This window comes from Oncorhynchus masou, chromosome 23, assembly GCF_036934945.1.
Source record: "Oncorhynchus masou masou isolate Uvic2021 chromosome 23, UVic_Omas_1.1, whole genome shotgun sequence".
Taxonomy (NCBI): domain Eukaryota; kingdom Metazoa; phylum Chordata; class Actinopteri; order Salmoniformes; family Salmonidae; genus Oncorhynchus; species Oncorhynchus masou.
Window position 1 is genome coordinate 48,318,974 of NC_088234.1, and position 106,867 is coordinate 48,425,840.

Below are 106,867 nucleotides of genomic sequence, written 5' to 3' on the forward strand. Positions count from 1 at the left end.
CCCCCGATTACCGTTTGGCCGGGCGGCCAGCTCTAGGAAGAGTTTGTGGACCCAAATTTCATCCATTTAAGAATGATGGAGGCCACTCTCTTTTTGGGGACCTTCAATGCTGCAGAAATGTTTTGGTACCCTTCCCCAAGTCTGCCTCGACACAATCTTGTCTCTGAACTCCACGGACAATTCCTTCGACCTCATAGCTTGGTTTTTGCTATGATATACACTGTCAGCTGTGGGACCTTATATAGACAGGTGTGTGCCTTTCTAAATAATGTCCAATCAATTGAATGGACCAGTTTCCATTGATTATCCTAGAAACATCAAGGATGATCAATGGAAACAAGATCCACCTTACCTCAATTTCAAGTCTCATAGCAAAGAGTCTGAATACTATTTACATTTTTATATAAACACACATTCGCAACACTTTCTAAAGTTTTTTTGCTTTGTCATTATGGGGTAGTGTGTGTAGATTGAGGGGATTGTTTTTAAATACATTTTAGAATAAGACTAACGTAACAAAATGTGGAAAAAGTCAAGGGATCTGGATACTTTCCGAATGCACTGTATGTATGTATGTATGTATGTGTATATATATATATATGGTCTGTCTTGGGCAATTAGTATTACAAATAATGTAGGCTGTGTGTGAGAAACTACCAACCTCAATATTAGGTGTGTGCATTGTCTGGTGAGATTACAAACATGTCACCCTTCATAATTCTAAAATACATTTATTTGTGGACAGGAAAACACTGGAATCAATAAACACACAGATCCGATTTCTGCAAACAAAGAATTAACAATGCAACAGGGGAATGTTTAGTATTATTTTTCTTTTAACAGCACATACATACAGCAAACAATGTAAACATCATTTTCTTTCGATGGTGTAATTACACCAAGCAACAGAGGCCAAAAAGAAATAAGCAATCACAGTTCACACAAAGGTCTATATCTACAATAGACCATTTCAAGTGGCCCAAAAGTTTGTCAAATATCGAAACCCTTACCTCATGCCTATAAAAGTAAACATTTAAGTAACAATGATGTTCGGTCTAATACATTAAAGTACGTCATGACACTTTGACCTCCTAGGTATTTGATGAAGTCCTACAATTTCAGATATGGTTAAGAAGTAATTTCCCCCTATCTGAAATAAGTGAATGAAGTGCTATCTTCAGGGTGACAAACATATTGGACAAATTCAAACCATTGAAATGTAAAAGAGAACATAACAATTCCTGTCAAGCTCGAATGTTTTTATATTTTTGGAAGATTTAGTTTAGGTGGGGACAGCATTCAATAAACAAAACCTAGCAGTAAAATACCCCAATAAATAAACAGGATCATTCTTTGATTTAAGGGCAAGTACACATCTCTGAACAAAATGAACAGTTACAATCACAGACACTATCCATACGAGTTTCTGGACACAGATACAGTAGAACACATCTAGAGGGAGCTGAGATCATTGCTCTGTTCTCTGAGTGATCGGGGGGGGGTCAACACTTGTCTAAGGGGGTCGGAGCAGCTGAAGGCGCTCAGTGACGAGCGGCAGACTCCCTCGGGTAGAACTCGGCCAGGGTGCTCTGGGGAATCCTCTTCAGCATCTCTTTGGGGAAGATTCGGAGCAGCTGCCAGCCAATGTCCAGGGTCTCATAGACGGTCCTGTTGTCATAGGGGCCTGAGGGATGAGGTGACAGCATTTTAGGTCTCGAATGCTGCAACATTTGACAATATTCCTTATGACGACTAGTTAACAATTGACTCATTCAGTGGAGCATAAATACAACAATATTCCCCAGTGAGTGAGATCTTGTTCATAACACTTGTTGTAGTCGACTCAAGTCAACGTCAGGTCATGGTGCTAACATGTCTGAAATGCACCCCACCCTACCGCACAGCTTACTCTGTCGGGAAAGGTATTATTGATGGAATAGATATTAAGTCAATCATATGGTGTCACAACAGGTTTACATGAAGTATATCCCTGTGATGCATAGCCTACAATTGTGCAATCCCTACTTTCCAATCTTATCAAATCACATTTTATTGGTCGCATACACATATTTAGCAGATGTTATTGCGGGTGTTATTGCAGGTGTAGCGAAATGCTTGTAAATCATCTGAAGGACAAGACGACCGAACTCTTGTTCTTTGCCGAAAAGATGGCTCCATTTGTCTCGGTTTCAACAGAGACAAGATATGCAAAAGTCTGACATGACACTTGCATTTCACAGTATTTTAGTTTAATTCAGTAGACTCATCAATTCTAATGAGATTCTAATTTTAATGGATCGCATTAGGCTTTGACTCAAGGATATTCAGGCTCACTATACACTAGGCTGGATGGAAAAGCTCACAAATCCTTGCTTTAGCAATCTCATCACTCCAAGGACAAGTGTGAGAATAAGTACGGCATAATGCTTTGATGACACACGTCGCTGAATGACTTGTTGCATCTGACACCAAGGTGTTGAAAAAGACCGACAGTATGTATCTGACATGAAGTTTGCCATTGGTTTTGCTGATGAAAAATAATCATGCCTGAAGGCATTGAAAATAACGTTTACTAGATTTTTACTCAATGTACTTCAGGAAGGAGCAATAACAGCATGCAATGCCAAATAGGACATATCTTGTCCTTTGTTAGAGCTAAAAATCTTATCTATAATATTCAATAATATTATTAATCCAATAATACAATTTTATTTATTTTATTGGGCAAAATCAATCTCCATTTTAATATCACACTTGAATGACAGCGCTATGCAGGGTGGATTTCTGGTAATAAGGTATAATTAGGTCAGAGAACTAGGGCAACACAAAATGGGTCACGATTTCAAGGAATGAGTAGCATGAATGAAGGTAGCATAAACATAAGATACAGGAGAAGCCAAGGTGGCAAAGATATAATATCTCATATTTAACGTAACAGTATTGTAACAGTGTCAATGACCCGGCAGAGTGTAGCCTAATGCCTTCCACTTAACGGTGTGAAAAGACTGCCAACACTCCCATTTATTCTGTTACCAAATACCTGACCCCAGGGGAATGTCACATACAATGCGGTTGCCGTGCTCCTGTTCTCACCTTTTGATTTCATACAACCATAATTTCAGGTTGTTATTGTAAAAGAGAAGTGTATTTTCAATGACTTAAATAAAGGTTCAAATTTTAAAATAGTTTCAATAGCCATGCACTCTGCATGTGGTGTTACTGTCATAGGTCGAGTCTCATCCGTTTTTTCAGTGTCTTACCCTGAGCGATGAAGTTCTTCTCAAACTTCTGCAGGAACTCCAGGTAGAGCAGATCATCAGAGGTGAGGGCCTCCTCTCCGACCACGGCCTTCATGGCCTGCACGTCCTTACCAATGGCATAGCAGGCATACTGAGAGGGACAGAGGCATGGGGATGGAAAGAGAGAGAGAGAGAGAGAAGAGTGGGGGAGGTCAGAAAGTTGAAGCCGTTCTATGCAACAAACAATTAATGTGTATTGTGGCTCAATAGAAATTAGGCTTGTTATAGAGGATATTTTGGCACTGTGCAGTGACAATAACTACCAGCTGGTTGGAGACATCAGCATGGTCTTTACGGGTCATTCCTTCACCGATGGCGGACTTCATCAATCGAGATAGAGAGGGCAGCACATTGATGGGTGGGTAGATCTGAAGGGAAAGCATGAAATAAGAGAAGTCAATATTCAACAAAGAAATAGTAAACAAATTATCATTGGACAACTGTCAGGAGAGAATGACAGTACTCAATAGCTAGAGACACTACTTAATAGCGAGGTCACAAGGGGTTGTTCGGAGACGTATAAGCGAGAATGGGAATACCTGTCTGTTGTGCAGCTGTCGGTCCACATACACCTGTCCCTCAGTGATGTACCCAGTGAGATCAGGAATGGGATGGGTGATATCTGGAAAACACAGTTTACATGGAAGTCAAGAGATAATATCCAGGGTTCAATTCACGCTAAATCAAGTCGTCTTTATCAAACCTATACACACCCACATTCAAACACATGCACAGTCCTAGATCACTTTGCCGAAAAGAAATGTCAGGAACCAGGCATACACTTTAAATGACTACAACTTACAGTTTAAGGACATTAAAATAAGTGTTTTGATCTACATCCCCAAATTTAGTGCTCTAAAATATGCTGGCACAAATGTTTTCTGAGGTTAAAAAGGAGGACTCCCATTCGAAAACAGACTGGAGGCCCATCAAAGAAGTTGCTATAGTAACAGCAAGCATAAATAAAATAAAAATCACTTTTTTGTGCCCGTCAAATCCAGACGAAAATAGGAGATTCAATAATTGCTCATGTAAAAAGTTAATAAAAATGTATATTTAAATTAACATATATTTTTAATTGTCTAGGTTGTTTGTCCTCGGAGATAAGCTGGCATATGTCTTACCATCGTTGGGCATGGTGAGGATGGGTATCTGAGTGATGGAGCCGTTCCTGCCCTCCACTCTGCCGGCACGCTCATAGATGGTAGCCAGATCCGTGTACATGTAACCGGGAAAACCACGACGGCCAGGGACTTCCTCTCTGGCAGCTGACACCTGGGGAGACATGGCACATACAAGTGAGACATAAGTGGAACCAGGGTATAAGAGATGGGACCCAGAACACAAACTACTCCACTTCTGAACATTTAATTCTAACAGCGTATGATTGAATCAATGAGCATGAACTCATTCATTCATTTATAGCAAGGCTTCCCTAACTCAGTCCTCAGAACCCCAAGGGGTGCACGTTTTGGTTTTTGCCCTAGTCCTACAGAGCGGATTCAAAAACAGTCAATTAATCATCAAGCTTTGATCATTTGAATCAGCTGTGTAGTGTTAAGGCAAAAACCAAATCATGCACCCCTTGGAGTCCGGAGGAGAGAGACACATACAGTACCAGTCAAAAGTTTGGACACACCTACTACTCATTCAAGGGTTTTTCAGATTTTTTATTTTTTTTTACATTATACAATAATAGCAAAGACATCAATAACGATGAAATAACATAGGGAATCACTAAGTATGCAAAAAAGTGTTATAAAAATCTAATTATATTTTACATTGGAGATTCTTCACAGTAGCCACTCTTTGCCTTAATGACAGCTTTGCAGACTCTTGGTATTCTAAACTCAGCAAAAAAATAAATCCCTTTTTCAGGACCCTGTCTTTCAAATATAATTCGTAAAAATCCAAATAAATTCACAGATCTTCATTGTAAAGCTGTGTGAAGTGAAGTGTCAGTAGAGAAAGTAGAGTCGCAATTCAACGGCTCAGACACAAGAGGTATGTGGCAGGGTCTACAGTCAATCACGGACGACAAAAGAAAAACAAGCCTTGTCGCAGAGCACGATGTCTTGCTTCCAGGCAAACTAAACAACTTCTTTGCTCGCCTGAGGACAATACAGTGCCACTGACACGGCCTGCTACCAAAACCTGCGGGCTCTCCTTCACTGCAGCCAACATGAGTAAACCATTTAAACGTGTTAACCCTCGAAAGGCTGCAGGCCCAGACGGCATCCCCAGTTGCGTCCTCAGAGCATGCGCAGACCAGCTGGCTGGTGTGTTTACGGACATGTTCAATCAATCCTTATCCCAGTCTGCTGTTCCCACATGCTTCAAGAGGGTCACCATTGTTCCTGTTCCCAAGAAAGCTAAGGTAACTGAGCTAAATGACTACCACCCCGTAGCACTCACTTCTATCATCCTGAAGTGCTTTGAGAGATTAGTCAAGGACCATATCACCTCCACCCTACCTGACACCCTAGACCCACTCCAATTTGCTTACCGCCCAAATAGGTCCACAGACGACGCAATCACACTGCCCTAACCCATCTGGACAAGAGGAATACCTACAGTGCCTTGAGAAAGTATTCGGCCCCCTTGAACTTTGCGACCTTTTGCCACATTTCAGGCTTCAAACATAAAGATATAAAACTGTATTTTTTTGTGAAGAATCAACAACAAGTGGGACACAATCATGAAGTGGAACGACATTTATTGGATATTTCAAACTTTTTTAACAAATCAAAAACTCAAAAATTGGGCGTGCAAAATTATTCAGCCCCCTTAAGTTAATACTTTGTAGCGCCACCTTTTGCTGCGATTACAGCTGTAAGTCGCTTGGGGTATGTCTATCAGTTTTGCACATCGAGAGACTGAAATGTTTTCCCATTCCTCCTTGCAAAATAGCTTGAGCTCAGTGAGGTTGGATGGAGAGCATTTGTGAACAGCAGTTTTCAGTTCTTTCCACAGATTCTCGATTGGATTCAGGTCTGGACTTTGACTTGGCCATTCTAACACCTGGATATGTTTATTTTTGAACCATTCCATTGTAGATTTTGCTTTATGTTTTGGATCATTGTCTTGTTGGAAGACAGACCTGAGACTGGGACGGAGATTTTTTGCAGACTCCATCAGGTTTTCTTCCAGAATGGTCCTGTATTTGGCTCCATTCATCTTCCCATCAATTTTAACCATCTTCCCTGTCCCTGCTGAAGAAAAGCAGGCCCAAACCATGATGCTGCCACCACCATGTTTGACAGTGGGTATGGTGTGTTCAGGGTGATGAGCTGTGTTGCTTTTACGCCAAACATAACGTTTTGCATTGTTGCCAAAAAGTTCAATTTTGGTTTCATCTGACCAGAGCCCCTTCTTCCACATGTTTGGTGTATCTCCCAGGTGGCTTGTGGCAAACTTTAAACAACACTTTTTATGGATATCTTTAAGAAATGGCTTTCTTCTTGCCACTCTTCCATAAAGGCCAGATTTGTGCAATATACAACTGATTGTTGTCCTATGGACAGAGTCTCCCACCTCAGCTGTAGATCTCTGCAGTTCATCCAGAGTGATCATGGGCCTCTTGGCTGCATCTCTGATCAGTCTTCTCCTTGTATGAGCTGAAAGTTTAGAGGGACGGCCAGGTCTTGGTAGATTTGCAGTGGTCTGATACTCCTTCCATTTCAATATTATCGCTTGCACAGTGCTCCTTGGGATGTTTAAAGCTTGGGAAATCTTTTTGTATCCAAATCCGGCTTTAAACTTCTTCACAACAGTATCTCGGACCTGCCTGGTGTGTTCCTTGTTCTTCATGATGCTCTCTGCACTTTTAACGGACCTCAGACTATCACAGTGCAGGTGCATTTATACGGAGACTTGATTACACACAGGTGGATTGTATTTATCATCATTAGTCATTTAGATCAACATTGGATCATTCAGAGATCCTCACTGAACTTCTGGAGAGAAGTTGCTGCACTGAAAGTAAAGGGGCTGAATAATTTTGCACGCCCAATTTTTCAGTTTTTGATTTGTTAAAAAAGTTTGAAATATCCAATAAATGTCGTTCCACTTCATGATTGTGTCCCACTTGTTGTTGATTCTTCACAAAAAAATACAGTTTTATATCTTTATGTTTGAAGCCTGAAATGTGGCAAAAGGTCGCAAAGTTCAAGGGGGCCGAATACTTTCGCAAGGCACTGTATGTAAGAATGCTGTTCATCGACTACAGCTCAGCATTTAACACCATAGTACCATCCAAACTCGTCATTAAGCTTGAGATCCTGGGTCTCGACCCCGCCCTGTGTAACTGGGTCCTGGACTTCCTGATGGGTCGCCCCCAGGTGGTAAGGGTAGGTAACGACATCTCCACCCCGCTGATCCTCAACACTGGGGCCCACAAGGGTGCATTCTCAGACCTCTCCTGTAGTCCCTGTTCACCCATGACTGTGTGGCCATGCACGCCTCCAACTCAATTATCAAGTTCGCAGATGACACTACAGTGGTAGGCTTGATTACCAACAATGAGACGGCCTACAGGGAGGGGGTGAGTGTCAGGAAAATAACCTCACACTCAATGTCAACAAAACAAAGGAGATGATTGTGGACTTCAGGAAACAGCAGAGGGAGCAGCCCCCTATCCACATCGACGGGACAGTCGTGGAAAGGGTGGAAAGTTAAGTTCCTTGGCGTACACATCATGGACAAACTGAAATGGTCCACCCACACAGACAGCGTGGTGAAGGCGCAGCAGCGCCTCTTCAACCTCAGGAGGCTGACGAATTTCAGCTCGTCACCAAAAACACTCAAACATTTACAGATGCACAATCAAGAGCATCCTGTCGGGCTATATCACCGCCTGGTACGACAACTGCTCCGCCCACAACCGTAAGGCTCTCCAGAGCCTATTAGAGGGCAGTGAGGTCTGCACAACGTATCACCGGGGACACTGCCTGTTCACCCCGCTATCACCCAGAAGGCAAGGTCAGTACAGGTGCACCAAAGCGGGGACCGAGATTGAAAAACAGCTTCTATCTCAAGGCCATCAAAATGTTAAACAGCCATCACTAACATTGAGTGGCTGCTACCAACATACCGACTCAACTCTAGCCACTTAAATAATGGAAAAATTGATGTAATAAATGTATCACTAGCCACTTTAAACAATGCCACATTATATAATGTTTACATACGCTACATTACTCATCTCATATGTATATACTGTACTCTATACCATCTACTGCATCTTGCCTATGCCGTTCGGCCACCACTCATTCATATATTTTTATGTACATATATTGTCATTAATTCCTTTACACTTGTGTGTATAAGGTAGTTGTGAAATTGTTAGGTTAGATTACTTGTTAGATATTACTGCATGGTCGGAACTAGAAGCACAAGCATTTCGCTACATTAACATCTACTAACCATGTGTATATGTGACAAATAAAATTGGATTTGATTTCATTTAAAGGGTTTAAACACTGTTTCCCATTCTTGTTCAATGAACCATAAACAATTAATGAACATGCACCTGTGGAACAGTCATTAAGACACTAACAGCTTACAGACGGTAGGCAATTAAGGTCACAGTTAAGAAAACTTAGGACACTAAAGAGGCCTTTCTACTGACTCTGAAAAACACCAAAAGAAAGATGCCCAGGGTCACTGCTCATCTATGTGAATGTGCCTTTGGCATGCTGCAAGGAGGCATGAGGACTGCAGATGTGACCAGGGCAATAAATTGCAGTATCCGTACTGTGAAACGCCTAAGACAGCGCTACAGGGAGACAGGACGGACAGCTGATCGTCCTCGCAGTGGCAGACCACGTGTAACACCAGCACAGGATTGGTACATCTGAACATCACACCTGCAGGATGGCAACAACTGCCCGAGTTACACCAGGAACACACAATCCCTCCATCAGTGCTCAGACTGTCTGCAATAGGCTGAGAGAAACTGGACTGAGGGCTTGTAGGCCTGTTGTCTAGTGAGGACCTGTCTTACATCACCGGCAACAACGTCGCCTATGGGCGCAAACCCACCGTCGCTAGACCAGACAGGACTGGCAAAAAGTGCTCTGCACTGACGAGTCGCGGTTTTGTCTCACCAGGGGTGACACCTTTCTGTATACTCCTGGGCTTTCTTTGGACACTTAACAAACCTCTAAAACGAGCTTCAATGCCATATAATACTACTTCCGTGGCCTCCAACTGCTCTTAAAAAACGCTAGTAAAACTAAATGCATGCTCTTTAACCGATTGCTGCCCGCACCCGCCCGCCCGCCTAGCATCACTACTCTGGACGGTTCTGACTTAGAATATGTGGACAACTACAAATACCTAGGTGTCTGGCGAGACTGTAAACTCTCCTTCCAAACCCATTAAGCATCTCCAATCCTAAATTAAATCTAGAATTGGCTTCCTATTTCGCAACAAAGCCTCCTTCACTCATGCTGCCAAACATACCCTCGTAATACTGACTACCCTGCCGATCCTTGACTTTGGCGATGTCATTTACAAAATAGCCTCCAACACTCGACTCGGCAAATTTGATGCAGTCTATCAGTGCCATCCGTTTTGTCACCATATACTACTCACCATTGCGACCTGTATGCTCTCGTCGGCTGGTCCTCGCTACATATTCGTCGCCAAACCCACTGGCTCCAGGTCATCTATAAGTCTTTGCTAGGTAAAGCCCCCTTATCTCAGTTCACTGGTCACCATAGCAGCACCCACCCGTAGCACGCGCTCCAGCAAGTATATTTCACTGGTCACCCCCAAAGCCTATTCCTCGTTTGGCCGCCTTTCCTTCCAGTTCTCTGCTGCCAATGACTGGAACGAATCGCAAAAATCACCTCACATACTTCAAGCATCTGCTGTCAGAGCAGCTTACCGATCGCTGTAGCTGTACACAGCCCATCTGTAAATAGCCCATCCAACCAACTATCTACCTTATCTTCTTGGAACTCTAGGGGCGCAATTTCATTTTTGGATGAAAAACGTTCCCGTTTTAAACAAGATATTTTGTCACAAAAAGATGCTCGACTATGCATATAATTGCTACTGTTCGAAAGAAAAAACACTGACGTGTCCAGAAATACAAAGATCTTCTCTGTGCGTGCCCTTTAACGTGAGCTTCAGGCAAAACCAAGATGAGATGGCATCCAGGAAATGACAAGGATTTTTGAGGCTCTGTTTGTCATGATCTCCTTATATGGCTGTGAACGCAAGAGGAATGAATCAACCCTCTCTGTCGTTTCCCCAAGGTGTCTGCAGCATTGTGACGTATTTGTAGGCAGATCATTGGAAGATTGACCATAACAGACCACATTTACCACGTGTCCGCCCGGTGTCCTGCGCCGAAATTGGTGCGCAAAAGTCACCTGCCAGTATTTTTCCAAGGAATACAGAGAGGAAAGCAAGCTTCCACGAACTGCATGTCAATGAAGAGATATGTGAAAAAACACCTTGAGGACTGATTCCAAACAACGTTTGCCATGTTTCGGTCGATATTATGTAGTTAATCCGGAAAAAGTTTTACGTTGTAGGTGACTGCATTTTCGGTTCGTTTCAGTAGCCAGGCGCAATGTAGAAAACGGAACGATTTCTCCTACACACAGACGCTTTCAGGAAACACTGCGCATTTGGTATGTGACTGAGAGCCTCCTCATTGAAAACATCAGAAGCTCTTCAAAGGTAAATGATTTTATTTATTTGGTTATCTGGCTTTTGTTAAAATGTTGCGTGCTACATGCTACACAAAATGCTATGCTAGCTTTGCATACTCTTACACAAATTAGTCCATTTCTATGGTTCAAAAGCATATTTTGAAAATCTGAGATGACAGTGTTGTTAAGAAAAGGCTAAGCTTGAGAGCAAACGCATTATTTTAATTTTATTTGCGATTTTCAGAAATCGTTAACGTTGCGTTATGCTAATGAGCCTGAGGCTTTAGTCACGATCCCGGATCCGGGATGGGGAGTTTCAAGAGGTTATCCATGTTTTTTTTCTGCTCTTTTGCACACCAGTATTTCTACTTGCACATCATCTGTACATCGATCACTCCAGTGTTAATTGCTAAATTGTAATTACGTCGCCACTATGGCCTATTTATTGCCTTACCTCTTTACTTCATTTGCACACACACTACATACAGATTTTCTATTGTGTTATTGACTGTACATTTGTTTATCCCATGTGTAACTCCATGCTGTTTTTGTCGCACTGCTTTGCTTTATCTTGGTCAGGTCGCAGTTGTAAATGAGAACTTGTTCTCAACTGGCCTACCTGGTTAAATAAAGGTGAAATAAAAAATAATAAATGGTCAGGATTCACGTTTATCGTCAAAGGAATGAGCGTTACACCGAGGCCTGTACTCTGGAGCGGGATCGATTTGGAGGTGGAGGGGCCGTCACGGTCTGGGGCGGTGTGTCACAGCATCATTGGACTGAGCTTGTTGTCATTGCAGGCAATCTCAATGCTGTGTGTTACAGGGAAGACATCCTCCTCCCTCATGTCGTACCCTTCCTGCAGGCTCATCCTGACATTACCCTCCAGCATGACAATGCCACCAGCCATACTGCTCGTTCTGTGCATGATTTCCTGCAAGACAGGAATGTCAGTGTTCTGCTATGGCCAGCGAAGAGCCCGGATCTCAATCCCATTGAGCACGCCTGGGACCTGTTGGATCGGAGGGTGAGGGCTAGGGCCACCCCCCCAGAAATGTCCAGGAACTTGCAGGTGCCTTGGTGGAAGAGTAGGGTAACATCTCACAGCAAATCTGGTGCAGTCCATGAGGAGGAGATGCACTGCAGTACTTAATGCAACTGGTGGCCACACCAGATACCGACTTACTTTTGATTTTGACCCCTCCTTTATTGAGGGATACATTATTCCATTTCTGTTAGTCACGTGTCTGTGGAACTTGTTCAGTTTATGTCGCAGTTGTTGAATCTTGTTATGTTCATACAAATATTTACACATAATAGGTTAACTGAAAATAAAAAAAGCAGAGGTTTCTTTTTTTGCTGAATTTACACACACACACGCCCTCTAAAGGAGGACAAAATAATAGGAATTGGATTTGACTAGTAACACTGTACTATATTCCCCTTTAAATCACCTGTTGTGAAGTGTTATTCAAATCACCAAAAGGAGGTCAAGCACTGACATTTTCTCAGCAGACATAGTATAAAATAAATGACTCGGAACCCAGGCCAAAACACTGTTCAAATTGTTCAGTTAGTTGAATTCAGAGCAGAAAGGCACTTGCATTCAGAGGATAGAGATAGCCAACACTTGTGAACTGTGGATTAAATTCAAAACTCGACCTTCGAGCGGGTGAATGGGAAAATAAGTTAAATGTTAATGCCCCTTGTCAGTCTTTGTAAGTGGTTAAATACCCTACAAGCCAGAGTCTTAGCTGAGGCTTTACTGAAACAGCACATGTGCCCAAGGTTACAGGCAGACAACAAGAGAATGAAGCTAAATTTTTCAGATGAACATAAAACATTTCAAACTCTCGTGAGGCTGGAATATTGAAACATCAAAATATTTTCTGCTCCATAAGGAATATTACAGGCATAAAATAGATGAGAAGGTCTGTCTCACCACAGAAAGCTTCACACTAAGCTTCTAAGAATTAAGTTGAGGCATTTCCAGAAGGCCACATTATCTTGCCTTTCACCGAGAACACAAGGGGACATTAGAGAGATCATCAATTGGAGATATATATATGGCCAATTGATGATCTATCATTTTATTTATATATATATATATATATATATATATATATATATATATATATATATATATATAATGCAGCCCAGGCTTTATGGTTTTATCTGTTGGGAAGAATTACAACAAGTACTGCATGCTGTGTCCAGAGATAGAGGCTCAGGGACTGTTATTAACCACTGCCAAAATTGTGGCTTTTCGCCGTCTTTGTTTCTCTCTGACTGTACCATCGACGGCCCCTCCGCTAAAGCTTCGCTGCCTTTCCAATCCAAACTCATTCAAAGCCAAATTTAATGTCTCTATCTCCATCTCTACCAATTTAAAAACATTTTTTAATGCGTTTTCAGATTAGAAGTTAAATCAATAATTATTAGGAATTATTATATTTAAGATGTCCTTGACTGACATACCAAGATGTGATGCATTTTATTAGAAGAATTCCACACGCATGAAGGCACAATCAGGAATTGGGGTGTGTGGTTCAATGGAACACATTCTATCAAAATAGTTATTTGAAGAATACTCTAGTTGACTGTAAGAATTATAATAGGGGTTATTGCTTAAGGAAGGTTATTCTTCCACTATTGAGGACCAATATAATAGAAGGCAGCACTGAAGATTTGGAAGGTGGTTGTGTAGACACTATATGGAGGACCATAATCTTTACAGAACATACCCATCTGTTAACCTGCATAGGACTATTAACAATACTGTTCGGTCATACAAATGAGGCCATGTAACATCTTACAGGTTGAAAACCTTGATGCAGATACCTAGGTGTCATTTCCACCCCCCATGTATTTCCTTGGTGTGGAAAGCACATGTCCCACCTCTGAGATTATTCCTCACCTCATTTACTGTGTCAAGGTCAGCTTTTGTGGGATGTGGAGGTGTTCAATACCACATCCATGTATGCCGTACTGACCACACTAACTGGCACATTGAATTTGCGACCCATAATCAAAAGAAAAGTTATGGTTCTCAAGTGCATACAGAATTAAGGTGCAAGTCTGAGACTAAAAAGTAATACGTTTTTTTTTTTCAAGAGTAAACAGCAGACTTCCTTGAGTTAGTTTGGTTGCCCACCTCTCTCAAAGCTTCGGCATAGGAGCTCATGTCAGTCAGGATGACCAGGACATGCTTCTCACACTGGTAAGCCAGGTACTCAGCTGAGGTCAGAGCCAGGCGAGGGGTGATGATGCGCTCAATACTGAGAAAGGAAAGACAAAGGAAGGAATTAAAAGGTTTCCACCATTAACATGGGAAAGACAAAAGACTAATAACACTCTGTTGAAAAGGTGAAAATGACAGGCTTGCCTTTATACAGCAATATTTTAGACACCTTATTGCCTTGAATTCCTGATTCCTTAGATGTACCATGAAAGCATTACTTATAGGAGGGAGCTAGTGCACAGAGCTTATGCACATAAACTCACGTGGGGTCATTGGCAAGGTTCAAGAACAGGCAAACATTGTCCATGGATCCATTCTCCTCAAAGTCCGACTTGAAGAAGCGAGCAGTTTCCATGTTCACCTGAAAGGATAGGTTAGGGGGAAAAAGGTAGGTTCGTGATTACATACCAAGTTGATAGTAGAAGGCCTTGAACATTCTTCAACAAAGCAGGAATATACTGTATAAGAGTCGCCCACGGACAAGAAAAAACACACAAGCCTATATCAGAAAAATGAGTGTCAGTCTGCAATTATCACAAGAAATAAAGGCAAATTCTTCCTAAACAGTATACAAAGAGCAATGTACTGCAAATAATGTTGCAGCTTACTGGATCAGTTGCTTTCTACTCAGGGTAATTTTACATGTTCTGATCGTATGTGAAAACATGGTTAAGTGTTAAGGCACTTTCTCACCAAGTCTGATTTTTCCCCCTTCCCGAATAAAAATAGATCTGGGAATCATGAAAGATGGGATAAAAAAAAATATCTAAATATAACATTTTATAGACCAAAGTATGAGCTATGTAAATGTAAAGGAACACCCACCTAATTAAAAACTTATTTCATAAAATGCACCTAACTGGATTTCTGGCAACTCCATCAGACACCACTTGAGTAAATCTGATTAAAGAAATGTCCGGCTATTCCATTAAAACAACTAGAGCCTACTCTCACTTTGTAACCAAAATTTAAATTTGGCTTCAGAGTAGATGACATCACCCCAGTATTCCTACCATCGGGTCAAGACAGGAAATGCAACATTCAAGCAGCCGGTCGCAGCCGATTCTGACCGGTTTGTTTATAGCTGCTGATATGCGCCCATTCTCGGTGGTTGAGAAGAATTACCACGTGAAAGTGCTCGAGCCACATTACGAACCTCACCCTCTCGCATCCATTTCAGTAAACAAGTAGTACCCGCTCTATTTAAGCAAGCTAAAGCTGAAGTTGTCAATTAATTGGCCAATGCATCCCGTGTTGTGCTTTGCCATTCCACTGCCAAAGAATAGCAGAGCACCCTTTAATGCTTTAATGGTTCAAACAGCCGACCGCTCAGTCTTACCAGTGCTTAGCAAACTTTAAGGAAAAAAATGACGTTTGACCAAATACAATGTTATTTTACAGCAAACAAAATTGGCAATGGACTTTCAGCATGCTTACAGGGTAGGGCACTCAACATGTTTGGCACCGACACAAATGACCGATGATTGGCTGAAAGAAATTGATAATACGATTGTGGGAGCTGTTTTGTTAGACTTCAGTGCAGCTTTTGACATCATTGATGAAAAAAATTTAGGTGTTATGGATTTACATCCTCTGCCTTATGGTTGAGTGCAACTTATCTAACAGAACACAGAGTGGTTTCTATAATGGAAGTCTCCAATGCCAATTCGGTTGAGTATGGTGTACCGGAGTTCTTGAGCTAATTACCGTTTTCTGTTTTTACTAATGACCTTCAATAAAAGCCTGTGTCGATGTAAGCTGACGACTCAAATGTATACATGTCGGCTTCGACAGTAAAATAACTTTCACCTTTAACATAGCGCTGCAGTCAGTTTTAGAATGGGTGACTAGCAATAGGCTGGTGCTAAATATAGCAAAGCATCATTTTGGGACAAATCACTTGCTCAACGCTAAACCTCATCTTGATCTATTATTGAATAATGTGGCGATTGAGCAAGTTCAGACAACTAAGCTGCTGGGTGTAATCCTAGATAGTAAGCCGTCATTGTCAAAACAGACTCAATGGTTGCTAAAAGGGGAAGAGGTCTGTCCGTGATAAGGCGTTGCTCTGCTTTCTTGACATATCAATCAACCAGGCAAGTCCTACAAGCCCTAGTTCTGACCCACCAGGTGGGTGGTCACGTGCGGGGGAAAAAAAGACCTAGGAAAATTGGAGTTGGTCCAGAACAGAGCAGCACGTACTGCACAAGGAGGGAGAATGTCAATTTCTTCGAGCTCAAAGTTGAGGAGAGGCTGACTACATCACTATTGGCCTTTGTGCGAGGTGTTGAAGGTACTGAACTGTCTGTTCAAGTTCGGACACTCATCGGTATCACACAAAACATGCAACCAGAGGTCTCTCACAGTCCCCAGGTACAGAACAGAGGCTGGGAAATGCACAATATTAAAATAGAGCCATGACTACATGGTACTCTGCCACCCCAGGTAACTCAAGTGAGCAAAAAAATTTATAAATAAATTAAGCAAAAACGTACAGCTCGACAGGGACTGTGATGAGACATTTATATATATATATAAATATATTGTATTGTATTATGTATTGCAGGGTTAGGCTACCCCTTCCTGGTGTGCTGCAGGTAATGTAGGATTTTGATCCAACAAGGCACCACACCTGACCAACTGAGCTAATTGATCAGTTCAGTGATTGGCTCCATTCAACATCTGGTCTTCCAGGTCGGTTAAATTAAAAACATGAAGTGCCTGCGGCCCTCCAGGACAAGGGTTGCCCACCCCTGATGTATTGTATTGTTGTGTTCTGTGTATTATGTAATCTATTTATTATATGTTTTGTTTTCTGTTACGACCCAAGGAAGAGTAGCCGCTGTGTTGGCAGCAGCTAATTGGGGATCCTAATAAAAGGCTAAAATACTACAGATGGATGGACCTCCAGGGCTACTTAACAGTGAAGTACCGTGCTACAGACATGCCCTCTTTATGAGAGTCACACAAGCGTGCATACATTTCTCTTTGTAAGAAAACATTACAGCATAGGCCTATACCAGAGGTTCCCTAACTTTTGGCCCATAACCCCATTTTGACAGTACTTTCGACAGTATTTCAATCTCAAAGAAGTTGAGGTGACAAATGCATCAAAGGTAATATTTTGGTATGACCTTCTGTGTAGAAAATAACAATTGAGTGTGCTTTCACCCCCAGTCTGATTATGTGCCTGATCTTGTCCACTCTGTTCTAATGAGTCCCATGCAGCTTGTGGGCATTGTAGAGACGCAGTGTTCCTGACATTAATCTTTCAGGGATATTTTGTAGCTTAAAAACGGTTCAAAAGATAGAGCCACATTTGTAGGAAGAAAATGCTTTGTTTATTACTGACGTCACCCCGGTTCTATGAATCAAGCACAATTTCTCGCCAGAGTTTCTCTCATGACTCCAGGTTTAAATCAGACCAGCCCAAATGGGGTCAGGGAATCCAATTTGGGAATCAGTGGCTTGTACAATGTCTGAGCCATGTTTACATATTGATTTTACACATATTTCACTTTATTTTAGTGTTGTTGATGAGTAATTGTGTAATTTAAGAATTCATTGTGTTATTCCTGATTGTGCTGTCCGCCATTATATGACTCAGGAATAAACACTTGTCTTCTTTATTCAAGTGCTACAGTATACTACGTAGCAATTTTGGTTTTCCTCAGTTGCTTTGACTAAATCGTAATCAAAATGAACATATTTTAACCAACATTAATTAAAAAAATTCTATATGGGAGATAGAGTTGACAGGTTTTGGTTGTGACCATGGGGATATCAAAATGTTTGTTTATATAAAAAGTATAAAAGTATAAAAAGTAGAGAACTATTCAGACCATAAGTGGTCTTGTTGCGCTCCACGTGTTCCCATAGTATAGCTGACCCTGCTCATTTTTTACTCAGAGGATTTGACAAAACTGACAGAGTTGACCGAAACTCCAGAGATAAATATTTCAAGTCATGGGATCCTTTGTCAGTGAACAGAATTTTTCTAACTTTTTGGGAGTTGGGACAAGGACAATTCCTGGCACAGAGCTGACATTGAACTGAATAACACAAACTAATATTTAGTAAACAAAAACCTATTTCCCCTTATAAAAGTTCCCCTAAAAGTAATTTTAAGATCAAATTATTAAACAAAATACATTTCAACAAAAAAAAAAAAAGTTGTTTCCCTGTCGGACAAGGATTGTCCCAACCATCAAGTATCCCGATATATGAGCACATCTTGTTTGATGCCTTTCACACGAAATATCATCCTGCTGCAACCAGTCAATTATTTAGTCGGAACTAGGGTTGACCTCTTCTACCAGCTCCTACTCCAAATATTGCGAAATTTGATAGAATCGTTTTGCGGCATTAATTACTGAATAATTCCAGACTGTGCCATTCATGTGCTTATTTATGCTATTAGTCTCATTCTCATTAATGGCAAAATAATAAGGCTTAGTTTAGACTTCAATTTCAACATATTGATACAGCCTTAACTGATGCAACTGCATAGTTTAGATTTAAAGTTCAAATAGAGTAAAGTCTTGCATATCACGATATATCATAAATGCCAAATATTCAAGTGAATCATATCGGCCCAACCCTACTCGGAACAGGTTTGATTGCAGAGTTCTCACAAATGTGAAAATAGACTGTTGACCAACAGAAAGTGTTCTCTGGGATACGCGTTCTGCCACTGACAGGCTGTGCACGGCCACTGACAGGTTTGGTTGTGTAAATTCATAATTTAATACATTTCTCTTTCTTTGTACGTTTGCAATGCATCAGCGCAACAATTCCATCAATCTAGCACCACCAGCCAATGTGATCACACCAGAGTCATACACTCTCGCCATTCAAACTTTGCTGCCAGCTCATTGCCAACTACTGCTGCGGTCATTCTCAGTGGCAATATGTTGTTCAAAGTGGCTAGAGAGGGCGCTGTAATGAGAGAGCAATAATAATGTAGCACTACAGTATACTGGCTAAGCTACTGAAAATATTATTACATGATTAAATCATGAAAGGAGGTTGGCTACGTTTGCTTCAGTTCCATCACATTGAAATAGAGAGGAATCACAAAAATGTCACCGGTAGTTACTACTCGCACAGGTTGATCCTCGTGACACTTGACTACATTTTTGTTATGCTCATTTCAGTAATAGATTTGTTGCCTTTTGAGAAATGTAACTTGCTAATTTGATTTAATTTCACAAAAATGTTACCTTCATTCACAAAGAGCATGTTTTACATCAAACACATTTTCACATCTCAAGAGGTTAAATAAATAAAACGACTAGAGTAGATGCCTATTAAAAAGTGTTGGGTGCAGGGAGCGACAGTTGTTAAAACATTTTTAGCATCTCCATTTCAGCGTGACGCGTTATGCTCAACCTAGTTTCACCACAAAAGAGCAAAAAATGGCCAAAAATAATAGAATCAGCTCACCTGCTTTTATACCATCGAATGTACTGTATGCAAACAATTTCTACTTACATTGTAAAAAAAGGGATGCAAAACGCACTTTGTGGAACGACCATATGGTTGTTACTTCTATCTGATTAAAGAGAGTGTCCAGATAAACTAGGCATTTAGGAAATTTTAACTAGTGTTATTTGACACGTAAAATAACAGAGACGACAACAACCTGAACGGCCTTCCATACAAATGCTTTTGCTGCGGTCATTCTCAGCGGCAATGTTGCTTCAAAGAGGGGAAACGCAAAACTATCGAAGGCTAAAACACTTGGACAAAAAAAAACAAAAATATGGAAGGCTATCCAGGTCATAGACTTCTCATTATTTTAAAATGTTGAGAAATAATGAGAAGTCTATGACCTGAAAAGCCTTCCATATTTTTGTTATTTTTTTTTGTCCAAGTGTTTTAGCCTTCGATAGTTTTACTGAACAAAAATATGAAATGCAACAATTTAAGATTTTACTGAGTTACAGTTCATAAGGAAATCAGTCATTTCAAACAAGTTTGGCCCTAATATATATGGATTTCACTTGACTGGGAATACAGATACGCATCAGTTTATCAGAAACACCTATAAAACATTTTTTTTTTTTTTTTTTTAAGTAGGGGCGTGCATCAGGAAACCAGTCAGTATCTGGTGACCACCATTTGCCTCATGCAGTACGACACATCTCCTTCACATAGCGTTGATCAGGTTGCTGATTGTGGCCTGTGGAATGTTGTCCCACTCCCCTTCAATGGCTGTGCGAAGTTACTGGATATTGGCGGGAACTGGAACACACTGTCGATCCAAAGAATCCCAAACATGCTCAATGGGTGACATGTCGTTAGTATGCAGGCCATGGAAGAACTGGGATATTTTCTAGCTTCCAGAAATTGTGTACAGATCCTTGCAACATGGGGCTGTGCATTATCAGGCTGAAACGTGATGGCGACGGATAAATGGCACGACAATGGGCCTCAGGATCTCGTTACGGTATATTTTAATTACCATCGATAAAATGCAGTTGTGTTCATTTTCCATAGCTTATGTCTGCCCATACCATAACCCCACCACCACCATAGGGCACTCCGTTCAATGTTGAAATCAGGAAACAGCTCACCGACACGAAGCCATACACATGGTCTGCGGTTGAAGCAGTTTGTAGGTACTGACAAATTCTCTAAATCGGCGGCAGCTTATGGTAGAGAAATGAACGTTCAATTCCCTGGCAACAGCTCTGGTGGACTTTCCTGCAGTCAGCATGCCAATTGCATGCTCCCTCAAAACTTGAGACATTGTGGCATTGTGTTGTGTCACAAAACTGCACATTTTAGTGGCCTTTTATTGTCCCCAGCACAAGGTGCACCAGTGTAATGATCATGCTGTTTAATCAGCTTCTTGATAATCCATCCACCTAACAGCTGTGACATATCTTGGCAAAGTAGAAATGCTCCCTAACAGGAACGTAAACTTATTTGTGCACAAAATCTGAGAGAAATAAGATTTTAGTGCACATGGATCTTATAGTCTTATCTTTTATTTCAGCTCATGAAACCAACACTTTACATGTTGCGTTTATATTTTCGTTCAGTGTATATTACGAGTTTCCAAACTGTCATCGATGTTGACCTATGTGACGTTGTGTGAATATTTCAAAAAAAGTGTGGGGGAAAACGAATCGGACTTGATGTGAATGGTTTTGTGCATCAAAATTTAAAATCCGTTTTTTCCGGAATTCGTATGGGGGGGAAAAAATGCAATAGTTTGAGAGACAGGGACTTTAAATATTAAAGGGCAGCAGGTAGCCTAGTGGTTAGAGAATTGGGCCAGTAACTGAAAGGTTGCTGGATCAAAACCCCGAGCTGACAAAGTAAAAATATGTCCTTCTGCCCCTAAACAAGGCAGTTAACCCACTGTTGCCCGGTAGGCCGTCATCGTAAATAAGAATTTGTTCTTAACTGACTTGCCTAGTTAAATAAAGGTTAAATAAATAAATAAATCTGTTGTTAAAGAGGCTTAATACACTGTTCTTTACACTGTGTCCTTTTCCTAAATTGGAATCTTCTTCTTAAAGAGTACATACGATTTAGAATGTCTTAATCCCTTTTCATACCCATCTGCCAGTACGCATTGCATTTCCACTACCCTTTCAGAGAGTTAGTGCTTATGTTACAAAGCCCTCAGTGTGTGAATTAGCCATCAGCAGGGAGAGGATAAGGGGGGGCCAGAGGAGCAGAGGTGGGGGTCACTAACATCTCTGCCACAGGTCACAGAAGACTCCCCACACAGTGTTAAATAGTCAAGCACAGAGCAGCTGAACTGGAGAGAATTTGATACTGGCTAGCTAAATGTGTTCAAGACTGCTTAATAATAACCGGCATGGCCAGAATCTGCTCAGAGGAGCAGAAGTAACAGGGGACTCAAACGCTAAATCACCTGGTGAATGAGAGCGAGAAGAGGGGGATTGTCACGGTGGGGTTAAGAGGAGGGATTAGCCTAACACTAGAGGAAAAAACAGATCAGATAAAGAGAGAAATATTTTGTCCATCTAGTGCCGCCCAACTCACCCCCATGGCAGCAAAGACAATGGCAAAGTTATCGTCGCTGTAGTCCATCACATCCTTGGATTTCTTCACCAGCCCAGCCTGACGACAAATCTGGGCAGCAATCTGAGAATCAAAACATACACAGGATTAAAAATGATGATGTCTTGAAACATTCACATTGACAAAACAGCCAGTCTATTAAAAATGACTGGACATCAGCGAGCGCCCCGTCCAACTTGCTACAGGAGCGGTGTGTGTGTGCACATGACTATGCATGTTTGTGGGGTGTTTGGGTGTGCATAATTGAAGAACAACTCTGTGATTAGGAATTGAGAGGGGAGGAATTTCACGCTTAATGTAATGGTTGCCACCTGTTGATCCGGGCTGACCTCTCATTGCACCCTGAGCTGAGACACCTGGCCCATAGAGAACCATGGCAAAAATGACCCCATGACATCTGTTTAATGAAACGAGAAGCGCTTTATAACATTCCAGTGACGCGAGAAGTCGACCAGCATCATTAGTCAGACAAGGCGTACCCTGTTCACTGTTTTTAGTACAGTGGGACACTACAGTGGGCTCTCTATCCAACTGCCCTCTTTTGATCATGCACTTCCCGATTGGAGGATAATTATTTTATTCCCATTCAAAACATTTGCTAATCAAGGGAACAGATTTTTAAAAATTAAAATAAATAAAAAAATGTACACACACCACCCAAAATCGGTGTCATCCTGTTGCTTCAGTGGGATTCTATGCATTTGACTGAGGCTCCCCCTCCGCCAGAATCTGATCGCGCATGTTTCAGTTTGGCAGTCCACCCTGACCAACAACACAGCTTTCTGTGAACACAGAAAAAAACTCAAGTGTTGGGCCTCCATTGTCTGGCCTGAAGGTCATAATGAGGCTGTTTGCAGACTGTGATGGCTGGTGAGAGGACAGCCACCTCAAGCGTTAAGGGCCTCATGGCTGGGCTACCGATCCTATATTAATCAGTGCCCTTCACACGATCGCCTAATCCCCTCTCGCCAGCATTGTCTTATTGGTTTAATTCATTTCCCAGTTCAACCAGGGGGCATCAGCTCTCTCTCAAAGGCCTTAGAAAATAGCCTCCCTTCAGTCATGGAAAACCATGGCCACTGTCTGATATGACAATATGAACTATCGAAACTATTAATCTCATTTCTAAATCAAATGTGCAATAGTTTGGTGGTCTGAACTTTTTGGGTAGGTCCTTTAACACTGATATTTCTCATCTTGTCCCTGAGATTTAGTGGAGAGGTTTGTAGAGAATAATCAAACTAACACCAAACAAGGTTTGTTATAAGAACATGTTGGAATGGAGAAAGATTTGGACTTCCTTGATACTGCCCAGCACCTTGCCCCTATGTCATGCCATAAGTCACAAGATTGAGTTAGATGGAGAAAAAAAGTCAAGCTGGCAATGAGCAACAGATCTTTTTCATTCATCTCTTTTTGGGTTCAGTAAAAGGTAAAACCCTGATGAAGGCTAAAATACATTAGTTTTAACAATAAATAAGCATTTATCAACTTCCACTGTCCTCTATGAGTTGCTAAATGTCCTTAATTTGAGTTCACTCAAAGTAGGCTAACTGTCACATACCACAATAAGATAACTATTCCAATAAATCAGATAAGCAAATTGTTTCAACTCTCATTTGTCCATATCCTAATTAAATACTTCAAGGAACCAGAAGAACTCTGGGGGGGGGGATATTTTTAGACAGATTAGGAAGTCCAGATGGCTGCCATGTGCCGATAACTAACACACTGACACAGAGGCATGGCTCTGAGTCACGCTTTCATGACACGATAACATCAACTTAAAACTAAATCTGACATATTCAACAGATTTTTAAGTAGTGCCTTAGAATATGGTATTATGCCACCTTCAGGTTTCTCTTTAGTAGGTTTAATGTGTTCATACCATTGCCTAAATAAGCTGTTAATAATATAAGCCTAAAATTAAATGGAGAACAAGCACCTAGTTAACAGTGTGTCTGTCACATTTGATAGTCACACAGACTATCAAATGTGACAGGCACATGATTGTGAGAAAACGACATGTCATTAAGCAGTGCATACATCTTTATGTATGAGTGGCCTCGGCAGGAATCAAACCTACACCTCTTGGCACTGCAAGCACCATGCTCTACCAGCTGAGCCATACAGGACACAAGACCTATGCTCTCAATTGACTCCAAGTAGTCCAATATGTAGGCAGTAAAATTATTATATGTGTTTGGCATTCTGGAGTCCTGTGTGTGGAGATGGTAGACAGGGTGAGGCAAGGCTCTGTGTGAAATAAGAAAATGCCCTCCACAGGCAGTAAAATGTCAAAGTGGATTTTCGAGATGTCCTCCTGACCCACTTCGCCGTTTCTGCCAGTTCCTGCACCAAAGGGCCAAAACAATAAAATCTTCTCAGCCCATTAGCACTATTCATTTAAACACACGCGCACACATACATGCATGCATTCACTTGCACACTTAAGTGCGGGCACACTCCACACGGGGTGTTTGACAGAAAAAAAATACAGCACAGAAGAATAGATTACTACAAACCAAAATGGATGACACTAAATTAGAATCCCCTGGCTGCGATAATGCAAATTGTGAGGTGTCCAACAGAATAAACTGCCGCATGTTACAGATCACATTGCTCAGTTCGTGTTTGAAAGTCCTCTCCCATGCTATTGACTGAGGTTATAAAATGGCAAGCTTAAGGCACATATAGCCTATTTGTTTGTGTGGCCTAGCCTTGTCAGAGCTAGCGTCTCCATCGTACCTCGTTGTGGGGGAGGCCAGCGGCAGAAAAGATGGGGATCTTCTGACCTCGAGCAATGCTGTTCATCCCATCAATGGCAGAAATACCAGTCTGGATCATCTCCTCAGGGTAGATACGGCACTGAGGGTTGATGGGTTGGCCTGGGACAGGTCACAAGCAGAGGTTCAGAAACACAAACCAGAGGGTAAGCCACTTCCATCCCAGGTAGAAGTAATATACAGTGCCCTCCATTAATATTGGCACCCATGATAATTATGAGCAAAACGGGCTGTGAAAAATGCCTTTACTGTTTATCTTCCTGGTCTTTCACTCAAAATATTCACAAAAATCGAACATTTAATTGAAGTAAAATGATTGAAATAAATACATGTAAAAAATATTTCTCTCTAAAACGTGTGCCACAACTGTTGGCACACCCAAGAAATTCTTATGAGTAAAATCTAACTGCAGTATATTCCCATTCCTATTTTACCTAAGTGATTAGGAACACTTAAGTGGTAAGCCATGACTTCCTGTTTCACTGGGGTATAAATATGAGATGACACACAGGCCAAGTTCCCATAGTCATCCATCACTATCGGAAAGACCCAAGAATATGTGCTCTCCTCTTCACCTCATCCCAGGTTTTCTACGGGGCTTAGGGCAAAGGACTGGGATGGCCATGGCAAAACCTTGATTCTGTGATCAGTGAACCATTTTTGTGTTGATTTTGAGATTTGCTTTGGCTCATTGTCCTGCTGGAAGATCCAACCACGGGTGCCAATACTAGTGGAGGGCACTGTAATAGATATAAAATGGTAGAGTTGGCCTCATAATAGTTTCAATTCAGCTATTTAAACTATGTGTAGTTGCACACAAGTAAACTAGGGTTTAGAAAATAAAATGAAAGAAGTACACGTGTGGGAGATGTATTGATGTGAAACCTTTTGGGGATTTCCTACATGGTCGGAAGATGGAACAAAAGGTCAGAACGGAAGTCAGGGTCAAACACATTGTTGCCTTTAAGATGGCAGACTCATGACACTCTTCAGGTCATCTATTCATTGGGATGCCATGCCTACACGATGACACCCAACACGTGAAAAGGGACTCGAGATGGGATCAACAGTCAATATAAGAGACAGAGTTTGGCCTTGTGGCAGTGCGATACAACTAAAGACTGAAATCACACTATACAAGCTAAAATATAGCTTCATCTAGGTCCACTAGCAGAGTAGAGATGGAAGCTTATCCGTTGTGAGCTCAGTATATTATGATTATCGCCAAGGTACCATGGTTCTATTTTTTTTTAAATAATGTCAGGGTCAATTTAATTTCACCACAGACAATGTTATCAAGGAATATTTTTCACTTGGTGAATGAAGTGAACTATAGCTCCGTCCTACCCATGATATCCAGGTAGTCTTCAGCCAGCACAGTGGGGCCACGGTCAATGGGCTTGCCTGAGCCATTGAAAACACGTCCTGAAATGAAAAAGCACAAGACATTCTCTATTGGTTTAATTTCATAGTACATGGACTGCCATCAACATAATTCTCTCTGCCTCTAATTCCTTAATAAATATGAGTAGTTATTTCAGATGTCAGCCAATAGTGGAGATACTGTATCTAACATTTTCATTCTTTTTAGGCCCATTACTCAGAATACTCTAGCAACAAATGGTTCGCTCTACTATTCAAATACACCCGACCTTGAGTCCCAATGATGTGGTTTGATATTTACAAAAGGTCATACAAGCCTTAGATTTTCTTCAATGTTTTTGTTCCCCTAAGTCACGTGTGGGGAAGACTCAATGCAGGACTCAAATTGAGGAATTAACAGAGGGGAGGTAAAAATGGAGCAGAACAATTGTATTAAGCACACTAAGAGAGTAAAGCTTACAGGGTATGTTCTTCTTTGTGTGAGAAAGGGGAAGGAGGAAACAGTTATACAGATTGATGAAAATAGACGTGGAGCAGCCTAATTAAGTCTTAATCAGTAGTGGATTTCATGCTCTCTCCTGCCTCACACCCACGGGATGCCACTCAGCTTGTTGGAGGGCTCATCTTACCCAGCATGTCCTCAGACACAGGTGTGCGCAGGATGTCACCGGTGAACTCACAGGCCGTCTTCTTGGCATCAACACCAGATGTCCCCTCAAACACCTGAAAATGACATTATAACATGAACTTTCAGTTGTTTGTGGTGGGTACGCGCGTTTGTGTGTGTGCGGGGTGGGGCTCACCTGTACGACAGCCTTGGTGCCAATCACCTCCAGCACCTGGCCACTCCTCCTGGTGCCATCAGGTAAAGTCAGATGTACAATCTCAGCATACCTGGGAAACTGCCACATAAGATGGAAAAACAATTTAACAAACATGTTTCTTACGGTCTTTCAAAACAGGAAACATACACAGCCAACAAAGGCTATCCCTGCAGAGAATAAGAATACCAATACACAAGCCAGAACACAAATTATTATAGAGCAGTAATCTCGGAAACCCACCCCAAAAATCTGGCATAATTGCATCAGATGCTCGATTAAGTTCAGGGGGTGGCGACGTTAAAGGGAAGATAAACGCAATTTGCGAAGTCTCCACCCCCCCCCCTTTAACGGAAACTCTCTGCAGGTTTCAGGCAAGTCTATGGGCCAAATGTCCCCTCCACTTCCGAAATTCAAATGATGCAAGCATTGAGATATCATGCTTAGTCCAAATGATCAGTGACGAACAATCTGCATACCGGAACACAGTTCCTCATTATCAGTCACATGCCACAGCCTGTTGACAGATGTTACCAGGTATGTTACGTGCGTCTGTCCACGAGAGTTTAATAGAGAAGTAATGTTACTTCCTCAGTCACCTTCACATTATCCAGAATCACCAGGGGCCCATTCACTCCAGACACAGTAGAATAAGCTGAAATAGAGAAGAACAGTCCATTTGTTTTGCATCGCGAACCACGTTTTAATCCACAGTTTTTATGCAAGTCAAGTCGTACCGTATGGAGATAAAGAAAAAAAAAATCACGACAGCTGTGATGGAAACAGGAAGTTTCGGTACAACTTTATATGCAGACAGATCATTTGTTTGTTTGACATGGTGGGATCTTTCTGTGTCTAAAATTTGATTATGCGAGAAATGTCAGTTGAAACTCCTTTATGCGCAAATATAGATATAATAACCATCACATCGAAGTAAACTTGAAGTCACGATGATATGGTGTGTGGTCCACCCACTGGGGAAATCATGCAGTTTATTAGGCTACAGATTAAATCAATTATAATGAACTTCACAGCGTGAAAGTGGACAGTGATGAGCTTGATGCACCAATCAAATAAATGTCAAGGTCTTATTCTGGTGACATGGTCGATGCTTGACTGTCATTTGACAAATATTCTCGCTCTTATGCATAATAATCTCATCTCACTAGCCTTCCAGCACAGCATCTGCAAGCTGATGGCCAGAGCACATGCCAGAGTAGGTACATTTGCTATTTAAGCAACAGTTTGGGACAAAACTAAGTCAGGTAGAGTTGAAAATGCAGTGGAAACGCATTGAACTTTGATTGGGTACAAGAAAACTTCAGCAAAAAAGTACATTGTGTGTGCGCTGTTATCACGCACTGATTTTTAACTGCAACAAATCAGTTTGGTGGAAACACACCACTGGTGGGAAAATGTAATATTTTCTTAATTCAGATTTCAAATATTCACATGAAAATCTGTCTCTAATTGGATGGAAACCTAGCTATATAGGCAAAATTGTTTTGCTTGCAAGTAGATCAAAACCATGACCTTCAGTATAGGGGGGGGGACATGAAAAACATGTCCACCAGACCCAAGAGTGGGCTTAATGTTAGACAAGAGATGCGACACCTTTGAACCAAAATGTTAAAAGCAATAGTGACGGAGGTTAAGAAAGGGGCATGGCTTTTTTTTGCATGAAAGCCAACAATCATATGGTAATAAGTAGGCTAGTGTTTTTTAAGGATACCCATGTTAGTAATTACAAAGTGACCTTTCGTAAAGGGGTTTAAATGGCTTTCATGCATTTCATGGCCAAATGTCAAGGCCAGGCAAATGGAAAGGAAAATACATGAAATATAGGCACTTTGAACACAAGGGTAAAATTGTATTTACCTCGACCAAAGTCCACAATTTCTTAAACAATAGGACAGACACGCAAAGGTGATTGTTATGGGAATTAGTGAATTTCGTATAATTACAAGGTAGCACAATCCATTCATTAACTCATTCCCTGTACTCACATTCACCCCAGTGTCTCCACTTTTGCAAACTTGTTAGGATTTTTGGCTCCAACCATCTTTTGTCTGTGCAATTAGCCTAATTATTAATTCCTTAAAATTACTTTCACCAGCCCACCCCCCCCCCCTCCCCCCCAGAAAAAAAAAAATCAGCTTTAGGTAGATCAAGGATTCAGCACTCTTGTGATTCAGCACCCTAAACCCCAATAAATACACATATTAGAACACTAACCGCCTCAGGGAGGGATGTGGCCCCTAAGGGCCAGGAGCTCTACACAACCACAGTGCTCAAAGCCCTCCCAAACAGACTTCCTACTACAGCATGGGTCCATTTCCTGCTTCCAAAATACCAAAACGCACACCCCATCAAAATGATCACAAAACAAGGCAAACTAGGCGATCAAGCATGTTTTTGCCTTTTGTGACTAGAGGGCAGTAATTTCATTTATGGAAAAATAATGTTCCCGTAGTAAACAGGATATTTTGTCAGGACATGCTAGAATATGCATATAATTGACAGCTTAGGATAGAAAACACTCTATAAAGTTTCCAAACTGTAAAAATATTGTCTGTGAGTATAACAGAACTGATATTGCAGGCGAAAGCCTGAGAAAAATCCAATCTGGAAGTGACTCATTTTGAAAGCTCTGCGTTCCAATGCATCCCTATTGAGCAGTGAATGGGCTATCAACCAGATTACTTTTTCTCCGTATTCCCCAAGGTGTCTACAGCATTGTGACGTAGTTTTACACATTTATGTTGAAGAATAGCCGTAAGCGGCTACATTGCGCAACTGGTCACCTGATGGCTCCCAGAGTGATTCTCGCGTAAAATACAGGAGGTAGACATTATTCCAATCGGTCCTACTGAAAAAGCAATTGTCCCGGTGGATATATTATCGAATAGATATTTGAAAAAGACCTTGAGGATTGATTATAAACAACGTTTGCCATGTTTCTGTCGATATTATGGAGCTAATTTGGAATATTTTTTGGCATTTCGTGACTGCAATTTCCAGGCGATTTCTCAGCCAAACGTGAAGAACAAACGGAGCTATTTCAACTACAAAAATAATATTTTGGGAAAAAAGGAACATTGGCTATCTAACTGGGAGTCTCGTGAGTGAAAACATCCGAAGCTCATCAAAGGTAAACTATTTAATTTGATTGCTTTTCTGATTTCCGTGACCAAGTTACCTGCTGCTAGCTGGACAAAATGCTATGCTAGTCTATCAATAAACTTACACAAATGCTTGTTTAGCTTTGACTGTAAAGCATATTTTGAAAATCTGAGATGACAGGGTGATTAACAAAAGGCTAAGCTGTGTCTCAATATATTTCACTTGTGATTTTCATGAATAGGAATATTTTCTAGGAATATTTATGTCCGTTGCGTTATGCTAATTAGAGTCAGTCGATGATTACGCTCCCGCAACTGGGATGGGGAGTTACTAGAGGTTCAAAAACTCAAAACAAAAAAAATTATGTTTTGGTGGATCTTTAAATCTGAACTAGGACTTTTAACCCAATGAGTCTCACCATAATGCCTGTGCCTTTTGGACTTCTAACCACTTTTAAACATTGTGTGTTTCGGGGCTGAGCTAGAGTGATGTTTATGAGACAAGGGTGGATCCCGGCCTTTTTACTAAAATGTCTGTAGAGTCCGAATGGTTTGAGCTACAAACTATTAAAAAGTTGACACCCTCACGAACACGCACATATATGACAGTTACAAGCGACACAAGACTGGTTAGAAGGTAAGCGGTTCTTCTACTTAGAAGACAATAGGAAATCCTAGGGCATAGTGTCTGTATTACTGTAATAAATTAAGAGTTGTGGTCAAACTCCAAACCGTTGTCACTGAGTAGTTGGTTATCCCACTGAGCAAAGACTTTCTGTACCTACAGCATTCATATACATTTAATTAAGGCTTTGCTTTAGCTGACATTATTATTATTCACAGTTGTCAATAAAACTCATGAATGCACCTATTTATGTCAAATTGGTTTGTGTTCTACTTGTTGCCCTGGTTGTCCTGAAAATAAAATGGGAAAACACTTAATTGTGAGGCTCAATATAAGGGTTGGACATGCAGATAAATTAAAGGCAGATAAATGAAAAGCAGATTTTTGCTGGGGTCTCGGGACTGATAGGGTTAACTAACCAAACTACCCACATTTTGTATTGAGGAGCCCAAGCTGTCAGTGTCATGGGAAATACACAGGTGGATGAATAGGTGGAGGCGGGCCTGGAGGCTGTCATTAAAAGGCCCAAGTAGAGACAAACAGAAGAGCATGAATGTGGTCCAAACTTTGTCCTCTTACTTTCTTTGGGAAAACATTAGCTCTGCTGACATTGGAGCCAATTTGTCAGTGTATGTAAACGTTTGCCTCCGCCTGCTTCTACTCGCACATCTGTAGCATGTGAAGGCGAGGAGAAGGCCGTATGGGGGGGGCGCGCATTGTTTCCACCAGGTCTTCCATCATGCCCTCGTTTCTTTTTTTGTGTGGACCGTCAATCTCTTGGCCAATATCAAAGCTACAAGGAAATTAGAGCAGACTGGTTCTAACACTGAGCACTAAAGCCTGGCGGGGTGCATCCACTATGCCACTAATTAGGCAGCGGCCAACAAATAGCCTGTCAATGCGCCATAGCCATTTCTCACACGCACGCACACACACCTGCATTTCAACCCCTATTACCCAGCGTAAGAGAGGGGGGGGGGGGGGGCGAGAAAGAGTGTGAGAGACAGATGGCGCGCTCAAATGTGATAAAAAGAACCAACACAACAGAGGGGTGTTAGTTGCCCTTCATTCTCCAAATAAACTGCCTCTGCTCTGACTATCAACCCCCTGCACTAGGAATAGAGTCGAAAATAGACTATTTAAGATTCTAAAATCCACAACACAATTCTGCAGCACCTCATCTGAACCAGATAGCTAGAGACAGAGCCTACCCATAAAAAAAGGCAATTACAAAGTCACTGATTGATTCCCTGTTTTGCCTCCCTCTACCCTATGGCACCGGCCTTGGATGTAGGCTAATGAGTCATCTAGCATTAATTAACACTGTGCTAAGCCTCAGTGCTAGCCCACGATTGCCTCAACACTTAATGAAATGATCCCCTAATTAGCTATGAATCCTGGTTCTCTCTATTTCATAACGTGTCACTGCTAAATCTGCAAGTCGGCCTATATGAATTAAATATAAGCATGCGGTGGCGATAATCATGATTTAGGCATATCCTCAAATGAAGGACTCTTTTTCATAGCATAAAGCCCTCTAGTTTCCACTCAAAAATGTTTCCCAAAACTAAAAATACAATAATATGAATGCAGAAATATGCAGAAGCACTGCAAATATCCCAACAATGTGTGTCGTGCAGGCCAGCAAAAATATGTCACTTTATTGGCCCACAAGCTCAGTCTTTCCAATCATGGCTGCACCAAATAAAATATTAACCTCATGACTGACAGGATTATGCTTTCACCTCAAACAAATCTTGGATATCCCCTTCAGTACATTTTTCCCCACCCCTTTTTCCCCCTCAGACAAATTGCAGAATGTACATTGGCTGGTCGTGTTTAGACCCATTATGGAGTTAATAGCTACACTTACCCTACAAATTGTCCATATGTCTAAAAAGGAGATTCATATGGCTATTTACTGAAGGGTTATAATTATGATGCAAGAAAATTGCAGCTGTATAATTGTACATGAACCTCTTCAAATCTTTTCACAAGTCCACAAAGCTCTAATGGAAAATATATGAAAACAAATGGGAACGTAAGGGCAATTAAGATGGGCCTATTTGCAGAGACTTCATATACACATTTATTGTGAGAAAGAAAATGATTCTTGCAACATCTGGTGGCTGGTGCACTCCTAAAATACCCCCCAAAAAGTCCTTCCAACAAAACAAATAAAACACATTGTTGCAATTATGGTTTAGACAAGGCCCACCAGAACATATAATAATGAAAAACAATTCAAAGGCATCCTCTGGGACAGTTGCACACTACAAAAAATATATATAGTAGGCCACTTATTACACAAGATAACAATTAATCAATGGGCTATACATTCATATGGTGTGAAGTAGCAACATTTCCCATTGGGTTTGAAAAACTTTCTCCACCTCTCTTTTGCTACTTGAGCTCAAGTGCAGCGGTCCCCTGGCTTGGCATGCAACGGCAGTGTGGGTCACCCTCCGGCCTGTTCAGCTGCCAGAGCCCTTTGTGTACAAAGATGTTAATTGGTCCTAATCCGCCACTAGAAGCTGTTTTGGTAGCCTGACCTCGCACCCTGAAGAACACCTTGGTGTGAAATACTAAAGGGCCCATTCAAGTACCAGAGAAAAGAGGCACAGAGCATTCCAACACAATTCAATTTCCCTGCTGAAAGAGGGGGATCTGGGGGGTGCTGGGATGGAGATGGGGTGCATCATCATTTGAATGCTGAATAAATGGTACAAAGCAGTGGTAACAGTGATGTGCGGCTCACAATCACACATTCTACCCGACCACAAGCATGGACAGGGGGCTTCTCACAGGCTGCCAGGAGATGGGAATGCTAATTGGCCCAAGCCTGAAACCTCCACATACTAAAACATCCAACTAGCCAACAAACCCACTCCACCCCAAAAAATTAAGTCTAAACTGGTTCCATGGGATGTCCCAACTCTGACGTCACCCCATTGATGTTGAAATTTAAAACGATTAGTGTTAGGGCTAAGGAAGGGTTAGGTAATGGTAGGTAAGGCAAGGGTTGCATTACAGTTCAGAAATATGCATTTTAAACCTTTCACCTGAATGTATATTGAAAGTCAGTCTTCACACACACACACACACACACACACACACACACACACACACACACATTCGCGCTTACAATTAAAAAGCAAGGTCTTATTTACAAAAACTATGGCGATCATATTTGTAATGTTTTTCATAGAAAGAATGTAGCCAGATACATTTCCTAATGTTTTGCATGAAGTTAATCATGCATATAACCAGAGAAAAGTAGCTACACATCAGTCAGAGCTCTGTCTGCTGATAGAAAGACCCTTTGTGAATTCTGATCCGAGTGGAGGAGAAGTGCAACTCAAGCACAAAATTAGTCTGAGGCTAGCAGAAATTACAATAAGAAGCATTTTAGATGTGCGTTTATGCTTTTTGGGGGGGGGGGGCATATTTATGCATTAATGCAAGCCCTGTGTAAAGGTTTAGGGTAGGGATGTTCCTTTTTGTGCTATCCGGGATCATTATAACGGATAAATGCAAAGAATTGGTAATAGAAACTAGGTAAAACAAACTAAAAAGCACAGTTTGCTGTTTTTTCAGCTGCTTGATGCGAGTGTGTTAGGTTTAGTTGGCTGACAAAGGTGAAGTAGTGTTAGCCTAGGTATCCTCCAGAACTATATTATTTAGTCGACAATCAGCTCATTGTTAACCATTTAGATATAATTGAAAAATAATGATTTATTGAAGTTGTCTCTAGTCATCATTGAACCTCTGCTAGCTAGTTACATGCCAATGATTTGTTTAGCATAGCAACGTGGAATGAATAGAATGAACGACTGAGTCAAAACTTGAAAATAGAATAAAAGACCAGCCTGTTTGGTTTGCAACTTCAGAACTAATTGGCTTTTGCCTAGACTACATCTGGTGGAATTATATATTTTTAAATGGTATTCTTTTTTTTCTTTTTTTTTATACACGTTGGCAACCATTTTATAAAAGCCATAAAGGCCCTCGACCCCGGGATTATCGTGTGATAACTCCTACCTTGGGCCTAAGAACAGCCCAGAGTTATCCACCAATAGTCACCGAGTTCTCATGCCTTATTGCTTAAGTAACTGTCGAGTGAAAATCTCACATTTAAAAGCTTATAATCTGCTAACTCATATCCAAATAATGTTATTGACTCGTTATATACTTGCATGTGGCCAAAGCATTTTTTTCTATGTTTAAAAAACAACAACTTAAAAACCCCATCTCAAACAGACCATTTCAATAATCCTTGCCATTTCCTCAGAGGATGACGTTATGTTTTTGGCCAGGATGTTTCATTAGCTGATGTTTCAAACCAGCCATTTACTTGTCATTAATATTTTTTTATTGACAGCTATGCCCACACCATTTTGTTGTTGGGTAAACCCACACCATTCAAAAAAATACAGAATATCTGATTTAACACAGTTGAAGTCGGAGGTTTACTAAAACTCGTTTTCAACCACTCCACAAATTTCTTGTTAACAAACTATAGTTTTGGCAAGTCGGTTAGGACATCTACTTTGTGCATGACACAAGTCATTTTTCCAACAATTGTTTACAGATTATTTCACTTATAATTCACTGCATCACAATTCCAGTGGGTCAGAAGTTTACATGCACTAAGTTGACTGTGCCTTTAAACAGCTTGGAAAATTCCAGAAAATTATGTCATTGCTTTAGAAGCTTCTGATAGGCTAATTGGCATCATTTGGGTCAATTGGAGGTGTACCTTTCGATGTATTTCAAGGCCTACCTTCAAACTCAGTGTATTATTGCATAACATTATGGGAAAATCAAAAGAAATCAGCAAAGACCTCAGAAAACAACTCTGGGTCATCCTTGGGAGCAGTTTCAAAACGCCTGAAAGTACCACATTCAGCTGTACAAACAATAGTACGCAAGTATAAACACCATGGGACCACACAGCCGTCATACCGCTCAGGAAGGAGACACGGTCTGTCTCCTAGAAAGGAACGTACTTTCGTTTGAAACGTGCAAATCAATCCCAGAACAACAGCAAAGGACCTTGCGACGATGCTGGAGGAGCCAGGTACACAAATATCTATATCCACAGTAAAACTAGTCCTATAGACATAACCTGAAAGGCTGCTCAGCAAGGAAGAAGCCACTGCTTCAAAACCGCCATAAAAAGGCCAGACTACGGTTTGCAACTGCACATGGGGACAAAGATTGTACATTTTGGAGAAATGTCCTCTGGTCTGATGAAGCAAAAATATAAATGCTTGGCCATGATGACCATTGTTATGTTTGGAGGAAAAAGGGGGAGGCTTGCAAGCAGAAGAACATCATCCCAACTGTGAAGCACAGGGGTGGCAGCATCATGTTGTGGGGGTGCTTTGCTGCAGGAGGGACTGGTGCACTTCACATAATAGATGGCATTATGAGGAGGCAAAATTATGTGGATATATTGAAGCAACATCAAGACATCAGTCAGGAAGTTAAAGCTTGGTCGCAAATGGGTCTTCCAAATGGACAATGACCCCAAGCATACTTCCAAAGTTGTGGCAAAATGGCTTAAGGAAAACCATCACAAAGCCCTGACCTCAATCCCATAGAAAATGTGTGATCAGAACTGAAAAAGCATGTGCGAACAAGGTCTACAAACCTGACTCAGTTACACCAGCTCTGTCAGAAGGAATGGGCCAAAATTCACCCGACTTACTGTGGGAAGCTTGTGGAAGTTTACCCGAAACGTTTGACCCAAGTTAAACCATTTAAAGGCAATGCTACCAAATACGAATTGAGTGTATATAAACTTCTGACCCACTGGGAATGTGATGAAAGAAATAAAAGCTGAAATAAATCACTCTACTATTATTCTGACATTTCAAATTCTTAAAATAAAGTGGTGATCCTAACTGACCTAAAACAGGGAATTTTTACTTGGATTAATGAAAAACTAAGTATAACTGTGTTTAGCTAAGGTATATGTACACGTATCACTTCAACTGTACTTGATAAAAATACATTCAGAAGGAAAACGATTCATTATAGATCATATTTCATAGAAATCTGGAAACAGCTACTTTAAACCTGGGGCACCAGGTGGATACAATTAGTTATCAGGTAGAACAGAATACTTCTGGTTGTCTGGATAGTAGGGGTGAATAAGTCATACAAGGATCATGATGGCGGTGCTCAAATATGACAGTTCCAAAGATTAGTAGACGGGCATTAACATACCGATGTCAAAATATCTTAACTATCCTCATTAGGCTAACTGTTTTTAATGGTGCCATTTTGACAAGATGTTGGCCTAATTGTTTAACAATTCAAACCTTCAGGCTGGTGGTAGAAAATAAGCCTATTTCTACCACAGCGCAAAAAAAATAACAAGACGGGCAATGCCAAACTGAATTAAAGCAACCTTCAGATAAAATCTCAACTGCTTCTAAAAACCAGTGTAAGAGATCACAAATGGAAACCAATTTATAAAAAAAACCACCACTGTTCAAAAGTTGGGTCTCCTAGAAATGTCCTTGTTGAAAGAAAAGCTACATTTTTGTCCATTAAAATAACATCAAATTGATCAGAAACAGTGTAGACATTGTTAACATGTTGTAAATGACTATTGTAGCTGGAAACAGCTGATTTTTAATGGAATACCTACATAAGGGTACAGAGGCCCATTATCAGCAACCATCACTCCAGTGCTCCAATGGCACGTTGTTATCTAATCCAAAAGGGTTTTCTAATTGATCATTAGAAAACCCTTTTGCAATTATGTTAGCACAGCTGAAAACTGCAGTCCTGATTAAAGAAGCAATAAAACAGTCCTTCTATAGACTAGATGAGTATCTGGATCACCAGCATTTGGCTCAAAATGGCCATAAACATAACTTTCTTTTGAAACTCCTCGGTCTATTCTTGTTCTGAGAAATGAAGGATATTCCTGCCTTCTAGGCACAGTTGCAAAGAAAAATCCATCTCAGACTGGTCAATAAAAAGAAAGATAAAGATGGGCAAAAGAACAGACACTGGACAGAGGAACTCTGCCTAGAAGATCAGCATCCCGGAGTCGCCTCTTCACTGTTGACGTTGGTGTTTTGCGGGTAGTATTTAATGAAGCTGCCATTTGAGGACTTGTGAGGTGTCGGTTTCTCAAATTAGACACTAATGTCCTTGTCCTCTTGCTCACTTGTGCACCAGGGCCTCCCACTCCTCTTTCTATTCTGGTTAGAGACAGTTTGCGCTGTTCTGTGAAGAGAGTACAACACCGAAATGTACAAGATCTGCAGTTTCTTGGCAAATTCTCACATGGAATAGCCTTCCTGTCTCAGAACAAGAATAGACTGACGAGTTTCAGAAGAAAGTTCTTTGTTTCTGGACATTTTGAGCCTGTAATCGAACCCACAAATGCTGATACTCCAGATACTAGTCTAAAGAATACCCGTTTTATTGCTTCTTTAAAATCAGGACTGCAGTTTCAGCTATGCTAACATAATTACAAACGGGTTTTCTAATGATCAATTAGAAATCCAAAAGGGTTTAGCTAACACAATGTGCCATTGGAACACTGGAGTGATGGTTGCTGATAATGGGCCTCTGTACGCCTATGTAGATATTCCATTAAAAATCTGCCGTTTCCAGCTACAATAGTCATTTACAACGTTAACAATGTCTACACTGTATTTCTGATCAATTTGATGTTATTTTAAATGGACAATTCTCTTTGCTTTTCTTTCAAAACAAGGACATTTCTAAGTGACCACAAACTTCTGAACGATAGAATATACACTATGGCACAAGGACAGCTGAATTATTTTTGATGAATATGGAATTGAATAGCCTAATCAGCCTGCTTCCTGAAAAACACTGTTAAGGCTATAAAAGCCTGCGTACAGGCATTGGTATGTTACAGACTTTGTAAATAATTTGTTGAAATGGCAGAAACTCATACACACACACACACACACACATATATATATAAAAAATAATTTTAAAAAAGTGTCACATTTCTGAGAAGCCAATTTTAAAACCAAATAGAATGTTGCATGTATAGAGGGGGGAAGAAATGCATGTCTGTTGAAATATTACAGTGATAATAAAGGTAAGCATACACATGATTAAAAGACAGGTATCAATTAGTATGAATAGGTTACATTGATAAGTTATTTACAGGGGTATTGACAAAATAAATGGGGATGCTGTCCAATTTGCCAGTGCCTCCTACTCACCACTATTTCTAACATACAGCTCTTCTAACAATGTTCCTCGTAGTGATGACAACCTCATCAAATGGGCATGCTTTTAACCTTGCAGGTAGATGGCCCCAATATGGAAAAAGGACTCCCCACCTGACTGCATTGATTGGGAAGCATGTAATCAGACTCAGACCAGGGGAGAATTGGCTAGCAGGGTGGGAACACTAATCTGTGGGGTAGTTTTGCTGGTGGGGAGCATACTGACAGGGGACACCTATACAGAGAGGCAGCTGGTTAACCCCAGAGCCCATCTGCAAAGGTGGTACAGTTATAACAGATTGAAACAAGAAGGATGCCACAGCAACAATTTAGAGCCATTTGCAGGGGCGAGAAGCATTTCGCCATTCTCTTGGTTGCCTAACCTGTCTAGAGATGGCTCAGTTTGGGTCCCTCATTGTCAGCAGGAGCAAAGGAAGGTTGAATTCAATTCAATTTCAGTCATGAAATGCACTGAATATTTGCTAAGTAGATTATAGTACTTTCAATTCTAACAAATTCACTGGGTAATTTAAAAGGGTAGCCACTTACAACATACAGTATCTGAAAAGGGGAAATCACTATTCTGATCATGGAGGAAGTGATCAAATGGAGCAACAGAGGAGATTTCTTGACATGGAAAATAAACTGGCCTCTCACTTCTCCATAAGGCTCACTACAGTCTAAGGCATGCATGTAAAGAAATGTGAAAAACACCAAGATGAGGAAATGTCTCAATTCTGATTTCTCCTCATACAAATGCAAAAATAAATATGGCACGTTCATTTTCTTTCATGTCAAGACAAACATCCACAGAAAGTATTTATTTCTCTGACAAGCTAGTTGCTTAAATAATTGCAGAGACAAATAATGAACACTATAGAATTGTTCAAAAAAATAAGTTTAGGACGGGTTTTGAAAATGAAAATGATTTTATCATTAGCCTACTACATCATTACAGAGAAATAGTCTGCCTTGTGCAATGTCTTTATAACACTGACTGTGTCCAACTAAAACAATGGGAAGCCATCCACTGGGTTAATTACCTTTGTCTCAAGTCAATTTCAACAAAGGACCTTTATACAATTAAAGTCAAAGACTTGCTGTACACCTCTGTTTATTTCTCCTCCATTTCATAGAATATTTTCATTGTCTCTCTCAGACGCCTGTTGATTCACTGACATACCGCAAAGACATGGTACATTGTGATCCTATAGCCTAGGTTGCATTCATATAGCTACCCCAGGGAAATGGTGTCTTTGAACCAAGTCTCTGAAAGTACAGGTTATAGGCTACCCACCAACCTCTCACAATAAAGTTGGATATATGGCACACATGCTACTGCAAGGATGCCAACTCATTACTATGATAGTAGGCATTGAACATATTGCATTCCATCTTAAATTATTCATGAAAATGGTGTTTGTCACTATTTTCATAACAGTTTCAAAAATGTTAAAAAGAAAAACAGGACACCTTCTTATGAAAAACATGTGCCAGCTCATGCACCACTAAAATAACAGAGAGAAGGCTAAACTGCTTTCTAAAATATTATTTGTTCAAATTGCTGCCCGGACTATAAGCACGCATTGAATGGCAGCTGTTCAGTATGATGTTTGATGAGAATGAAAAATGGTTCAATCTGGCATGCCTACATTAGAAGGGACATTTGAAAAGTAGGATGGGAGGGAAATAGGGTTATAACTCAAAGCAGCATCTTCGCCTTAGCTTTCAGATGGCCTCCGCTCCATTAAGTAATTTCCTTCCAGTTTGCTAAGAGGCTTTTAGTACATGCTTTCCTCTGATACTCAAGGAAAAATACCACCTGGCTAGCTCTATGATAGGACATGTTTGAGGTGTAAATATATGAGGGACAGTGAAGAACATCAGTGAGATTGCCTCTTTGTCTATGAGAGGTACCATCTACAGGTAACTGCCAAAATAAAGGAAACACTTCAGTAAATCAGGGACACAAAGTATATTGAAAGCAGGTTCTTCCACACAGGTGTGGTTCCTGAGTTTATTAAGCAATTAACACCCCATCATTCTTTAAAAGGTCATGTATCAAAATGCCCAGTTGCCCATTATTTGGCTACCATGGCTGGAAGAAGAGATCTCCATGACTTTGAAAGAGGGGTCTCAAAGGAGCATAGGGGGTTTAAAAAGTGTGTGTCAGTCACCAGATCTCAACCCGGTTGAACACTTACGGGCGATTCTGGACTGGCGCCTGCGAGAGCATTTTCTACCACCATCAACAAAACACCAAATTATGGAATTTCTCATGGAAGAATGGTGTCACATCCCTCCAATAGAGTTCCACCCACTTGTAAAATCTATGCCAATGCACATTGAAGCTGTTCTGGCAATTAAGACAAGCATGTTGGTGTTTCCTTTATTGTGTGAGTTACCTGTATTTCCTATGCTAAGGTAAATATCAATCAGAGCTTATTATTGTAACCTAAATATAGTGTCGGACCAGCACATGGAATCTTTTTAGTCTTTAGGCTGAAGACGTTTAGTCAAAATCCCATATTGAAAATGTATTTCCAGCTATTTTCTATAGCAGGAATATTGTGTACGTTGTAAGACCTTAAAATATGTCCTGAAAACCTGTCGGTACAAGAAACATACATATTTAAATACATCTTCAAGAAAGGTTCTTCATTGATTTAGATCAGAAATATCAATTAAGGCCTAGTTTGTTGTCGTGATCATAGTCCTCTCCTCAAGTAAGACTCCCTCCCTGCCTACTTTCTTTTGTGGTCTTAAATACATTGAAGAGGTGTATTTCAGTTAATCAAGGCTAGGGGAAGCGAGACCAAATTTTCCAAGAAACAAGTTTAGGATGAACAAGGGGTGAGGCAGGCTTCAGGTAGTGGAAAACGGATGAAAAATGGTAGTAAGAAATGGTAAGCAATTTCCCAACAGCCAATGAGGGCAAGATTACAATGAGGAAATGTATAAACCATCAATGGCTAAAACTTTGTGATAATCATAAAATGCCCAGGGTGGGACATTAACTTTAGTCCACCGGCCACTGTTGTTAGATGGGAAAAAAATCTAAATCGGAGTGGCTGGTAGATTTGACGAGCCCAAATATTTTTGCCATAATTTACACCAAAAATCACAAGTACCGGATGAGCATGCTTGTTTCTAAGATAAAAATATATATTACTAGTAAGAAGTAAATGTTGTATATTGCTCAATTCAATTTAATTTTTGTGACCCAAATCTTAACCAATATGCTAAAAGATATCATTTAGACAATAGCAAAAACAGATAAACTGAACATCAAGAATCAAGTGCCTGCCCTGCAACAAAATGCTGTGATACAGCTTATTTATTATTATTAATAACGGCTCTAATGCTGTCATTTTTTACAAGGAGTACATAAGTTGATATTTAGGAGCACACAAATACCTTAAAATTAAACTCTGAATCTCAAATAGCTGCCTGTCCATTTTAATAGCAAGGCAACGGCACATTTCAGCAAATAAACGGCAGTTTTAATTAAATAAACATTGGGTCTAAATTAATTGCTTACGAGGTTACCATGAATGTTTACAAGGTTTATATTAAATAATTCAGTAATGACTGGTAAAAAAAAAATGGCCACTGAGAACTTCTAGTTAACTGGCAAAAAGCTTTAATTTTAATAGAGGCATACCAAGACAAAATAAATATGACAGTGTGTAAATGATCACACGGTGCAGGAAATAAAGACATTCGAATGCTGGTAGTGAATGCAGGAATTAAACAATTAACTATAAAAATGAGCAAAATGTGTGTGCATTAAGGAAATAGACACCTGGCTCAAATGGAAGCCTGTCTTCTAAAGCACCTTTTGTTCAGTGATTTAAGGAAATAAATGCCTGGGCTATTACTTGAAGCTTATAGTTAAATTTATGAGCATAATTAAATTATTTCTGTGCTTTAATGTTAAGAAATGACTAAAAGTTCATGAATAAAAGGTTTTTGGAGTGTTCCATGGACAATCAAGCACAATGTACTCACAAAAATATGAGTCAGTCAAGTGAGACATGTTCAGCTGCCCCTTTAAGGGGAGGGCCTTTTCCGTGGCACTTCAGTGTCTTTCAGAGGCTGGAATCTCTCTTGTAGAAAACTCTAACTAATATTGAAAAACAACCTAGCATGTGAACAAAACAATGCAACTAGCCAAGAAGCACAAGGTCAGTTAGTAGGTCTTTCAGGTCACCTAACATTTGGGCTTTGGATTTTTTTAAATGTTTTGACTGTTCCTGAATTCTGTTTGACCACCTGCCAGCATGACTGGTGAAAAGGACATTCTTACCTGCCAATGCCAAAATCTACCTGCATTTGGTGGGTGTTTCCCTTCCCTTAAAAAGAAAAGGAGCCACACGCAATAATTGAATAACCTAAAGAACAACATTTTGGCAGACAAGCGGTCTTCATCAGGGTATAACAAACACTGCGGGTCACTAGTTTATATAGTGTCAAAGGACACACAGGTGTCTGTAATTATGGCCGGGTGTGGCTTGATAACATTGGTTAATTTACAGATATAAATAGAACATATAAAACACAAATGGATAGCATACGATCATAGATACAATTTGGCTACATAGGCCTACAAAGATTTACAATGAATAGCAACATCACAAGAATGGCACAAGGTGTTCATTTCCCACCCTGAAAGTGCCACTTAAAATGGATCATGAACAATTGCCGCTTTCCATCATAAACTAACCTACATGTACACTCATTAGCCAGTTTATTAGGTATACCCATCTAGTACCGGGTCAGACAACCCTTTGCCTTCAGAACAGCCTGAATTCTTGTGACATTCTACAAAGTGTCAGAAAGTTCCACAGGGATGTAGGTCTATGCTGACAAGATGGCATCACGCAGTTGCTGCAGATTGGATGCCGGTACATTCATGCTGCTAACAGCCCGTTCCATCTCATCCCAAAGATGCTCTATAGAATTGAGGTCTGGGAACTGCTCATGCCACTCAAGTAAACTGAACTCGCTGTCATGTTCCAGGCAATGTTTTTCCACTTCTCAATTATCCAGTGTTGCTGATCACGTGCCCACTGGAGCCGCATCTTCTTGTTTTCAGATGATGGAACCCGGTGTGGTCATCTGTTGCAATAGCCCTCCGTGACAAGGATTGACGAGTTGTGCGTTCCGAGATGTCGTTCTGCGCCATTATTTGTCTGTTTTTGGACCTCCTGTTAGCTGGCAAAATTCTTGCCATTCTCCTTCAACCTCTTATCAACGAGCTGTTTTCACTCACAGGACGGCTGCTGAATGGATGTTTTTTGTTCCTCGCACCATTCTCGTAAATTCTAGATAGTGCATGTGAAAAGCCCAGGAGGGTGGCCGTTTCTAAGATACTGGATCCAGTGCGCCGGGCACCAACAATCTTTTTTTTTTTTTTTACCTTTATTTAACCAGGCAAGTCAGTTAAGAACAAATTCTTATTTTCAATGATGGCCTAGGAACAGTGGGTTAACTGCTTGTTCAGGGGCAGAACGACAGATTTGTACCTTGTCAGCTCGGGGGTTTGAACTTGCAACCTTCCGGTTACTAGTCCAACACTACAACCACTAGGCTACCCTGCCGCCTAATGTCCTTCCACACGTCACCAAGAGCAGATAGAGGAATTCAGAGTACAATATGGTTCCAAAGTCCTGCCTTTAGCCGGAATCAGAGAAAGACAATTCCAAACCACAGCTGGATGTTGGCCATGCCTATTTTCACACCCTGGTGAAGAAAAGATGGCTGAAAGGCACCCTCTTCCCAATACACCACTGTTAAAAGGCCTCCGAGATGGTGGCATATCACAGATGGATGGTGACTCTTAAATGTTCCTTGAAATAATAACATGGGGATATGATTTCTCTACATGTTCTCTTTCATATAAACCTGTATTCATTATTTTGGCCGCTGCTGAAGAATACATCAAAGGCCCATTTCATCAGTGTTTAAATATATTGTTTTTACTTTAAATTTATGAATCTGAGCTGCAAAAAGAGACTATTAGCTAAGAACGCTAGTTAGAAATTTAGCAACACTAAATTCTATGCAGACAGGTATTTTGTACTGACAAGCAAAAGTCATTACAAGCTCCAGTTTAATTGGTAAAACTGGTCATAATTTGTTATTATTAATCTGAGTACGTTGATAATGCTAACGTTAGTCAAATTTTCCAAATTGCTGATGGCTCGGCTACATATTGGGATCCAATTTAATTCCTATAATCCAGTGCCTTTTGGACCTCAACTTCTGGAAGGGAAAAATTATATATTTCTCTTTTTTGGTATTCTATCAGAAAAAGGGCCATGTTTGACTTTCAGAAAAACACATTGGCTCACTCAGGCAGTTAAATCCCTGTTAGGTGCATAATCGCATACAGTCACTGCATAATCCTAACATGGTGGAACCTAACAAGGTGAAAATGTGGAGCCTAAATTATCCATAGCTCTGTGGGTGATTGAGATTAAGATGGCATAATGAATTTGATTAATTTTCTCTATAATTTAGCCTAAGAGAGTGGAAATGTATGAGTGAGAGACTAGCATCATGAAACATAAAACAAACAGCATCAGTTTATCAACAAACAATGACACTTCCTGAATGTGATGTCATTGTGGAAAGGGGCTGTTTTCTTAAAAGGAGAATTAATACAAACTAAAAGGGTGGGAAGTGATATCAGGGACTCAGAACATGTTAAATACCAAATTCATGAAACAAATGTTTTGATGAGAGATTTTAAATGTATTATTTGATGGCTTTTATTTCATGTAGAAGTTGATGAATAACATCCTTGGACATGGATTAAAAAAAAAAAACACTTACAGCCAATGAAAACAATGAAAGGCACTGCACACTAGGAAAGAACCTTAGATGTATATTTTGGAATGGGGGCATCGACTGGCTATTAGTTTTACTCTTTGCAATGGCAGTCAAACATGTTTAAAATGTGTATGCAAATTACGGCAAGGATAGGGAATTAATCGATGAAAAATTAATGTATGAGACATCCTCTCCTGCAGCCTCTCACGTGATTTCGTCACATGAGTGGGATAATCAGCCCATCTGTTACTATTCATGTCTTCCTATGAATCATTTCCACACCAGAAGTCCACAACCCAATACAATTAGCTAGCTACAATTTCCAATAAATGAAGCAACATCGAAGGCTGCAGTGTATTAAAAAAAAGTAGCTAAAGCCGTTGAATGCCTGACACGATATATTTCGCTACCGTTTCACGATTATTCAGTCAGCTGACAGTAGTTGAATTTGCTTAAACTAGCTAATGTTCACAACGCTATATTTAGTCCAACAGAGTACGTAGCTCTAAACATATGCATGTAACTATTATTAAACTCTGATTACAGAATTGAATATAACATACAAGCAAAGATGATTTAGACTTTTGCAAAACAGCTCCGCGTACTGTACAGGTTTGCTAACGAGCTAATGCTAACAATTGGGCCCATAAGCTAAAGTTAGCTTGCGAGCTAGTCATTTCACTCCGTTTTGCATTTTACTTATGTCGCCTACAGTGATAGTCAAGTTTTATATTGGATATTTCACAGACACTACGTTTTTTTCTAGCTACCGTTACCAAGCTATGGAGAAAAAAAAATCAACATTTGTTCTGGCTCGGTACGTACTCAGCCTTGGTTGTGAGATGTAGTTTCTGGTCACAGCCTGTGTGTGCGTCCTTGCCGCAGCAGGTCCGTTGATGTCCATTGTCCTGTTTCCCACCAATGTTGCCATGGTTAAATTAAAGAAACTCACTGGTTACCTGCTACGTTACAGTGTGCTGCTAGCTGCGAGGATATTAAATGACACTGCGCTGGCGGCTAGTCATATGACTTTGGAATCCGGATGTTTGGGTTTCCACTAGTTACTACAAACACAAAGTCAAAATTGTCTATAGCAAACATTTATAAAATAAATGGTCTTATTGGTCTTAATTTAAGGTTAGGATTATGCATAAGGGTTATCATTGTCGTCAGGTTTAAAATCCAGATGTTATGAAGATAAATTGTATAAATAGACGGGGTTTATGACTTTGTGGCTGTGGTAATTAGTGACGACAGGATGTTTGAGTGTACAAGAAGACAAGGTCTTCAGTTGGATGCGTACGCCGCTGTTAATCAATTAGATGCGCACGCCTCAGCACATTCATCTTTTTGAGTGGACAGTGAATATGGGATAGCCTACAAGACCGATCCTATGATATGCAATCATATTAACACGACTCTCAACCGATTAATTGGAGGAAATAGGTGAACATTTTCACACACACACTTAAGAGATTTCATAATGCCAAATGAAAATGTGATTATCTAGGTTGTCTTTCACAGCACATGTGGGGATTGCATTTCAGGTAGCCTATCTAGAGATGGACATTCTCCCAGCATGTCTGCCTTTTGGTTATAGTGGTACTTGTATATTGAGGGCCTACAGTTTTAAAGGTCCTTGAAAGTAGGCTACTTCAGTTAGAATACCTGAACAGGGCTACAAAAGGCCCAAATTGGATGACTTCTCACTGCCAGTGGTCCGGTAAAACCTATTTCAGTGTCTATTATTGCAGAAAATGTTTTTTATTTGAACTTATTAAGTTGTGTGGTTTCAGGTACGCTATTAGCAAATTATGAGAGTACAGCAGTATGCATGCAATTCCCACTGGAATCATAACTGAAAATCATGACTTCTCACTTTATAATTTAGTTTAATGGAATTTCAGGCAAAAGAGAGGTGCTTTGTCTGAAATCTTACATTGTATTCCACATAGCGTATTGCTACCCTACAGCACATTGGTATACTGTACGAGATAGTAATCTGTCACAATCGGTGATCTGCTTGTGCATCATGACCTTCATTTGAGCTACAGTAGTAGCCTACTGGCTCCAGATTGCTGAAATCACATGTGCCTCACACTCACACGATGTCCTGGTGAGTGCATTATCACTTATTTTGAGTGACAGGAAAAAAAACTGCACTGATCCTGTCTCACTTGAAGCAGCACGTCCAGCACAATAGGTTGTAAGCGAATGTTTGAAGATGGTTTTGAACTGGTGCCCCCTACCCAACTGACACACACACATACACACCAGCTCTCTGATGGCAGAAAAAGCACTACAGATTGAAGTGGGTAAGCGCTGCAGCGGTGAAGCTGACGACACAACCCATTCCCGTAGTCCCTGGAGAGCCTATCCAAACGTTTCAGACTGCATGCAAAAAAAATAGAAAATTAATGCTACTGAAGGGCTCCCACCCACAGGAGCACTGCCCTCATTTTAAAAATATAATTTTTTTCCTGAGTATTTTCAAATGAGTTCAAAGGATATTATTTCGCACAAACACCTTGTTACTATCTACCTAAACTACTTGGAATATTGTGTTACTGTAAAGGTGAGATCATTGTACATTTGGTGTTAGTTGATATGTTAAATCAACCAACAGTTGGTGTTAGTTGATATGTTAAATCAACCAACATTTGGTGCTAGTTGATATGTTAGGTCCACCAACATTTGGTGTTAGTTGATGTGTTAGATCCACCAACATTTGGTGTTAGTTGATATGTTAGATCCACCAACATTTGGTGTTAGTTGATATGTTAGATCCACCAACAAATGGATAAAATAATAAAGTCCTATTGTTTTCTACGGCTGTTAGTGGCTACATTTGTATTATTTAATTTGACTAAAATGTATTGATATGACTACACAAAGATTTCTATGATCTTGTATCTCAAGGCCAATTGACCTACACGAAATTAGATAGTTTCCCACATCCTCGAAAAATGTGAAAGCCCTTTGAAACACATTACTTGAGGTTGAGTCATCATGCCTACAGAATGCCTTTATATAAGAATGACATAATGTCTGTACATATAATGGTAAATACTGCAATTCAATTGTTATTGTTTCAAGTAAGGCCACTTAAAGGGGCAATCCGAGATTGTAAAAACAACAAACCGTTTTGAAGCTATACAGTGTTTGTTTACAATTACATTGTTCACAAACAGCAGAGTAAAAACAAGCTTATATTATGGGTTCTGATAGTGTAAGACAGTTGAACTACCGTAAGCTTGTGAGGTGTTAGTTATATTGTAACAATCTTAACCCATCACCGAGCGACCTCATCAGGAGGCCTAATGGCTCAGGTGTTGGGTTGACAGTCGCTGTAACTTTCCAAATGTGGGTCTGCTGCCGACCCACTTCCTCCTCACTTATCTCTTGTCGAAATAAAAGTTATCCGCAAGCTATCGCTTACTTGGGCACATAAATCAAATCAAATCAAATTTTATTTGTCACATACACATGGTTAGCAGATGTTAATGCGAGTGTAGCGAAATGCTTGTGCTTCTAGTTCCGACAATGCAGTAATAACCAACAAGTAATCTAACTAACAATTCCAAAACTACTGTCTTATACACACAAGTGTAAGGGGATAAAGAATATGTACATAAAGATATATGAATGAGTGATGGTACAGAGCAGCATAGGCAAGATACAGTAGATGGTATCGAGTACAGTATATACATATGAGATGAGTATGTAAACAAAGTGGCATAGTTAAAGTAGCTAGTGATACATGTATTACATAAAGATGCAGTAGATGATATATAGTACAGTATATACGTATACATATGAGATGAATAATGTAGGGTATGTAAACATTATATTAGGTAGCATTGTTTAACATGGCTAGTGATATATTTTACATAATTTCCCATCAATTCCCATTATTAAAGTGGCTGGAGTTGAGTCAGTGTGTTGGCAGCAGCCACTCAATGTTAGTGGTTGCTGTTTAACAGTCTGATGGCCTTGAGATAGAAGCTGTTTTTCAGTCTCTCGGTCCCAGCTTTGATGCACCTGTACTGACCTCGCCTTCTGGATGATAGCAGGGTGAACAGGCAGTGGCTCGGGTGGTTGTTGTCCTTGATGATCTTTATGGCCTTCCTGTAACATCGGGTGGTGTAGGTGTCCTGGAGGGCAGGTAGTTTGCCCCCGGTGATGCGTTGTGCAGACCTCACTACCCTCTGGAGAGCCTTACGGTTGTGGGCGGAGCAGTTGCCGTACCAGGCGGTGATACAGCCCGCCAGGATGCTCTCGATTGTGCATCTATAGAAGTTTGTGAGTGCTTTTGGTGACAAGCCGAATTTCTTCAGCCTCCTGAGGTTGAAGAGGAGCTGCTGCGCCTTCTTCACGATTCTGTCTGTGTGGGTGGACCAATTCAGTTTGTCTGTGATGTGTATGCCGAGGAACTTAAAACTTACTACCCTCTCCACTACTGTTCCATCGATGTGGATAGGGGGGTGTTCCCTCTGCTGTTTCCTGAAGTCCACAATAGTTTTGTTGACGTTGAGTGCATGTGCAGGACTTCTTCTTTGCCATGAGGTGAAGCAGTGAGCAAGAGATTTGTCAGGCAGCAGACCCATGTTTGGAAAGTTTGTGAAATCCACTAGACATAACAAAAGTTTGGCTACAAGTAAGTCTGAACCTAGTAGAATAGTCTGTAACTATTCTGTCTGGAAGAAGTCCCTTTTTACAAGTTTAAAACTGTTATTTTCTGTGGTTTAGTCTGTGAAAACAATGTGATTAAAAAGGGAGGAATATGCAGTTTGTAAAGGAAAGGACATTTATTGAACTGTGAAGACTAACTTTGTAATTAAAAACTGCTTAATTAGCGCATTTGAGGATTAAACGTTAGTGAGAGAAGTGAATGAAGATCATGTGACTGAGGAAAATATTGCTGTGGCAGAACAGAACGTGACCATGTTGAGGACAATATTCAAGTGACAATCAGGAGCCTTTTGATGAATGAAAAATGGCTGGAATTGTTGAAAACATTGGACAGTTTGATGAAGATATTGAGCTGTTGAACTCATGTACAGAACACTTTGAATATTTTTTTCTTGCAAATGACATTGATAAGGACAAAATTGTGCCTACATGTTTCAGTGTAATGGCGCCAAAGACGTTTAATTTACTACACAGCCTGCTACACCCAGACAGGCCAGGTAATAAGATGTATGGGGATATTGTGGAAATACAATATATATACAAAAATACAGTGGCAAGAAAAAGGTTGTGAACCCTTTGAAATTACCTGGATTTCTGCATAAATTGGTCATCAAATTTGATCTGATCTTCATCTAAGTCACAACAATAGACAAACATTTTTTTTATTTTTTTTCACCTTTATTTAACCAGGTAGGCAAGTTGAGAACAAGTTCTCATTTACAATTGCGACCTGGCCAAGATAAAGCAAAGCAGTTCGACACATACAACGACACAGAGTTACACATGGAGAAAAACAAACATACAGTCAATAATACAGTATAAACAAGTCTATATACGATGTGAGCAAATGAGGTGAGATAAGGGAGGTAAAGGCAAAAAAAGGCCATGGTGGCAAAGTAAATACAATATAGCAAGTAAAACACTGGGGATGTGGTGATTGACAGAGTCGAAAGCCTTGGCCAGATCAATGAACACGTCTGCACAGTAATGTTTCTTATCGATGGTGGTTAAGATATCGTTTAGGACCTTGAGTGTGGCTGAGGTGCACCCATGACCAGCTCTGAAACCAGATTGCATAGCAGAGAAGGTATGGTGAGATTCGAAATGGTCGGTAATCTGTTTGTTGACTTGGCTTTCGAAGACCTTAGAAAGGCATGGTAGGATAGATATAGGTCTGTAGCAGTTTGGGTCAAGAGTGTCCCCTCCTTTGAAGAGGGGGATGACCGCAGCTGCTTTCCAATCTTTGGGGATCTCAGACGACACGAAAGAGAGGTTGAACAGGCTAGTAATAGGGGTGGCAACAATTTCGGCAGATAATTTTAGAAAGAAAGGGTCCAGATTGTCTAGCCCGGCTGATTTGTAGGGGTCCAGATTTTGCAGCTCTTTCAGAACATCAGCTGAACGGATTTCGGAGAAGGAGAAATGGGGAAGGCTTGGGCGAGTTGCTGTGGGGGGGGGCAGTGCTGTTGACCGGGGTAGGAGTAGCCAGGTGGAAAGCATGGCCAGCCGTTGAAAAATGCTTATTGAAATTCTCCATTATGGTGGATTTATCAGTGGTGACAGTGTTTCCTATCTTCAGTGCAGTGGGCAGCTGGGAGGAGGTGTTCTTATTCTCCATGGACTTTACAGTGTCCCAGAACTTTTTTGAGTTAGTGTTGCAGGAAGCAAATATCTGCTTGAAAAAGCTAGCCTTGGCTTTTCTAACTGCCTGTGTATAATGGTTTCTACCTTCCCTGAACAGCTGCATATCACGGGGGCTGTTCGATGCTAATGCAGAACGCCATAGGACGTTTTTGTGTTGGTTAAGGGCAGTCAGGTCTGGGGAGAACCAAGGGCTATATCTGTTCCTGGTTCTAAATTTCTTGAATGGGGCATGTTTATTTAAGATGGTTAGGAATGCATTTAAAAAAAATATCCAGGCATCCTCTACTGACGGGATGAGATCAATATCCTTCCAGGATACCCCGGCCAGGTCGATTAGAAAGGCCTGCTCGCTGAAGTGTTTCAGGGAGCGTTTTACAGTGATGAGTGGGGGTCGTTTGACCGCTGACCCATTACGGATGCAGGCAATGAGGCAGTGATCGCTGAGATTTTGGTTGAAGACAGCAGAGGTGTATTTAGAGGGCAAGTTGGTTAGGATGATATCTATGAGGGTGCCCGTGTTTAAGGCTTTGGGGAGGTACCTGGTTCATTGATAATTTGTGTGAGATTGAGGGCATCAAGTTTAGATTGTAGGATGGCTGGGGTGTTAAGCATGTTCCAGTTTAGGTCGCCTAGCAGCACGAGCTCTGAAGATAGATGGGGGCAATCAGTTCACATATGGTGTCCAGAGCACAGCTGGGGGCAGAGGGTGGTCTATAGCAGACTGCAACGGTGAGAGACTTGTTTTTAGAGAGGTGGATTTTTAAAAGTAGAAGTTCAAATTGTTTGGGTACAGACCTGGATAGTAGCACAGAACTCTGCAGGCTATATTTGCAGTAGATTGCAACACCGCCCCCTTTGGCAGTTCTATCTTGTCTGAAAAGGTTGTAGTTTGGAATTAAAATTTCTGAATTTTTGGTAGTCTTCCTAAGCCAAGATTCAGACACAGCTAGAACACCTGGGTTGGCAGAGTGTGCTAAAGCAGTGAATAGAACAAACTTAGAGAGGAGGCTTCTAATGTTAACATGCATGAAACCAAGGCTATTACGGTTACAGAAGTCGTCAAAAGAGAGTGCCTGGGGAATAGGAGTGGAGCAAGGCACTGTAGGGCCTGGATTCACCTCTACATCGCCAGAGGAACAGAGGAGGAGTAGAATAAGGGTGCGGCTGAAAGCAATAAGAATTGGTTGTCTAGAATGTCTGGAACAGAGAGTAAAAGGAGGTTTCTGGGGGCGATAAAATATCATCAAGGTATAATATACAGACAAAGGTATGGTAGGATGTGAATACAGTGGAGGTAAACCTAGGTATTGAGTGATGAAGAGAGAGATATTGTCTCTAGAAACATCATTGAAACTAGGAGATGTCATTGCATGTGTGGGTGGTGGAACTAATAGGTTGGATAAGGTATGGTGAGCAGGGCTCTACAGTGAAATAAGCCAATAAACACTAACCAGAACAGCAATGGACAAGGCATATTGACATTAAGGAGAGGCATGCTTAGTCGAGTGATCAAAAGGGTCCAGAGAGTGGAGGTTGGTTGGGGGTTGGTTGGGGGTCACGGCGATTTAGACAGGTAGCCAGGCCATCGGTAGCAAGCTAGCATAGGATGGACGTCTGTTATTAGCCACAAATCACACAACAACAACAAACATAAAAACAATAGATATAGCTAGAGGCCATTCCTGGGAGTGCATTCTGATGAAGATCGTCAAAGGTAAGGGAATATTTAAAATGTGATTTCTGATTTCTGTTGACTCCAACATGGCGGATAATTTTATTTATTTTCTGAGCGCCGTCTCAGATTATTGCATGGTTTGTTTTTTCCGTAAAGTTATTTTGAAATCTGACACAGCGGTTGCATTAAGGAGAGGTATATCTATAATTCCATGTGTATAACTTGTATTTTCATTTATGATGAGTATTTCTGTAAAATGATGTGGCTCTCTGCAATATCACCAAATGTTTTTGGAACTAGTGAACGTAACACGCCAATGTAAACTCAGATTTTTTTTATATAAATATGAACTTTATCAAACAAAACATACATGTATTGTGTAACATGAAGTCCTATGAGTGTCATCTGATGAAGATCATCAAATGTTAGTGATTCATTTTATCTCTATTTGTGCTTTTTGTGACTCCTCTCTTTGGCTGGAAAAATGGCTGGGTTTTTCTGTGAGCTGGTGGTCACCTAACATAATCGTTTGTGGTGCCTTCGCTGTAAAGCCTATTTGAAATCGGACACTGTGGTGGGATTAACAACAAGATTACCTTTAAAAAAATATAATATACATGTATGTTTGAGGAATGTTAATTATGAAATTGCTGTTGTTTTGAATTTGGCGCCCTGCACTTTCACTGGCTGTTGTCATATCATCCCGTTAACGGGATTGGAGCCCTAAGAAGATTTATTAAGAAGAATCCTAGTGTTAGCAAAAGACTTGCAGCAAAAGAACATGCTAACATCTCTGTTGATGAGTCTATGATACGTAATACACTAAGCAAGAATGGTGTTCATGGGAGGAAACCACGGAAGAAGCCACTGCTGTCCAAAAAAAACATTTCTGCACATCTGAAGTTTGCAAAGGTGCACCTGGATGTTCCACAGTGCTACTGGCAAAATAGTCTGTGGACAGATGAAACTACAGTTGAGTTGTTTGGAAGGAACACACAACACTATGTGTGGAGAAAAAAGGCACAGCACACCAACATCAAATTCTCATCCCAACTGTAAAGTATGGTGGAGGTAGCATCATGGTTTGGGGCTGCTTTGCTGCCTCAGGGCCTGGACAGCTTGCTATCATCAAAGGAAATATGAATTCCCAAGTTTATCAATACATTTTGCAGGAGAATGTTAGTGGCCCAGTCGGAGTCCTGACCTCAACCTGAATGAGATGCTGTGGCATGATCTCAAGAGAGTAGTTCACACCAGAAATCCCAAGAATATTGTTGAACTGAAACAATCGTGTAAAGAGGAATGGTCCAAAATTCCTCCTGACCACAGGTCTGATCCGCAACTACAGAAAACGTTTGGTTGAGGTTATTACTACCAAAGGAGGGTCAACCAGTTATTAAATCCAAGGGTTCACATACTTTTCCACCCTGCACTGTGAATGTTTACACGGTGTGTTCAATAAAGACAGGAAAACGTATAATTGTTTGTGTGTTATTCATTTAACCTGTTGAAACTCTAGGGGCGCAATTTCATTTTTGGATGAAAAACGTTCCCGTTTTAAACAAGATATTTTGTCACAAAAAGATGCTCGACTATGCATATAATTGATAGCTTTCGAAAGAAAACACTCTGACGTGTCCAGAACTGCAAAGATATTTTCTGTGCGTGCCCTAGAACGTGAGCTTCAGGCAAAACCAAGATGAGACGGCATCCAGGAAATGAGCAGTATTTTTGAGGCTCTGTTTTCCATTGTCTCCTTATATGGCTGTGAATGCGAGAGGAGTACGTCTGCCCTTTCTGTCGTTTCCCCAAGGTGTCTGCAGCATTGTGACGTATTTGTAGGCATATCATTGGAAGATTGACCATAAGAGACCACATTTACCAGGTGTCCGCCCGGTGTCCTGCGCCGAAATTGGTACGCAAAAGTCAGCTGCAAGTATTTTTCCATGGAATTTAGAGAAGAATGAAGGCTTCCACGAACTATATATCAATGAAGAGATATGTGAAAAAACACCTTGAGGATTGATTCCAAACAACGTTTGCCATGTTTCGGTCGATATTATGGAGTTAATTCGGAAAAAGTTTGACGTTGTAGGTGACTGAATTTTCGGTTCGTTTCGGTAGCCAAATGTGATGTACAAAACGGAGCGATTTCTCCTACACACAGACACTTTCAGGAAAAACTGCGCATTTGGTATGTAACTGAGAGTCTCCTCATTGAAAACATCCGAAGCTCTTCAAAGGTAAATGATTTTATTTATTTGGTTATCTGGTTTTTGTGAAAATGTTGCGTGCTAAATGTTACTCAAAATGCTAAGCTAGCTTAGCATACTCTTACACAAATTAGTCAATTGCTATGGTTCAAAAGCATATTTTGAAAATCTGAGATGACAGTGTTGTTAAGAAAAGGCTAAGCTTGAGAGCAGGCGCATTATTTTCATTTTATTTGCAATTTTCAGAAATCGTTAACGTTGCGTTATGCTAATGAGCCTGAGGCTTTAGTCACGATCCCGGATCCGGGATGGGGAGATTCAAGAGGTTAAGCAGACTGTGTTTATCTATTTTTGTGACCTAGATAAACACACCGTGTCACCGTCATAGGATGCCACCTTTCAAACAAGTCAGTTTGTAAAATGTCTGCCCTGTTAGAGCTGCCCTGCCCTGCCAACTCTAAGTGCAGTCATTGTGGTGGGGAAAAAAAGAAAAGAGAGCTGGTCAGCGTACCTGAATGGGCAACACCGATAGTACAAGTCCTTAACAAGGATGGTGGAATCACGATATGTGGAGACTTTAAAATCACCCTGTGTTGTTGGCTGAGCTGTATCCGCTACCACACACTACTTGCAGATGCACGTGGATGAAAATTCAAAGGAGATCGTGACACACAAATGTCTCTTCAGGTACTGTCGCCTACCGTTTGGAATCACAAGTGTGCCAGACCTGTTCCAGAGGGCAATGGACCAGATCTTGAATGGATTACCAGGAGTACATTGCTACCTGGATGATATCCTTGTTACTGGAAATGATGAAGAGGGACATTTGATTTTTAGCTCAGTGCGCAAGTCTAACTTAGTTTTTTTCGCAAAGGTATCATTATCTGGCTAATAATGGGGGCCACTCATTGCTACAACGGAATGCCGCTAGTGTCCCAAGAAATTGTCACTTTCCTACAGGTGAATGGCGTACAACACATCAGGTCCGCACCATATCCTCCTTCTATCAACAGGCTGGTGGAGAGGTTTCTACAGACCATGATACATGCCTTAAAAGCGTCTCAGGGTCAAGGGACACTGCACCAATGCTTGAACAGATTCCTGCTATCCTACAGGATCATACCTCACTACAACCAAGGCTTTGCCTGCATCGCTACTCATGAAGCGAGAGCTATGCACAAGCTTCGAACTACTCAAACCTCTGAATGCAAAGGAGACAGTGTGATGTCAACAGGAGAGTCAAGTCAAACATTGTGAACTGAGAGCAATGGACAGAGCTTTCAATCCTGGAGAAATTGTCTTAGCTAGGAACTACCTCAAAGGACCAATGTGGGTTCCTGCTACAGTCATTGCACAGACTGGTCCTGTGTCCTACACTGTCCAAACTGCAGAGGACGTCATCTGGAAAAGGCACACAGATCAGTTACTGTTGAGTAAATGCACATGTTGTTGAGTAAAAGCACCAGTCGTGAGTGGTCTGGAGCTGTTGCTGGGTGATGCCCTGACCCAGCGATCGTCATCTAGAGGGTCACAGTCACCTTCTCAGGACACCAGCTCAGCCGCACCAACACAGGTGTTTGGCGAGACTGTGACACAGGCAACTCGCATGCCTACACCTGTGTCAACGCCACAGTCTAAAGGCATTGTTGAGAGTCACGTTGACCACCTATGAGAAATAGATGGGCACCTAGATGTTTGGACTTGTGGACAGACCCTCCCAACTATTAATGTAAACTCAGCAAAAAAATAAATGTCCCTTTTTCAGGACCCTGTCTTTCAAAGATAGTCCGTAAAAATCCAAATAACTTCACAGATTTTCATTGTAAAGGGTTTAAACACTGTTTTCCATGCTTGTTCAATTAACCATAAACAATTAATGAACATGCACCTGTGGAACAGTCGTTAAGACACTAACAGCTTATAGACGGTAGGCAATTCATGTCACAGTTAAGAAAACTTAGGACACTAAAGAGGCCTTTTTACTGACTCTGAAAAACCCCAAAAGAAAGATGCCCAGGGTCCCTGCTCATCTGCATGAATGTGCCTTAGGAATGCTGCAAAGAGGCATGAGGGACTGCAGATGTGGCCAGGGCAATAAATTGCGATGTCCGTACTGTGAGACGCCTAAGACAGTGCTACAGGGAGACAAGACGGACAGCTGATTGTCTTCGCAGTGGCAGACCACGTTGTAACAACACCTGCACAGGTTTGGTACATCCGAACATCACACCTGTTGGACAGGTACAGGATGGCAACAACAAATGCCCAAGTTACACAAGGAACGCACAATCCCTCCATCAGTGCTCAGACTGAGAGAGGCTGGACCGAGGGCTTGTAGGCCTGTTGTAAGGCAGGTCCTCACCAGACATCATCGGCAACAACGTCACCTATGGGCACAAACCCACCGTCGCTGTACCAGACAGGACTGACAAAAAGTGCTCTTCTCTGGCGAGTTGCGGTTTTGCGTTTATCGTCATTTCTGGGGGGAATGGCCAGCGCAGAGCCCGGATCTCAATCCCATTGAGCACGTCAGGGAGCTGTTGGATCGGAGGCTGAGGGCTAGGGCCATTCCCTACAGAAATATCAGGTGCCTTGGTGGAAGAGTGGGGTAACATTTCACAGCAAGAACTGGCAAATCTGGTGCAGCCCATGAGGAGGGGGTGCACTACAGTACTTACTGCAGCTGGTGGCCACACCAGATACTGACTGTTACTTTTGATTTTGACCCCCCTTTGTTCAGGGACACATTATTCCATTTCTGTTAGTCACATGTCTGTGGAACTTGTTCAATTTTTGTCTCAGTTGTTGAATCTTGTTATGTTCATACAAATATTTAAACATGTTAAGTTTGCTGAAGATAAATGCAGTTGACAGTGAGAGGACGTTTATTTTTTTGCTGAGTGTAGGAGGGGAGGAGTTATGCATTGGGGTTGTGCCGCAGATTATCAAGGGGATTATGTGTGTTGAGATGATCAGGTTCTAGATAAATAGTTGAACTGAATTCCTGTCTCCCGTCTCATCATTATTGAATTGCTATAAAGACGTGGTTATGAAACCCATGAGATGTAACACCTAGTGTGCATGTCAACACCACCAGCATTGCTAAAATTGAATAGTAGGTTAATTCGGGAGTTCATGTGTCGTCTCCCGGTCAGGGAAAGGGAAGGGGGACATTGACAGTTCAACTGTTCATTAGTAAGAGGCAGATGTCGGCAGCAGAACAAGTTTTAAACAAGTTAAGACTAGGTAGCTTGTTTCAACAGCATATCTAACTTGCTGATTCATTTATATGCGCTATACCACAGGAGGTTGGTGGCATCTTAATGTTTTCCATGTGTTTGATGCCATTCCATTTGCTCTGTTCCAGCCATTCTTTTGAGCCTTCCTCCCCTCAGCAGCCTCCTGTATGCCATACACACTCATAGATTCTACCCACACATCCACAGGCACATACACTGACACTCTCGCACCTCCCCACACATACACACGCACACGCATGCACACTCACACACTGAAGCTCATACACACGCACACACACACATTCACTCGCACACTACACACACACACAACCACACGGCAGGTAGCCTCGAGGTTGGAGAGTTGGGCCAGTAACTGAAAGGTCGCTGGTTCGAACCTCAGAGCCGACATGGTGAAAAATATGTTGCTGTGCCCTTGAGCAAGGCACTTAACCCCAATTGCTCTAGGAGTGCTGGACAATAGTGACCCTGGCTGTGACCCCACTCCCTGCAGGTGTCTTAGGTAGAGTTGGGCTATGCAAGAAACACATTTCCATTACACACTTGTGTGTAACAGAACAAATATAAACACCCCAAAAGTATTCTTACATCTCCACACAATTACCTTATTCGCTGCTGCTACTATTTATTATATTTATCCTGCTGCTCAATCACTTTAACTTTAACCCTGATTACACAACTTTCACCAGTATCCCTTTCATTAATTGGTACTGATGTTGACCTTGTATATAGTGTATATTTTTTGTATTTCTCATGTGTATTTATTTTATATGACTTAGTATTACTGCAATGTTGAGGAAGAGCTCAAAGAAAGCATTTCACTTTACTGTTTACACCTGCTGTATCCTGTGCACATGACAAATAAACTCTGATTTGATTGGATTAGATTTAGTATGATCAGCTGATAGCCCGGCCCAGTGGTTCTTGCTTGCTTATGAGTGGAGGCCTTCATATACAGTGCCTTCAGAAAGTATTCACACCCCTTGGCATTTTCCACATTGTGTTGTGTTACAGCCTGAATTAAATGGTTCTCACCCATCTACACACAACAAATGTCACTGGCCTACATACATACAATACCCCATAATGTCAATGTGAAATTATGTTTTTAGACATTTTTACTAAATAATTTAAAATGAAAAGCTGAAATGTCTTGAGTCAGTAAGTATTTACCCCTTTGTTATGTCAAGCCGAAAAAAGTTCAGGAGTAAACATGTGCTTAACAAGTCACATAATAAATTGCATGGACTGTGTGCAATAACAGTGTTTAACACAATTTATTTATCTGTACCCCACACATACAATTATCTGTAAAGTGGGTCCCTCAGTTGAGCAGTGAATTTCAAACACAGATTCAGCCACACATCTACCGGGGAGGTAGATGGGTAAAACAAATAAAAGCAGACATTGAATGTCCCTTTGAGCATGGTGAAATTATTAATTACACTTTGGATGGTGTATCAAACGCCTAGTCACTAGAAAGATACAGGCATCTTTCCTAACTCAGTTGCCAGAGAGGAAGGAAACCACTCAGGGATTTCACCATGAGGCCATTGGTGACTATGAAGCAGTTATAGTGTTTCATGGCTGTGATATGAGAAAACTGAGGATTCGTCAACAAAATTGTAGTTACTCCACAATATTAACCTAACCACAACACTAACCTAACCCATCAGTCGGATTTTAGACCAGGTCATAGCACTATATCTGTTGCATCCCTAGTTATATAAATTAAGTGGTTAACTGTATGGATAAAAGGCAACATTGCGCTGTCCTCTTCATTGACCTGTCAAAGGCTTTCGATACTGTTGATCACTCACGGCTTTCCTCAATTGGCCTAGACCAGACTGCATGTAACTGGTTTAAAAATTACTTGACGGATAGAACTTAATGTGTATTCACTGATGGTTTTAAATCAGGTTTCCTGACCAACAGGGCTTGATTCTGGGTCCTGTACTTTTTACTGTATCAACTTGTCTGTAAAAACATTTCACCTGCACTTGTATGCCGATGATAGTGTTGTGTATGGTATTGCCCCCACGGTTGACCAGGCACTATCTGAACTACAGTCTGTCTTCATTGTATTACAGAAAACCTTTATTGACCTGAAATTAGCATTGAATGCCAGTAAAACAAATTATACTGTATGTTGTTCTCTAGAGCGGATAAAAATAACTCTGATGATTTAATCATATGTACTTTGGATGGTGCATTTGGATAGATGAAAATATATCTTTTAAAAAGCATACTGGTGAGTTTATTAAGAAGCTGAGAATAAAAATGGGCTTGTTTTATAGAAATAGGTCCTACCTCTCGCTAAATAGTCAAAATCAGATTATTCAGTCGATGTTCCTATCGGTCCTAGACTATGGCGACATCATCTATATGAACGCAGCTGTCACTTCATTAAAGATGTTAGATGCTGTTTATCATAACGCACTGCACTTTATTACTGGTTAAAATGTTAGTACTCATCATTGCATTCTCTACCAGACAGTCGATTGGCCCTCTTTGATGATGACCAAGCTGATCCTAACTGTTATAATGTAGGCCTATTTCTATTTTGCCCTGTTTATCAAAAGTGTTGGATAAACTTGTCAATAATCAACTGACTGGTTTTCTTGATGTCTATAGTATTCTCTCTGGTATGCAATCTGGTTTCTGCTCAGGTTATGGATGTATCACTACAACCTTAAAGCTCCTCATTGATGTCACCATTGCCCTTGATTCTAAGCAATGTTGTGCTGCTATTTTTATTGGCCAAAGCTTCTGATACGGTAGACCATTCTTGTGGGCCGGCTAAGGAGTATTGGTGTCTCTGAAGGGTCTTTGGCCTGGTTTGCTAACTACCTCTCTCAAGGAGTACAGTGTATAATGTCAGAAAATCTGCTGTCTCAGCCACTGCCTGTCATCAAGGCTCAATCCTAGGCCTCACGCTCTTTTCAATTTACATCAACAACATGCAGTAGGAGGCTCTCTCATCCATTTATATGCAGATGATACAGTCTTATACTCAGCTGGCCCCTCCCCAGATTTTGTGTTAAACGCTCTACAACAAGGCTTTCTTGGTGTCCAACAAGCTTTCTCTACCCTTAACCTTGTTCTGAACACCTCCAAAACAAAGGTCATGTGGTTTGGTAAGAAGAATGCCCCTTTCCTCAGGTGTGATTACTACCTCTGAGGGTTTAGAGCTTGAGGTAGTCACCTCATTTAAGTACTTGGGAGTATGGCTAGACGGTACACTGTCCTTCTCTCAGCACATATTAAAATTGCAGGCTAAAGTTAAAGACTTAGTTTATTCTATTGTAATCGCTCCTCTTTCACACCAGCTGCCAAACTAACCCTGATTCAGATGACCATCCTAACCATGCTAGATTACGGAGACATAATTTATAGATCGTCAGGTAAGGGTGCTCTCGAGCGGCTAGATGTTCTTTACCATTCGTCCATCAGATTTGCTACCAATGCTAATTATAGGACACATCACTGTACTCTATACTCCTCTGTAAACTGGTCATTTCTGAATACCCGTCGTAAGACCCACTGGTTGATGCTTATAAAACCCTTTTAGACCTCACTCATCCCCTATCTGAGATATCTACTGCAGCCCTCATCCTCCACATTCAACACCCATTCTGCCAGTCACATTCTGTTAAAGGTACCCAAAGCACACACATCCCTGGGTCGCTCGTCTTTTCAGGTCGCTGCAGCTAGCGACTGGAACGAGCTGCAACAAACACTCAAAATGGACAGCTTTATCTCAATCTCTTCATTCAAAGACTCAATCATGGACATGTATATGACAGTTGTGGCTGCTTTGCATGATGTATTGTTGCCTCTACCTTCTTGCCCTTTGTGCTGTTGTCTGTGCCCAATAATGTTTGTACCATGTTTTGTGCTGCTACCATGCTGTGTTGCTACCATGTTGTTGTCATGTTGTGTTGCTACCATGCTGTGTTGTCGTGTTGCTGCCTTGCTATGTTGTTGTCTTAGGTCTCTCTTTATGTAGTGTTGTGTTGTCTCTCTTGCCGTGATGTGTATTTTGTCCTATATGTTTTATTTTTAATCCCAGCCCCCGTCCCCGCAGGAGGCCTTTTCCCTTCTGGTAGGCCGTCAGTGTAAATAAGAATTTGTTCTTAACTGACTTGCCTCGTTAAATAAAGGTTAAATAAATTTAAAAAATTAAATGTCAAGTAGGCTGATACATTCCTATGGTTTTATTTATAAAGCCCTTTTACAAAAAGTCGAACATCTTTACTTAACTTTAGACATTCGAGGGATGGCTAACTCTGGAAATAAATTTGGTCTCTACTGAGTAAGGTAAATCAGCTTTTAGTTTTCTTGCACCTTATTTGTGGGACGATCTTCAAAATGTTCTTACATTTGATGTTTTGATGCCTCTAAGGCAATTCAGAAAGCTGACTGAGAATTACTGATGAATGCTTGCATTTTGTGTTCATATTTTGACATGTGTATTTACTGTAATTTATATAATTCAGGGCTTATCTGTAAAATAGTATGACTCCCTGATAAAATAAAGGTTAAATAAAATACAATTGACAGAGTGAAAAGAAGGATGCCTGTACAGAATAAAAAATATTCCAAAACATGCACCCTGTTTGCAACAAGGCACTAAAGTAATACTGCAAATAATGTGGCAAAAGCAATTAAAAAGTTGTCCTAAAACAAATACACTCCATATTTTCAAGCATAGTGGTAGCTGCATCATGCTTGTAATTGTTAAGGACAGGGGAGTTTTTCAGGATAAAAAAATAAATGGAATGGAGCTAAGCACAGGAAAAATCCCTGAGAAAAACTTGGTTCAGTCTGCTTTCCACCAGACACTGGGAGATTAATTCACCTTTCAGCAGGACAATAACCTAAAACGGAAGGCCAAATATACACCTTTGACTTAAATCAGCTTGGAAATGAATGGCAAGACTTGAAAATGGCTGTCTAGCAATGATCATCAACTTGACAGAGCTTTGAAAATAATAATGTGCAAATATTTTACAATCCAGGTGTGCAAAGCTCTTTGAGACTTAACCATAAAGACTTAGAGCTGCAATTGCTTTTATTTTCATGACATTTGCACACATTTCTAAAAACATGTTTTTACTTTGTCATTATTGTGTGTAGTTGGATGCATTTTATTTATTTATTTTAAACCGTTTTGAATTCAGGCTGTAACACAACAATTCAAGCTAACTGTGATTGTGGAGTTCTAAGGTATTATTATGGCTTCTGTTCACTTTTTAAAAACTTTCCAGGTGTCAAAAATGTGTTATGATAGATTTTGATCAAGAAATCTGACTCGGTAACGTCAATAGCAGAGTGTAACATTCATAATAGTAATTGTTCCTCTTCAAGGTAATAATGGAAATGACAATATTTAGAAAATTATAATATTTGTGTTCAGCAAAGCCTTTCCCTCGAAATGGCTATCTATGTTTTGACCTAAGACTTACAAACTCACAGACTTTTGGTAATATGTTCAGTCTCTGCAAAAAGCTTGTCAATTTCATATAACATCCATGACGCCTCTTATTTACTTTATTTCGCCACCATGCCAATACTTAGAAGTCTGCTTTTTAGAGACATGCATAAAAAAGGTTGTTTAATTTTGTCTGTCCATTCTGTAAAACATTAAAGTTGTAATTTTGCATGCAAATGTGATGTCGGTAATGTTGGATTGACCCACTACTCAAAGTAGTCTCACAGTTTAGACATGTAGGAGATTAGTAACTAAGGGTTTTCTTCTCAATCCTTTGATTGCGCATAATTGGATTAATAATTCAGTGAGGTTACCAGCCGGTCCAAGGTAGGCGGGTCACTTAACATTCTGGGAAGAACTAGGAAATCCTCTAGATTTGTCGCACTTCAGGAACTGAGGTCACTAGTTCTCCCTGGTCTTATGTGGCATGAGAGAGTTGGCGCTTTGATGAGACCTGTTTACTTTCTAATCCCCATACATATGTACAAACAGAAAGAGGAAAGAGGTGAACAAAAAGAACAAAAACAGACTGGATGCAGCTTTTCTTTCCACCCAAGGCCTTAGCTTAAAGACAGGTCATGTGATGGGAGAAATGTGTTGGTGGTCTCAAGCTATGACACTCCCCCCAACAACTCCACCGGCTCCCTGACCCCCCTACTTACAAAATCTCCCGGCCTTCTGTCTAATTGGACTGCAGGAGAAGAGAGATAATGGGTGGGTGTAGGGGTGGGGGCATAAATGTGACCGTTTTTTTCTCCAGGGAGAGTCCCAAGACACAGTGGGAAAGGTAAGATTCTCTGCCTGCGTTCATACTGCTGGTAGACAAAAGGCCCTCAGTTTCCAATGCCACTGAAGCATCACTTCACTCACCCACAGCAGGGAGAGGGATTGATGGAATCGAACTGCATCTTAAAATTTTACTTAAGACCCAAGGCAAACATGCGCTGAACATTTTTATAAATGTATATGGGATGTTAAATCTGAACAGGGTGTTGTGTTCCGATGGTACCCCAAACGTAATAGGAGGTGCAGCATCAGCACTCTGAGATCAAATATTTAAATGGACACAGACTTCTCGTATCATCAGGTTTCCTTGTAGCATATATTTCACGGTAACACATGACTAAAATGTTCATTTTACTAGTTCAAAGTTAGGTATCAAAGTAAAAAAAGATGAATCCTTTTTATCAAATTCCATCCGCACACAGGGAAATAAATGTCCAACATGGAACCATAACTTAAGCCATATTGGATTACTCGCCTCTTTATATATGAATCACTGGTTGAACTGCCATGTACTTTGTGTGCAAGCTCTTTGTACTGGTCCATATTTAAATTGTTGCTGTGGCAAAAGAGGGCTATAGAATTTTTAAATATGTGACAATAATTGACAGCCAATGTACCAGGTACAACTTAATGAACTTGGCTGTTATAAGCTAACGCTAATACATTTGAAAACAAATCTTATTTTTAAGACATGGTCGTACAATTTGGTGATTTGGTACACATGGAGTGTGGTAGAGCAGTAGCCATTCCAGGGGTATTATGCCATTTAGCCAGATGGTGGGCTATTTGCTTATTTGTTTGGAAACCCTATATTACCTTGATAACAACAATAATCACATTCGTCCCCAGACTTTCATGGATTTGACCACTGCAACTCCTTTTTTAAGAGACGTTTTTTGTGGGGTTTTTCTCCAGGGAGATTCTCAAGACACAGTGGGGTAGGTAAGATTCACTGCCTATGCTCATACTGCTGATCAACAAAAGACCCTCAGTTTCCAATGCCACTGAAGCATCACTTCATTGACCCACAGAAGAGAGAGGGATGGACAGAATGGAACTTTGTCTTAAAATGTAACTTAAGATCACTGCAACTGCTTTTTAAAGAGACAGTTGTCCCCCCCCCCCCTTGTATGACATTTGTTTTGCATTTCTGAATGGTTAAACTCTTTTTAAATTCTTTTCATAGGCCGGAGTGGAATTTTTTCCTATTCCATAGAAAACAGTACTAATGAAAAGTCCTCCAAGGGTTTTTGAAGACAGAGACTGCAAAGGCCCTTTTCGCTGCATTGCTTGGCTTCCAGACATTTTGTCCATTTTGACAGATCTATAACACTTTTAACAATTATAATCTTTCAACTAACCCCATCTAGTTCCGAAAGTTTATAGAAGTGAGTCAGACCATATTCATTCCCTCAATCACATTTTTGAATTTGTGATTGGGCACATTTTTTGTTATATTTATGCATATTTTTTATTTCTTTTTTGTTTAACATTTATTTAACCAGGAAAGCCAAATTCTTATTTACACTGACGGCCTACCGGACAACGCTTGGCCAATTGTGTGCCGCCCTATGGGACTCCCAATCCCAGCCGGGTGTGATACAGCCTGGATTCAAACCAGGGATTGTAGTGACGCCTCTTGCACTGAGATGCAGTGCCTTAGACCACTGCGCCACTGGGGAGCCCTAAGACTATGTACTCTCACTTCCTCCCCTCTATGTTATAAAGATCTTTATCCAATTAACTTACGAACATATTTTCAAAGTCCTTTGACTTTTGTGGTAATATTCGAGAACACACTGTGAAAACAACATTTTGAGAGAGTTGCACTTTTTGAAGTGCACTTTTTTTTCTATTAATTAAAGGGTAAAAATGTATGAACATATGACAGTTATTCTTCTATGCTCCTATCATTATTTATTAAACTGTCTCACACGATTTGTTTATAGCAATTCCATCTGCAGCTCACTATACTGTACACTTTCCCATGAGTGAGTGGTTAGGGTTTAGATTAGGGTTAAGGTAGCAAAAAAAAAACCTCCCCCAAAACACGTATGCTATTGTTGAACACAATCCTGGTTACCAGCTTAGCGGGACTAATTCCATAACTAAAATGTCCTTCCCCTTGTGTCAGCATTTCCGTTATAGCGCTGTGTGAGTTCACCATACGCTGAATAGGCTACAATAAGTAGCATTGCAACCCAAAATAATACATAAGAAGGTCTCTGCATAGGGCATTACACCCCATTTGAATACCAACAAAATATGAAATAAACTGCTATTCAAACCCATTGTCAATGAAGGTACAACATGGCTTTTTATCATAACTGGATTATCATCAAGACGAATCCATGAAAGAAATTGAAAAAACACACATGGCTTTTTTGGTAGCATATATATATATATATATATATATATATATATATATATATATATATATATATATATATATATATATATCCACACTCGTGCCACACGTTTCACAAAGTTCAAGATATTTCACAACAACAGCACCAAAGAGCTTTGATTGATTTATCACCCCCCTCTTTTACATTCATTCCTTCATTATTTTGCAGATATACTAATCATCAATTAATTACAGACGTGAATAATTTACAATAAAATAACAATTTTAGGTACAATTCTCATTTTCTTTTCTTTTATACTACAGTGATTTCACTCAGTCACCTCATGCTCATTTCCCTCCAAACGTTCCGCCATGGTGACTGGTCTTAAAACATTTCACATGAGAAAAGTTGTTGTCTTAATTAAAGATTGCAAACCTTCTGCACCGTTTTCAATCCTGTCGCATCAAGCTCAATTCTGTATATCCAACTATGCAAGCAGCATTCTGAAGTTCAAAAGCTTTCCCAGAACCCATTCTCTTTTCCCCACCCCACATTTCCAAGCTTTACTCCAACTCTTACCTGTACATGTAAATCTGGACTACTACTCTAATATTATTCAAATCACAGACGAAAAAGTGGAATACTGCATCTTTAAGACATGAAAGTCACAAATTTAGACTGTGTTAAAAATCATATTGGGAAAACCCTCACAGAACCATTTAGAAAACAACTAACACAGAACCATTTAACTATCATACTGTATGACAACATTTTTCTTTAGTTTGTTTTGGGCCAAAAAATAAAAACAAATACAAACTGGTATAAAAGACTGTTATTGTAGCTTAATATTGGAAAACTGCATATGTAAATGGCATTTGCATGTTAAATACCTGTGTTCCTCATGAGTATCTGCAAATGGAAAAAGAGACCTGCGATATTTCCGTAAACAGAAATGTCATATTTGACAAAGGGCCAAATTAACTCCAAGTTCACCAGGCCGTCCTGAACTGACAGTCTGTCACCTGAATTGCACAAGCTGTAGTGCTTGATAACTCTAAGTCTACACACTGTGACACAAGTCTACCCAAAACAAGCAAATAATAAAACACAAAATCAAAAAAGGTACAATCATGTTACACCCAACCACTCAAAAGCTTTGTATGTAATGTGTCAATTACCAGTAGCTAAACATTTGTGATGTGTTACCCAAACATAAACAGACTCATTTTCTGTGCTTTTTTGGGGATTACTATTGCAGGTAAATACATGTGAGAAGATGTGGCTAAGAAATAAAATGCTGTTCATTGGTAATCTCATGGATATTTGTTTCTCTGATCATTTGTATTGAAAATCTGAACTTGGAGATTCAATTTTAATTTAGTGCATAAGTAAGAATGAAAATGTATACATGTGTATGTTTTTGTTTTCCTCCCTCTGAGAGGCATCAGATGTTCAGTTGGATTTACATGAACAACAACCACAACACAAACAGGACAGAAGAGGGTGAAACAAACAAACTAAACCAAGACAATAAAAAACAAGGAGAACAACAAAACAAATCAAAATCCTTTGAAAAACATCATTCCAAAACGTTTTTGTCCACACTCTCCTTGCCATTGGTCCGTGTGTAAGGTTCAAAAGCAGAAGAGCTCAGATAGCGGGCAGACAGTTCCTGCAGGTTCCCGGCCAGGGAGCCGGCCATGGAGAGCGGGTTGGAGGACATGCGGGTGGCCACACTGCCAAGCAGAGAAGGCATGGGGAAGCTGAACAGGCCGTGAGCTGACGGGGAGCTCTGGAGGCCTGCCACCGTCCCTGAGGTCGTCACTATAGGTAGAGGGGGACTGCCGCCGGCCGTCCCTGAGCTGGCACCACTGCTGCTGCTGCTGCTTCCGTTGCTGGCCATGCCCATGGAGGGTCCTCGCAGGGCGGCACCCAGAGAGCCGTTGCCACAGTGCTGCAGGAGCCCCGGCAGGCCTGGTGGCGTGAGGAGCCTTCCCTGCTCCAGAAGTCTCAATACACTGCAGGTGGCCGCCGTCTCCGACACCACCGAACGCAGCTCTGAATCTTTGCCCTGGTCCTTCTTCTGTTTTGTGCGTCGGTTCTGGAACCAAACTTTAACCTTGAGGGGAGGACAAAAAAAGCAGTAGAGACCTTCAGCAACAGGGTCTATTTACAAAAGCCAAATTAATATACCTTGGTTAATATGGATTATTTTCTAATATCTGTAGGCATTTATTGCAACACCAATGTTTGCAGAAAATGACTGAATAATTTGGATTGTTATAAATAATTACTAATTCCCTTGTGATCTCAGTATAGGTCACTTTGATGTCCACATGAATTGTGATAGTAATAACATTTTAGCACGATCAGGGACTTAGACCAGGGGGCCCAGCTTCTACACCTTGACAGATTTAGTAGCTAATTTACAGAAATACGGATTAAATCAAAACCATAATGCCTTGTAAATATTTACATATCAATGTCACATTAATGGATGTTATCAGAGTCACACAGATACAATACAGTACTGTTTGTGGTCTAAACTTGAACAAAACCTTCTGTAACGGGAGGCATAAATGACTTTAGAACAGATTTGTCTTCTAGTGAAATGCAGACTGTAAGATAAAGTAGCTAGAAATTAATCAAATGTATTTCCATGACCTTAGGCATTTTATGAAAATTAAAAATCATTTTTGAACTCAAAGACATGAAAGTAACAAAAGCAGGGTCAGATAGTATTGAGTATATATGTATGTGTGGCTGAAGTATACTGTAACAAGGATATGAGTATAACAAAGTAAAGTGTGCAAACAGATAAACATGGCTATTGTATTCCTATTCATGTGGATAAAGAAAAAAACGTGTTTGTGAAGAGGCCATTTTGACGCTAATGAAGTAATGTTACCGCATTTGCATTGCACATGTTTCATAGTCATTCAGCAATGAAAATAGACCTCTCTTTTTCCATTTGCATTTCATATATTTATTTTTTATATATTCTATTCCTTTTCCAAAAAGGATAATTGGAGTTTGTATTTTTTTGTTGCAGTTTTCTTCATGTATTTCCCCACCTCTATCAAGTCTGTGGCAATTAAACCTGATTGCTTTCATACGGACCATAATTAGAGTGAATGTGTCTCAATCAATGAGCCTCCAGCTACAGTACCTCAAACTGCAGCTACTTCAATCACATCTGAATAGCATGTTTTCCTCCATGTAGTTGTTGTAGATAAACAACTCAGTAATTCTCAAGGTTAGTTGGTCAATCGCAAATCTATTTTACACTCTGGAAGGAATTACATTATGACCATATTCCCTCATGTTATAAGAATATCCTAAATTATTGGTGAACATCTTTTATCTGAGAGGATACATTTTCAACAAGGTCCAACAAGGGGCTCTGAAGCCAGCAACCCAAACAAAGATGATTAGGTGTGCACACTTCAGCATATGGCTGTCGTTTCTTAATGCAACACCCCAAGAGTGCATTGGAACAAAATGTTAATTTCATGATGCCATCATTAGAGACCACTTCATCAACGAATGAAGGAGACATTTGAAGATTTAATGCAATCAAGGAGCATGGCGGCGTGCAACATTTAATGTTGCATGTGAAAATACATTAAGAAATTCAAGCCTATTGTCCTCCCTATGAATGGGGACCTAAGGGCTGTGTGAAGTCTAAAGCACCATTATTCTATTCTAAAAACCACCAAAGAATTCTGAATTCATTGTGTGCTGACATGGTAAACTACATGAATACTGTAGCTGAATACAAAATAAATGCATCAAATGTATTGGTCCAAATGTATTGGTCAGGAGAACATTTATTTATCATTGTAAAATGTACGTATGTATGTATGTATGTATGTATGTATGTATGTATGTATGTATGTATGTATGTATGTATGTATGTATGTATATATATATATATATATATATATATATATACACTCAAGTATAAATTCCCCGAGGTCAATATGAATATTTCTTGTAATGATCAGAAATGTGTGACAGAAACACGTGTCTATGCTGTGACTCAGAAAATAACTTTGCATAATGCTCCAGTCTGACCTCTGTCCAAAGTCAAGCTTGTTTAGATCCACTGAAACGTTCATGATGTACGTAATAAACATAAGGTAAATGTGGCTGACTATGCCATTAGCCAGCTTGCAAGATAAACTAAGAAATAAAATTGTACTACAAATATTTTGGACTAAGCTCTCTGAAGCAGAGAGCAAGATTTCCCTGAAGTGAAAATTATACATTGGAGGGTGACTAAGCTTGGTATCTCTTCGAGAATGAGCAGACAAGTGCAAATACAGTTCACCCACAGTAGGCGCCGTGTGACCTTTCCCTGACCCCACAGCTAAGCACTTTTTTCTTTTTTTAAGGCCTGTGGACTAGAAACATACTGTTTCTGCACTGAAAATGAGCCTCCTTTATACAACAATTTAGGCTAACACGGTTATAGAATTTGTTTGGATAGCAGTGATATGAGATGCATAGTTCACTAGGCTAAATACAATGAAAGAGATTTGATTTGAGTTTTGTATAGGATCATCACTTTACTTAATACTATTGCTAGAGCTATATGATCAGTGAAGCAGTCTGCAGTCTGCCTTTTTCTAAATTATCTTTAACTAATCAGTCAGCTAAATAGAAAATGCCATGGTTATAGTAAAACTTGTAAAGATTGTATTGGAATGGGATATGCTTACAGAAGTATGATGACAATATAGAAAGCATTGCGTAAGTGAGATAAGTGTGTGTAATCATACACTCTATTTTTCACATTTGAGATAAGATGTTGAAATACATAAGGGTCGTTCCAAGAATAGAGTGCCCTTTATGTCCATGTGAGATTATCTGTGTACATTTTGATTAACCACTAAATACTCCAATAGTAGTGTTTTCTAGGAAGATTGTAACTCACTTAATTTATTTTTATTTAATTTAACTAGGCAAGTCAGTTAAGAACAAATTATTATTATTAATGACGGCCTAGGAACAGTGGGTTAACTGCCTTGTTCAGGAGAAGAACAACAGATTTTTACCTTGTCAGCTCGGGGATTTGACTTGGCAACCTTCCGGTTACTAGTCCAACACTCTAACCACTAGGCTACCTGTCACCCCTTAACCCCAAGATTTCACCAAGTTTTCACCATCCTTGTAAAGCCCTAGTTCTTTTGTTGCTTTGAAAAAGTCATTTCTGAAGATTATTATTTATTTACTGTGATTTAGTGTTTAATATTTAACATCTAACATTGAACATCTAATAGTCAAATAATTGTAAAAGTAGGTGAGCTGGTTCTACTCCTTTTGGCCATTGGCCGGGGTTTTGTTGTAGAAAACTGAGTACAACGAGCATAACATGTCACACCTGTTACACTAGATCGATAGGCTCGCTCAATTTTTGGGAAAGCTTGCATTCAATTGCCCCTCCCTGTTGTACACAACAAGCTTCCATTTCCCCTGTCTCAAGGGGAGTTACGGCTGATTTAAGATGAAATCGTCAACTTTGTTACGGTCAACCCTGTTACGGTCAACCCTGTTACGGTCAACCCTATTACTTTAATTGACACTTTTATGGTCTTTTATTATTTTACTTAACCTCTTGACATGGGAAAACATATTTTTTATGAAGTTGAACAAGTGCTCTTTATGACAGAATGTTAAAATGGGGTGAAAAAGAAACAGTTATTATTTTACAAAATTACACTACCCAAAAGGCACTCTATTCGTGGAATGACCCATAACATATCTATGATAACACAGAATGTGGATTTGGTATTTATTTACTGATGGCCAGAGTGAAATAGGTACATGTATTGTGTTGCTTGAATTTACCTGCGTTTCAGATAGATTTAGCTGGCGGGCCAGTTCTGTTCGTTCCCTCCCAACCACATACTGGCACCTCTGGAACTCCATCTCCAGACGATAGAGTTGCTCTGCGGTGAAAGAGGTCCGGGTTCGTTTGGGACGGTCCAAATCCAGTCCCTTTGGCAGAATGATCTCTCGGATAGACCCTTTTGCATCTACAAAAAAGAACAAGTGACCATTGAAGATTTGTCAATGATAACTATATTCAAAATGTAGAAACACTCTTGGCTCATCATTATCACAAGATCAGAATGACCATTCATCATTTTTAGTAATGTGTGTAGGCCTTCTGTTGTCCATGAAATGACCGATTACCGTCAATGAAAGACTTAGGTCTTGTTGCAGTGCATAGCATAAAGCTATATCAAGATATCGAGGATGATTTCATGTTTGCAAAATTTAAAAATGAACCATCCAAATATGCACACGAATATGGTACATAATTCATATGAATGCATCAAATGCACAACATCAACCTCAGTAATATGCATAACTAAAATTAACACACTGACATTTTCCAAACCAACTAGTGTACTTTCAAAAAATACTGGGGGATAACCTCAACCACATTAAGAGCAGTCAAAAATAACAATTAATTCATTTGAAAAAGCACCGTTTACAGAAGAAAGTTGATCAAAAGTATAAAACAAATACAAAATACAATGATACATTTTTTTATTTCATTGTGATCATTTCCTTTGGTCAACCCATTTAATTGCATCAATACTCTAGTCTAGATGGTCATATTTTAGCATCTCAATCAGTACTCTCTCCTAAATAGTAAACTAACCTCAAAATAGTTGTTTTCTCTATAGTTTTCTACAATCAAAATGTAGTGTGTAATTAAAAAGTTGTACTTTTGTCATGTAAACATAAAATAATTAAAGGATATACCTTTAGATAACGTGATATTCATTTTATAACTGTATGAGCTTTTAATTACTTAATAAAAATAGAGAAATGAGGAATAAAAATAAGGAAAATGTTTTTTCTTAAGAATTTACTCAATTAACTAAAATTAACTATTACTTTTTAAATTGTGATTATTTCTCCCATCATTTAAAAGCAGCAAAAGATAACCTGAAAGTATAAACATTTATGTTTGAATTTAGTTGTCATTTCGTTGCTAAATTATTTCCATAACAATCAGTAAGGATATATTCATGTTTTCAAACAGTCTCCATGTTTGACCAACTGTCTTAAACAGATTAAATAAATGATGTGTGCTTATTCTGCTACAATTTAGCCCTGAGACCAGATGACACTCAGAAAGAGTACTAAAACAACATAACAATTAACTAATTTCTTTGTATTAACTGCATATGAAATACCTTATATTATTTAGAACAAGTTGATGTAAGCAAATGCATTTTACGTCCATTATTATTACTTATTCATCATCTGTATCAGAATACGATAAGATATTGAAAACCTATGTATCTTAAGATTTGAAACTTCTGTGAATATTGCTTTCAAATGAAATAGTATTTTCATGGAGAGAGATAATATGGAGAAGCATGAAATTCATCCTTCATTTTAAAACCAAATGTACAGTACTTAATATCTTAAATAAATGTGCTCTATGATTATAGAAGTGTGCTGTATAATTCAATTTTGGAAGAAACGAAATTGTTGTGAACGCAAACCATTTTGAAAGGAGTATATCAAAAGGGTAAAATTCGTAACATTCAAAATTCATAAAAATGTGCAGATAGTACATTTTTACAAAAGTGCAAAAAAAATGTTTGTATTTACTTTCAATTCAAAATGGTTTAACAAAAAAATCCCAAAATACTTTTACAATGACTAAAACTACCATGAGACAGATAAGAGTGAGTGGGGGTGTGTGTTTTTTTTATTTTTTTAATTCTTTGGCATAATGTTGCACTCTCACCCGAGAACGCCCCGGAAGCTGCAAAGGGGACTATAGCGCATTGTTAACTGATAGTGCCTAATTTCCTGTGCTTTTTCTGAAAATAAACGAGTGATAAAAACAACAAAATAAACGGGAGAAATTTGCTGCTTTGTGTCAAATATATAAAGTCAAATAAATAAGTTTAACAATTCTAATGGTTGGGAAATTTTAGCGATCCAATACCTCAAATATACTGTACATAAAGTATAAAAACAGAGCATTTGGTTGTGAACAATGGAGCAGTATGTCTGTAAAAACCAAAAGCTATTTCTATCCTTCTTGAGTCTACACAAAGCCAATACCAGAATCCCATATCCAAAATATCCGTCTGGCAATTCAGCATATCTCACATAGCAAACAATCTTATTTCATCCTGTGGATACATATAAAATAAAGCAAATGAACAAACAGAGTCCATACACTGCAACAGGAGTAAACATGAGCGGAAATCCTCTCACCTCGGACAAGTATTCTCCGGCAGTAGTCCGGGTCCCCAGTCCCCCGGTTTTTCTCACAGCTTTCCACCGTCCCAGATGGCGAGAAGGACTCCTGCTGATCCTTTAGGAAGGTTTTGGAAAGGTTTCCCTGGGAATCCTTGCCTTCGCTCCCATCCTTTATGCCGTTCTTCAGCCCCATCCCTGGTTCAGGCTCTTGGTTGTATCTGACCTCCATACTAACTTATCCTCTTCAATGTTTCTTTCTTTTTTTCCCTTTGTTAGGTGAAGAAAACAGAGATTACAGAGAGTATTGCACGTTGTGTTGTCTCAACAGTGTGGCTTTGTTTTAAAACAGCACCTTTTAGACCAGAGAGTCACCTACCTAATGTTCGGGGAGCGCTTGCCTCACCTGCCAAGGTGCCCGATTATCGTTGTCCAACTCACTTGCCCAATGATCATGGACTTATCACTGAAACTCAACAGCCTTGTTACATACACATCAGGCTGATAGATGATCTCCAAATAATCAGAGCCATGGACCGACGCACACTCACTGTTTCAATTGATTACGGTCATTTTGCTGCCTCCACATTTGCGTAGCCTCATGAATACACTAAATTGTTTGGGAAATATATCAGGTCCTAATGGAGGGGTTTGCTCGCTCCGTCCCTCTCTGTCAGCCAGGGAATCAAGAAAAATGATTGGTCTCACTTTGCAAAAAAAGCCTTCCTGAGCACACAGACACAATCACAGAGGTACGACACTTCCAGAAAAGTTCCCAGGCACTTCATTCTTCGATCCCAGAAACATGGCAAGCCATTTTCAGCGTTTCTCCAGTGCTGGTTGTCTGGCCACGATGGCTAACTTTAATCGCATTTACTGTGTCTTTCGCCAATGATCGTCCCTCTGCAACATACAGCTCTCACCGCTATAGTGCTATCCCAGGCGAGTGGGAGGGAGAGAGGGATAGAGAAAGAGAGAGATAGAGAGAGAGAAAGTGAGAGCGAGATGAGAGAGAGAGAGAACAAGAGAGAACGAAGAGAACGAGAGAGACTGAGATAGAGAGAATAAAGGAGAGGCGGAGAAACAGAGGATACAGAAAAAAGTGAATACACCCCAATTGGAATTTGTACTGGCCACGACAGCTGATTCACAAAAATCACCCGGCTCTGCTTCACAGGAACTGTGTTCAAGTTTCCTGTGTTGACCCACGTCACTCAGCACGACAAACAACAACAGCACGACGAGTAGCCCACAGGTCCTTGTCATTAACGCTGCGTCCCCACCATTCATATATATGCACCACAGAAGCAGTCTGTTGCACTAATACAATCTTAACCTGCACGATCTGAAAAACACAAAAATGGGACAAAACTTGTCATTAGTGCCTACACTAACACCCCTGGAACGGCCCCCTCTTCAGCACTCTCCTTCCACCCCGCTACCCACCCACCAACTTTTAGCTATTTTCATTGTCAGAGCAACAATATCTCAGGGAACAGCAGTTTGCCAGTAATCCAATAAGACCATTGATTAGGCTACAATGACTCAATTCAAACCAATGGCCTTGTGCAAGGAACATTCTCCGGCCCTTCTCGTCACCTTGTGGGGCCAGAAGCCCTCTTCAATCTGCCCCCCTCCCTGAACACCATTCATTCCTTTATGGGAAACAGAGAGGAAAAGGAGTGAAAGATGGCAATTATCTAATTGGACTATTAACAAACAATTCTGTGAGTGTGGCTGCCAGGCAGCAAACTTGGGGTGGGTTTAAGGGCCTCATGTTGGACTAACTTTATTCACTGAGTGTTTGGGGGTGGCTGATTGGAGTGGAGAAGGAGCGATTGTTAAATAGAGGTAAAAGGGGGCTAAAAAGAAAGCGACTGAAGGGGACTTCTGCTTCTCAAGCTGTGTTGCTGAGCTTCAGCCTGGGAAACAGCTTGTACATGCAGCACTGTGGCCTCTCGGGTTCCAACAATGGCTCATCTTGAAAAATCCGGTCCTCAATGGACAGTTCTACAGCAATATTGCAAAGACAGTACCGCAGAATAGTATGAATATAATGTTAACATGCAAAATCCATGTTAAAGACCGGAAAATAGTATGCATATTCAACATTTTGAGTATTCAAAAATCAATGGGTGGGCTTGTTGGTAAATTAAATGCTCTATTTTTTGCCTTAGCTACTTGCATGTCATTTCGCAGGCTTCACTGCTAGTTTTACAATTAATTCCAATGTTTTCATCACAATGTGTTTGTTGTGTTTCTCATTTTTAATTATGAGCTCACTTGAAAGCTTTGCATACATCAAACAAGGTAGCTCTGTACCTGTGTAGTAATGTTGTAATTACTATTGTAACAACACTGTATTAACATGCGGTTAATCACTTTGTAATGGTTATGGGGTTGAGTGTTCTTTGTTAGTGAAATAAGGAACAGTCAAGATACAGAAACCCTGGACCCAGTCCAATTGACATACCGCTCCAACAGATCCTCAGATGACGCAATCTCATTTGCACTTCACACTGCCCTCTCCCACCTGGACAAGAGGGGAAATAACTATGTGAGAATGCTGTTCATAGACTACAGCTCAGAGTTCAACACTGGGGACCCTGGGACTGAACACCTCCCTCTGTAACTGGATCCTGGACTTCCTCACGGGATGGCCCAAAGTGGTCAGTGTAGGCAACCCTCAGCACGGAGCCTCTCAATGGTGTGTGCTTAGTCTCCTCCTGTACTCCCTGTTTACCCACGACTACATGGCCACGCACGACTCCAACCACACCATCAAGTTAGCTGACAGTAGATAGATAGACTGGTAGATCACCGACGGTGATGAGACAGCCTACAGGGAGGAGGTCAGAGACTTGGCAGTGTGGTGCCATGACAACAACCTCTCCCTCAGAGGTACCAAAGCGCTAAAGAGGGTGGTGCGACAGCCCAGTACATCACTGGGGCCTAGCCCCCTGCCATCCAGGACCTCTATATCAGGCCCTCTATATCATGCCGTGTCAGAGGAAGTCCCAAAGAATTGTCAAAGACTCCAGCCACCCAAGCCATAGACTGTTCACTCTGCTACCATCCAGCAACCGGTACCAGACCATTGGCTCTCATGACCAACAGGCTCTGAGACAGCTTCTACCCCCAAGCCATAAGAATGCTAAATAGCCATAAGAGTGCTAAATAGTCTGGATAACCATCATGATTTACCTATCTGCACCGACCCTATCTTGCGCTGACTCTATGCACACTCACAAGACTATATATACACACTATATAGAGTACCAACACTCATACACACACTACATTGATACTCCCACACACATTCACAAACACACATACACAACACAAGCGCACACACACAGACACGCACACACATGCATACCAACACAACACAAAGACACATATACACACACACGAACACACATTTTTACACTCATCATTTGCTGCTGCTTCTCTGTTCTTTATTTTAGTCTTATTATCTATCCTGATGCCAAGTCACTTTACCTTGCCTTCATGTACATATCTACCTCAAATACTCCCTACCTCTGCACATTAAGCTGGTACTTCCTGTATATAGCTCCATTCTTGTGTATTTTATTCCTCTTGTGCTACTCATTTTCCTTCTATTATATTTTTTTAATTTGTTGGGAAGGGCTTGTAAGCAAGCATTTCGTTAAGTCTATACACGTTGTATTCGGTGCACGTGAACTCCATTACTACGCAATCAGATTTCAATAACTAAAATGCTCCGTACTAACATGGTTATTACGCAAGTATAATAGCAAGTTTATGTAAATTGTTACCAGAACCAGCAAGTACGCTAATACTGGTCAAAGTGTGACTGGTTGAGCACAATATGAAGAGGAAGCCATTGGTTGTGCTACGGCTACTAAATGTGCATAGCCTTCCCCAGTGTCAGTCCTGGCAGAGCAGTGTGCCTTCGGATCAGATGGCAAAAGCAAAACGAATACACTTAGAGGCTGCACCCCATGGTGCATCAGATTTTCCACTCTATCCCCAAAAAAAGATTACATCACTCCCAATAACGGACATGAGACATAACAGTCTGAGTAACAGTAACATTTTGCAACAGAAATAGCACTCTCCTTTAGCATTATCCTCCTACAAATACAGTGGTTTCCGCTTATAAGAATCACAGATAAAATAATTTATGGTGGAAAAAAAAACTAAGGGAGTGAAACGTTACTCACTCTGCTCGTAAGAAGCAATTGGTTATAAGATTGTCAAAGTTGTGTGGGTTGAATTTGTTTATTTTAAGAGAAGTACATTGTGGTACACATTATTCACATATGTACAGTTGAAGTGGAAAGTGTACATACACTTAGGTTGGAGTCATTAAAACTCATTTTTCAACCACTCCACAAATTTCTTGTTAACAAACTATAGTTTTGGCAATTTGGTTAGGACATCTACTTTGTGCATGACATAAGTCATTTTTCCAACAATTGTTTACAGAGAGATTATTTCACTTAAAATTCACTGTATCACAATTCCAGTGGGTCAGAAGTTTACATACACTAAGTTGACTGTGCCTTTAAACAGCTTGGACAATTTCAGAAAATGATCTGATCGCTTTAGAAGCTTCTGATAGGCTAATTGACATCATTTGAGTCAATTGGAGGTGTACCTGTGGATGTATTTCAAGGCCTACCTTCAAACTCAGTGACTCTTTGCTTGACATCATGGGAAAATCAAAAGAAATCAGCCAAGACCTCCACAAGTCTGCTTCATCCTTGGGAGCAATTTCCAAACGCCTGAAGGTACCACGTCCATCAGTACAAACAATAGTACGCAAGTATAAACACCATGGGACCACGTTGCCGTCATACCGCTCAGGAAGGAGACAGGTTCTCTCTCCTAGAGATGAACGTACTTTCGTGTGAAAAGTGCAAATCAATCCCAGAACAACAGGAAAGGACCATGTGAAGATGCTGGAGGAAACAGGTACAAAAGTATCTATATCCACAGTAAAACGAGTCCTTTATTGACATAACCTGAAAGGCCTCTCAGCAAGGAAGAAGCAACTACTCCAAAACAGCCATTAAAAAAGCCAGACTACAGTTTACAACTGCATATGGGGACAAAGATCATACTTTTTGGAGAAATGTGTTCTTGTCTGATGAAACAAAACAATAACTGTTTGGCCATAATGACCATCGTTATTTTTGGAGGAAAACGGGGGAGGCTTGCAGGCCTGAAGACCACCATCCCAACCGTGAAGCATGGGGGTGGCAGCATCATGTTGTGGGGGTGCTTTGCGGCAAATTCCCTGTCCTAAAACAGGGAATTTGTTCGAGGATTAAATGTCAGGAATTGTGAAAACTGAGTTTAAATGTATTTGGCTAAGGTGTATGTAAACTTCCGACTTCAACTGAATGTATAGCTCTATGGCAGATGGTAGGGAAACTACCCCTAATCTTTCCCCGAACTTTCATCACCAGTAACCCACTTACCACTATCCTGTCATATAATATGCATCTGTAGCTTCATTCAAAACCTCTTTCAGAACACCTAAGAGCAGCAGCCCCAATGACATATTGGTCATCATGGGTGGGCTAGCGACTGTTTACAGAAAAGGCCAAGTGCAAGCAGGGCCACTACCACAACCAGTTCTAGTAATGCCATAAAACATTCATCATGATCACAGCCAGCATGATTGTTGGGAAGGTTCAGTATCAGTACCTTGCTCCTTCAGTGTGATTGTGTGTGTATAGTGCAATGGATTGGGAATCAGAGAGAGGGCATTTCAATATCCTTCCAACAATCAAGGCAGGAAACCAGAGGTTTGCTCTAAACACATTTAATGCCTCGATAGAAATGTATGTGTTTTACAAACAGACGCCCAGAAATCAAATAGGCCTGCAGGTAAAATATAAATTGGTTCATTGGTGTGGCTTGACATTTGTAGCTATCTAAAATATGAAATGGTAAATGTTGACACAGTCCCAGACAATAACATCCATCTTTATTTCTATTCTAATTCCTTTATGCTGCCTAAGCAATTGTACTCCTGGCATTAGTGAAGAAACTGCTCAGTCAACAGAGAGAACCTGAGAACTCTCTTGTTGTAGGTCATTAATGCCTAATTACCAAGCTTCCCAGTGTTTTCTGTGGGTGATGTTACTTGGCACTCACTAACAAAGCCTCTAATAGTAGATCATTTGCTACCAGGGGATAGACCTATGCAAGTCTTTACATTTAAAAAAAATGTTCTATTGAAGGTAAATGCACGTATTTAAAGAGTTTTACGTTTGCAATTAGCATGATTATGTCCTGCACAGCAGTGAAGCCAACTGTTTTCCAAACTGAACTCTGTTGTAAGGAGCTTATTGTACATAGGTACCAGGGGACAGCACAGGAAGCTGAGCTGGAGAGTCTTGTTGGGGGTTTACAGCATAGCACAAGCTGTCATTTTTATCCTGCTTTGACATTTATATTCTCTTGTCAAAACCCTTGAGCCTTTACATTGGAGTGCTTTTGGTTACAAGTGATATTTTGAAAATAAACTTGCCTCCCAATTATACTCAACATTTTGAGAAGTGGGTTTGCACTCGGTGTACTGGGGTTTAAAAAATGACCAATTGTGACAAGTGAGCTAATAATTGGGATGAATGAGTTTGTATTGGGTTCAGGTGCCATATGTTCTTAAAGGTCCTTGCTGCGCCAAAAGAAACTCTGTTGTTTTCAAAGAGCAGGGCGTGAGCTAATCTTATGCCCTTTCTCAATCATCAGGTTATAAAGACGAAGTACTGTAAACTTACTGAATCCTAACGTATACTACACTGAACACTGAAATGTAGCCTGTAAATGAAGTGAGAGAAAGAAAGAACTTGATATTTAATGTCTTGTTGTACTGCTGTTTCATTTAACAAGGCCTAAATAAATGATGTCTTCATATCAAGAAACAGAAATGAGGCAACATAATCATAACCAATTCATATTCCACCAAAGGTTTACCATGAGACCTGTTCTCCCCTCTACGAGCTCAGTGAGGGGGAGGGAGAGGGCGAGGAACAAAAGCCAGCAAGAGAGGAGAGTGAGGGGAATATTTCAATAGGTTCAGTCTTAGAAAACAAAGGTGCTATCTAGAACCTTAAAGGGTTCTTCGGCTGTCCCCATAGGAGAACCCTCTTAAAGAACCATTTTTGGTTGCTGGTAGAATCCTTTTTACAGAGGGTTTTACATGGAGCCCAAAAGTGTTCTACCTGGAACCAAAAAGGATTCTCCTATGGGGACAGTCGAAAAACCCTTTTCAAACCCTTTTTTTCTAAGAGTGTAGGTGCTCGTCACACACCAGGCCTGTCCCTATGTAGTGACTGTTCCACAACTGTACATTGCGTAATAGGTACAACTCACAGCAGGAGTAATCCTCAGTAATTCTCTATCACGTAATACAGTTAAGATGAGGTTAAATGGAGAGCACCACAGCCTCCCCCACTCGGCCTCCCATGTTTCCAAACACTCACAAAGATTTACCCCAAAAATCCATCTATGCGCCTGAAATGACATCTATTGTTGGGTGGGAAAAATTATCTATTTTAAAAGCCTTTATGGCGCTTTTCATCAAGACTGTCATCCTTAGTCGAAAGCTATACAGTGACTGACAATGGCACATAAGTGTTCCAGAGATACAAAGGAACAGCTCAAATTACACCTGTAGCAATTACTACACCGATAAATTATACAGGACAAAGAGTGCTATCTAGAATTCCTCGGGAATACTGTAGAAAAATCTAAGGCTCATACTTGCTTCATCATAGCTTTTAAGCAGTCTGGTAATGTAAAAAAATGTATTGTATTTTAAATAGTATATTAGTGCATGCACACTTTAATGTTTTATTTCTTTATATATATATACCAGCCTCCTGACTATTCAGAATATCCAGAATATTGAAAGATACACCTGTCAATGTAAAATATTTATATTTTCAAATCAATTAGAGATAAAATGGTATAATTGTTTTGTTATTCTCCTGGCTACTCTTCATTGTACAATAAGATCAATTAAACTGTGGGCCTAGTCATACTGATGTGGAGTGATGTAACACAATGGTTTTAAAGACCAAAGCACAATCGGTTCAACACAAAGATATCATAGGAAGGTAGGCAGACAATACCCTCAGGGTGAAAACAAGGTGTCACTTTGTATTTCCCTCACCATCTTGTGACCAACAGCATGAGTGTTCACATGGAGGCCTGAGATGCCTTCACCCAGACAGAACATGTGAACTATATTTCATGTGAGTAATAACAAACAACGAATATGAAATCTGAATGAATTCAGACTTAAAGGGAACACTGTAGTCTTGTAATGTGGAGTTAGAAGTGCAATGGTGGTCTAATTAAGCAATAAGGCCTGAGGAGGTGGGTTATATGGCCAATGTATCATGGCTAAGAGCTGTTCTTAAGCACAACGCAATGCAGAGTGAATGGTCACAGCCCTTAGCCATGGTATATTGGCCATATATCACAAACCCGAGGTGCCTTATTGAGATTATCAATGTAATTAGAGCAGTAAAATGCATGTTTTGTCATACCCGTGGTATACGGTCTGATATACCACGGCTGTCAGCCAATCAGCAGTCAGGGCTCGAAACACTCAGTTTATAATGAAACATATCTGATCAGATAAAATCAAATTATTTTGCTCTAAAATTGTGAGGGATGCAGTATGAAGAGTTTGATTGGATTCTTGCTGATATACTGTCACTCTCAAGGCTAATGATTTTAAAAAGGAACTACACTCTCGACTGATGAGGATATGATCATGTGCATGTAACAAATCAGATACAGTTTACATCCCAGCAAATGACAGAGGGTATAGAAAAGACTGAACGTTTTAAATAAATTACTGCATTTAATCGTGTGTATTATGATCCCATTCTATCAATATCACCAGAAAAAAAATGGTTCAAGGTTAGTCAAATTTTAAAAAAAAATATTGTCACCTGACGGTTTCATGTGAATAATTGTTACAAATATCCTCAATAATCAAACAGCATTCTATCTGGATCTGTAGCCATATGCGATCATTCAGTCTCCAAAGAAAATCAATACCCTCATAAGTAGCATACTTCTTCAATAAACAAACCAATGCAGTGAACCAAGTTTGCACAACAATGACTACCTGGATGAATTCAGCTCTTTTCAAATATGTCCCCATTACCCTGTGTTTAGTCTTTCTGTATTGGGGTGATATTATTGTCAAGTGCATGGCCTGATCTTCCTCATCAGAAAGGATATGTGCTCTTTTTATTATAGGCTCCTGAGGTCCAGATCAAGGGGGGGGGGGGAAACATCTATTTTGATACAACCAGGAAAAATAGAATCTTACCAACATTGGCAATCATTGGAAGAGGGAAAGGGATTATTGTGCTGAGAGTGATCAATAACTTGATAAGCATTATAGATGTGAAGTACCATATACTTTCAGGAAATAAATACAGTGCATTCAATTTCGCGTGTACAGTTGCTCAACATAGCATCAATAAAAACTTATGCACAGTGGTAACGTTTGGACCTGAAAATCATTTAAGAGCAAACACTTCAAGTAAAGCATATAAAAACACATTTCATGCAGTCCAGATTGCTTTCATGAAAGGAATAAGAAAAGTAGCATCTATATATAACACTGTCCGAGATGACTAAATATGTCTATGTCCATGTTTAGTTAAATTCATGGATATCTTATTCAAATAGCAAAAACAATTAATATAACTATGATCTTACTCTAATTGTAACATTTTGTGCATGGCAAAATGTTTACAGGAGAAAACATTCAGCATTTGAAGAACGATTCATTATGTATGTTCATTCATTATGTATGTATTCAACAGCTGCAACTTTGAAATCTTGACATTGTCAACTTCAATGTAGCCAGCATTCGGACAAAGGTGTGCAGAGGCTTATTGGCTTAGCTATGAGATTTTGGGTGTTGGGCCTCATTACAGTATCTTATACAGCCACAATAACATCAATATGAAAACTATAAGCATCTCATGTTTGTGACTACTAGCTTGAATAATTCAACATTATTCTTTTTTAGATTTGAATATTTCCTGTGCACATAGATTGATTATGGTGCAGCCAGCCACATTTAAGTCTATTGATGAGTATCCCCTCCCCCAACCGCCCTCCAGCCCCCCGTCCCTGAGAGTGTCCCACTTTAGCTTGGTATCAGAATTTCGTCCTCAAAGCTCTGCTTATAGGAATATCCTAAAGACTCCAATCTATTTGTAAGGTATTTAAACTCGTCTGGCAGCCTCTTACACATTAGAGCTGTCCCCTGTTCCTAAAATGAGTTAAACGGGTAAATTAGGGGGAAGAACTAATTCTATTTAATCAGACTCTGATTTGGGAATTAAAGAGGTCTGGTTGTGGGCTATTTTGAGATTACAGTTTTAACTGGCATGTCTAATTTAGAACAACAAATGCGAAAGATAAATTGATGATTACTGTAACTCCATCAAAATGCTCTGACATACACCACTGTGAATGGTAGGCCACTGTGAAAGTGAGAAAATGACATCCAAACTGGACTTATTTTAGGGTAGAATACCCCAAATGCTCTCCACTGCCCCGTAACCCCAAACAGTTGATGTATATAACAGTTACTAACGTGCGAACTGATGGTGCATGTTTAGGCTACTAATGGTCAATCAGACTATTTTACGTGTTGATTATGGTATTTTTACTGCCTGGGTATTCAAAACATCTCAAATTGAATGTTTTTTTTTAAGAAGTAAGGTGACCCGTAAACAAACTATGACAAAGAACAAACAGAGAGGTGATCAAGGACAGACGATAAAATATGGCCATGGGTTTCAATAAGCTGCATCCTCCTCAGTTGATGACTGAGACTGGAGGTCTCTCACTATTGAGGCTCTACCGCCCTCATGTGGCCATCCCCATCCCCTGTAGTGATAATGGGTGGGGGTATCAGAAACAGATAATTGTGAACAAAGATAAGTGTAATACCAATTATTTACAGATTATTTCGTGTTTACAGATCAGTAGTAAAGCCATAGAGTTGTCAATTCTTCCGTCTGTGACTCGAAAAACATGAAAGGCACTTGTTTTGGTATACAACTAAGGGGTGGAGCTAGGAATATATAACCCCTCTTAAAAGATCAAAAACAGTGTTCTACATGCAAGGTATAGCAGTCTATGACATCCAAGAGACAGTTAAACCATATTTTGAAAGTATACAATGTTTGTTTACATTCTTGTTGTTTGTAAACAATGGAGTACTAAAACCATTTTAGCCAATCGCAACCACAGGACAGAACTGCATGCAGATGTGCGTTAGAATGTTACTATGGTTGTGTTACACTGCTCAGACGTTGCTGACACAAGCAAGCTTATCCTTCTGAAAAATGTAAAGTTATTACGGGAACATTTAGGCAAGTTGCTGGCTAACTCATTGATCGTGCTTTGTAGTACACCGATTTGTTTTAGTAATTTAGCACACAGTCTTATCCAGAGCAACTAAAGGTATTTTTTATTTTAATTGAACCTTTATTTAACAAGGTAAGCCATTTAAGAAAAAAATCTTATTTACAATGACGGCCTACCCCGGCCAAACTCTTACCCAGACAACGCTGGGCCAATTGAACGCCGCCCTATGAGACTCCCAACCTGGAAATGAACCAGGGTCTGTACTGATGACCCCTAGCACGAAGATGCAGTGCCTTGGACCACTGTGCCACTCGGGAGTGCATGCATTTTACTACTTTTCCATACGGGTCCCCTGTGGGAATCGAACCTACAACCCTGGCTATTCCAACTGAGCTCCATGGGACTAACCCTCAGCAGATCAGTCGATTTCATGTCATAATGAGACTGCAATTAAACTAAAACATTCCTGAGTCCCGCCCTATGGACCTATCAGGAACATTGGAAGTCACAATTTTGGTAATTATGCAGCGTTCATGCGCTATCGGAGTTATTGAAAGCTCCTAGTTCTCAGTGGGAAGTTTCACTTAAATGGCCCTCCAAGTCGGAATTTACAAGTGGGAAACTTAGATAAAATGTTGTTACCCAAGTTGCAGAGTTGTGATGTCTCACCACTGACCAAAACAAATAAATTTCTCCCCATTACAACCTTATCACTATGCATAATGTAGCTAGTTTGACCATATTGCCAATGCTAACCAAGCAAGCTTACTTTATTATTAGCAATGCTAGCTTATCAAGCAAAATAAAATCTTAATGGTAGAAGAATTTTTCCGACTTCAAAAGCACTTGAACACAATCATGTCGGATTTATCATTTCCCACTTTCCCATTTCCCAGGAGCATGTGAAGCCTATTGCCACAGGAAGTAGGGGGGCTTATGGTGCTCCAGCACCCCCTGAAAAATCATAATTAAAAAACAAATGTATTTGTTTTTATTGATTTGTTCTTTTATATACATGGAAGTAGTGCAGAGGGCCTTTACTATTCCTGTATTAGCGGTCCTATATAGCCATCTGTCGAGGTGCATTTTCCTACCAGTGGTGTGTTTCCACCAAACATACTTGTTGCGGATAAAAATAAGTGTGTGATGACATAGTGCACACAAAATGTATTTTTTCGCTCAAGTTTTCATTGGTTGGTGGCACCTTAATTGGGGAGGATGGGCTCATGGTAAGGGTTGGAGCAGAATCAGTGGAATGGTATTAAAAATACATCAAACATAGGATTTTCATGTGTTTAATCAAATTGGACTCATAGTAAATGAACATCTGGGACACTCAATTCAGTATGATATGTTATGTTTGGTATGGTAGGTATTAATTTGTGGATGTTCATTATCCATTTCGTATGATATGTTAGGAATTACAATTCATATGATACCGGTATGTTACAAATTTGCAATACGTATATGTTACAAATTCTAATTTGTTGTGGCTAGTGTTGGCTAGGTGTGTCACGCCCTGGCCATAGTTTACTTTGTATGTTTCTATGTTTTGATTGGTCAGGGTGTGATCTGAGTGGGCATTCTATGTTGGATGTCTTGTTTGTCTATTTCTGTGTTTGGCCTGATATGGTTCTCAATCAGGGGCAGGTGTTAGTCATTGTCTCTGATTGGGAACCATATTTAGGTAGCCTGGGTTTCATTGTGTGTTTGTGGGTGATTGTTCCTGTCTCTGTGTTTTGCACCAGATAGGGCTGTTCCGGTTTTCGTACGTTTGTTATTTTGTTAGTTTATCGTGTATAGTTTCCGTATTAAATAAAATGAATCACAACTACGCTGCATTTTGGTCCGCTCCTCCTTCCCACAACGAAAGCCGTGACAGAATCACCCAGCACAACAGGACCAAGCGGCGTGGTAACAGGCAAAAGAAACAGCAGGAGCAACAAAAGAAGGAATGGACATGGGAGGACGAATTAGATGGAGAAGGACCCTGGGCTCAGCCTGGAGAATATCGCCGCCCCAAGGAAGAACTGGAGGCGGAAAAAGCGGAGAGGCGCCGGTATGAGGAGGCAGCACGGCGAAGAGGATGGAAGCCCAAGAGTCAGCCCCAAAAATTTCTTGGGGGGGGTTCAGGGAGAGTGTGGCAGAGTCAGGAGTCAGACCTGAGCCCACTCTCCCTGTTTATCGTGAGGAGCAAAGGAGGAGACCAGAACCAGAGCCGGTGTTGGAGGTGAGCGAAACAGAGACTGTGAAGGAGTTAATGGGGAAATTGGAGGAGAGAGTAATGAGGGAGTTGCTGTGTTGGTGCTTTAAATATGGAATTCGCCTGACGGAGCGTGTCAGGGATTTGATGACACCTGGGTCAGCGCTCCATACTCGTCCTGAGGTGCGTGCTAGTCGGCTGGTGAAGTTGGTGCCAGCCTCACGCACCAGGCCTCCTGTGCACATCCCTAGCCTTGCATGTCCTGTGCCAGCACTGCTCTCAAGATCTCCAGTATGCCTTCACGGTCTAGCCCATCCTGTGCCACCTCCACACCAGCCCTCCGATGGCAGCTACCCGCACCAGGCTTTTTTTGTTTTGTTTAGCGCAGCCAGAGCTGCTAACCTGCATGGAGCAGCCAGAGCTGCCAGTCTGCATGGAGCAGCCAGAGCTGCCAGTCTGCAAGGAGCTGCCAGTCTGCAAGGAGCTGCCAGTCTGCAAGGAGCTGCCAGTCTGCAAGGAGCTGCCAGTCTGCAAGGAGCAGCCAGAGCTGCCAGTCTGCAAGAAGCAGCCAGAGCTGTCAATCTGCATGGAGCCGCCAGTCAGCATGAAGCAGCCAGAGCTGCCAGTCAGCATGACTCTTCCAGATCTGCCAGTCAGCATGACTCTTCCAGATCTGCCAGTCAACCAGACTCTTCCAGATCCGCCAGTCAGCCAGACTCTTCCAGATCCGCCAGTCAGCCAGACTCTTCCAGATCCGCCAGTCAGCCAGACTCTTCCAGATCCGCCAGTCAGCCAGACTCTTCCAGATCCGCCAGTCAGCCAGACTCTTCCAGATCCGCCAGTCAGCCAGACTCTTCCAGATCTGCCAGACTCTTCCAGATCCGCCGGCCAGCCAGACTCTTCCAGATCCGCCAGACTCTTCCAGATCCGCCAGTCAGCCAGACTCTTCCAGATCCGCCAGTCAGCCAGACTCTTCCAGATCCGCCAGTCAACCAGACTCTTCTAGATCCGCCAGACTCTTCCAGATCCGCCAGTCAACCAGACGCTTCCAGATCAGCCAGATTCTTCCAGATCCGCCAGTCAGCCAGATTCTTCCAGATCCGCCAGTCAGCCAGACTCTTCCAGATCCGCCAGTCAGCCAGACTCTTCCAGATCCGCCAGTCAGCCAGACTCTTCCAGATCCGCCAGACAGCCAGACTCTTCGAGGTCAACCAGACGCTTCCAGATCAGCCAGACTCTTCCAGATCCGCCAGTCAGCCAGACTCTTCCAGATCTGCCAGTCAGTCAGACTCTTCGTGGTCAACCAGACTCTTCCAGATCCGCCAGTCACCCAGACTCTTCCAGATCCGCCAGTCACCCAGACTCTTCCAGATCCGCCAGTCAGCCAGATTCTTCCAGATCCGCCAGTCAGCCAGACTCTTCCAGATCCGCCAGTCAGCCAGACTCTTCCAGATCCGCCAGTCAGCCAGACTCTTCCAGATCCGCCAGTCAGCCAGACTCTTCCAGATCCGCCAGTCAGCCAGACTCTTCCAGATCCGCCAGTCAGCCAGACTCTTCCAGATCCGCCAGTCAGCCAGACTCTTCCAGATCCGCCAGTCAGCCAGACTCTTCCAGATCCGCCAGTCTGCCAGACTCTTCCAGATCCGCCAGTCAGCCAGACTCTTCGAGGTCAACCAGACTCTTCCAGATCCGCCAGACAACCAGACTCTTCCAGATCCGCCAGACTCTTCCAGATCCGCCAGTCAGCCAGACTCTTCCAGATCCGCCAGTCTGCCAGACTCTTCCAGATCCGCCAGTCAGCCAGACTCCTCCAGATCCGCCAGTCTGCCAGACTCTTCCAGATCTGCCAGTCAGCCAGACTCTTCGAGGTCAACCAGACTCTTCCAGATCCGCCAGACAACCAGACTCTTCCAGATCTGCCAGACTCTTCCAGATCCGCCAGTCAGCCAGACTCTTCCAGATCCGCCAGTCAGCCAGACACTTCCAGATCCGCCAGTCAGCCAGACACTTCCAGATCCGCCAGTCAGCCAGACTCTTCCAGATCCGCCAGTCAGCCAGACTCTTCCAGGTCCGCCAGTCTGCCAGACTCTTCCAGGTCCGCCAGTCTGCCAGACTCTTCCAGGTCCGCCAGTCTGCCAGACTCTTCCAGGTCCGCCAGTCTGCCAGACTCTTCCAGGTCCGCCAGTCTGCCAGACTCTTCCAGGTCCGCCAGTCTGCCAGACTCTTCCAGATCCGCCAGTCTGCCAGACTCTTCCAGATCCGCCAGACTCTTCCAGATCCGCCAGTCTGCCAGACTCTTCCAGATCTGCCAGTCAGCCAGGATCTGCCAGAGCCTTCCTCCTCTCCTGTGCTGCCGGAGTCTCCCGCCTGTCTGGCGCAGCTGCCGGAGTCTGAAGAGCCCCTCTGTCCCGAGCTGCCCCTCTGTCCCGAGCTTCCCCTCTGTCCCGTGTTAAGTAGGGTTGCCGTGGCTGGGAGGTCACGGAAGCGGACAAGGTGGAGGAAGACTGCGGTGAAGTGGGGGCCACGTCCAGCACCAGAGCCGCCACCGTGGACAGATGCCCACCCAGACCCTCCCCGATAGGTTCAGGTTTTGCGGCCGGAGTCCGCACCTTGGCGGGGGGGTACTGACACGCCCTGGCCATAGTTTACTTTGTATGTTTCTATGTTTTGGTTGGTCAGGGTGTGATCTGAGTGGGCATTCTATGTTGGATGTCTTGTTTGTCTATTTCTATGTCTGGCCTGATATGGTTCTCAATCAGCGGCAGGTGGTAGTCATTGTCTCTGATTGGGAACCATATTTAGGTAGCCTGGGTTTCACTGTGTGTTTGTGGGTGATTGTTCCTGTCTCTGTGTTTTGCACCAGATAGGGCTGTTTCGGTTTTCGTACGTTTGTTATTTTGTTAGGTTATTGTGTATAGTTTCCGTATTAAATAAAATTAATCACAACTACACTGCATTTTGGTCCGCTCCTCCTCCCCACAACGAAAGCCGTGACAAGGTGGCTAACACTAACTTTAGCTAGGTGGCTTAATGTTAGCTAGGCTAGGGGTTAGGAGTTCAGGAATAGGGGGTAAGTTTTGGGTTAAGGTTAGGTTAAAGGATTAAGGTTAGGTTAGGGTTAGGGGAAGGGTTAGCTAACATGCTAAGTAGTTGGAAAGTAGCAAGGGAGTAAATGTTATTTATACTGAACAAAAATAGAAACGCAATATGTAAAGTGTTGGTCCCCATGTTTCATGAGCTGAAATTAAAAATGATGCATAAGCATAAAAGGCTTATTTCCCCCTTCAAAAAATGCTACGCCAGCCCAGGGCCTTTACATCTGGTTTCTTCACCTAGATGTTCTGAGATGAGTCACCCGGATAGCTGATGAAACTGTGGGTTTGCACAATCGAAGAATTTCTGCACAAACCTCAGAAACTCATCCACGTTCTCGTCGTCCTCACCAGAGTCTTCACCTGACTGCAGTTCGTCATCGTAACTGACTTCAGTGGGCAAATGCTCACCTTCGATAGCCACTGGCACGGAGAGAAGTGTGCTCTTCACGGATGAATCCCGGGTTTCAACTGTACATGGCAGACAACGTGTGGGCGAGCGGTTTGCTGATGTCAACGTTGTTAACAGAGTGCGCAATGGGGTTATGGTATGGGCAGGGATAAGCTACGGAACAACAAACACAATTGCATTTTATCTATGGCAATTTGAATGCAAAGAGATACCATTACGAGATCCTGAGTCCCATTGTCGTGCCATTCTTCCATCACCTCATGTTTCAGCATGATAATGCATGGCCCCATGTCGCAAGGATTTGTACACAATTCCCAGTTCTTCCATTACATGCATACTCACCAGACATGTCACCCATTGAGCAGGTTTGGGATGCTCTGGATCGATGTGAATAATTTAAATGGACTAATTTCCTTATCTGAACTATAACTCAGTAAAATATTTTAAATTGTTGCATGTTGCGTTTATATTTTTGTTCAGTATAAAAAAAAAATTGGACCTATCTGAAATGAAAATGGATGGCGCTCCAAAATAGGACTTGGGTTACCTAAATCCTCCCTAAAAGCTTGACATAAAAAAAAAGTGACCCTCCCCGATACCCAAAATAATAATTAGAACAAAGTGGATAGCAGAGAACATGTCTACTGTTTACCCTCACTTCTTGGACAGACCAGAGCCTTAGATATGCAGTTTTAGGAACTGTTCATCGTCCTGTAAGCACTACATGGCATCGCACATGGCTGCGGGCCAGAAGGTTGTGGTTTTGCAGATCACCATGGACAAGAGTAGATGTGGATAGATCTCCTGTCACGCCCTGACCTTAGAGATCCTTATTATTCTCTATGTTTGGTTAGGTCAGGGTGTGACTGATCCGAAGCGGATCCTGTGTTCTGCCTTTCAACCAGGACAACGGAATGGATCCCAGCCGGCGACCCAAAAAACAACTTTGTAAAAGAGGGAAACGAGGCGGTCTTCTGGTCAGACTCCGGAGACGGGCACATCGGGCACCACTCCCTAGCATTCTTCTCGCCAATGTCCAGTCTCTTGACAACAAGGTTGATGAAATCCGAGCAAGGGTAGCATTCCAGAGGGACATCAGAGACTGTAACGTTCTTTGCTTCACGGAAACATGGCTCACTGGAGAGATGCTATCGGAGGCGGTGCAGCCAGCGGGTTTCTCCACGCATCGCGCCGACAGAAACAAACACCTTTCCGGTAAGAATAGGGGCGGGGGCGTATGCCTTATGGCTAACGAGACGTGGTGTGATCACTCACAAACTTCTACAGATGCACAATCGAGAGCATCCTGGCGGGCTGTATCACCGCCTGGTACGGCAACTGCTCCGCCCACAACCGTAAGGCTCTCCAGAGGGTAGTGAGGTCTGCACAACGCATCACCGGGGGCAAACTACCTGCCCTCCAGGACACCTACACCACCCGATGTTACAGGAAGGCCATAAAGATCATCAAGGACAACACCCACCCGAGCCACTGCCTGTTTACCCCGCTATCATCCAGAAGGCTAGGTCAGTACAGGTGCATCAAAGCTGGGACCGAGAGACTGAAAAACAGCTTCTATCTCAAGGCCATCAGACTGTTAAACAGCAACCACTAACATTGAGTGGCTGCTGCCAACACACTGACTCAACTCCAGCCACTTTAATAATGGGAATTGATGGGAAATTATGCAAAATACATCACTAGCCACTTTAAACAATGCTACCTAATATAATGTTTACATACCCTACATTATTCATCTCATATGTATACATATATACTGTACTCTATATCATCTACTGCATCCTTATGTAATACATGTATCACTAGCCACTTTAACTATGCCACTTTGTTTACATACTCATCTCATATGTATATACTGTACTCGATACCATCTACTGTATCTTGCCTATGCTGCTCTGCACCATCACTCATTCATATCTTTATGTACATATTCTTTATCCCCTTACACTGTGTATAAGAAATTAGTTTTGGAATTGTTAGTTAGATTACTTGTTGGTTGTTACTGCATTGTCGGAACTAGAAGCACAAGCATTTCGGTACAATCGCATTAACATCTGCTAACCATGTGTATGTGACAAATAAAATTTGATTTGATTTGAATGCATAAGGTGTAATTTTGAAATTGGGTAGTGCATCATCAGTTTTCCTCTTGTCATGTCAGTCATTCCATACCTTAGAGAGCACTTTAGATCTTGTCTGAAATGTCCAGATCAACTAGCCCATGTCAGCTAATGTTTTTTTGTACTATTTTGTACTAATGTTTGAGTCACTCAAATATCACATGAATATACATTAGACATGGCAAAATGTATAGAATTGCATGTGCTACTTATTTTACACCATAATTTGCAAATAAAAAAATAAAAAATCCTACAATGTGATTTTTTGGATTTCTTTTCCCTCATTTTGTCTGTCATAGTTGAAGTGTACCTATGATGAAAATTACAGGCCTCTCTCATATTTTTACGTGGGAGAACTTGCACAATTGGTGTCTGACTAAATACTTTTTTGCATCACTGTACATATGAGATGAGTAATGTTGGATATATAAACATAAAGTGGCATAGTTTAAAGTGGCTAGTGATACATGTATTACATAAAGCCTTACGGTTGTGGGCGGAGAAGTTGCCGTACCAGGTTATTTTCCTGACACCACACTCAGAGGGCCCTCACCTCCTCCCTGTAGGCCGTCACGTTGTTGTTGGTAATCAAGCCTACCACTGTAGTGTCGACCGCAAACTTGATGATTGAGTTGGAGGCGTGCATGGCCACAGTTTCTAGCATAAAGCATCGCGGACCAAAGCGCTGTTATGGATCACTTTATATAATTGGATCCGTTTTATTTTCTTCAAAATCTTAAGCTAACAATGGGTAGGCGTGTGCTTTTTGCCATTTTCTTGGCATACCCTCTCAATTTGAGTCTTGGTTTTAACTTAATCTACCTCCGTGTCAGTGAAGGGCTGTTATTTAAAGAGTGCACGGTGGGTGGAGGAATTGACTAGGATTTAGCTTCTCTGATTTTTTTTAACATAGTGTACCAGGCATTCAATCTGCCTTTAACCCTTTTTAACGAAGCATGATTATCCACAATAGTATTGAAGGCATCTGCAAAGAGGCTCAAAGCTAAATCAGGTTCAGGGATTGCTGAAATACAATCAAGGTCACTAAAATAAAGATATTGTAAAATAGCCTGTTCTTTGCGATGACACGAGACTTAGAATTCTCTAATACGAACAGCTGGGCAATGGTCACTAAGACACCAGTAGAAAAAATATTTCTCTAGTTTATTCTTTAAAAAATAAGATCAATCAGAGATGACTTTGAAGGATCTCTAGAGTTGGGCCGTGTAGGCATGTTCACCAGCTGGGTTAGGTTTAGATAATTTTCATGTTTTTTACATTGTCTGAAGCCTGCATTTCCCAACAATAATTTCGGTTACCCAGGATAATTACTTCTTATTTAGTAAAAGAAGACAACAAACTAGTTAACCTTTGTGCACTCAAGGAGTTATCTGAGGGAGGATGGTAAGACCCCTATAACAGATCGTCAAATTTTCCCCAGACAAAGGCTTAAATATAGTAGCTAAAAATTTTGGGCAAGGGAAATGGATTTCAGTAAAGAGACAGATTTTTTTTATTTATAAAATTCCCAATCCACCACCTCTGCCCTGTCTTTCAGCACTGACCACATGATAACCATCAATATTAATATCAGAGTCCAGAATGTCCCCAGAGATCAAAGTTTCAGTCAATACCAGAATATCCGGATTCGTCTGCATAGCCCAGATCTTGATGTAATCCAGTTTAGGAAGTAAACTCCTAATGTTCAGATGCATCAACCCAAGACCTTTCCGGTTTTTAAAGTCACATGGAAACTCCAACTCAAACAAGCTACGTTCAATAGGTGGCTGCAGGTCCTGTCTGATGGTTGATATTGATATAGTTGGTATGGCTATGAGATTGCATAGGACTGCACTGTTTGGTTGATCCCTATTAGTAATATAGGAAGAAGAAGAAATTGGAATTAGCACCATAGGTTAGCACCATAGGGCCTGAGGCTGCACCATAGGGCCCGAGGCCGCACCATAGGGCCTGAGGCCGCACCATTGGGCCTGAGGCCGCACCATAGGGCCAGGGGACCAGAGATAATTGAATGCTTTTCAAGCCTTTTAGGGTGTTGATCAGCTCAATAAAATCATTTTTCATTAGCTCTGATTTATCCTTTTTGATATAATTTGATCTCATACTTATTACTACGACAGCAGCAGCTCTTAGCTGTTGATGTAGGACGGACGGAAGACATTCTGTGATATCCTTCACCATAGCCCCTGGGTAGCACAGGGTCTTTGCTCCAGGAACTAAGATGTGCCTCACCATGAAACTAACAATGATGGCTGGAGGAAGGTGAGTGGCCGTCCGTCCTTTTCTGAGCCTCCTTGAGGACCGACGGGAGATGGAGTACAGAGGACCCACATCATCAATACAAGCCCTCTGAACAGGGAGGCGGGGGGTGCTGGAGCCTCAGACACCATCGAGGCCTGATGTGCGAGGGAGCCTGGTAGGTACAGGCCTATGGTAGAGTGCCCCTGACCTGGACCCTCAGGAGATAGGGTAAAATATGAAGGAGCAGGAATCTCTGGAAGCAGGTGGGCAAAAATGTTGGTCAGCAGTATGGGACCCCCCCCCAAAGCCATTTCAGCCCCATTCACCAAAGACTGCTGCCTTGCGTTGGGTTTACGGTGTGTGACATTTCTCCACTTGGATGTAGCATCAATAACTGTGGCATAAGCCAGCTCCTCATAAATACATAAAAGGCAAGACACATATTGTTTTTAATTAAATCAATTATAGTAGTAGCATGCTATCAAAGTTGACCTGCGGTCCTCCTTGTCATCTTCGAGCTCTCTTTCTCAAACTGAACAGAACATAGGCTATAGGCTAGTCCACATGCAAGACAGTGCATTTTTCGGACTAGGCCTAATCGAAAACATTTTTTGCGGTAGAAGACTTTTTGACTCACATCCTGAACTGCCATAGTTTTATTTACACCATCCCAGCAACTGGCTTAGAAATATAACTTGCTCTGTGCTTCTTCAAGCATGCACTTCGTAGCTTATAGCTTACAGGCTATGGATCATTTGATTGAGACCACACTAAATAGCTTATAGACAAACTTCATATTGCGCGCCCAGAGGAGAATGTATTATGTCTTATGTACCCATTATGTAAATGTAGATCCATCCCTAAGTAGTTGCAAAGTTGCAAATGAGTTAAAATGCTAAAGTTGTCCGTGATGAGATTTAAACACGCAACTTTTGGGTTGCTGGACATTCGCATTATACGCCCACCCATCCACCCCGAACAAACAACCAACCAACCACCCTCCTTTCATTTTTTCTATAAGTGCCCTTCAGTCGTATGTAACCATATCAAACGTAACATATCATACTAATTTGAATGTCTCCGATTTTCGTTTACTTTGTTACATCTAGTCTGAGACCAGCCTGGTTTGGTGGGTGATGGTGTCCTGTGACAGTGGGTGATGGTACTGGTAGATCAAAGTTTAATTCATGGAATGGGGGTGTGGTATATTGTATATCTTAAATATATTCCTACATTCAGATACTGTTCAATATCACTTACCCTTCCATTTCTTGACCAGCTATCTGGGAAAGGGATGTTGTTTAGTTGGGTCAATTCGTAGGCAAGTTCTCTGTATTTGAGGCTACTAAGCTCATGAAACTGGTCTGCGAGATTCTTGATACAGCATGTTTCGCAAGCTCAGACTCCATGTCATCAGATAAGACCTTGTGTGCCCCTACTACTCTATCATAGCCTCTCTTTCACACAGATACATGTTTGTTTATTTTTTGTCAATGTACCTCTTCAAAATAAAAATCCTGCGATTTCCAATTTTTCAAAATAAGAGTCCCTCGCTTTGTCATGACAAAATAAAAGTCAGACAGTTTACAATTTCAAAATACGAGTCCCAGGATTTGTCATGTATGTTGGTTTTTTTCAATAGTAATATAAAACCGCAGGGGGGAATGTCATAAAATGAATTGTCAAGGCACAAATATACATTAAACACAATGTCATGCTGTTAACGCACCCCTTTGTCTATGTTAGTCCAACTCATGTTAGGTTGCCTCTGATTACCAGAACAAACACATCTCCATCTGCATTTACATCATATTTCTGTTTATGTAAATGATTCATGATACACGGAATGAAACAGCATGGGAATGGCTATGTTTTTGTGGCGGTCTTAGCAATGCATTCAGTGTGTGTGCCAAACGAGACTAACCTAGAGACAGCAGTCAGGATTTATTCAATCATATCGGGAAAGGGTAACATAAAATATGTTGTCAACATGTAATTAATCATTAGTTTATGATAAAACAGGTTCAATCAAACAATCACTTTATTCACTGTTGTTTATTCATCTTGTGAGGGATGGTATTCTGGTGGTTTCCATTTGATAAACACCTATCAAACAGACAGGGTCCCATGTCATTGTGTCATTTGAAGCATTTGGGTCGGGAAGGATCCTTCAAAGAAGTGTGTGTCTTTTCCTGTCAGTGTGGAGACGGTTGTAGACACAACATGGACCATACAGTAGCTGCAGTCTCCTCTTCCAGTTCAGCTTGAGTTAATGGTATGTGACATCCATCCAGCACACAAAGGCAAAGGCATAAAAACAGTATGAGTCAAGACATGTAAGACCAGCAGTGATACTGAGAGCATCAACATTCTTTGCAATATTGTCCAGACTAAACAAAAATTGTGGGTCTACCTTAAAGTTGGTATTACTAGTTAGAAAATTGCTAAATTATCAATATGGTAACTGCAGTTGTGATCCCTGTAAAGTTATCTCATACCGTAATATTGGAAAAATACATGTTGTCAGTGGTTTACCAAATTAAGTTTTGACATTCAACATTCATGAATTGGAGACATTCATTAGATCAAATAACACATTTAACATAGCAAAGAGCCAACTGGCTACATAGACAGATTGGGTCGTTCCATGTCATTTCAGCAAGCAGTGACACCCACCATGTCAGATTATGTTGACATTGTTTCTGTAGTTAGAAACAGATAAGAAGATTAGAATTCCTGCAACATTATTTAGTTGAAATATTAATTTGATCTCTGAGAAATTAAGATAGTTGATTGCACCCAAATTGGACATTTGAATTTATAGGATTTATCAAATAAATGCATTCAATAAATACAGTACCTAACATTCGATTTGGACCAAACTTGTTTCTAACAATGAGTAAGACATGAGGAATCGCAAGAAATAGTCAAAAGCCACCCACGGACCCCCCACACCCCACGCCAATCCCACCCCATCAACAAGTATACAGTATCAGTTCTCTATACAAGTAGTATGGAGTTGGGATTCTGACTGTTGTTACTTCATGCTATGTAACATATTCTCAATGAATTTGGTGATTTTTTGTTGTTGCCCATGTTCAGAGAAATTTGTCTTCGAATTTGTGAGCTTAATGTCCCATCCTACACCCTGATATTACCAAGTTTTACTCCCCCTGAATTACAAAATGAGCACTTATGTATTTTCATTGCAGAGAGGTATGATTTTCTCCATGTACTCCTTACTATAAGTAACACAGTCCAGAAGTTAACACAAACATCAGCTATAGAGAGTGGTAATATGGTGGCCAAAAATGGTTGCAATTAAGATCAGCTGTGTTAGGGACCTTAGTGCATATTAATGCTTTAACGAGAGATCACCTGCCAATAATACGGTGGCCAACAATGGTACAGTAGCAATGATTGCAACACACACACCTTTTATCCACATCCTTCTTTACCAACATCCGCTCTAACATAGAAATAGGATTTCTAGGATCACACAGGCAGGAATGTTTTGTTGGAGACTGAGATTATGAAGGAAATAAACATTATAGTAACAGGTGGGTGGAGTGAGTGATACATTACCATGACTTGAAGGCCCCACCAGAAGGGAATGCCAAGACGTAATTCCTGTCCTAGAGCGGAAAAGCTCGTTAAGGTTCCACCTCCGAAGAATGACGTAGTGGTGATTTCTAGGTTGAGTGGAGAAACAACAACAAATAGGGCACTGACAGCTGCTAACCTTATTTAGCTAGCTAGTGTTACTGTATCTGTTGTTGCTTTTTTTTATTACACAATATAAAATATATTAGCCAGCTAACAAGGCTATGGCTGGATTTGTCATACGCTTTTAGGGAAAACTTAGCCACAGATGGATAGGGAAAACCAGTATCTTCGACTTCACAATCTATTGTTATCTACAACATTTTGGCATCTTACATAAACTGCGGACTTGAATCCGCAATTGAAATAGTTAGAAAGATTAAGATGAAGCTCCAATATGTATAACTATTGAACGGTTCGGGCCAGGGACGTGTTTTTCTACACTATAATGAGCACGCTATTTGTCTGTGGTAGGGCAAAGCCAAGTCTTATGCTCATGGTTCTCACAGGGGTGAAATTGTAGGCTTCAATGACTTTGCTTATGATGCACACAGCAAATGATATGTAACAACACTGTGTATCGGGCAAAAAACACCAACACAAATGTAACAACAGCACAACAAAATATTTAAACAAGTTCCTTTAAATGTCTTTTGCGGGTGCCTTTTTGTTATAGGATAGACACTTATTGTTTCTGGCTGCACTCTTCAAACCAGTGGAGTGTGTAGTGACCAAAACTTTAGTGGTCAAAACCACTCATCTTAGGGCAACGGGGGAAGCAGAGTTGCAAAATCAAACAAATCATGCAATTATACCATTTATAAAGGGGTCAGATAAATATATTCCTTATACGGACTAGCTCAAAAATAATTTAAACTTGACATGTGAGGTCTTAGTGGCCGGGAGAGGGGTGCCTAAGCGCAGTTGCATAGGTTCGCCTGGTGGTTGTGGGGGTAGCAGAGCCATGGCCGGGATGCTTTGACGGTTGATGCCTAGAGAGAGTGGTGTTGGCCGAGTAGGGAGAGAAAGTGTGGAGGCCTGGGGGTCCAGGGAGTAAGCTGAACCCTTAGGCCCAGGGAGAGGGCCCTCACGGGGAGGACTGCGCCCCGGCCGTTCACCTCTTAACACGCCCAGGTTTAACCTCTACATTGCGGGGGGCTACCTGGTTGATCCTGCCAGTAGCATATGCTTGCCTCAAAGATTAAGCCATGCAAGTCTAAGTACACATAGTCGGAACAGTGAAACTGTGAATGGCTATGCTAGCGATGATAATGATAAAGATGATCAAAATATACATTACCAGATATAGTCTATGGTCTAGCTACTGGTATACTCATCATCACTGGGGACCAATGAATGCCAACCACCTACTCCGTATAATATGGTCCTTCGGCAGGGCATGCAAACCATAGTTGTTGGCTCTGCATCCTACTGGAAGCATGCATTGCACGGTCAATCAGTATAGGGCTTTTCAGTCTCAAACGGCCGTGATCCTTTTAACACGTTGGTTGGGTGGGATGAAAAAAACTGAGCCCCATTAAATGAAGGGAAGCTAAGTGGGTGTAGGAGCGATTTGCATGTGGAGCTTGGCAATGGGGAGCATGATTTGTAAACCTGATTGTAATCCAAACCGAACCTTAATTTACTCGTTGTGACGCACTGAGGATCAAATCTACATTTTAGATGAGACTGACTTTTGATCCTATTTACACTTTTTAGTCAATTTTGACACTGGAATAAATGTTTCTGACTCATATAGATGCAACATGGGGCGTTTTCAAAGTGATTTGTTCAAAGTGAGTTGTTTTTTAGGGGCAGTCGCTCTTTAAAGCAACTACTCAGTCACAACCACCCATAGTAAGCCTTTTGCAACCACTGTACGCCACCATTTGACCTCCAGGTGATCTCTTATTAAACCATTAATACACACTAAGATGCTTCCAACATGTCCCGCTTCCAAAAAGCTGAAATACGCGCGAGGTCGGTGCTAACTTAGTCCTGCTTTCTTCCAAACTTTTCCAAGATATATTCACCCTCTACAGGGTATTATCTTCATTTGAAATAAAACCTGGCAATCGAGAAGACTAAGTGGGGATTTCACTATTTCCCATCAATGCTCAATAAGAAATGCTAGCAGTAATGGCAGAAGGCAAACAAGAGTTGTCTTGGGGGTGTGGTTTGATGTGAGTGTTTCTGCAGTAGTGGTAATAAGGCCTTGGTAATAATACACTAGTGGGAATTTATCGTATTCCTTCAGCCTCCTTATGTGCTCTTAGCAAATTATATGACCTGCAGTCTAACTATGCTAAATCCAAATTATTAGTAGTTGGTGATCTTAATTGGTTGATGCCAGTATCTGATAGGCTGAAAGATGTTCGTACTGAGCTAAGTCTAACTCAGCTGAAAACTAACCCAACTCGCCTCAACTTGAAACACCCTGAAAAATCTACTATCTTAGATATTATTCTAACAAATGCCCCTTATAAGTTTACAGCCATTGAGATATTTGCTAATGAGTTCAGTGACAAAAAGAAATTATTAGAATTGTTATGAGCAATTTTTTTTGTCTGAGCTGGGGTTGGGTTATGTCAATTATAACTGACTTGGATCAGGCCCTTAATTGTTTTATTTCCCTGTTTAACTCTATTGCAGATAGAGTGCTGCTCGGGGCCTCCCGAGTGGCGCAGCGGTCTAAGGCACTGCATCGCAGTGCTAGAGGCGTCACTACTGTGACAGAAAAATGACATACAGTATTTACTTGATCTATTTGTTATTAATGGTTAACAATTCATGTTTAACTAATAGGAAGACATTTCTGTGCTACTAGTGTCTGTGTTTTTATGGTTTCCACTCTAGTTCCCTGTAGCTGATCTGGGTGTATGGTCACTAGATATTGCTTGTTGACAAATGAGTTATAGACTGCATTACATAGATAAGATGTGGTGTGTGTAACTGAGACAGAGACAGCCTGGAAGAATTTAGAACAATCCCTCATTGTCTTAAAATAATCCTTGCATCTGGGAAACTAAGCCAGGGTGGGGTTAAGAAAACAACCTTGTGCAGATAACGACAGGATGAACCCAAAGTGGCTTATGGTGCCTCGAATCTGCATGGATGGAGTGGTACCAGCCATGGCTAAGTATTCTTGGTGTCAGCTATGTAAGAAACAGCATTGTCTGTAAAGGTACAACTCTCTGCAACACACACTTCGAAGTGTGGGGTTGAGGATTTTATTATTGCAATAAGTAATCGATATTGACTGAAGATGATTGTATGACGAAATGACAAAGTCTCTCTCACTTGATTAGAATATGCCACCACACTACAGTTCGATCCCAGACTGTGTTGCAGGCGGCCGCGACCGGGAGACCAATAGGGCGGCGCACAATTTGTCCAGTGTCGTCTGGGTTAAGGGAGGATTTGGCATGCCTGGATGTCCTTGTAACCATCACGCTTTAGTGACTCCTTGTGCCAGGCCAGGCACATGCACACTGACTTCGGTCGGTGTTTCCTCCAACATATTTGTGTGGCTGGCTTTCAGGTTAAGCGAGCAGTGTGTCAAGAAGCAATGTGGCTTGGCAGGGTCATGTTTCGGAGGACACATAGCTCTCGACCTCCGCCTCTCCCGAGTCTGTACGGGAGTTGCAGCGATGGGACAAGACTGTAGTTACCAATTGGATATCACAAATTTGAGGAGAAAAAGGGGTAAAAAGTTTTTTTTCAAATGTATAAATTCTTCCGTAGGAGTGGAGAGTGTTATTGCAGCAAAGGGGGGACCAACTCCATATTAATGTCCATGATTTTGAAAAGACGATGCCACATTGAAAGTCACGGAGCTCTTCAAGTAAGACCGTTTTAGTGCCAAGGTTTGTCAAGAGATTTCATGGCTGTGTGCTTGATTGTACTGTATACACCTGTCAGCAACAGGCCAAAACAGCCAAATCCACTAGTTTGAAGGGGTGTCCACATACTTTTGTGTATTCAGTATAGTGCATTTGGAAGGTATTCAGACCCGTTCCCTTTTTCCACATCTTGCTACATTACAGCCTTATTCTAAAATGTGTTAAAATGTTTTTTTCCCTCATCAATCTACACACAATACCACATAATGACAAAGTGAAAACAGGGTTTTAATAGTTTTTGAAAATTTATAAAAATGAATAAAGTATTCAGACCTTTTGCTATGAGACTCGAAATTGAACTCAGGTGTATCCTGTTTCCGTTGATCATCCTTGAAATGTTTCAACAACTTGATTGGAGTCCACCTCTGGAAAACTCAATTGATTGAGCATGATTTGGAAAGGCACACACCTGTCTATATAAGGTCTCACAGTTGACAGTGCATGTCAGTGCAAAAACCAAGCCATGTCAAAGATAATGTCTGTAGAGCTCCAAGACAGGATTGTGCTGTCTTTCACCGATCCGGCCAAGCGTCACATCTGGAGGAAACCTGGCACCATCCCTTCGGTGAAGCATGGTGGTGGCAGCATCATGCTGTGGGGATGTTTTTCAGTGGCAGGGACTGGGAGACTATTCAGGATCAAGGGAAAGATGAACGGAACAAAGTACAGAGAGATACTTGATGAAAACCTGCTCGTGAAAACCTAAACAGCCTATCTGGTGACCTCAAACACAGAGACAGGAACAATCACCCACAAAACACTCAATGAATATGGCTGCCTAAATATGGTTCCCAATCAGAGACAACGATAAACACCTGCCTCTGATTGAGAACCACTTCAGACAGCCATAGACTTAACGAGCACACCCCACTAAGCTACAATCCCAATACCAACACACCACATACAAAAAACCCATGTCACACCCTGGCCTGACCAAATAAATGAAGACAAACACAATATACTTCGACCAGGGCATGACAGAGACAGCAGTCAGGATTTATTCAATCATATCGGGAAAGGGTAACATACAATATGTCGTCAACATGTAATTAATCATTAGTTTATGATAAAACAGCTTCAATCAAACAATCACTTTATTCACAGATTTTTGTCTATCCTGTGGGGGATAGTGTTCTGGTTGTTTCCATTTGATGAACACCTATCAAACAAACAGATTCCTATGTAATTGTGCCATTTGAAGCATTTGGGTTGGGAAGGATCCTTTTCAAGAAGTGTGTTTGACATGCTAGAGCTTGAAAAATGTGGAATAGCGGCTCCTCCCATTTTGCCTCTCACACTTCTTGAGAAGGGCAGGATCCTTCACTAGAAGTGTGTCTTTTCCTATAAGCACCATACAGTAGCTGCAGTCTCCTCTTCCAGTTCAGCTTGAGTTAATGGTATGTGACAT

At 41.0% G+C, this 106,867-nt stretch overlaps 2 protein-coding genes across 3 annotated transcripts; both read right to left on the reverse strand.

Annotated features, from left to right (window-relative positions):
- Positions 1-796: 796 nt before the first annotated feature.
- LOC135510966 (V-type proton ATPase subunit B, brain isoform-like) lies at positions 797-47,125 on the reverse strand. Its single transcript, XM_064932330.1, has 14 exons — positions 46,905-47,125; positions 27,861-27,916; positions 27,244-27,342; positions 27,070-27,163; positions 26,405-26,482; positions 25,020-25,159; positions 22,233-22,334; positions 14,471-14,568; positions 14,121-14,244; positions 4,424-4,574; positions 3,839-3,921; positions 3,563-3,667; positions 3,261-3,390; positions 797-1,684 (listed from the first exon to the last, which is right to left on the reverse strand). The coding sequence occupies exons 1-14, from the start codon at positions 47,008-47,010 to the stop codon at positions 1,542-1,544; spliced, it is 1,509 nt and encodes a 502-aa protein (XP_064788402.1). The 5' UTR covers positions 47,011-47,125; the 3' UTR covers positions 797-1,541.
- Positions 47,126-68,358: 21,233 nt separating this feature from the next.
- vax1 (ventral anterior homeobox 1) lies at positions 68,359-77,340 on the reverse strand. 2 transcript variants are annotated; one of them, XM_064930816.1, is made up of 4 exons: positions 76,836-77,340; positions 76,448-76,699; positions 74,042-74,229; positions 68,359-70,307 (listed from the first exon to the last, which is right to left on the reverse strand). In XM_064930816.1, exons 2-4 carry the CDS (start codon positions 76,659-76,661, stop codon positions 69,768-69,770), a joined length of 942 nt encoding a protein of 313 aa, XP_064786888.1. In that variant the 5' UTR covers positions 76,662-76,699; positions 76,836-77,340; the 3' UTR covers positions 68,359-69,767. The 2 variants fall into 2 exon arrangements, with proteins under 2 accessions (XP_064786888.1, XP_064786887.1); XM_064930815.1 differs by having other exon boundaries at positions 76,809-77,340.
- Between the last annotated feature and the right edge of the window lie 29,527 nt (positions 77,341-106,867).

What these genes read in the sequence shown, in the direction of transcription:
- vax1 (XM_064930816.1), bottom strand. Translation starts at nt 76,661, where the DNA reads ATGGAGGTCAGATACAACCAAGAGCCTGAACCAGGGATGGGGCTGAAG. An exon ending in CCGGAGAATACTTGTCCGAG is followed by an intron (nt 74,230 to 76,447) that starts GTGAGAGGATTT and finishes TCTTTTTTGTAG; the next exon opens with ATGCAAAAGGGTCTATCCGA. An exon ending in TAAATCTATCTGAAACGCAG is followed by an intron (nt 70,308 to 74,041) that starts GTAAATTCAAGC and finishes CCTCCCCTCAAG; the next exon opens with GTTAAAGTTTGGTTCCAGAA.
- LOC135510966 (XM_064932330.1), bottom strand. Translation starts at nt 47,010, where the DNA reads ATGGCAACATTGGTGGGAAACAGGACAATGGACATCAACGGACCTGCT. An exon ending in AGACTACCTGGATATCATGG is followed by an intron (nt 25,160 to 26,404) that starts GTAGGACGGAGC and finishes GACCTGTCCCAG; the next exon opens with GCCAACCCATCAACCCTCAG. An exon ending in GAAGAACTTCATCGCTCAGG is followed by an intron (nt 1,685 to 3,260) that starts GTAAGACACTGA and finishes CTCATCCCTCAG; the next exon opens with GCCCCTATGACAACAGGACC.